The 144179-nt window shown below is 42.7% G+C and overlaps 2 protein-coding genes across 4 annotated transcripts in view; one reads left to right on the top strand and one right to left on the bottom strand.

Annotated features, from left to right (window-relative positions):
- Positions 1–36030: 36030 nt before the first annotated feature.
- Positions 36031–120215, top strand: LDLRAD3 (low density lipoprotein receptor class A domain containing 3). Of its 3 annotated transcripts, none has more exons than XM_061462868.1 (6): positions 36031–36160; positions 64445–64591; positions 72037–72162; positions 74867–74998; positions 117001–117346; positions 119602–120215. In XM_061462868.1, exons 1-6 carry the CDS (start codon positions 36127–36129, stop codon positions 119861–119863), a joined length of 1047 nt encoding a protein of 348 aa, XP_061318852.1. In that variant the 5' UTR covers positions 36031–36126; the 3' UTR covers positions 119864–120215. The 3 variants fall into 3 exon arrangements, with proteins under 3 accessions (XP_061318852.1, XP_061318851.1, XP_061318853.1); XM_061462867.1 differs by having other exon boundaries at positions 74864–74998; XM_061462869.1 differs by lacking the exon at positions 64445–64591 and having other exon boundaries at positions 74864–74998.
- A 19494-nt stretch (positions 120216–139709) lies between these two features.
- Positions 139710–144179, bottom strand: part of COMMD9 (COMM domain containing 9) — a 5242-nt gene continuing 772 nt past the window's right edge. Inside the window, exons 3-6 of the mRNA XM_061462834.1 lie at positions 143961–144100; positions 143042–143076; positions 141523–141626; positions 139710–140682 (exon numbers count right to left, since the gene is read on the bottom strand). Coding sequence (XP_061318818.1) covers positions 140542–140682; positions 141523–141626; positions 143042–143076; positions 143961–144100 — 420 coding nt within the window. The 3' untranslated portion in view covers positions 139710–140541. The remainder of the gene's footprint in view (positions 140683–141522; positions 141627–143041; positions 143077–143960; positions 144101–144179) is intronic.

Genomic DNA, 144179 nt, shown 5'->3' with positions numbered 1-144179 from the left:
CGTACAGGCCAGCTCTCTTCAGTCGTTAGCTGAGACTTACTAGAACCTTTCTTGCTCCTAGTTTCCATTTTCTTTCCCCTGCACATCTTACTCATGTTAATGTATGCAGATATACATGTGTGTAGGACCCAAGCCGGTACATGGGTTCACACAGGCTGCTGAAGCCAGGACATGTGCTCTAGGAGGTTCCTGCTGATGCATAGAGTGCATCCAAAGTGTGCCTACCTTTCTCCTTTTTTCTTTGCTGCTGAATATTTCCTAGCAGTAATGCAGTGTGCTTCATTATCAGCCTATCACCCACTTGCGTTACTAGTACTGCTTGTTTATGAAAACACGTTTCCGTGTCTAATCGCCTCCTTACTATAAAGGTCCAGTTGTTCTTTATTTCAGTGTTACTGACTACAGTGATTTGGTAGTCCCTGTTCAATGCCCCAATCTTAAGGTGTTTCCCAGAAGGAGGGGAGAGAAAGAGGAAGCCAGGCTCTAATTTTGCCTGTCTCTTGGAGAAATCTTTGGACAACTGAGGCTATGTCTGTGAAAGCAAAGGGACTTCTTAGGTTATGAAATTCTCAAACATTAGCTCAGCATGGCTGAGGCAGGGTACAAGATTATGTGTGAACCCATTAATCATCTTGGGGAAGCTGCCAGCTCCCTGACTTTAATTGGAGCCTTCTCATATTTACGCTGTTTGGAGGGGGTTTTGGTACTGCTGATGAAGGATTTCATTCCTCTCTTGTGAGGCCACACAGAGACATCAGAGGTGTGAGCTTAATTCAAGGTTGCTGAATGACTTGCAGCTACTGGGGGAAATTACGTTACTCAGCATTGTTTGCCTTCTGAAATTGCTGCCTCGGCAGCATCTTGAGGAGTTTTGCATATTTGTCTCTTTAAATTTCCTGTTCCTCAGACAGCTCTATCTTCCCAGTTTCCAGTCACTGCATTTTTATTAAAGGTCTCTGTGGAAGTAAACAGCCTCAGAGGGTGCATCCTTCCAATATCCCTGCCTCGAGAGGAGGAAGCTGGAGTGGAAGCATTTCTTAATAAGGGGAGGAGGCGAGAGATTTAAAAGTATGCTATTGCCAGTGTAATAGGTTGAAGAATCATTCATCTGAACTCGAATTATGTCTCAAATGATAGACTTTACAAGATTATAATGCTTAAAGGAGCTCCTTTCACTCGCCATGTATGTCTGCCTAGTAGGGGCATGCTTCAGTGCTCACTTGCAAACAAGCCACACACAGAACTGTGAATCTTTCATGCCCCCATTTGCCTCTTTTATCCCTTCCCAGCTGTCACTCACAGCCATCTTCCCAGCAGGAAAAAGCAGGGATGTTTGTAGGAGGAGAAAGTGCAAGAGAGGCTCATCCCCCAGTGCTTGCAAGGTGATGGTGGCCTACTTAAGCTCTTCCTTCCTGTGGGGTGAACTGGATTTTCCAGAGGGAGCTTTCTTCCAGCTTCACCCAGCAGCAAAATTGCAAACACAATGACAGAAATGTTCTGGAAACTGCCTTCTCCTTTTGCATTTAACATGTTGCAAACTCTATTACCAAGCCTATGCAAGGCAGTGGAGCTGAATCTGGGTGCCAGATTTATGCCAATATATGTGCTTTGATTTATGTGGCATTGATCATCTCTTTATAATAGAGTGAATGTGAGGTTATTCCACATAACATGGCTGGATGCTGCATTGCTTTTGCATGCAGTTACTTTATAAGCTCAGTGTGAAGCCCTTTGTCTACACTGAATATCCTTTGTAGGTCAGCTGCCATGCAGGGAGCCTACATGTGTGCAGTGCTTAATTGGTCTCTCAGCTCTTTCCTATTCTCTGCTTTGTTTGGCTTACAGAGCTCATCCTTTCCCTCTCATTTCTCCTTCCCAGGAGAAAGGCAAGACAATGATGACGATGCATCCTCTGCTAATGGACCCTGCTGAGGCAGTGATTTTAGCAGCAAGGGGGTCTTTACAGGTATCTTGCACTTCACCTACAAACCCTCCCCAGTGAAAAAAGGAAAAGAAGGATCCCACTCTTCCAGTGATTTTACCCTTTTCGTGGGACCTTTGCTGAAGCTCTTGCTGACCTGGTAATGTCTATGAATCACCCTGGACTTAGTTTTTTCCCTGCAACCCCACAGCATCTCCCACAGTGCATAAAGCAGTGCAATGGGTCTATGTGGACTTCTCAGAGTTTCAGAACAAAGAAAGTGACTGTGAAGGTGCTTAGCTGGGGGGTTTGCAAGGAGTTGCAATAGCTAAGCTTCCAAACCCTCCTGAGCTGGAGAGATTTTTGGAAAGGGCTTAATTCCTCCAAAATATCTCATCCTTACCTAATACATATTAGTTAGCAAACAATACTATAGGCTTGATACGACTTCATATGATGAATGAGCAGGGCTTATTGTTAGAGTCTAGGGATAATCTCACTGTGTTTAAGCACCTTACCCCCTCTTACTTTCTGTGGTACTCTTCTTGCTAGAATAATGCTTATAGATCTTTTAAAATTACAATAATGTGGATTCATACCCTGGGAATAGTGCAGCTCAGACCCAGTTGATTAGTCAGATATTTTTAAATCTGTTTGGATTTTCAGTAGTAAAAGGAAAGGCAAACAATAGGATCTCACTATAGGTTTAATACCACTGGAAGCTGTGGATGCGGTTCAAACTCTTCAAGGCTTCTGGTGGGAATGTTTCACAAAAGACACTTTGTCTCCTTTGGAATAAATGCCACTGAATAGAGTAATTTATTTCTTAATTATTTTTCCAGGGCCCCTCTGTTTCCAGCATGCTCACAAACACTTCACATAGAGATTTGCTTCCTTGGAATGGCATGAGGGAGGACCAGCAGTGGGGATTTGCTTTCTATGCATGGCATGGTGTGCCTCATCTGCATGAGCTCTTTCTTGTTCCTAGGATACACTTGCTTGACTTAATTTATGGGCTTGCTTTATTATTTTTTCCTTTTGGCAGAGACCTGTTTTGACTTTCCCACTAAGCTCCTTTCTGATCGGGGGCAAAACCAACAACACTGAATTTATTTAAGTGGAATTAAAGGGCAGTCCTGTGCTGGGGCTGCGGCTGGGCTGCTAAAGCATGCTCAGCCTCCTGAGGTGCTAAAGAGCCTCATGTTTCATTCAAAAGCCAACTGCGTTGAATAGCAGAGAGCCACTTCTAAGGGTTGCAGTAGGGCTCAAACAGCAGCACAGAATGAAAGATAGGGCTTTAGGAGGCAATGCGATATAAATTAGAAAGAAAAGAGAATGGAGCACTCATGTTACATTAAAGGCCCACATAGCTTTATTGTCCCAGAAGCAAAGTCTGGAAGATGATGTTGTCCCTCTGCTCTTACATTAAAATAGTGACTAGTAAAAATGGGTGGGATAATTAATGCTTATGCACACATTAAGAGCCATTTTCAGTAATAAAAATGAAATTCACCTTCGTCAGTAGCATTATGAATTTTGTTCTATATTGAATCATCAACTGGTGGTCTTTGGAAGTCCAGCCGTACTTTGTGTCTTTGCAGATATTATTCTTGTTTGTATGTCTGCTGTGTTATGATTTTCCTTGTATCCTTTCAAATTGAGAAGAAAACAGAAGCTTTCCTCAGAACTATATAGAAATGCAGAGGCTGGACAAGAGGGTACAATATAAAAATGCTTGGCTTTAGTGAGAGTACCAAGGGTACCAGGTGTGTAAGAGGCACATCTACCCCAGCAAAAGAAGGTGTTTCTGATAGTGTTCAGAGCAGCTCTGGTAGCCGGCTCCTCAGTGTGACACACATGCTAATCCTCATGCAGCAGACTGAAAGCAGTTAGGTGGAAAATAGTCTTTCAGTGTAGTGCCCCTTGAATTAGATGGGTGGAGGGAACTCTCCACATATGTGGGACAGAGACTATTTCTTTTCTCCTTGTTTTTTCACAGAATCACAGAATGGTTTGGGTTGGAAGGGACCTAAAAACTCATCCAGTTCCAACCCCCTGCCACAGGCAGGGACACCTTCCACTAGACCAGGTTCCTCCAAGCCCTGTCCAACCTGGCCTTGAGCACTGCCAGGGATGGGGCAGCCACAGCTTCTCTGGGCAACCTGTGCCAGGGCCTCACCACCCTCACAGGGAAGAACTTCTGCCTAAGAGCTCATCTCAATCTCCCCTCTGTCAGGTTAAAGCCATTCCCCCTTGTCCTGTCACTACAGGCCCTTGTCAAAAGCCCCTTTCCACATTTCTTGTTGGCCCCTTTAGGCACTGGAAGCTGCTCTAAGGCGTCCACAGAGCCTTCTCTTCTCCAGGCTGAACAAGCGCAGCTCTTTCAGCCTGTCTCCAGAGCAGAGCTGCTCCAGCATGGAGCACCTTCATGGCCTCTGGACTTACATTCCTCTTGGGTTGGGGTCCCAGAGCTGAACAGCTCCCCCAGGTAAGCCAGAGCTGGAATTCAGGAACTTACCTTTTTTCCCCTTTAATTGATAGGCTCGAGTTACCCTGGGAAACGCTCTGAGGGAACATGATGATGTCTATTCATCAAAATTCAGTCTCCCTGCCTGATGCTAAATAAACAAGGTGACACATAAAAGGAACTAATGACTCTTCTAGCCCTACCCCTGAAGGGCACCAATGGCTGAGGCAAAGGTTTAGGATCCCTTCTCATACCTGCAGGAGGTACATCCTATACTACTCCTGCTCTTCAGATTGCAGTAGTGGTTCAGCCTCAGGGGTGGTTACTCTTGCATTTTCAGCTGACACTGGATTAGCTTTAAGAACTAACAGGCCCTTCATATAAATCATATCCAAAGTATCCTTCTGGTGGTAGAGGTCCCAGAAAACTACTTTTCATGGTGCCTTTAGTACAACTGCATATGCTGTAGGTTAAAAGTTTTTGACCCTGTCAGATGCTGGCTATGTGCAGCTGGGCTTGTGTTTCTCTCTTCTTATTAAAAAGGTTAGAAGGGGAATGAGAGGTATAGTGGTATACATTATTTGTCTTGTAAGGAAAGAAATTCAGTGTGGTCTCCAGGGTCTTCCCTGTGCTTTCTGCTTTATCTCTATTTGCTGAAGTCATTGTTGGTCCTGGGATTTTCCTAGCAAAATTGAAAGCACGCAAGTAAGAGAGAAACTAGTCATAAAAAGAATGACTTGTTCTATAAGGTGGAGGTGAATTTAAAAAGATGATGGCTCAATACATTGCTGCTCCCTCAGGAAGAAAGCCCATTACTGCATTTGACTTCAGGATACTGGGGGCAATTTACTGTCTCCTCACATGTGCTCCAGCTTTAATGCTGGGGATAATTATTCTTGATCATAAGCCGACAGGTATAACATTACAGAGCCTCAAGCCCGTTTTCCCATAATGGGTGGGAATAAGAAACCCATGAGGTGCTACAGCTGACATGCTGGTATGCCTTCACAACAAGGCAGAGGAGTGACTTTGACACAGGTGGCTGATCTGGGTAGCCAAAATGGAAATGTAACACAAGAGATGTGACCATGGGCTAACGACCAAGGTGAGGACACTGGTTTCCACACACCAGGGTTTTACTGGCCCCTCCATCAGTGTGTGCTATCTGTTTAAAGTGTCTCTGCTTGTTAGAGAAAAGCTAATGTAGCTGGCAATCCCTGGTCACAACCAATATTGGCTTTCTTAGGGAGACCATTCTCATGTCTGTGACCAGCTGGCAGGTCAGTAGGGTGCTCAGAAATGAGTTGGGTCACACAGATGACACTTCTATTATTCCTGAGCTAGTTATCATTCCTGCAGAGTGTGCAGAGAAGTTCGTATGGGGGGTCATCACAAGCTAGACCACTGACAGACCTTGGGGTTGAGATTTTCATGACAAAGCATCTGTTTTTTGAATCAGAAAAGGCAATGAACTGCAGTAGTTCCTTGTTAGGAGCCATTGGCCAGAAGAGGTTTACTTTGAGTTGGGATTGTTGTTGGGCATCTTTTGTGGTTTTGATTAGAAGTGACCTTGATCTCTTCATTTAGGAATTTTAGCTGGGAAGCCTTTGTTGTCCTCAAAGTCCACAAATTCTACCCTTTCTTACAAAAAGATTTCTTTTCTCTTCACAGAAAAAAGGTCTACTCAGTATCCTTCTGGTAATGAACATCAGAACAGTGTCTGAGCCATGCACACCTGCAGCAGGAGAAGCAGCTGATGTTTCCTCCTGTTACTTCACTTTGATATGTCTTTGGTTTGCCTTGATAATGTGATTTTTATTTACACACGCACACATACTTTTCCTTCAAGAATTCCCTGCTTGTCACACCTATGATTTATTCACTTGTCAACTTTTTTTTAGGTTGACAAATATCCTTTAAAGATAAGGCCTTTGAAAATATGGTGCCAGTAATTAAAATGAAGAATGTATTACAGTAAAAAGTAGAAATATGGGTCTAAAAGCTACACTGGTGTTTGTAGTGATTTGAGTAATTGAGGATTTCAGTTAATATTCAGTGCAGCTGAGATTAATAAATGGTATAAGGTAAAAGTGGTCTTGCAAGAAGAAGGATTTTAAGGGTATAGTTAACAATTTAATTTAGTATATCCTTAGAGATGCTGCTGGAATTACCATATAATAACTCGTCAGAGTCCTACAATTTCTGAGCCTGTTTTGTAAAAGGAGGAGCATGCATCCTGAGCAAGGATTATGCAAAATGCTGGGAATCGTTTGAGAAGAAGTCTGGAAATGGCAGCCCTGGTACTTGTTCCTGCCATAGCCTGCTGCAAGTCACTTTGCACCACTGTTGGCTTCTGCATGGGTGGCAGAGGCAGTAGGGAGGGCCTAAGACCTGCCCAAACACAAGCCGCCACCATGAAGTGTTTGTTCATCACACAAGCCCTCCAGGCTGGGCAAGAAGGAAATCCAGCCCTTGTTTCTCATGGGTGAGCTGCTACGAAGGGTGGGTGAGGAAGTCATCAATGTTTGGGTGAAATATGGCAGGGAGCAGTCCCACCTACTGTCCCACACAGCAGAAGGTTGATAGAGGGACCTCTCCCCACTTGCAGAGCTCTGGGTAGGTGCAGTGGTCATGATCACTTTTATCTTCCTTTCTCCATCTCCCAAAAGCATCCAGAAGAACCAGGCCAGCTTCCTCACTTATAGAACAGGTTTTAGCGCATAAGAACAGCCTCAAAAATAAAGGGCCATATGTACCCCTACAGTCTAATCCTGCAAGTCTTACTTGCAAACACTGTCAACAGCCAGCTTCCTAAATGCCGTCCCATGGGGTTCATGACCTTTCTGTCATTGCAAGTGCTGTGCCAGAGAGCATTTTCAGGTCACACCCCATAGTTCTCATCATGTCCTGCTCACACAGAACTCTCCTAGTGAGCTATGAGCTTCATCTGCCTATGTTCCTTGGCTCAGTAAAATTACTTGAACGGGGGTAGCTCTGTGAAGCCACCAGGACAGTTTGTTGTGTGTCACTTTCAGTATCACAGACACATTAGATGAGAATTCTTCTTTTTATTGTGAAAAGACTCTCCATTCAATGTGTGTGGCCTAGCAGCACTAAGCTGTGGCATGGAGGCAGGTTTATAATCATAGAATCATAGAATGGTTGCAGTCAGAAGGGACCTTAGAGCTCACCCAGTTCAAGCTCCCCTGCCACGGGCAGGGACACCTTCCACTAGACCAGGTTGCTCCAAGCCCCATCCAACCTGGCCTTGAACACTGACAGGGATGGGGAAGCCACAGCTTCTCTGGGCAACCTGTGCCAGGGCCTCACCACCTTCACAGGGAAGAACTTCTGCCTAAGAGCTCATCTCAATCTCCCCTCTGTCAGGTTCAAGCCCTTCCCCCTTGTCCTGTCACTACAGGCCCTTGTCAAAAGCCCCTCTCCTGATTTCTTGTTGGCCCCTTTAGGTACTGGAAGCTGCTCTAAGGTCTCCCTGGAGCATCATTGTAGCCTCTTTCTGGACTTGCTCAAGCAGATCCACACCCCTCTTGTGTTGAGGGCCCCAGAATTGAACTTCTGGCTACAGAATAGCTCTAGTTTGGCGTTGTCCTCTGAAAAATCTGGAAGATGCTACTACCCTGCTCCCCTGTAAGGACGTGCTCTTTCAGGATTATAAAGGGAACTGGAGATCCCAAGTTCTAGCTAAGGAACAATGACTCGGTAAATTTCCATCAATTTTGTTCATAACCTCCAGGAATGTGGTATGTCATGCCACATGTACAGCTGTTGGCATTCCCTTAGCATCATTCCTACAGAGATTTGTCCCTGTGCATGTAAACCCATGCTGCGGTTCCTGGTTCCCCTTGTCCGCCTAGGTGCCTGTACAGTGTGAGCTGCTTCCCTCTTCATGGCCAAACCGTGTCAGTGAATAATCTCAGATATAAACATTGTGTTTCTGCTTTCTGGGCTCAGTTTTTTGCTACTTCTTATTAGAATAGCCCCAACATAACTGCATGTGGTGTGCAGCAGCAGAACCCAGGCAGCTTCTCCATACCCTGAGCTGGCTGCAAATGGAGAGGCTGCTCCTGAGATACTCTCTGCTCCCATGTTGTGTCTTCCCTAGTAACAAGAAGGTTGTCATCCTGCGTGAAGAGTCTCTGAAGATAATAACCATGCCCTGGACAAGCCATTCTACTCCCCTGCCAAAAGTAAAGACACCCATCATCTAGATTCAGCTCAGAACCTGGTTCAGCAAGTGAAAAGCCCTCTGGGCTTCTTCCTGCTCCAGTGGTTGTGTTGATAGGGTTAAACTCAGTTGCTTTGTCTGGTCATACTCAGACACTGGAAACGGCCTTATTTCCTGTCTATATGTTAGGTGGGTGGGTTACATTGCAGATGTATATTACTGGTGGAATGCAGGAATGCATGCACTGTGTGAAATGTACTTCCCTGACTTTGCAGTGATGATTATACATATGGAAATTATTCAGGCTTTCTTCCATTTGCTTTATAAAATTCATTGTATACCTCGCTTATACCCCTAACTTTGTGTTGGCTGTGATGGATGAGTGGAGCCAAGCTTTCTGGGCACCTTCTGAAGTCACGGAGTGATTGTACACGAGTGGTCAATTGGTTTGCACATTATCTACAGTTTAACAACTTTCTAAAATTCTCTTTCTCATTTCAGTTTGTAGAATAACCTGAAATTATATGGGAAGGTTGAAGGGAGACAGTTAGAGCCACTGAGATAGTAAGATCAATGAAACCAGTGATGGGCAGGAGCGAAGAAAACTGGGTCCTGAATCTTTTATGGAGACTCTTTCACTGTTTCCTTACAGTGCCAGATTCAGTCACAGGCTGTCAGGTGCACTATAGCATTTGGTGGGTTTAGTTGGTTTTGATCATCTGCCTGATTGTGATTTTTTCTTATTTCTTTTTTTCCCTCAGTATCTTTGTGACATCATGATAGATTTTAAAGAAAATGATGTTTCAATCCAGGATTAAACATCTCAGCTGCCTCTAAATCAAAATCTGCATAACACTAAAGACACAGTCTAGAAACTCTCTGTAAAAAATCAGTAAAGAGGCGCCATAGTACTCTTGGGGGAAGTTTCCTAGCTTATTTATCATTTAATAGTGTCTAGGACACCTGATTAACTGTGGCAAGTACATTAAATACAGCACAATGGCTTATACAGAACAGGTCAGGGTTTCTGGTTTGCTCATTTTATCAGTTTGAAGCCCATGATATTTCTCCTGATTGCTACAGCAGGTACCCATAGACTGCATAGTGCATCTTAGCCCTTGAGCGTGAAAATCACACCTCTTCCATTTTGTTCCTAGACTGTGATGCTTAGGTGCTGGTGCATTATTCAGATTTGGACTGAATTATGTTTTGACTTGACCTACATTGCACTACTTGCCCAAATACTGAGTAAGCCTTTATTAAGAAGGCAGGTAACAGCTCCAAATGGTCCAATTTCCTGTTCTTAGGATCAATAACCAGGTTTTATCTTTAAGGTTATTGCTGTTTCATAAAAGGATGGAAACCTGCTCAATTACCCCAACTCTGGAGAGCTGGAGCTGTGCAAGCATGGGACAGAGCTGATCACTGACCCTAGCAGTCCTCAGCCTTAGTACAATGGTGATCTCTCAGTAGACCAGCTGCTGAACTCACCAGACTTTTTTGATGCTGCATTAGGCTCGTGGTATAGACAATAGCAGAGAGGAAACTCTGAAAGAAAAACAGTGATGCCACTTTTTAAATGAAACTATTTATATATTCCAATTCATGCTTGCCAAAAAGTGAGCTTGGCCATTGTTTGTGTGCAGTACTTCTAGCCCATAGATGATACCATCCAATTATACTGGCGCAGTCTTCCATGTAGATATCATAGAATCACAGAACGGTTGGGGTTAGAAGGACTACAGGGGGGGTTTCAGCAGAGCAGGGTAGAGGGGGCATATATTTTTGTCTCTGACAATAAGTTCATTTCTACTAAATCTTGCCACTAAAAAAGGCCTTAAACTTACATGGAACAGAAATGCTGTGATGGAGCTTTTCACCACCTCTGTGCAGATATTACAAGCCTCTCTGGTCATTTAGCTTCTGAGACTGTTGATTTGAACTCCAATTAACTTCTGTAAAGACCACAAATCAAGTCCTGTCATAACTAGAGAGCATGGTGTGATATCATTATTGCTTACCTCTGAATGAACCTGAAGAGCAAGGTGATCAATCCAGACATAATTGCCAGTGCCACTGATTAATTGTTCCTGAGCAACTGAGGGCCTCTTCACTGCCAGTGCGTCAGTCTCAGAAACAGCAATGAAATGCGGCAGCCCTCAGGTGGGATGAAAATACCCTCTCTAGCAAACATCAAGTGTTAGCAGTAGGCTGTTCTTTCAGTATTTGCTGCGCATTTCTAATTTCACTATGACCAGATGGACATGCCCTATCCAATCTGTGCTTTCCTGGGTATGGCCAGGATCAACCAGTCTTGGATAAGCCCTACGACTGCCATATGCTTAAGCAGGTACTTAGAGTAAAGCATGAGCTTAAATCCCACTGAATTCAAGATTAGTCAGATACTCAGGGGCTTGATTTAAAAATTACCCCAGTAAAACCCATCCTTGCTTAATTCTTAATCACACAAGTTGCACAGGAAAGCTGTCACACTGAAGCAGCATCTAGGCTTCTAGAAAATTAACACATGAAGAACACACTATATTATCTGTAGAAAGTTTTTACTGCTTTTTTAAATAAGGGCTGGCCTTAGTAACCATGGAGTTAATTCCAGCTAGTTGGAGTTAATTCCAGCATTGATCTCTGTGAGATCCCACTTCTCCAGCTGCACAATGGAACCAAGAGCAAAAGGGGCTTTTTAGGAAAGTGGTTTCACAGTAACCCATATTCTCTGTAATCTCTTGGGTTGATTTCACATTTAAGCTTTTTCCATCCTTCCATCTGTTGAACACAAATCATTCGTGCCCAAGGCTTATAAAGCGAAGGTCACTTTTTAATAACATGGCTGTTTTAAAAAGAAAACTCAGCTTATGTCATGTGGCTTCAGTTTAAATGTAGTTCCCAGCTAATTAGTCTGGTAAAGTATCTATATTTGCAAACAAAGAATAATTATAATCTTATCCCAGCAGAGATCAGCAAAAGAATTTGAAGAATGCAAATGTTGATAATTGTAGTTCCTGTGCTATAGTTAGTGGGAGCAGACAGACGGCTGCCCTTTAGCAGACCTCTCTTGGTGCCAAGAGTATTATACGTAGGACAAAAGGCAGCAGATCTGATTGCAGGATGAAAGGCCAAATTCTGAGGTCCCACCTCATTTTATTCAGTCCATTCTCAGTTACAGTTATCAGGGAGCATTTCCCAAACAAAGACTCCTAGGAAACTTATGTAGATGGAGAGCAGGATATTTAATTCCTTTCCTCAGAGAGGGCTGTAATTCTTCTTTCCTTCTTTTTAATTTCTTTTTTTTTTTTTTTTTTTTTTAAACCTGTGCTTGAGTTGCTGACTACACAGCATCAGTGAGGTAATTCTGCCTGACTGTACAGGTATTCCTGTGTGTGCATTTAGGTGCTTTTGGTATCTTGAAGAACAATGTGTTTTTAACACTTGCCATTTCTCTGGCTTGGAAAGTAAAGATAAGCTAGATTATCTTTGAAACACAAGCAAACACCACTACCACCACCTCCTCAACCATAATGATAGTTACTTGTTTGCATGGAACTTTTACTGATGTGAAGGACTGAAGTATTGGCAATACCAGCATTATTGCACTTACAGACTCTAAAGGGCAAAACAAGCTTTTTCATAAAGATGACTTCTGAAAACTGTGACTCCTGGAGCACTTTTGTGTGTTTATGCGTTCTCTGACTCTGCATTGGGAACTTGTGTGCTGCTGGTGGCTGCAGTCTGCTTGTCCAGATGTGCCAGCTTTCAGCTTACTTTGCTCTCTGAACTCAACAGGCACTTCCTCTGACACTAGTCCGAAGTCAAAGATTTATCTGCACAAGGAGAAAATGAATGAAGATATAATAGACCCAGTCACAAACTTTCAATGTGGTTTAAAACCTGCTGCTCTCACTTGTCTTTTGCTCTTGCGGTCTGAATGTAGATGAGAGTTTCTGCAAGAGTTCTTCTCAAGGTGATGCTCCTTAATCAAGTGTTTAATTGGATCACAGAATAAAAGCATGTTGTACATCAACTTCATACCATCTGTCCTATAGCAGAGAAAGAAGGGATCTCATTCACACCCCAGTGCAGCTGGAGCAAACCCACTGGTGTTGATAGCATAGGAGGAGCTTGCCTAGAGCACAGTGCCCTTGTGTGAAGCCCTGAATCCTGAACCTCTAAAATTGCACCACTCGAACCTGTACTTGCACTCTTAGGCACTTGTGTGCCTCCCCTCCCTCCACTCCTCACCAGACTTTGGGTAGAACCACCATAGGAACTGACATCCTCCTGATGGCCACATCAAATCTCTTTAAGGTACTGAAAGCTGGCCAAGAGGGGTCCCCTGTCTGACAGCCTTCACCCTCTCACTAAGCCTTAAACTTTTGCTAGAGAACAACTCCAGGCAGAGGAGTCACGCTTCTGTTACAGCCACGATGGAAGAGAAACATGCTCCTTCTCCTCAGGCAGGTGGAGAACAAAGAAACTACACAGGACCACGAGACCATCACAGGAGGACATGTGGATGCTGTGCACTGCCACTAGCAGTCCAGGACGCAAGCACATGAAAATAACCCTGTGTGGCAGCTGTGCATCAGCTGTTCTGTGGATTGCTGTGACACGAGAGGAACTGAATGGAAGCTGACACAATATCAGAGCCCACAGAAAAGCAAAAAACCATCCCCAGAACATCTCACAGACATGTCCCTTCCCACCCATCTCACATAGTGCTCTGCCTCTATCAGGGCAAGCAGGAGTCCTTGAAAACAAACTTCATGCACTTTCCTTGAAAACAAACTTCATGCACTTGAGGCAACTGGGTCTGTTAAGCAAAGCTTGCTTAAAAAGTGAGAGCCCAGCTGGGGAATGCTTTTCTTAGGCTATGATTTTTCAGGTGCTCAATTTCTCTTTGATGTCTTATTAAGAAACAAAGAAACAAACCAAACAAAAAGCAAACCCAGAGATAGGCTGAGAAAGTTGGGGCTGTTCAGCCTGGAGAAGAGAAGGCTGCGTGGAGACCTCATAGCAGCCAGTATCTGAAGGGGGCCTATAGGGATGCTCTTAATTAGGGACTGTAGTGACAGAACAAGGGGTAACGGGTTCAAACTTAAACAGGGCAAGTTTAGACTGGATATAAGGAGGAAATTCTTTCCTGTTAGGGTGGTGAGGCACTGGAATAGGTTGCCAAGGGAAGTTGTGAATGCTCCATCCCTGGCAGTGTTCAAGACCAGGTTGGACGAAGCCTTGGTTGACATGGTTTAGTGTGAGGTGTCCCTGCCCGTGGCAGGGGGATTGGAACTAGATGATCTTAAGGTCCTTTCCAACCCTTACCATTCTATGATTCTATGATTTTATTTCTCTTTAGAGCCTTCTTCAGCCTGATCCCAGCAAGAGGCAGGCCAAAGGAACACACTTTCCCAGCCTATACCTATTACAGGTATGCGATTGTTTCTCTTGGAGAGAACTAATCTTGGAGTAAACTAAACTTTGGGAAGGATTTTCTAAGGGCTGGTAGATCATGTATTTCTACAGCTTGCAAAACTGAGAAGGATAAGGCTGAGAGAGCTAGGCTTGTTCCGCCTGGAGAAGAGAAAGTTTCAGTGCCTAAAGGGGTAACAAGAAATGTGGAGAGAGGCTTTTGACAAGGGCCTGTAGTGACAGGACAAGGGGGAATGGCTTTAACCTGACAGAGGAGAGATTGAGATGAGATATCAGGAAGAAGTTCTTCCCTGTGAGGGTGGTGAGGCCCTGGCACAGGTTGCCCAGAGAAGCTGTGGCTGCCCCGTCCCTGGCAGTGTTCAAGGCCAGGTTGGATGAGGCTTGGAGCAACCTGGTTTAGTAGAAGGTGTCCCTGCCCATGGCAGGAGGGGTTGGAACTGGATGAGTTTTAAGGTCCCTTCCAACACAAACCATTCTGTGATGATTCTATGATAAAAGTCGGGATCACATATTATTTGGAAGGAGAAATATAGAACTAGTATAAACAAGTGCACCTTCTCAGATGTTTTTGCTTTTTGTTAGCCATAACTGCCCAAAAGGTAATACAGAAACCTGACCGCTTCTCTCCTAGCAGGCAGATTTCTACCAGCCAACACCAAGAAAATTAGCATAAACACCTGCTTCTAATAGCTGGCTCACAAGTACCTTAATTAGTCCTCCAGGCTTGTGCTCTTCTGCCTGAGTTTGTAGCCAGAGGAAGGGGCTCTTCTCCCAGCCACCTAATGAATAAACACTTCTGTGTTACAGGTATTTACTTCTGGATATAAGACTCTCTTGTAATCTGCAGCATTGTGCCTGTGTCAGAGCAGCTTCTCCTCACAGCTAACATAGCTTTGCTCTCAAATTCCTTGTTAGATGGAACTTTACCTGCTTTTGCAATACACCAAAGGGGCTAAATTGTAATACGGTCTAGTGACTGTACAATCAGTTGTGGAGAAAAGAGGCAGAGCCTGACTGGGCTCTTGCTTTTGCTTGGTATCTGCTTTCCAGAGCACTTTCCAACTGCACTCAAGGGATGCCAGGCACCTCTGGAAGCTCTCCAAAGGCAGGCAGCAGCCTGTGTCGCATGTATAATTCAGCGAAAGCCAAGGTGCGCAGCATGCTTGTCTCCTTGGTGAATAAATTCAGTGTTTCAGCTTTTCCCAGGACTAAACAGAAGTTTGATAATTGCTTCTCCAAAGCTGAAAAAGAGGAGGGCCTCTGAGAGGGGAGCAGCTTGAAGCAGTATTAAATAGCAGGTTGAAAAAGTTGAAATGAGATTTGGACCCACAACAAAAAAAAACGTGGTGATGCCAGAAGAGTCTGAAGGAAAACCTTTTGTCTTCAATATCTCTGCTCAGTGGCTGCCATACTCCTGGGTTACCTAATACAGGCTTTTACATTTCAGCTGGAAAGTTTTGTAAACAGCTAGTTGCTTGAAGACAGATGTACTTGAAACAGTGAAGTCTCAAGCTGAGCTCTCATGTGAGCCCCATGGTGCATGAGTAGATCTGCAGGTCCCACAGTGCAAATGTACGAAAAGCAGAAGAGCATGTGCTGGTGGTGCCCCTTTCTCTCTCTGTCTAATGCTCCTGTTACAGTCCCTTTCCTGGGGCAGGACTGAACTGAGACGAGCTTCCCAGGCTTTGAGCTTTCCCAGGGCTTGGAGCAACCTGGTCTAGTGGAAGGTGTCCCTGCCCATGGCAGGGGGTTAGAACTGAATGAGCTTTAAGGTCCCTTCCAACCCAAACCAGTCTGGGATTCTATGATTCCTCAACCACTTCAGAGGTCTGACCTGCCACCTGTAATACGAATGCTGCAAGCAGCAAATTGTGGGGCATTTCAGTACAGTTGCTAAAGCTTTGTCCTTCAACTTGTTGGACGTCTCTGGTTTAGGTCAGGCCACAGATTTCTGCAGGCACCCAGATGTTCGGAGCTGCTGCCCTTGTTCTTTTTGTGGTTTTAGTCCAAATGTGGTTCTGAGGTTAGTTTTGTTTCTTCGTTTTCTCCCTACAAAGCTGTCTACCCATGAATAGTTACCTCAAATTGGACCCATAGAGGAACTGACCTTGGGTTTAGGGAGGCAGTCCAGATGGATCGAGCAACATATTTTGGCTCTAGGACAGGAATTCAGGGTCTCAACAGCTGGTTGAGAGCCTAAACTAGGCAAAACACCCACTGAAGCTGGGGGAAGCAGGGTTGGGATCCTGCATGGGATTACATGCATTCCCTGCTCCTACTGTTCCCAGAGTTGCCAAGCATTTAATCCTCTGTGGGCTGAGACTTGAAAAGACTCTGTTTGACTTCCTCTGAATGGGAAATGCTCCTGACAAGGTACAGAAACAAAACCAAGTTCAAAGGAATACAGGAATGTGGCTTGCTGGACTTGGGATTAGACTGTGTTGATTTATAAGGATGTACCCCACCCTGCTGCTTGATCATTACCATGTTGCAGTGAGTGGTGAAAGCTCCTGGCTATGGTTACCTGTTCCTTCTGCAGTGCTGGGGGCTTCCCAACAGCATGTTGAAGGTTCTACAGACTACAGCAGAAGAGATTTCAGCCTTTTCAGCCTTGTCGTGGTTTAAACCCAGTCAGGTAACTCGTTCACTCACTCCCCCCCTTCTTTCCCTCCCCCTGCTCCCGGAGGGATGGAGAGGAGAATCGAAAAGAATGCGACTCCCACGGGTTGAGATAAGAACAGTTTAGTAACTAACGTATAACACAGATCACTACTGCTACCACCAATGATAATAATGATAAAGGAAATAACAAGGGAAGAGAATACAACACCTCAGCACCAGCCGACCGATAACTTGCCCCCCTCAGCCCGACCAAGCACCGACCCATACCTCCTCCAACCCTGCAGTTTCCCAGCCCTTCCGGCTCACTCCCAGTTACATCCCGGCCATGACGTGCTGTGGTATGGAATACCTCCCTGGTCAGTCCGGGTCAGGTGTCCTGTCTCTGCTTCCTCCTGGCTTCCCCTCCTCCCTGGCAGAGGGAGACTCACAAAGTCCTTGGCCAAACCAAAACATCGCTATCAGCTCTGTTCCCAGGCTGAAAGTCAAAACACAGCACTGCACCAGCTACCAAGAAGGAGAAAAATGACTGCTACTGCTGAACCCAGGACAAGCCTGGACCCACCAGGGTTTAAATGCAAATATTGCTGCTTAGAAACATTACATTCCCTTATACTTTGAGAAAGTCCAAATTCAAATGTTGTTCTTCAAGTGCCTGATGGTGCTCCAGTGGTCTGAGTGAGCTTAAACAAAAGAAAAGGATCAGGTTTGAAAGGGCAGCAGTACTGAGCAGACTTGACGGTGCTCCAGTGCCTGATGGTGCTCCAGAGGTCTGAGTGAGCTTAAACAAAAGAAAAGGATCAGGTTTGAAAGGGCAGCAGTACTGAGCAGACCTGGTATGCACAGTGGGTGTCTTAGCCTTTTCTGTACAGACAAATGTCAGAGCTGCAGGTAAAAATATTTACCTCTGTACAGTACATGAAAAGGCCCTGAGGAGTCATGGCTTCTCCTTGCTGCTTCTCTATTTAGCAGCTTTGGGGAGGGTAAACTCCCTCCATGTGCAGATGCTCCAGCTCAGGCCATTGAGAGACAGTCATCCCTCAGAGTATTATCTCCCTGCTGCAAAATTGCATTGTTAACTAATACCAGCTGAGATCTTTCCATAGGGAAGTAAATAAACAAGGGCCTCCCCAGCTCCTGACTTATTGCAGAAAAACCACCCATGATGTGTTTGAGAGGAAAAGAAAGAAACAAGCTCCCTGATGTGTGAATCCAAAGACTCAGAGAATTATGAATTTCTCCCTGTTGAGGTCTACTACGAACAAGGGCTTTGTCTTCCAGCTTTAGAAAAGTCAGTATCTTGCTTTAGAACCTGTCTGGCTCCCATGGCAGAGGGGTTACAGTAAGGAACAACAGGTGAAAGCGAAGCAGCCTGGGGCAGGAAGTCCCCAAGCCCATTCTCCGCTGTGATGGAGGGAGAGGAGAGGAGGGGGATGCTGCTGTGGTTCAGGCAGGGTTGGGGGCTGCCAGAGCTGCCTGCTCACATACCCATGGGGTGCTGTGCCCAGGAGGGCAAGGGAGAACCCCTGCAGCCACCACAACTCTCTCAGTCATGCACAGTCTTCAGTCTTGTCCTTTTGCTAACATGCTAATTGAGAGCAGCCCTGCAGAGAAGGACCTGGGGTGTTGATCAAGGAGAAGCTCACCATGACCCATGTCCTGGACTGCATCACCAGCAGGTTGAGGGAGGGGATTCTCCCCTTCTTCTCCTCTCTGCCGAACCCATTCTGTGACTATGATTCTACGTGAATTCATAGTGTGAACCAGCTCCAAAGCCCTATTTCATACGAGCAGCCAGGTCCTGAGGGGCATCTGTGGGAAGCCCTGGAGAGACATGCCAGCAGATGGCTCCTGTCCCCAAGAGCCATACAGCAGAGGTGGATCACCCCAGAGGAGGCAAAAGAAACCCAAATCCTCTGTATTTCTAACGATTCTCCCTGTATTTTTAAGTGGGGAAACTGAGGCACAAAGCAGGAGCCACTGCAAAAAAAAAAAGTCAGAAATAAATCCTCTTCCTCCGCTGGCAAGGAGAAGGGGAACGCAGCCACATACAGGGTCAGGCTATGGGGGAGAAGCAGCACCATTACCCTATGCCTGGGTGTTGCTGCGGTTGGTTTGGGTATGCAGCAGCCAAGAGAATTTGGGTTTAGTCCTCGTGCCTCAGGCCTAGATGTGGCCCCAGTGGGTCGCCACCATGGCAAGGGAGCCTAGACCTGATGCTAGAGCTTCGAGAGCCCACACCACCTATGAACCATAGAGGACATTCTTCTCCGTGTTACTCCCCACCATCGCGCTGGCATCCTCTCCATCAGTCTTGCCGGCAAAACCTGAGAAAAGAGTAAGGCAGAAAGTGTAGCTGAGCACTTACCCTCTCCAATAAAAAAACCCTAAACAATCCTTTGGACCCATCCAGGCCTGAATAAACATGTCATGTGAGGTGTTCTGACGCATCCTGATGGATCTTTAGGGAAGGTAGGAAAAGCAGCAAGACTTTTCCGGTCAAGGAGAGCCATCTGCCTGCTTGACTGAAAGCAGGGAATCACAGACTGGTTTGGGCTGGAAGGGAACTTAAAGCTCAACTAGTTCCAGCCCCCTGCCACGGCAGGAACACCTTTCATTAAGACATGAAGGGACGCCTTCAACTGGACACAAAGTGAAGTGATAAATGCTGCTGTTCCTGCTGAGGGAGGTATGGAAATGCAGGGGTACTAAAAGCACCTGGAAGAGCAGTGAGGTGGAACTGGCAAGATCAGGCTGTACCAGCATTCGGAGGGTGCTGCTCTGACCGATACCAGCTGCCTCTGGTACAGTAGGTCTCTTTTCATTTCTAAAGTTGGAGTCATTAGTCACCAAACCTGAGGGCATCTCATCTCTGTCACCGATTTCCTACCCTGGCTGCTGATCCAGGCCATGATAACTTCGGGTTTTTCTCCAGGCCAGAAGTAGACTGGAAATGAGTTGAGAGCTGGGGTCAAATGAGGAAGAATCATGATTCCCCAAGGAAAAACATTTCTCAGTTAATGAAGTGCAAACACAAATGTCAAGAGAGGGGGTGAGGACCAGCAAGCCTCCGACCAGTACTCATTAAACCTCTCAGTACTCTGAAATATTATGAGGACCACAGCCATGCTGTCCAGGAGCATCAGGGTAATGCATCTGCCCATTTCTTGTGTTCCTGTGCTCCTGCTAATTTCTCCCCCACTATAAGAAGAGGTGAGTCAGGAGAAGAGGTGGCAGAGATGCCTTTAGCTGTGCCATTCCAGTTTGTCATAGAGTCAAAGGGGATGAAATCCCAAAGCCATAAATCCCACTGGTGGGCAGCTTAGGAGGGGAGCTGGCAGGCAGCTCCTGCCCACCATCTTAGTCTTTTTGGAGACAGAGCAAACCATAAGATTAATTTCTTTTTTTTTTTTTTGGATACCCTTGTCAGCAGAAAAAGTATATTAAATACACTGCAAGCAGAAGCCTTCACTCATGCTACCCAAGAAAATATATTAATTTAGGAAGCCGCTCATGCTAGCAGATTTCAGCATCTGTGTTTACCTGTGGCTGGTTCTTCATAGGCATAGACAGGTCACGGCCACTGGCAAATCGTTTGAGATCCATGGAAAAGCTCTTTTCATGTGTGAACAGCATTTTCAGGTAATTGAAGTCAGCAGGAAATTACCGTCCTTCCTGAAACATGGGTATTGAGAGAGGGGCATCACTGGGGCCCCAGCAGAGCTGTTTAACTGGGGTATGTTTTTTTTACGTGACTCAATCACTGGGTACCAACCCCTAACTGGTACTTTTTGCTGTGTCCTGAGAAAGAGGTAGTGAGTCTTTCTGAATCTCGAGGGTGGACTTGGGTAATGATTTTGCAGTTGCCATAAGTGTCACGTAGGGTTAGACCCATGCCTGCATTTTGACTTCCCCACTAACATATTCAATCCAGTGAAATACCAGCCTGCTCTTATCTCCTATCTAGCCTCTCTACTGCTTCGATGGCTTTCCCAGCTTTTCTGGGAGAGTAGGGCTCAGTGTATCGTGGAGCAATACTGTGGAATTTTTCTGTCCCTGGGGTGGGAGAGCCATGGTGTTGCCACAGATTAAGGAGATTAGTAAAACAGTGATTCTCACCCTCTGCTTGGCTCTGGTGAGACCCCTTGCTGCAGTCCTGTGTTCAGCTCTGGGGACAACACCACAAGAGGGATGTGGAGCTGTTGGAGCGAGTCCAGAGGAGGCCACAAAAATGCTCCAAGGGCTGGAGCAGCTCTGCTCTGGAGACAGGCTGAGAGAGTTGGGCTTGTTCACCCTGGAGAAGTGAAGGCTCTGGGGAGACCTTAGAGCAGCTTCCAGTACCTAAAGGGGCCAACAAGAAATCGGGAGAGGGGCTTTTGACAAGGGCCTGTAGTGACAGGACAAGGGGGAATGGATTTGAACTGACAGAGGGGAGATTGAGATCATAGGCAGAAGTTCTTCCCTGTGAGGTTGGTGAGGCCCTGGCACAGGCTGCCCAGAGAAACTGTGGCTGCCCCATCCCTGGCAGTGTTCAAGGCCAGGTTGGACAGGGCTTGGAGCAACCTGATCTAGTGGAAGGTGTCCCTGCCCGTGGCAGAGGGTTGGAAATAGATGAGCTTTAAGGTCCCTTCCAACCCAAATCATTCTAGGAATATGGATACAACAAGATGGAAAAGTATCCATCCAGATTCACAAACTGAAAGCCAATCTAATATAATTCACCCTCTTCTGTCTCCTTTATTCACAGGACTGTGCTACAGCAGTAGCAGTGGTGTGGATCTAATACAGTCGCACAGCCCTCTTGCCAGAAATACCCCTTGCCATGTGGGAGCTGCAGCAGTGCTGAGCTGAATGAGGTTCACAGCTCTCACAGCTGAATTCCAGAAATGGACTACTTTGATTACTTTTTTCCCTTAAGACAGCAGGGATACAGTCTGCTCCAGATTTCTGATCATGCCACACACCTGAAGGACAAAAGCATCAGAGCAACAGAGCCTTAAGCGATATTAATGACAACTAATTTTCAGGCCTGATTAAAAATAGAAGGCAGAGGGTTTAATTAAAAGTTTGATGATGACACAGGTAGAAGTGGAGAGATTTATGACCTGCTTTCTGTTTTCCAGAGGAACTGAGCACCTGAAGCACCTGCTAAAGCTAGTGGATCTATGGGTGCCCAGCACCTGTGAAAACTAGGAAGATCTGTCTTGTCTACTCACCAGATAGGCAAGAAGCCATGGAAATACACATTTTACATGGGAATTCATTTTTTGCCTTTTTTCCTGGGAGCTGTCAGTTCCCTGATGTATTACTTCTCCCTCTGCTGGTATCCATACAGGATCCAGAACTGACAGGCATGGGAAATATTTACTCAGTGTCCTTTAGGGTTGCCAATGCCTTTTGCCCCCCCCCAAATGACAGGGTGTACAGCACAGCCCTTCTGCCTGCAGGAGGCAGGGTTTAGCTTGGCAGGAGCCCCCTTCCACCCCTGCTTCACTCCCACCCAGCAAGGATATGGTTTTTGCTGTATATATGCCTTGGTAGCTCCTTGGTATCCTCGGAACTCTCCATTGCTTACCCTCGTCTTGCAGAACCACATAATCATAAAATCACAGAATGGTTTGGGTTGGAAGTAACCAGACCAACTGGTTCTGTCTCCCCTGCCATGTGCAGGGACATCTTCTCTTCAGCACGGCTTCATATTTATCTCTTTTTCTCTCTCTTCTTCCTCTTGCTCTTTCTATATATGTATGTATGCAATCAACAGCTCCTTCTGCATTGCTTGGCTCCTTCATCTTTTCTTTGCCTGTCAACACGTCCCAGACTAAAGACTCTCCCCTGACTTCTTTCCCTCCATTGCTAAGTAACCATGAGTAAAACTCTGGCCATGGCTTGCTCTGTTCCCTGAGCTGTGTGTGGTCTATTTTGTATGTACCCTTTATAGTCCCCTGCATTTGCTCTAAAGCAGTTGCTGAGCAAAGAGCACAACAGCACACATGGGGCCACTGTGGCTGCGCCTCAGTTTCCTGCCTGCTTTTTTGCGTATCATGGGAGGATTTCTTATTTGCATGTTCTCTACTTCCAGGCACGCTACATATGTGTGCACAGACATACACATTCAAACGAAACACAGTCGTGTTTAATGCGTTTTCTGTGTCTTCATCTGAAACCCAGCAAAAAGAAGAATCTCAAGAGTAAATGCCCCCTCGGGATATAATGTGGCTTGTCCAGATACAGCTTTTCTTCTCACCTATTCCCTGTCGCTTTGTGCTGCCATTTTATATGACTGCTGTGCGCCCTTGAAAAGGGCAGTGCGTTAGGGATGGAGATACTGTTATTCATTAACATCTACTCTTTTTTTGACATTGGTAACACCTGCAGCATGGCAGGGGAAAATACATCAGATACACCAGACTTCAGCATGGAAAGGACAAAACCAATTTCCCTATAACTTTCCTGGCCTTCTTCACTGCCTGCAACACAATAAAAAAAAAATAGGCAAGGCTTCTTCTTCAGAGTCAGGCTCTGAACCACACGAATGCTGGATGGCGCAGATTACCAGAGAACACATTAGCATGTTCTCCACCTTCCAGGGTCAAGTCCAAATGTCACACTAAACTATATGGACTAGCGCGTGCAAGTCCAATGTGCCTAAGGCCAGGTTGAATGGGGCTTTGAGCAACCTGGTCTACTGGAAAGTGTTTAAGTGTTTAAACAGTGTCTCACTGTTTAAGTGAGAGATTCAAGTGAGGTTGAATGTGGGTATGTGTTGTTCAAAGGCGTCAGCTTGTCACAGTTCACACCTTCATCCTGCATAGTGAAGTGTCAACCCATGCACAGCTGGAATTCCTGTCAACAGAAGGGCAAGAGTTGGAAGGTGAAATCCACACAGTGCCTCTTTGGGTCTTTGAAATCAGCTTCTTGCAGGGCTCCAGTGTTGTGTGACCTTTTGCTAGGCTGTCAGACAGAGGTGATTTTTAATTTTGTAAGAAAACAAACAAACAAAAAGTCATCTGACTTCAGAGGATTCATTGTCAAAATGCCTTCCATCTGTGTAGTATTCCGCTTGTTATTTGCTTTTGTCCTCTGCTCCTGAGGGGTTAAGGCATATATTCTTCCTGGGCTGTTGTTTTACTACAGAGAGACTGAAAAGCCAGATTTGTTTTTATCTATGACAACATAGTCATATGTCCTGAATTGCCACCGGCAGACCTGAAAGCAGCTTAAGAAAGCAGCCAATATCTTCCTCCTGATGCAGAGCTCTTCCCTGAAGGGCAGTCCTTGTGTTTTAATAAATATGATATATAGGAGCTTTGATTACTTCCTTTGCCACTGCCCATTACTCATTTGATCACTAATACTGGAGTTATTTGGAAATCCTGGAGCTTTTGACTTGTTTATAGTTTTGGCAGTCCACAAAGGTCTAATTATAGTGGCAATTAATGCTTATTAAGACATACAAACATACAGATTTGTTTCACAGTTTGCTTTCAGACTCTGGAAAGGCTGGGTTGTTCTGCCACAGAAAGGCTGCTGATGAATGGAGGATTATATCCCGTGAGTTTTATCTCAGACAGTGAAGTTCAGCATTTCCTGATTCCATAGAAGCCAATATGCTATCTTGCAGCTTATGGAGATGATGAGTGAGCATCTAAATATCCCTGCCTCAAGGCCCTGGTTAGAGCAAGGGCTTGTGCAATGCATTGTATTCACTTAGAGCTCCCTCTTTAAAGAAATAAAAGTAAGAACAACAAAAACAGAAGTAAGGGGGAGGAAAAAGGGAGCAATGAAACATCTCCAGAAAGACCTGTGGGTCAGGAAGAGCAGAGATGGGTGAACTTACAGGCCTGATCCAGAAGACTGGAAAATTCAGGGGGTTTTGGCTCAATCACTATATGTAAAGCAAGCTGCGTGGCTTATGCTCCAGTGAGGAAATCAAGGCTTTTGCCTCCAGGCTAATTGGGCTACCATAATTTGCAACACATGTACAGATTTTGTGACAGAAAGTCCAAAGCAGGACCCTCCAGGTGATGCCACCTACAAGACCACAGAAGAGACCAGAGCCATACCCACTAGCAGCCAGCTCCAAGTCTGGAGATCTTCCAGAGGGGTGCCATGGGCGGCAGGTTGATACAGTGCTACTTGCTAATGGCCTCTTCCATGTGGCCCACAAGGGATTTCTTATTTTAAAAGAAGGGGCTGTACCAGGGCTACGTGTGGTCATAATTCCTTAAAAAGAGCAAAGGCAGGCTGTCATCAAGAGAGCCCAGTCCACATTGAAGTCTTAAAAAGAGCCAGAGGAAAGACAATGTCACTGTAAGGATTTCTGCAGCTCCATATCCAGCCTATGAAGACCATAGGCCCTACTTTCTGGCTCAATAAGCAACATGGAAGATAAGGGCATTTTATCTCCATTGAAGAGATTAATGTCAAGCGTGAGGATTAGTTCTCTGCAGCACAAGAGATTAAGTTTGGATTTTGCAAACTTCCCCATTATCGGCTTTCTCCCCACAGGCTAGTACCACCCTCCCTGGCCAACACTGAATCTCAGGGAGTGTCTCTCATCTAGCTGTATTTCCTTTTGCTCTGACTCCACATGAAAGAAACCACTGTACTGAGACTGTGCTTCACTGTGCAGATTTACGGTGCCTCTCCCATACACCTCCAGGGATAAAACTTGCTTCACTGGGAAAGAAGTGAGTTTTCTGCTGCTGGGCAGAGGGTCACAGCCACAGGTCCTACCCTGCGTCTGCCAAAGGCGGTACCACCTTCTCCAGCAATAGCCATCACTGTTCATCAGCTCTCCTGGCAAACTGGTTCATATGAGCACTTCTGTGTGGCAAAACCAACCAGAATGACTTACAGTATCTACTAACATTGCTTAAACTCATCCAGGTCATTTTGCCTGAAGTGGATTACGGGGTGCTCTGACTTGGAAGTCATCATAGAATCACAGACTGATTTGGGTTGGAAAGGACCTTTAAGCTCATTTAGTTCCAGCCCCCTGGGACTGGAACAGGGAGACACCTTGAGCAACTAGACCAGGTTGCTCCAAGTCCTGTCCAACCTTTCCTTGAACACTGCCAGGGATGTGGCAGCCTCTGCCAGGGCCTCACCACCCTCACAGAGAAGAACTTCTTCTTTATGTCTAATCTCAGTCTCTCCTCTGTCAGGTTAAAGCCATTCCCTCTTGTCCTGTCACTAGAGGCCTTGTCAAAAGCCCTTCTTCAGATTTCTTGTTGGCCCCTTTAGGCACTGGAAGCTGCTTTAAGGTCTCGCCGGGGCCTTCACTTCTCCGGGCTGAACAAGCCCAGCTCTCTCAGCCTGTCTTCATCCTCTCTGAAACAGCTGAAGGAAAGGCTTCTTCTGTATTCAGGCATCTGCACTGCCAAGAGCCAGGAGCAAGACACAGGTGTATGCCAGATGGAGAGCTGAGGGGATGTGACAGCGAAGGATGTGCTGACAGCCTTTAAATGCAAAGTGCCTATGGCCTGACTTCACCCAGGGCCCTGTGCTTCATCAGCTGTGTCTGTTTCAAATAACCCTGGGTTCAGGAGGTTCCTCAAGGCTGCTGCTCTTAAGATAATTTCTGGAAGTATTTTTTGCCTCACCAGTTTAACAGCCCCCAACTTGGGCAAGGCTGACATCAATCCTGCCACTTGCAAGCCGAGGGGTAGTGGGCAGAGCACATGCTGCAGGTATCTCCCAGCACACAATCATAGAATCCTAGAATAGTTTGTGTTGTAAAGGACCTTCAAAGCTCATTCTAATTCTAACCCCCTGCAGTGATCAGGGACATACTCAACTAGATCAGGTTGTTCAGAACCACATCCAGCCTGGCCTTGGATGTCTCCAGGGATGGCACATGTTGACATCCTGCTTAGCTTGGCTCTGTCCTTTCTTCTGGATCTGTAGCCCACCAGCCATGCAAAGTCCATAGAGGAATACTTCTTGCTGTTTGTGTTAAATGCTTTAATTTCATGAGGCAGAGACCCTAAACTAGGTCTGTGGGCAAAGCTGCAATTGAAGTAAAATCAATGCTTTGTTTCAGGAATCTTGGAGTTGCTTTGATTGTTTGCCCAGTAAGGCTTCTTATCATGATAGGATCAAATATGCTTTACAGGCAGTAAAACTGAGTCACAGAAGAGAAACAGATGTCTAACTTTACAGAGGAACACACACCAAGCTAGAGAACATGAATCATAGAAAGGTTTGGGTTGTAACCTGGGTCTAGTGGAAGGTGTCCCTGCCCGTGGCAGGGGTTGGAACTGGACAACTTTTAAGGTCCCTTCCAACCCAAACCATTCTACGATTTAGGCTGAAGCCAGCCAGCCAGGGATATTAGCATATGCTGACCTGTATCTCTTTTCAAACGCCATCACTTTCTCTGCGTACTGAGTCTGTAGGACACCACAGACTTGCAACCTGGCCTGGAGTGTCCAGTTTATGCTCTGTCCCCATAGAACTCATAATGAAGCAATGAAATCTAAGAGCTGTGAAAAATGCATTTCAAATTGAATAATGAAAGAAGTGTTGAAGGAAAGGTCCTGTTTAATTATGATTGATAAAATTCTAGGAAAAGGCCCCATTCATTTTCCCAAGTTTTATTAATTACTTAATTGGCTGCTGCTGAGGTAAATCTATGTGTGTATAAAGAGAGTTTAAAAATTATTGTGGCCATACTAATGGTGCCTCGCAATATTAAAAAACAGAGTGTGTGAAAATGCAAATCCCTCTATATCTTTCTTGTCAGTTTTTATTTTGCACCTTGTGGGAGCCCTATTTAATCTCTGGCAATAACTAATTTCCCCTGGGTTCTTAGCATTGTCCTTCCTGTCTCTAATACCAGATTGGCAAACCCAGTCACAATTAGTTAAAAGCAATATTGTCGGGTAAATATAATGTTGGCCAGTAACTGGGCAACTGCCTGCTTCATCTGATTATCAGCCTGTGACGCACTGTAACCTGTTAACCTTGATGTGACCAGCTTCCTGACACTTGTGGCACAAGTGAAGTGTGACATGATTAAAAGAGACTGATCAGTTTTGCTCACAAGGACAATACGTGGCAGCTGCTGTGCTTGGAATGTACAATGTAGTGCGAGCAATGGATCCTATAATTTAGCTGTTCTGATTGCTTCCCTGTGGCTGGAGATATGATCGTTCTCTCTAAACATGTGTAGATCTGTGTGTGGATGCAGTTACTTTCTTGTGATGGTTCCCTGTAGAACAGGATGGGGCTTTGAGCAACCTGGTCTAGTGGAAGGTGTCCCTGCCCATGGCAGGGGGTTGGAACGAATGAGCTTTAAGGTCCCTTCCAACCCAAACTGTTCTGTGATATGATTCTATGATACAATTGTCCTGATCTTCTGCATAAAATCTGGAGCCTTTCCCCGGGGTGCTGGGTTGCCTGCTGTTGGTGCTGTCGGTGTGGTGCTCTGAGCAGCTGCAGACATGTACATGTCTGGTAAATTAATCTGTTGATGTGCCCTTTGCAAAGTAAAAAAAAATAAAAAATCTCTGCTAACCTTGCAAGCACTCTATTGTTTACTGGAAAAGGCTAATAGGAAAAGGGAAGGAGATACAAAGAAACAAGAGCATTAAGATCAAAAGAAAATAATTACCTTGGATGGGATATGAAATCAAGGGCAATATTTTTCCTCCCTGCTATGGACATTTATTTTTACTAGTAGAGTACTGGGATAAGGAGACATTGTTCTCCTAATGTAGTCAAAACAAATGTAAAATCCTCAGTCTGACACTGAAAATGACTGATGCTTGTGCAGGAGGCTGGGCTCAGGCAATCCAGGTCACTATCACCCTGTCTTCTCATGTACAACTTTGCATGTTTCAGTTTCAATCCTAAATTCTTACTCAAGGATGAGGCCTTTCAAATAAACATACATCTGTGATTCAAAGCAAAATGCATGCAGAATAAAAATGCCTGAAATTAGCAGTATCACAGAACCATAGAATCATAGAGTGGTTTGGATTGGAAAGGACCTTAAAGATCCAACACCCTACTATGGGCAGGGACACCTTCCACTAAATCAGGTTGTTCAAAGCTGGCTATAAATCCTTTGTGCTGATCTTCAGATGCTCCTGTGCTGACCTGTGATCCCTCTCCAGCTCTTCTCATTGACTGGATTAATTAGTAGAGCTTTACAAGCTACACAAAAGGCTGCAGGATGGCATGGAAGAGAATCAAGACACTAGCCTCGGCGGTGGCAGGTTGGCGAAGATGCTCTCCTGCAACAGTATCTCAGTCTTCAGCTTCTGGCAATTTTGAGAATGATTTCATGGCTAAACACTTACACGTTAAGGATTACCTAGCAGAATATTATATAACTGTCAGCAAACCAAATCGTTTTGAATGAAGATGAACAAGCCACATAAGCCCAGTTAAAGAACTACAGTTAACTAATCACTTGTCTGACCTTAACTGCTCTCTAATTACAGTGTCTAGTCCTGGGTGCCTTAGGTAAGTGCTCATAATAATATAATGCCTGTTATAGGAGAACTGGCAGTGCTTTGCATGTAGACACATCAAGCTGAGAAGGGCATTAAGTCCTGTGAGACAAAGTGCAGGCAGGGCTGGTGCCGGCTGCCAGCTTCTCCTCCCTTCCCACTGCCAGGGATGATGTTGCCATAGGGCCCAGCAAGACATGAGGGGCCACCCCAGTCCCTGCTTCCCCTCCATCTGCTCTTCCCCTCTCCCCAGGGTATGCCTCCTGGGAAGATGAATCCTCAGATGGACCAGGTGTAGACAGGAGCTCTCCATTTCTCCAGTGACAGGTTATTAGGCAGTGCCAGCATCGCTGCGGGCAGGCAATGGGCCATGAGACTATTCTGCTTGGAAGCAGCCACCCCACGTTAATGGCATGTTTAATGTATAAGGGCAGTATTGCATCCTGCCAACATGTGCCAGGCTGCTCAGCACTGCCAACCACAGCATGGATGGGGCAGCCTGGGGGATTGGGATGGAGTCTGTAACCTGTGAAATCCAGGTCAAAGCAGAATAAATCCAATCTGATGCCCCCCCCCCCCCCCCAAGTGCGACATGAAGCCCTGGCAAACTACCACCAGGCATCAACCCAGGTTTTTTTGCTGGAAACCCCTTTGATTGTCCAGCTTTAGGGGATGAAGCCCTGAACAGGTACTAAAAGCAAGTACTTACGCTGGGCCAGCAAAACTAGAGCCTGGGTTCTTCCCAAGGCTTGTGCCTGTTAGTACTTCTTTTACCACAGGGAGCAACAAGTTTCTGCCACGTTTGTAGGCTTTGGCCATCTGAGACCTCACACTGAACATCACCTGGCTGCAGCAGTAAGGCAGCTGTCTGTCTCCCCCAAAGCAGAGAGGTCATCTCATCACCTAAGGCAAATAACCACTGCACCACACTTGCAAGAGTATTGGTGATAGAAGCATTGTGCAGAGGCCACAGTTGTGGGTGAGGTCTTTGGGCTGAGCACAGGGCTAGAATATTGGGAAATTATCACCAGGTGTAGAAATTATCAACAGGTGTAGAATAGAAGGGAAATGATTGCAAATAAATGATAGGATTAGCTGTTGGGTCACAAAAGGGAAGATGAATGGAAGAGGGTATCCTCTCGGTCAACTAATGTAATTCATACTGGTAATGAATGCCAGCACACCAGTACTCTGTCAAGCCAAAGACATTCTGGGCTATTCCTACAGTATGAAATTATTTTCCCATTCCTGGTATAAGTCCCCACTATTTCTTCTGGATGTAGGTTAAACTCAAGGATGTGTTCTCTATTTTTAATAGCTGCCTTGTTTTTTGGTTTGTTTTTTTTTTTTCAGGTGCCTGCTTTTGCATTTCTCTGATATTTCCTGTAGGGGTAGTTCTCAGTGACTCCCTACAATGACAGTCGTGAAGACAGAATGTTAAATATGAAACACAGGTGCCAAAAAGAATTCCCTGATATTGCTACCAAAAGGGAGATGGAGGAGGTAAGAGTTAAGGGTGAAAAGCAGTATTCTAAATAATTTCTTGGAAGCTCTTAAGTGCCTTTGGTAAGTCTTTGCATTAAGGCCATACATCTCTGGTACAGATGTATTTAAAACTAGCTTTATACAAAGGCATCAGTTTGAGACAGCCACCTCTAAGCGCTGATTTAACTCTTTATCTTTTATTTGGGACAGACTGATGCAAGGTAACAGTCTGTAATAACATACCGGACACAAGCTGTCTTGACCTGGTGATTTTAGATTGCCTGATGTTAATAGCTGCCTCTTAGCATTCCTGTTGCCAGGCTTCCTGTTTACTTATCATTTGTATCTTAATAGCCCTGATGTGGTATCAATTCATTAACTCCTTCTTCCTCTGTACGGAACAGAAAAAAATTGTGTCCTCCTGCCTTAGTCATGAAGACAGGAAATTTGTTGTGATGGACTAATGCTATTGCTAAGATCCCTCTCATTCCTGAAAAAGAGCTTCTACAACTTGTTTTGTTCTTAGAATCTCCAACTCTGCTTGCCACAGGATCTTCCCCATTTTATTGTTCTTTACTCATCCATTTTCTATGCTTTAGTCTTAACGAACTGTATAGGACAGAAACGTAGATTTAAATGTGTTCCTAAGATGAAGCTTTTGTTTCATGAAGAAATTAGAGTATTGGCAGATGTCTTTTAATTGACACCTCTCAGATGGATACAGGATAGCTTAATCTGACTTGCTACATCTCAGTGCTAGTCACAATTTAGTTATTAATGAGATCAAACTTGGAAAGAATTGACTGACTAAAAACAAAGCTTTGAAAAGAGGGTTAATAAGGATAGATCTCATTTTCATGCCCTCCCAGGAAATTCAGCCACCAGCATTTCAAACAGCTCTGCTAGGGCCTGACTTCTAATGTCTGCAAGATCAGGGGAGCGCTCGCTATTTATATCACTAAATTTTTACAAGCTAACCCAAAGGAATGCTTATACAGTGCTCTAGTCAAACTCAAGAGGCTTCTAACAACACACTGAATAAATAAACACTCAGCTGTTATCAAATAACCAAAATCAACCAAGCCAGTGGCCATGTAAGTGCAGAACAAGACCATGCCATGCCTTTGTGCAACATGTGGAGAGACCTGCAGTCTGTGCAACATGTTGGGGTCCCTGCAGTCCTGCATCCAGCTCTGGGAACAACAGCAGAAGAGGGATGTGGAGCTGTTGGAGCGAGTCCAGAGGAGGACATGAAGATGCCCTGAGGGCTGGAGCACCTCTGCTATGGAGACAGGCTGAGAGAGCTGGGCTTGTTCAGTCTGGAGAAGAGAAGGCTCTGGGGAGAACTTAAAGCAGCTTCCAGTGTCTAAAGAGGCTGACAAGAAATGTGGAGAGGGGCTTTTACCAAGGGCAGGTAGGGATAGGACAAAGGGAAATTTATATTAGACATTAGGAGGAAGTTCTTCCCTGTGAGGTTGGTGAGGCCCTGGCACAGGTTGCCCCCAGAAGCTGTGGCTGCCCCATCCCTGTCAGTATTCAAAGCCAGGTTGGACGGGGCTTGGAGCAACCTGGTCTAGTGGAAGGTGTCCCTGCCTATGGCAGGGATTGAAACTGCATGAGCTTTAAGGTCCCTTCCAACCCATACCAGTCTGGGAAGGTGGCTGATAGAACACTGTTATGGAGCTTGTAATGACTTATATAGCTTTCTAACTTACCTGTATTAACAAAAGTGTGCTAGAAGAGATGCAAGATTCTGGCTACAATCTGGAGTCTGGAAGGGGAGCGCAGGCATGCATGCAGAGGTGGAGAAGGGCTCTCTGACTTCACATGTGTAATCTAATCTAGGCCATAATAATTTCCTACTGGCTCAGCATCAGTCACATCGTTAGCCTAACACTGAAATTAGATCTTGCCTGTCAGTGACATTTGACTTCCTATCTGGACCATCTCTGTACTGCAGTACTTCCTGGCTCAATTCCTGAGGGACTAACAATCCCAGTTATGCCGACCCAGACGTAGCAGAAAGCTTTTACTGAGCACTCCCCACAGACCAGGAAAGCCATCAAAGTAAGTGTTTCAATATGGCATTGCTCTCTTGTGTAAAATAAGAATATCTGTGTGTTACTATTTGGGGTCTTATTCCCTTCCAACTCCCTGCACTGATCAGAAACAAATAAAACACCAAATACTAAAGAGACACGTGAAGTATATCCCTTATTGTGCTGCTGTCGGCTCATGCAGAGTCAATTTTCTTCATAGTAGTTGGTATCGGGCTGTGTTTTGGATTTGTGCTGGAAACAGTGTTGATGACGCAGGGATGTTTTTGTTACTGCTGAGCAGTGGCTACACAGAGCCAAGGCTTTTTCTGTGCCTTTACCCCACCACACCAGTGAGCAGGATGGGGGCCCACAGGAGCTGGGAGAGAGCCAGGACAACTGACCCCAACTGACCTAAGGGATGCTCTGTACCACATGACATCATGCATAGCATGTAAAGCTGGGGAAACAAGAGAGAAGGGGAGGACATTCAGAGTGATGGCATTTGTCTTCCCAAGTCACAATTACATGTGATGGGGCCCTGCTGTCCTGGAGGTGACTGAACAAACACCTGCCTGTCCATGAGAAGTGGTGAATTAATTCCTTGTTTTGCTTTGCTTCAGTGCATGTGGCTTTTGCTTTACCTGTTAAACTGTCTTTATCTCAAGCCACAAGTTTTCTCACTTTTACTCTTCCCATTCTTTCCCCCATCCCAGTGGAGGGCAGTGAGCAATAATAATGAACTATGTGGGGCCGAGTTGCCAGCTGGAGTTAAACCATGACAATACATCAGGGTGTTCTGGCTATCAGAGACACCAGCGCAAAGTGCCTCCCAAACCCATTCATTCTAGGCAGGCCTTCATTTGCCAGTAGGTAAGAGGTTGCTCATCATTCCTTGTAACATAAATTTCTGGGGATTTGGCTCATCCTGAAGCAGACATTTAAAAAGTCAGATCAATCCTAGAAGTACTTTTTAGAAGGACTTTATCCTGGAACAGCTTGAAGGATATTAGTCATTGAAAAGACTGAATCTTGGACACACTCCACATTCCAGATTACCATGTAAAAATATAACATTTTAAACAAATATTTTAATGTAAGCAAACATTCAATTCACCCTTGCTAGCAAGCACAAAATGACTTAATTTCTATTTTTTTTCAAATACCAGCTGAGTTCTAACTTAGGATCAGCAAACGTGATACAGATTATCTTCTCCTGAGATCTTGTTCCCTTGCATTTCAGGAGGACTTAGAAGAGATAATGCACCTCTTACCTAATCACAAAGTCATTCTGTGGTCAAGATAATTTTTAAAGGTGTCTGATTAAGGACCTCAGGGTTCAATCACAAAAGAATTAGTTTAAGATCTGTCACTCAAAAAATTCGGTTTTAGCTTAGGTCTTCTTTTCCTATCAAAGTTTTAGTATCCAGGCTACTCCTTTCCCTTCCGCCTTGTATTTTTAATGACTTGTCTGCTTCTTGTTACATTTCCTTTACTGTGTATACAAGGCATCAGGGTGAGATAACACCCAATGTTTTGTGAAAATATATTAAAAATAAATTCCCACATATTCCCATAAAAGGAGGCTTCCATGATGTGTTTTTGTCATGACATGGAGCAAAAGAGGGGCACCCTACTTTTAAAATAGGTGTTAAACCAGAGACATGGGTTAAACTCAGACCTTCGGGTGACACGGGCACCAGAGGTAGCGTAACATTTTATTTTAGCTGGGGATTTAAACGCATAATGTAGTTTTATGGCATTTTCTTGAATTACATCAGATTTTCATCATCAAGACATATAATTTTCACTTTTGTTATTTATTTGTTAGATCGTCTCTAAGAGATGTGTTTTAGCATGTTTTAAACTGCTGTGGTCCTGCTCGGGGATATGTATTGATTTGGGAATTCATTTATTGACTATCTACGTTACTGCCAAATAATCTGTTTGCTTGTCCTCATCTACTTTAGATTCTGGAAGCAGTGTGGAAATTTCACACACCGCTCATTACATTGATGGAAAATATTGTCCAGGAGGTGATCAGAAGACTAGGGAACAGCATAACCATCTTGCTGCTCTGCATGCTGCCTAGGATTACTTATTTTGAAATCTTTGGCTGAAAATGTTGACATGTTAGGTAATGAATAAAAGTCACATCATAGAATCATAGAATGGTTTGGGCTAGAAGGGACCTGAAAGATCATCATCAAAGAAACAATTTTTTTTTTAAAAAACTTTATGGATTACAAAAAAGAAAAACCCACAAAACCACCTGCAAATGCAGTGGATTTCCAGTAAGTCCCTCCAGAAAACAAAAGTGTTCAGAAGGTTAAGTATAATAAACCTGTGACCTGAATGGTGAGGGGTGTGGGGTGAAGGAGCTTGCAAATAAGAATGCTATTTGGCTTTGTAGCCAGAGAACTGTAACTACAGAGCTGCCTAATTTATAGGTATATTTATGAAGACTTAAAATGGAAAGGATGCCATTTTTTTTTGCAGGTGCTCCTACTTTGCAGTTGAATGTGCTTGTGTGTCTCCCTGCTGCCCCATGGAGTAGGATGAAAAGGTAAAACAGGAGTCAGAACTTTCTCCGATTTTTGAACTTTGTCCTTTGTAACAGAGTAGGTGGAATTGGAAATTTGCTTGGCTGGAGCAAGGAATCTGGGGATCCAGTCGCTAAAAGGGGCTGACAAGAAACCTGGAGAGGAGCATTTACCAAGGGCAAGTAGGGATAGGACAACGGGAAATTTAGGTGAGATCTTAGGCAGAAGTTTTTCATCCCCTGTGAGGGTGGTGAGGCACTGGCAGAGGTTGCCCAGCAAAGCTGTGGCTGCCCCATCCCTGCCAGTTTTCAAGGCCAGGTTGGATGGGGTTTGGAGCAACCTGGTCTAGTGGAAGGTGTCCCTGCCCAAGGCAGGGGGCTGGAACTGGATGATCTTTAAGGTGCCTTCCAACTCAAGCTGTTCTGTGATTCTGTGATTCCTGAAGCTACAGCCTGTCTGCAGGGGTGCAGCCCTGACCTTAACTCTTCTGGGGGCCACTCAAGGCCTCCTGCCTGCTACTGCACATCAAGCTCGTTGTGTGACATGCTGATGCCACCACAACCAGCCACCATCCTCAAAACTGGCTGTCCGTGCCTGATGGGCAAAAGATGTGACAAAGAGGAGGCAGCTCTCCGTGGCTTTTCCCTGTGCGTGTGCGGGCAGCGAGGCCTGCAGCCCCCGCAGGATCTCCGTGCAGGCTCCCGAGGCCTACCCCCGCGCTGACCATGCAGCTGGGTCCAGCCCCCCGCCTCGGGGAGAGCCGATCTGGCGCTGGGCCGGGGAGGTGGCAGCAGGCGCCCACGGCCGTGCTGCGGGGCGGGACGGGGCGGGACGGGGCGGTGGCGGGCACCGCCCTCGGTCCCTCCCCCGGCCTCCCACCACCCACCGGCCTCGCGCTCCGTCGGGACCGAGCTGCCGAAACGGAGGAGTTTCGAAGTTTGTGGAGCAGCCGGCGCGGGGGCCATGTGGCTGCTGTGGTTGTTGCTGGGCTCGGCGGGTGAGTGCGGGCGGTGGCGGCAGCCCGGCAGCGGCGGCGGGGCGTGCTCCGCTCGGCGGAGGAGGGCTCCGGGCCTCCCTCCCTGCTTTCTCCCGCCTCCCCTCGCCGGCTCGCTGCGAGCAGGGCCGGGGGCGCCGCCGACCTCCCCTCCCCTTCCCATGGCCGCTCTTCCCTCCCATGGCGGGCCGGACGCGGGGCTCGCTGGGTGGGCCGGGCCTGGCTGTGGCGGGCGGAGACCCTCCCCTCAGGGCGGTCTCGGGGCCCCCGCTATAGGGTGTGTGGGGCAAGCGTGTGGCGAGGCATCGGGTAGGAAGGTTTTGTTGCGTCTGGGCCAAGCTTGGGCATTAAGACAGCCGAGGGGCTGCGGCCCCGCTGGTACAACCCGGGCCGGCCGACGCGGGCCCCCTTCTCTTTGCCGAGGCCTTCCTGGGGTGGAGGAGGCCGGGGCGGGCTCGGACAGACGCACCGCCGGGGTCTGTGCACCGAAGGGAAGCGCTCGGGTCCTGCTTGGCTTTACTTGGCGTCTTCACGGGGCATTTCCTACTTTTTATTAATACTCATCTTGTAGAAACTATTCCCCCCTCCCCCGGCCCGCATGTCTGTCAAAGCCGGCGAGTTGATGATGTTTTGTGCAGCTTTGCTGCAGGTGTGAATTATTTCTTAGCGGGCGCCTTTCCAGGCAGTGTAGGTAGCCTGCCTGCATGCTGCTGGCTCTGCTTTGGAATCGCGCCGTGGCGATGGAGTGATGACATGCAATGGATACAACTGATTATCAAGTTCCATTTCTTTCTTTTTCGAAGAATGTTTGTTGTCATGATGAGCTGACAAGTTTCATAGCTTCAGTGGTAAAAGTTTGTTTCGAGTGTGTAGATGGATAGGAAGGAAGAGAAGCACAATAGGACTTGTGCTGTTTTGAAATTAACTGCAAACCAAAGCAGCAACGTTCGTATGTCTTATGTAGGTTTGTCTCTTTGCAACACTACCTCAGCAGTTCCTTTTTTTGGAAAGCTTCAGGCCCAGCTCAGGTTTGTTTATCTGGATTGTGTTGCCTTCTTCCTTATTAATTTGCATTTACTACTGCCAAAACTTTACCTAATTATTCATAGCAAGGTGTAGTTTCCATGCGTTGCATATATTTGCTTGTAATATCACCCTTAGATTCACATGGAGGGTTCTATGCTGCAAGATACTGATCTTCACATGGGAAGATTTCCCAGCCACCCACTGGTGTTCCTGCTCCGCCTTGGCCTGGGGGCAGTGACCAAGAAGACCTGTTTCTCATGTGGAAGTTAGTACTTCAGCTTTTTGACTGCAAGCTGCCCTTCTTGAACAAGAGTTACCCTGCAGTTATTTAATGAGAGGCTTTGGCTTATTTTGGGGTAGATTCAAAGAGCTTTTCAAGCCTGTTAGTTTGTTGGGGTTTTTGTGATTCTGTTTTTCTTGTGAAGAATAAAGTATGGGATCTTTGATTTCTTTTTTAAATGTTGCTTTCTTTGTATGTTTTGGCAGCCCTGCAAGCTTCCCGTAGGGCAAATTAGCTTGTCTCTGCCTGGCCTTCACTCTGTTTTGAATTTTAATTGTGATAACTCCTGAAAACATTTCTTTTCCTGTTGATCATTTTTTGGGTACAGATGGGAAACCTTGAAACCCTGGGGATTGATTTCAGCTAACAGAAAATAACCACTGTGTAGTGTCTCTGTGTCTACAGTTCTGCTAGGTGCAGAAGTCTTGTGTTGGTGAAGATACGGATGGCAAAGTATTGATCTTTTGTTTCCATCTTTATTCCTAACATTATTACTGGATCACTTCGTGCTTTTGATTCTGAAAGACTTTATCTGCATGGGAAAGGTTTTATCTTGTGTGATATGTAGTGTGAAATTATAGTTCAAGGCTAGGTTGGATGGGAGATGAGCCATAATGGGGATAAATTCTAATGGATACTGGGAATGGCTTTAAGCTGACAGAGGGGAGATTTAGATTAGATATTAGGAAAAAGTTCTTCCCTGTGAGAGTGATGAGGTCCTGGCACAGGTTGCCCAGAGAAGTTGTGGCTGCCCCATCCCTGGCAGTGTTCAAGCCCACTTTGGACCGGGCTTGGAGCAACCTGGTCTATTGCAAGGTGTCCCAGCCTGTGACAGGGTTGGAACAGGATAAGCTTTAAGGTCACCAACCCAGAACAGTCTTTGATTCTATAATTCTGGTTTGATTTCAATTTGTAATTGCAACTGATAATCAATCAGAAAGAGGCTATTGATCTGAAGCTTTATCTTGAGCTCCCTCATGCGATGGCTTTCCTTTTCCAGTTCCCTCTCCTCATTTCAGGTTTCCTCAAGATCTCGGTATGTGCACACCCAGTCTCTTTCACCAGCAAGTGCCCAGGCAGATGAAAGCAGGTTGTGCCCAGTGCTGATCCACTCCTGCTGCCCTGCCTATTTTATCCTCTGACCCAGCTCCCAGTGGTTCCCAGTTCACTTGACTCAGTGTCAGCCCAGGAGTTCCTGGACATGAGTTAGGTCCTGCAGGGATTCCAGTTACCAGCTTAGGCTGTGACAACATTATTGAGTAAGTTAATGTGGAAGAAGGTTTATAAGTTAGAAAACAGACATCTATGTTTATCATCTTCCACAGTTTGCATTACTTCAATAATAAAAGCTGATCTACACACAGTTATAGTGAGTCTAGGGAAGGATTGCTTCAGAGACCTTCCAGTATATTATAGCTGAATAAACCAATGAAATGTAAACAGTCCCTAAAAGAAAAATGGATTATCTGTAATTCTGACTATCACTGTGCTTTATCTCCTATTCAAGGAAACCTGAATCTACTGAATATATTTGAATACAGATTTATGTATTTTTTTTCTTCAACCTGCACAACCTCCATTCAGGAGTGAAATGATGGCAGGAGTCACAAATATTTAGCTAAATGAACTGTTTTTTAAAAGTATGATTGCAAAGTGAGTGGAAAAGGAAGACTACTTTTTTATGAGAAGTACAAAACTTCCTGTTTGAATTGTGGAATAGGTCTTAAAAATGGCAGCTTTCAACTGGCTGGAGAGTCAAAGTGCGGTCAGTGCAGCACTGGAATTCCTGGGTGTGGTCCCCAAGATGTCACAGCTCAGTGGAAGGACCTTTCTGAGCCAAATATGCAGTGCATATATTATACCTTTTAACTTGTTCTGTGTTCAGGGAAGACTTTTGTGCCTTGTTCTCTAGCCTTTTGGTCTAATATTGTTGGAATCACGACTGTCTTCCACAGGCAGCATAAACATGCAGGCCCACACATGTGATTTTGTCGCAATTTGTCAGTAAATCTCAAATACTGTCAAAAAAAAAAAAAAAGCAGCATCCCCAAAATCAAGCTGGGGTAGGAGCTGCTTGAAGAGTAATATTGCCATGTTCATCTGCATTGTGTAATGTCTGCTAGCTGAAAACTTCCACATGCTACTAATGAAGTAGTATTTCCTTGCATGGGACTTCATTTGTACTAACATTCAGAGATACTGCTTTTAGTGGAGGTTTTCAAGCAAAGACATTCTACATACTGCATGGAAGAGCACTGCTGAGCATTGCCCTGTTCTACTGTGCAAGCAGAGAACGAGAAAACCACTCACTACTTGGAGAGCTGCATCTGTCCTGCTTATACTCTAGGTGTGTTTTGTATTTTTGATGCAATCTTCGGAAAAACTTTTAAACTGGGTCTAGTGGTCTATAACCAGTGTTTATCTCTCTTGGCACACAAGCCAGCAGTGGGCTTGTGTAGCACGTCAGTGTGTTGGCAATGGATAAAGATTTTTGTAGTGCCTTTGGCAAGTCAAGAAACTTCCAGTGTGGCAAAGTAGTGGGAGAAATAGGTGATACACAGTCAGCCAGCTATGTCCTGGGCTGCATCACTAGCAGGTCGAGGGAGAAGATTCTCCCCCTCTGCTTTGGTGAGAACCTCCTTCAGTCCTGTGTCCAGCTCTGGGGCCCCCAACACAAGAGGGATGTGGAGCTGTTGGAGCGAGTCCAGAAGAGGCCACAAAGGTGCTTCAAGGGCTGGAGCACCTCTGCTATGGGACAGGCTGAGAGAGCTGGGCTTGTTCAGCCTGGAGAAGAGAAGGCTCTGGGGAGACCTCAGAGCAGCTTCCAGTGCCTGAATGGGTGGCAAGAAGTCTGGAGAGGGGCTTTTGACAAGGGTCTGTAGTGACAGGAAAAAGAGGGAATTACTTTAAACTGACTTAAAACTGATTAGATGTTAGGAAGAAGTTCTTCCCTGTGAGGGTGGTGTGACACTGGCACAGGTTGCCCAGAGAAGCTGTGGCTGCCCCATCCCTGGCAATGTTCAAGGCCAGGTTGGACAGGGCTTGGAGCAACCTGGGCTAGTGGAAAGTGTCCCTGCTCATGGCAGAGGGTTGGAACTGGATGAGCTTTAAGGTCCCTTCCACCCCAAACCAGTTTGATTCTGTGGTTTGCTGAAGATGTAGGTCTGCCAGCAGTCATAATGAGAACAGCTGGGAAGTACTAACCTTAGTGCAAAGCTCCACATCCATGTTGGAGAGAATGTCTGGGATTTCTCATGGGAGCCAGCACCTGCAGACAGGTTCTCTCAGGATGAATTTCTGGTTATCTGGTTTGATGTTTGATGCTGTTGTCAGACTTCCCTCTTGCAGGGTCCTTTTTGATGCAGGGACGGAAATAAGGATATGGTGATTTTGTGGGTATCATGTAAACTTAAGGGATTTTGAGTAGTGTCAGGGAAAGTGATGTCTCCTTGGCTAGGCTTCCATAGGTTTCTGTTGCTCCTTGGGTGTTTGAAGTTGCAGTGATTAGGAGCTTCCAGTTGTCCATCCCACTTGGGATAACTGCCACAACAGTAACCTGCAGTTGTTGAGGGCTGGGAGGGTGAAAGAGTGATTGCAGTGTTGCAGTCACATGTTGTGATAGGAGGTGGAGATGGCTAGCTATAAAACAGGTTGTAAAAATGCACCTTTCGTTCAAATGTGAAAAAAAGCATTACAAACTTACAGTCAGTTGGCATTGTCTGATGCAGTGGGAGACTAGCAAGCTCCATACTTCTTTGGATGCAAAAATGTCCTTGTGATAATATGTTTATCCTACTTCCATTCATATGCTGATTATCTACCAGGTGAGAAACAAAATGGCTCCCTTTGCTGTAAAGCTGTGAAATGTGCTGTGATGATTGTAGTGCTATTTTGCTATCTTGTCCATTTGGGCAGCTAATGATGAGTTTTAGGAAGCCCTGTAGACTGTTACTGTTCAGTTGTCCCACCTGCTGCAAACTGGAGCTGTGTATGCACTACCTTTGGTAGGAGGCACACTGCGATAAGTATTTAAACTGGCATTTTCAGGGCTTGAACTTGAAAACAGTTGTGAGCAGGTGGGAGAAAGATCTTATGTTTCAATAGTTATTTTTGGGTTTGGCCATTTTTGTCTTTCCAGATATTAAAGCAGAAGAGGTCTTGCAATCTTCTGCTCTGCAAGATCTCGTAACAGGATATGCCAAGATGCAGAATGGAATATTTCAAGTAAAACCAGTTTTAATGGCATATTTTAAGCTATCTCTAAAGTGAAACATTTAATGACAGGCTGCCTTTTGCCTGAAATGTAAGTAGATCATGGCTGGAGGTAGTTGTAGAGTCAGCCATTAGTATAATGAGTTTATCATTAATTTACTGACTGCTGGAGAATTTTTGAGGGGGAGCTCATATGTGTTAAAAAAACCACAACAACCCAAAACACAAACCAACAATGAAGATAAAAATTTAAACGAATAGCTTAAGAAAAAACAAATCAATAAACTTTGCCGACACCCCTGCAGAAAGCATTTAACTAAATTAGACTGTCTCATAATGAAACTGTTAATTTATATGATCGGTGGAAATTTACATTTGCTGTGGACTGAGTATGTATCCAGATACTTGTTTCTCTGACACGTACAGACTTGTTAAGCTGCAGGAACTTGATTGTGTGTTTGAGTGCCTTTTTTTATGCAGCCTCTTGTACTAGTAAAACTGCCATAGCATAAGGCAGTTTAAGCCAACTTTACGTTGCATGCAGGGTTGTCTAGTGGGACAGAAAAGCCTTATTAAGGGAGGGGATGGTGTAATGCTAATTGGTTTTCATGTGAGTTTTAATTTGCCTGTGAGAAATGTGGAGGCAGTGAGGAGGTTTCTAAATGGAGCCGCTTGTCACTCTGGTCATTCTTGTCCTCGGCTGCTTTTGCAGGTGTCCCCTTTTGGTTGATTGCAAAGGAGCTTGTGGAATTGGATACCAAATTTAGTTGCACTTCATAGAAATAAGTCCTCTGAAAAGTTGAGAGAAAAAATAGGTAGTTTCTGTTAGTGTTGAAGGGCTGGAGAATCTTGTGGCTGGATAATCAAAGAGGCCCAGATAAACAAAATCGAAGTGGAAGCAGTTTGTGGGAGGGTGGCTGATGAGAACTTTCTCCTCTGATCCTCAGGCCTTCTTCCTGCCATGGCCTGGACAGCTGTGAACTTGGGCACAATTAAAACATATCAAGCAAAGCTGTTTTTCAGATATGAGCAAATGGTTGTGTAAGTTGCTGTGCCACAGAGTGTGACATGTCACAGTGAACAGGTAGCTGAGGCAATGAGGGGAAGGTGATGTTGCCATGAAACTTGTCTAGAATGATCTCTGTACTATGAGTTTTTATCATGCTGTGTGATCCTTTATTTGGGGGTTACAGTCATCATTTTGGGGGTTGGAACCAGCTGATCTTTAAGGTCCTGTTCAACCCAAACATTCTGTGATTTAGGATTAGGGGCTAATGAACTTGTACCAGATCTGGGGAGGTTCTGATATTGTGTCCTTTTAGCCAGGAGGTTTCAGTTATTTTAAAACAGATTTAATGTCTCTCAGACAGCCTGTAAGCCTTAATTTATTAAAGGTCAGGAAGTGTGTAAGTGGAATATGGTTGAAGTGTGCTATTCTGTTATGAAACAGTTTTTTTAGTAGGACCAACAATATATTTTTTCAGTGCCGTATTTTGTGGACTTGTCTCTTAGCATTGATTTATCACTTCACTTGTGAAGGCGCCAAATGACACAGCTCCAGACAGAACACATCTGCCAGCCACATCTGTGTCAGCTCAATGCTTGTACTCTGATGGGCAAAGCTGGTCACGGTCTTCATGCGCTGCAGGATGTACTCCAGGTTGTGTTACTGATCAGCAGCATGACTTCGGGCAAGATCTCTTTCTTTCCTCGTTCTAGTCGTTTCCATTTTACCTGTTTAATCAGGGTTTTTTGGACATCAACTGTCTTTCTTTCTTTCATGCTATTAGCACTACCCTAATTTTAGTCAAGAGCTGTATGTTACAAATAACAGGCATATCTTTCTACAATTCGAAATAGCTCTTTACTTTGAAGAAATGTTTTTGATATGATGTTTTTTTCTCAAGCATTCCTGTTTTTTCTTGGTTTCGTTGGTATTGCAGTAAAGTCATTAAGATTCTTCAAACAGAGGAGTTTCAGTTTTAGAAAAATGTGAAATGTGATATAGACACACCAATGGATATAATTCTGACAATCTCCCCCCCTCTTTTGGCACCTCATAGTTGTGTTGCTTGTGCAGGGTGCTCTTCACAGGTAACACATGCTGTATTGAACCTGCTACCTAGTGGCTGCTTCCCACATATGGCCTTAGAAGGTGATACTTCAGCTGGTGTTTCTGAGTTTGGAGACTGCAAAGACAGTCTTGGGCTTTGTATTCTGCTACTGTTTTCCTGACGCAAGAGTAAGTTATGTCAAGGGCTATTAAATGTTTCTGCTGGACTTTCTATTAGTTTAGCTAAAATTCTGCAGCTAAAAATAGCACTATTTCTCATTGTGAATCCCTTTCTTGTCAAATTCAGACTTCTTTCCCTTCCTTTCTTTCCCTATATCTTTGTTCTTTTGTTCAGAAGCTGAATGCTAATGGCTTAGTCTTCACTAAATTGGTCAGCATGAAGAAGAGGAGGCTCTGGGGAGCCCTTAGAGCAGCTTCCAGAGCCTAAAGGTTTTGACAAGAAAGCTGGAGAGGGGCTTTTGGCAAGGACATGTAGTGACAGGACAAGGGGGAATGGCTTTAAACTTTCAGAGGGGAGATTTAGATATTAGGAAGAAGTGGAATGTGTTCTGTAGCTGAGTTTGGAAGGTGGTGGTTTGGTACAGCAGACTGCTAAGGACTTGGTCTCCCTAGGTTCTTGGTACAGTTTCACAAGTGAATTGTGCATCGTGAGTAAGTTACTCAGTTTCTGGGGGATCAGTTATGATGTATAGTCAATATTTTTGCTTGACACAAAATTGAAGGTGTGCATGTATGTCTACATAATTTGTGAATGTGGGCATTGTTAGTGAATGTTAAAAAATATGCTAGAGCAGTTCCTTGTGTTGTTTAATATGAAGACTAGCCCTGCTTTGCTTCACCTGCCAAAACATATCAGCTCTTCATGAACAGATAAATTGATAGAGTCAGCCCATAAGACCTCCAAAGGAAGCACATTTCAGTCAATGAACTCCAAAGGCAAAATAACTCTTCTAAGTTGCTAACCAGTGTCCTGTCAGTGGCATAAGGTGCTCTTGTGGCTGGGGGCAAAACTGTAGTCGCAAGAGCTGGGTAGAACTACACACTACTAAAACACTGGGCTGCATCACCAGAAGTGTGACCAGCAGGTTGAGCGAGGTGATCCTGCCCCTCTGCTTTGCTCTGGTGAGAGCCCCCCTGCAGTGCTGCATCCAGCTCTGGGGGCAACAGCAGAAGAGGGATGTGGAGCTGTTGGAGTGAGTCCATAGGAGGCCATGAAGATAAGATGCTCCAGGGGGTGGAGCATCTCTGCTATAGACAGGCTTAGAGAGTTAGGCTTGTTCAGCCTGGAGAAGGCACTGGGGAGAACTTAGAGCAGGTCTAAGGGAAGGTGTTTGGAACTAAATGAGCCTTAAGGTCCCTTCCAACCCAAACCATTCTAGACATACAGTCTAACTGGAACCTGAAGTGCATGTATTTTGTGCTGGGGAGAACTGTGGTTCTCCAGAAGAGTTAGGGGCTCTGATGCTGATCTTGGGGATGGGAGGACTAAATCTTCTATGTTCTGAGCCACAATAAGAAGCATGTCTTATCAAGGACTTGGCATGTGTAGAACAGTCTTCTGCTTTGCTTGCTAGAGAGTGGAAAGACAATCAGATGCCGAGATCAAGATCTGGCTGGCAAGAATGCCAACTGCCATGGTGAAATCCTGGAGTCTGAAAGAACTGTACTTGCTGCCCAATCAGTTTTTAAAAGACTAAGTCATTAAACTAATTATGCATAATTGAGATTGGCTAGGGAGCAGTAGCAGTGTGTTTGTGGGGACTGTTATCTATTCCAACTCAAAATAGACTTTTTTTCTTTTTTCTTCTTTTAACCAAGCTTTTGAAAGGTGGAAAGAATGAAGCTGGAGAGGTAAGAAATGATCCATGTGGCTGATGCTAGTCCTTTCTCTTAATAAAGTGCTGGATTAATACCTGATAAATCAGGTATTAATAAATACCTGATTGTGAGTGAAATGCCTACATTGAGTAAATTAGAATAGTAAAAAAATAAAAAATCATAAATCATGAGAAACCAAACAACCCAAAACAAACAGCAACAAAAAAAACTCAAATCCCCAGACAAACAAAAAACCCCAACCCATTGTGAACTTTTAAATTAACAGATCCTTCACTTTGCCATGTAATCAAGGTTCTGCATTTTAAACTTGCCCTTCATTAAATGGAGTACTGTTGAATTCTGATTTACAGTTTCAGACATTTCTGTTTGCTAGCCCTTTCTTAAAAGGTGAGGCATTTTTGATCTTGTGGATCTGTTGGCTTTGAGTATCAGCAAACATGAAGGTAAGAAAAAAGTGAAGCCATGTAATACTTCAGCCTATGAGCACTCAATCTACAAGCATTTGTTCTTGTACAGTTAGATGGAGGGCTTCCCCCTAGATCTGCACCCAGTATGAGTTTTGGGAACCAGGTTTTTTTTTTTCTCTCCTCCAAAAAAGGAGCCAACATGTGCAGTGAACAAATCAGGAGTGTACTTCTGACCAGAGATCAGAGTGATTGGACTAGAACTCTTAACAGTACCTGAATGATAAAAAGGGTGTTGATAGAGCTCCTAAGAACACTATGTTCAGTTCTGGGCCCCTCATTACAAGAAGGACACTGAGGTGCTGGAGCGAGTGTAGAGAAGGGCATTGGAGCTAGTGAAGGGTCTGGAGCATCCTTGGAGCATTCCATGAGGAATGGCTGAGGGAACTGGGGTGCTTAGTCTGGGGAAGATAAGGCTCAGGGGGGACCTTATCACTCTGCAACTACCTGAAAGGAGGATGGAGCGAGGTGGGGGTTGGTCTTCCAGGTAACAAGTAGTAGGACAAGAGTAAATGGCCTCAAGGTATGCCAGTGAAGGCTTAGACTGGATGTTAGGAAAAATTTCTTCTCCAAAAGGGTGGTCAGGCATTGGAACAGGCTGCCCAGGAAATACGGTAGAATCACTGTCTCTGGAAGCATTCAAAACCCGTGTAGACAAGGCCGTTAGTGACATGGCTTAGTGGTGGACTGGGTAGTCCTGGCATATTGATAGGGCTTGATGAACTTGAAGGTCTTTTTCAACATAGTTGATTCTGTGATTCTACATTAGTTACAGCAGAAATGCCCAGTGTCTCTTCCTGCAGCATCTTTGGTAACTCTCAGGTTCTCAAAGTTAAAGGCTCTCTTACTTATTACTGACTTCTATGTGAGTTAAACTTTGGTGTGTAATCAGATTAGGTATCCTTAAAATTTCTAATGGGATCCTTGAAAATCTGCCAATGGACTATTTAGGTTTTCTGATGAATTGTTTTAATGGAGCTCTGCCTTGCTATTTGTTTAAGTCTTCAGGGTAGCCTCAGGCTGCTTACTTTCCAATTTCCTTGCATTATCTATAGATAAATGTCTGCCTTACTGGAGCTTAATGGCCAGTCAGCTGAGTCAAATGAAATCTGAAAATACAAAAAAACAGTTCTTGTTGCTGACAGGATCTTCTTGTCCTAACTGAGGCTGAATTCAGAGCTGCTGGTCTGCTGACTGCCTTGTACGTGGTCTCAGTAGTCTCATGGGGACCCCGTGTTTGGCTTGTAAAGCCTAGTTTAGCTAATTTTCACTGCAGTGTTGGTGCTTCATTTGTTTGCTCATCAGTAGCTGCAAAATTAAGCAGCCCACTCTTGTGAACAGACTTTCCCATTTAAGAAACGATAAATATAACTTCCTTTGGGCCTGTATCAGAGACACCTTTGTAAGGCCTGTCGGATCCTGTTAAAATTAAACCAACAGAACTTAGACTTCGAAAATACCTGGTGGTTATCTCTCTTGAACAGGAATCTGATATGGGGTATCTCAAAGAGGCAGTTGCTTCTGGGAAATGAGGCACTCTTTCCACCTTCCCCAGTCTGGCCCTTGAAGGTGCCATGAGTTGATCATTTGCATACATAAGCCTTCCAAGCTGCTCCGCACATCTTGGTAAGAAAACACACCTGGCAAAGGCAGTGTTTACTTCAGTTTGGAAGTTGTTGGCCTGTTGAATAGCGTTGGCCTATTGTTTTGGAAAAAATTGTGTTATGGAAATGCTGTAGTAAATGTTTTGGTTAGAGAACAGTTTGAGTGAGCTCAACTGTCGAAACTAAACCCTGAGAGTAAGCAGCTCTACCAAGAGCTTGTCATTGCATGATTCCAGGGCACAATTGTTTCGGATAGCTTGAAATCTAGAGATTCATAATTGTTTTTTAAACAAGCTTCCCAAGTTGTTTCCTGGTCTTCCTGCAATGCTGCTCCTCCAGCATTAAACAGAGTAAGGGATAGGTACGTATGCATACAAGAGAGAAAAGTTGACACCATAACAGGGGTTCATATTGAGACCCTGTGAGTGTGAAGAAGAGGGCAGTTAATCACTATGTCTAAAATAACTTTAATTTTTTAGTTCCAGGGGATCAGTTACCTCTATAAAGTCACTGTGTGGTAGTCGAGCAGGCAGGAGTTTGGGAAGATGGAGTTTCATCAGCTAGAGGGAGGGCCTAGCTGTATTTTAATCTCTGGACTAGGTATTAGCTGCAATATATATGGGTATTAGACACCCCATTCCTGGCAGTGCTCAAGACCCAGGTTGGACAGGGCTTGGAGCAACCTGGTCTAGTGGAAGATGTCCATGCCTGTGGCAAGGGGTTGGAACTGGATGAACTTTAAGGTCCCTTCCAATCCAAACCATTATGTGATTCTATGATACCTGCTCAAAAACTTTTTGTTATGACTCTTCATGTTTACTACTGAGGAATAAATTATGCAAGATACACCTGTGGGCTTTAATATTAATACTTTGCATTTTTTTATTAGGAGTCTTAAAAAGCAGTTTATATATTTGGAAAACTATTGATTGGTTTGTATCTTCAGGTACCCATTTTCTTGGCATCTGGGAAGCAGGGAAATATAAATTATGCATGCTTGCAACATTCCCATGGGATAGGAGAGCATTAGTAATCATTAACAGATTAGGAAGACTGAAGTCAAGGAAAGCGGAGTAATATAATCATATAAGACATCTGTGGCAGGGATGAACCCTTGTCTCTGCTCTTCTCAAATTCCACCCAGGAAGCTGCCCTTTCCTGACAGGGATCCTGCCTGCAAGACTGGTCTGTGTCGCAAGTACTGACATTAATCTTCCCCATCCTGAAGCTTTTTGCCAGCATTCCTATTGGGAGCAGACTAGGAGTCGGCACACTGGCATTGAACCATTGCAGTGTTTAATGTGTCATTGTGGGGTTTCAACAGCAACTGGGTGATGTACAGCTGCCAGTTGGTAAAGCCTCAACTCTGGCAACTGCTGTTGAGGGTGGAAGTTCCAAGAGTGTGGAAACTTTCGTGTATGTGCATGTGGACAGCACATAGGGCTGTCCGTTTGGTAAGCCTGATGAAGAACTGGGAAGGGGCAGGATAGGTAACACAACATGCAATGAATGGTCATGTCCTCCTATGTCCGTTTGGTTTTTAGTAGTACAAATAGGTAGTGGCATCAGTGGAAAGCTCAGGTGGGAAGTACAGTAGGGGTAGACTGTATTCTTTTTCCTAAATTACTTATATGTGTTGGTGGTAGGAAATGTGCCTCTGTGGTACCTACCACTGACAGTCTTCAGTGGCTGGCAGGAGGGTTTTAAATCCAAGACTGAGTTCTGTGTCTTTCTGCTGAGCTTCTAGTTGAATTTATTTGCCTTGGCAGAAAAGTTGTCTGATTTGAAGACACGCTATGCACAGGCTTAAAATATCTTGAAATAGTAGGGTTTGAATACCACCTTTGCTTTTTCAGGAGCAAATACTGCCACTGAACATGCAGATCACATTTGAAAGTGCTTTTTCCGTAGCTGCCCTTTACTTCAAACACAGCCTTTTATTTATTTATTCCACACACACCTCCCCCCCCAGCCCCCAACAAGGTAGTAAGATGTAGTTACTGAAATTATTTGATTTTGTGCATGGAGCACTCACTGTGCTTCTCTGAAGTGGGAGTATTTCACACATGGGTAGAGTGGAACACAAATCAAGGTGATGTGTGATGATGTACAAGTAGAATCAAGATAATATCGTAGAGATAACGGTGCTCCTTGGCAGTACATAACACCAGGCCTATTTGCTGTCTACCTCGCTTTGTGCCTTATTGAAATGGAGGTACCACTTACCCACCTCAGGTTCTTGAGTTTTGTAAAGGCTGGTAAGTGCTCGGTATCTCAGAGTGATTGTCATCAATAATTCATTATTACTTAATTGCTGGAGCTGACTTCTGATTGATTTAGTAAGTAGGACACTAGGAAATGGCACTTCTCCCCAGTCAGTTCTGTTTTGCTGCTTTTGCCAGCCTCTCATGGGGGAGTTGTCCACATGCCTTCTCACTCTGTCATGGATGCTTTTTCCTAGGGCCACAATAAAACTAGAGGAGCTTGCAAAAAGAAGGGGATAGGCAGCATCAGATGGGGTTTGGGATTTCTTTTTGCATCAGTAGCATGTCCAAGAAAGGCTGGACCACAAAGACTGGAGTTGGAGGGTTCAGCTTGGCACTTGTGACACACCATCACTGTGTGTTGATGCATCTTTTGCTTGCTCAGATAGACGGTTTTCTCTTGGATGGCTGTCTTTCATTCCTGCTGCTCCTCAAAGTGCTTAGGGTTCTGCTTGTTCTGTCTATTGCTGTTGCCTATAAGCTAGTCTGAGAAGACTGTTTCACTTGTCCCTTTTAGCTCACACATAAAACACATGAACACCATGTAGGACACTTGTGGCCTGTGTTGTTTTCCAAGAACAAGTTGTTTGGTGCTAGAGTCCTGGGCAAGCTTTAGCATTGCATTTTATTCTCTATATCTTAGTTTTCCCTTGATGCTTTCAGCTATTTCACAACTATGGGTCAGTGTACTTATGTTTGTGTTAACTTCCTGAATGTAATTATTATGTTTGAGTTAACTTCCTGAATCAGAAATACCACCTACATAACTTGCAGCAAAACAATGAGTGTGTAAATCTGTCTTTTGCAGCGAAACAGTGAGTGTGTAAATCTATTTTCTGTGTTGGATATTGTGTTTAATTAAAGAATTAATTGCATAGGAGATTAGGAAAATGAGAAATCCATTACATTCAGCCTTTGAGTGATGGAAAAATTGCAGTTAAATGAATTGTATTTATTAATTGAGCTTCATACCTTTTTCCTTTTTAAAAGGGACTGACAGTTGAATAAGAGAAACCTTGTTGCTTAAGTAGAAGGCCAAGACAATAAAAGTGCTTTCAGTATAACAGGCAACTATATAGTTAATTTCTCCTGCAGCTGCTCCGGTTACATGGCCATTAACAGTTAAATTATTAATAAAGTAGTGCTGAAGGAAGCTGATGTTGGTTATCCTCTTTCCTCTGTGCTAGTCACCAGGGGCACAGGGGTCTCATTCCTCAAGCAAAGCGAGATGCAGACAGGCTTTCTTCCAGACTTGAACATGGCCAAGTTGTCAGTGTCTTTCACAAGGAATTTATGTTACAAGGAATGATGAGCAATCTCTTACCTACTGGCAAATGAAGGCCTGCCTAGAATGAATGGGTTTGGGAGGCACTTTGCACTGGTGTCTCTGATGGCCAGAACACCCTGATGTATTGTCATGGTTTAACTCCAGCTGGCAACTTGGCCCCACACAGTTCATTATTATTGCTCACTGCCCTCCATTGGGATGGGGGAAAGAATGGGAAGAGTAAAAGTGAGAAAACTTGTGGCTTGAGATAAAGACAGTTTAACAGGTAAAGCAAAAGCCACGTGCACTGAAGCAAAGCAAACCAAAGAATTCATTCACAGTCCTGGCTGTGCCCCCTTCCCAGCTCTTTGTGGGCCCCCATCCTGCTCAGTGGTGGGGTGGAGTACAGAGCAGAAAATGCCTTGGCTCCTCATAAGCACTGCTCAGCTGTAACAAAATACACCCCTGTGTGATCAGCACTGTTTCCAGCACAAATCCAAAACACAGCCCCATACCAGCTACTATGAGGAAAATTAACTCTGCCTCAGCCAAAGCCAGGCCAGTTGTGTTAATGTGAGTCACATGTTATCCAGTGACTTCACCTGTGTCTCATGATGGTGCTTGTCCTGTGTCCCAGGCAACATGGCTTGTTGTGTTCTGCTGATGTGGCATGTCTCCTGCTAAGAGGAGGGTAGAGCTGTCCTGTGAAATTGCTGTGACAGATTGTCACTAAGCATTAAAGTGCCTGGTTTTGGAAGGATCTTGAAGGATAGTGGCTTTTTTTTGTTTGTAATAAAAACAAGATTTTAAAAGGTCCTGATTTCATGGTGTGTATGATCTAAGTGCAGGATTCATTATCTTTGCCAAGTATATTTGTCTTTGTAACAGTGTTTTTTTTGGTGGTTTTGTTTTTTTTTTGGTGCTAATGTGCTCATCTCCATATACTGCAGTAATTTGCCACTACTTTGTAATATAAGTGCAGGAAAAATTTAGGGAAGATAATTGTGTTGAATTAAAACCCACTTCTACTTTTGTAGGAGGAAAGTCTTTGCTCTTTTTCATTATTTTTTTCCATTTGCTTTGCATCTTCTGTGAAGTATATGATCTCTTTCTGAACTATTTAACTAATTTTCTAAGGCTACAGCAGGGTCCATTACCTCAAGGAGCTTTGTACCTTACCTGTGAAGACTTGTTCCTCTGATCCCGATGAAGTGGATTCAGAGAAGAGAGAAAACCTCATTGTACGGATGACTGCAGTTAACTGGGCTTTCTGCCTGGGAAGGTGGGAGCTGTGACTCTGCAAGTCTTTGACAGAAAATCTGAGCAGAATGTGTCAGCTTGTCTTTTAAGAAAAGTAGAAGTTATTTTAGTGGCTTGGAATCAAACTTTAAGAAATGAGTGTAAGAAGAACCTTAGGTGCCTTTTTAAGGAAATAATTGCTTCCAAGTGTTTTCAGTTCAGGTTTCCCCAGGAGAAAAATGATTTTTGGATGTTCAGCACCTCTCTTATGAAGGTGGGCTGAGAGAGCTGGGCTTGTTCAGCCTGGAGAAGAGAGGGCTCCAGGGAGCCGTTAGAGTAGCTTCCAGTGCCTGAAGGGCCTGACAAGAAATGCAGAGAGGGGCTTTTGACAAGGGCCTGTAGTGACAGGACAAGGGGGAATGGCTTTAACCTGACAGAGGGGAGATTGAGATGAGATTTTAGGAAGAAGTTCTTCCCTGTGAGGGTGGTGAGGTGCTGGCACTGGTTGCCCAGAGAAGCTGTGGCTGCCTCATCCCTGGCAATGTTCAAGGCCAGGTTGGACAGGGCTTGGAGCAACCTGGTCTAGTGGGAGGTGTCCCTGCCTGTGGCAGAGCATTGGAACTGGATGATTTTTTTAGGTCTCTTCTAACCCAATCCACTCTATGATTTTGTGGTTCCCATTCTATTAAATATGGGCCAGCATGTTCAAGGTGAGATTATGTATTGCAGCACTTCTGGTCTGGTGTAAGTGTGCTTAGGTACTTCGTTAGAAAATCTAAATACAAATAAGCAGCAGCCAGTAAGGGCTACAAGTGGATTGTGGTGTTGTTCTGTCCGGTAGAGTGCTGTCATAGAGTAAGATGTATTGAAGAGTTATTGTAATAGCAGTGATGCACAGATACAACAGCTCATGGAAATGCAAAGGTTGGAGACTGCTTGCTTTGGTTGCTGCTTGTGTTGAGTGGAATAGGAGAAACCTTGGCTAGTGTTCAACTAGTGGTCTGTTTTGATAGCACTAGCTGTTAATTTAGTACTGTGTATTACCTACCAAAACATCCTTTGTTGTTTCTTCTGAACTTTGTGTGGTGTGGGAGAGGGACAGAAAGCAAGGTGCAAATGTGTATGTGAGTGGTAATGGAGAGCCACAGTTAGAACCAGCCAGTTGCTTATTTTTGGGGGCTATAAAAGAAATGTGAATATGGTTATTACAGAGAAAATATGTTCTGGTTTTCCTTGTATTCCAAAGACATGTCTTACTGCTTGCCTTATCTTACCCAGATGTGTTAGCTGCTTGGCAGAAGTCTTGGCATTGCATGCTGTTAACAATTCTCTGCTCATTGACCTGAAAGTAATAACTGTTGAAACTCAGAAATGCAGGGTTTTGAGCTGTGCTGCCTTATCCGGTCAGTTGTATTTTTCTTCTTTATTTCTTTCCAGAGATTAGGGGAAAAATTAGACAAACTACCATGAAGTGTGATATCTTTCTTTTATTTCTGATTAACCAAATACAGTCTCAACCAGTAAAAAACCACAGTGTGTGAGACCCACTACGCTAAATTTACACCCTGCAATTTTCAGACATTAGCTGCTGCTAAACTGGCAGAGAGGCTGGAGTCAAATATACCTGCTTTGCAATTATATCTGCTGCTTCAGTAATTACGGGAATGGACAACTAGGCCAATGAGACCGAAAATAAAAATTAGCCCTTAACAGCAGCATGCTGAAACTGCTGTTTCATTTGTGTATTTATTCATCAAGGCTCTCGAGAACCTTCATTGTGGCCAGTCTCAGATACTGCTGCAAATGATAGTGCTTGCTTCCCTAGATCCTTGCAAAAAAGATCGTCAAATCTATGAACATGTGCATCCTAAGGTTGAGGTTTGTGTGAATACAAATGTATCCTGCCTTGGAACCAAGTAGATACAAGAATGATAAATTTATCATGTAGAAGCCATGTCTTTTGTCTGAGCATCTTGAGTTCTCTGGGTTACTGAGATGTTATGGACTTCTCTTTCTGCTGAAAATTTCACACAGTTCCTGAGAATCTTGTCTTCTCCTCCTGGTTTCCATCTGTGTAACTCTGTAGGTGATGCCCTAGCTTTGCAGTTTGGCACCGTGCTCTGTCTGGACATGTCTGGGTAGGAAGCCTGCTTGGCTTCTTCAGAAAGTTCACTTTGTAGCATACATAAATGCAGGGGATGCCAGGAGGAATGTGGAGATTTTGGCATTTGTTTCATTAGCAAAATAATGCTTGGGGTTATAGTAAGGTTTTGGAGATCTCCTAAGTTTTAAGGGCCACAAAGGTGCTCTGCAAGCTGGAGCATCTATCTTGTGGAGACAGGTTGAGAGCTGGGCTTGTTCAGCCTGGAAAAGAGAAGGCTTCAGGGAGACCTCAGAGCACCTTCCAGTGCCTAAAGGGGCTGACAAGAAATGTGGAGAGGGGCTGTAGTGACAGGACAAGGGGGAATGGCTTTAAACTGACAGAGGGGAGATCGAGATGGGATATTAGGAAGAAGCTCTTCATCCCCTGTGAGGGTGGTGAGGCGCTGGCAGAGGTTGCCCAGAGAAGCTGTGGCTACCCCATCCCTGGCAGTGTTCAAGGCCAGGTTGGATGGGGCTTGGAGCAACCTGGTCTAGTGGGAGGTGTCCCTGCCTGTGACTGGCGGGTTGGAATTGGATGAGCTTTAAGGTCTCTTCCAACCCAAATCATTCTGACATTCTAGGATTATTGTCATGCATGCATCGTAAGTTTTTCTGCTTTTTGCTAAATCTTCCTCTGTCTTCATTCCTGTGTTCTTCACTGTACTCTTAAATGCAGCAACTGTTGAAAGAGCCAACGTCCAAGATTGCCTATATTGCAAACAGCCTCCTGATTTTACTGCTAGTTTGAAAGCAGTTTAGAAAACATGGTTTGCATGGATGGGATCTGGCTGTGTAATATTTACTGGAAAGAACTCATCACCAGTGTCTTGTGAAGGTTCCAGAGCCACACCACATACTGCACATTAGTTTCCTGCCTGTGTTGGGGGCACTGCATGTGTTCCTTTACAATGCAGAAAAGTTGTTGCTCTCAGCTCAGGCTTCTATGAGTAAGTGAAATAGACAAGGTGAAACTAAACTCTTTTGGAAAGAACAAGCCTCTCCAATATAATCCCTGCCCCGTATCTTCCTAATACTGTATTTCCTATTGACAAAATGCAAATTCCATTTATTTTTCTATTGTTGATTTGCTTACAGAAACCAGCAGAAATCTAATCCATGCAGCAGATACCAAGTCACTTTATCTTCTGTATAGTTTTTTATTATTACTGTATAAAGCATTTCAAAGAGCTCATTTTAAATGGGAGAAAAGCATGCTTCAGGTAGGTGGCTATAAAAGCTGTTATTTTTTCACTTGAAGTGATTATTTTCTAGGTCTCTGGTAGTGATTAGGAGAAATGTCTAACTTCAGGTAAATTACTAGTTGTTGTATACATCTGTCCTTCCTGAACCCCATCTTCTGCCCCCAGTTAACTCTCTTTTGAGGCCTACCTAGTGCATGACATGTCACCAGAGCTACAAGGAAAGGGCAAACGCCATGGTCTTTTATAAAAGAAACCTCTTAATTCTGAAGTAATGGGAAAATCTCTTTGAATAGACCTAGGGGAGAACATTTGAAGAGGCTCATGTCCTGTGAAGTCTCACTGTTGAATTAGACCAGTATATCAGCAGTGATATCCAAAGCATTGCAAGGGGGGTGTGAGGTCCTGGATAGTGTAAAGGATGTTGCTGAGGCTGCACCACAGCCTGTTTTGTTTTCAGTACAGAGTGCAAGAAAACTGGCTTATTCTAACCCAGCCTAGTGGTCCTCTGAAATCAAAGCTCTAGTATGGTGTGTGATCTTAAATTCATGTTTTTCTAAAATGATTTTTTTTCTTTTTTTTTTTAATCATCTATTTCCAGGCAATTCTCCTGTTTAGGAGCCCTGGCCATGTGCCATCATTGGCACCTGGCCCAGCCCCTCTCCTCTTAAACTGTTGTTTTTCCTGATTGTCTTCTGCTAATTCTTCTGATAATTTTAATGGTTGCTTCAGTGTATTGTTTGAAAAACACTGTTGTTCCTCTTCCCGATATTTTTAGGAAGCCTCAGGAGAGAGGTTTCTGGTCTCCTTGTTTTCTCTTCTTATGGCAAGACTTCAAAGCAGGAGCTGAGTTGCTTTCCCAGGGAGGGAAGTCTGCAGATCTCTCTCTGTCTAGATTAAAATCATGGTTATCTGTCATCAGTCTCCTCACACTTGGAAATTAGCTCAGTGTTGTTGAGTGAGAGCTTATGAGGATTTTTTCCTTATTGTTAAGGACACTGATGTTTTGTTTGTTACTCTGGCATGCATCCTGGCCTTTCTTGGCTTTGCCACCTCCGCAGAGCCTCGCATCCCAGCTGTGTCTAGCCGGCTCTTTCCGAGGTGTGGCCTTTTCATGTAGTCACACAGCCCCAGTTCTCTCCTCCTTACCAATATCCCAGCTTGCTTTCTTTTCCTGATGTGGAGTACTGATTCTAAATGCCTAAGTTACTCCTGCTGTCATCAGGAGTATAATATATAACATGTATGTTTAAAATAATAGTCCTGCATGTGTGTTGGGGCAGTCCCAAGCACAACTGCTTCTTGGGTGAGACTGGATTGAGAGCAACCATGTGTAGAGGGCTTGGGGGTGTTGGGTGATGAGAAGCTCCCCATGACCCAGCCGTGTGTGCTTGCAGCCCAGAAACCACCTGTGACCTGGACTGCATCAGCAGCAGCGTGACCAGCAGGTCAAGAGAGGGGATTCTCCCCTTCTGCTCTGCTCTGATGAGACCCCCCCAGCAGTGCTGTGTCCAGCTCTGGGGTCATCAACACAGGAGGGATGAGGAGCTGTTGAAGCTAGTCCAGAGGAGGCCATGAAGGTGCTCCAAGGGCTGGAGAAGCATTTGCTCTGGAGACAGGCTGAGAGCTGGGCTTGTTAAGCCTGGAGAAGAGAAGGCTCTGGGGAGACTTTAGGGCAGCTCTAGTGGAAGGTGTCCCTGCCCATGGCAGGGGTTGGAAATAGATGAGCTTTAAGGTCCCTTCCAGCACAAGCCATTTCATGTTTCTATGATTATCATAACTTATTCTTGCTTTGCTTATTCCAGAATGTTCACTCAGTGAGTTAGCTTTTAGAGCCCAACTCTGTCTCTGGCACACCTGTCATCAAACGCTTATTCACCAGTAAGGTCTCAGCATCTGATACCAGCCTTTACCACCTACGTGCTTGCTGGGGCACAGTACGGCATGTCTGGTTCTGATATGCAGCTTTCCTTACTGGGGAAGACTTTGAGGTGCAGCTGCCAAGACAATTGCTGCTTTTGAAAATTTGCCTTAATTGCTTAAAGAAGGAATTGTGGCATAGTTGTTAAGGACAAGCAACTTTATCAGCCCAAGTGTTACCTGTTGGAGTTGGAAATGGAAGTGTTTTTGTTTTAGAATATCTGGTTTAGGTAGATCCTGAGAAAAGATTACTGTCCTTGTCTTCCTCTAAACCTCTTAAAACGCATGCCACAGCATCAAGGTGTTTGGGCTGTGCCTACTTCAAGGGCATGTGTATTCCTCTCCAATGAACATTCTGGGATGGCAGATGCCCTTGAAACTGGCTGGTGGGTTGATGCACAGAGTGCTGAGAGTATATGGCTTTAAGGTTAACTTTTTTAAAGCTTGCAGCTCTCTTGTGTTTAAGTTTATGCAACTGGATAGTAAGAGGAAAACCACAAATTTACAGCCAGGGTTGAAGAAAGATGTGGCAGCTAATGCTGATTTGTATCATTAACCTTTTGAGGAGGTAACACCTTTAGCTAATCACAGCTGTGTACAAAAAGCAGATGTGGTTAGTTTGATGTAGTGCTTCTGAAGCTGACCAATAATCATAGAATCTCAGAACAATTTGGGTTGGGAGGGACCTTAAAGCTTCATCCAGTTCTAACCCCACCTACTACCAGACCAGGTTGCTCCAAGCCCTGTCCAACCTGGCCTTGAACACTGCCAGGGATGGGGCACACAGCTTCTTTGGGCAGCCTGTGCCAGCGCCTCACCACCCTCCCAAGGAAGAACTTCCTAACATCCCATCTCAGTCTCCCCTCTGTCGGTTTAAAGCCGTTCCCCTTTGTCCTGTCCCTACCTGCCCTTCTCAAAAGCTCCTCTCCACATTTATTGTATCTGTGTAGTGCCAAAAAAAAAAAAAAAAAAAATTAGTAAATTAGTCCTTGCAGAAACAAGTCTCAAAGAACATGTAAAAACTTCGATCTTTGAAAGTAAATGTTCAGATTCTGTGTTGGGGAAACTGAAAGTTAACTGTGCTAAGTAGGTTTTTATCGACATGGGGTATTGTGTGAGGAGGTTTAAACCTAGCCTCTTCCAGTTAGCAGAACGAATCAGTAGCTCTCCAAGATGCTTATTGTTAAATGGAGTTTCTGTTCATCACTTCTGTTCTAGGTTATTCCTTTAAATATGATTAAGTTTTGGACATTGGACCTTTGTTTTGGACCTGTTAGGTATTGGTAGGGCAAATATTTTTTTTTACCAGCTCAGCTCAGATCTGTGGATCTGAACAGTTAGGCTGCAAAATCCCAAATATAACTTCATTTCAGACATTGTTGTTCTTTATTTGTTTCTTGCCCTTCCTACCACTGTTGAATGGTACATTCTTCTTTCAACATGGTGTTGACTTTGTGCAAGAATTATTGTCCAGTTCCACTGTTTGTCTTCACTGGTTTACACAAGCTGATGATTTATGCTGGGCAATGATGTTGGGAGTATCCTGTTGCAAAGAAGATGTTAGGCAAACAGGGCTGTGTTTGAGAGAACAAGTAGCTAAAACCTTGTTATAACAGCAGAAAGTAACTACAACTAAAGGGGGCTGACAAGAAAACTGGAGAGGGGCATTTGAAAAGGGTGTATGTAGTGACAGGACAAGGGGGAATGGCTTTAAACTGACAGAGGGGAGATTGAGGTATTAGGCAGAAGCTCTTCCCTGTGAGGGTGGTGAGGCCCTGGCACAGGTTGCCCAGAGAAGCTGTGGCTGCCCCATCCCTGGGAGTGTTCAAGGCCAGGTTGGATGGGTCTAGTGGAAGGTGTCCCTGCCCATGGCAGGGTACTGGGTGAGCTTTAAGGTCCTTTCCAATGCAAACCATTCTGTGATACACAGATCTGTATGTAGTTTGGTTTCATTTCACATGTTTAAAGGCTAGATTTATGGGTGAGTGATTAGGCCCTGCATTGAGGGAGCACTTTAAAATTTCATATTCTGTTGTGTTTTGCAGACAGAATGTAATTTTCTCAACAGTTTGTGAACTAAAGACAATTTTGTATTGAATACGTAGGAAAGATCCTTGGATAAAGCACAGACTGGGACCTGTCCAACATTAAGTATAACCTTCAAATCATTTGCTAATAACCATTTGGTTTTACCTTGCAACACCATGTTGCTGGAAGTGAGTCATTGAGGTTTCTGCTCTTTTGGCTAGGCCTGATCAATTTTAAATCTTGAAAATGCTAGATACTGAATATATTGCATCTTGTGGGTCACAGTTGGAAAACTGAAAGAGGGGAAATTGAAGCTGAACAGTGAGCAGTTCCTTGAATAATCACTAATTTACCCACTGCTTCTGTGAAGAAACATTTTTGAGTACTCCTATTGCAATGGGACTGTCAATCTGCCTTTGCAAATAACCCTCATGACTTCCAGTGTTGCATATGCAATGTAATCATCAGGCAGTTTAAATGAGGATAGGGGAGGATAGGGATTAAAACTGTTCAAGAGGATTTAAGTTGTTGATAATCACTGGCAGGTGTCCTTGTGACAGATGGCTTAGGTGATGTCAGAGGTTTTGCAGCAGATCAGGAGAGAGCTTGTCTTATTCTTTGCTTCCCAAAGCCAGCCTGAATGTGCACTGGGGTGCTTTTTTGCTGTTCTGGCAAGGTGCCTTTGCGGTAGTGCATAGCAAAGCAAATAAAGATGAAAACTAGCATTTATGGGAATTTGAGATTAATAAACGTGCAGCTGCAAACAACTTTTTTTATTATATCAAAGGTGTTCATTGAAGAGATGGAAAGTAAACTTCGTCCTTGTTAGTGTACTTTCCTACCTGTTTGGTGCTGTTAATGGGCAACCTTTTATGTACTACATGCTTGAATTCAGTATAGGACCTTCCTCTTCAGAACAAGTGCCTTTGTCTCATTTTAGCATAGGTAAAGTGTAGTAAAGAGTTTAAGTTGTTGCTACAGATTTTTTGTGTGGATTCAGGAGTCCTGACTTTGCTGTTCCCTCATAAGCACGCATTGGCTCTGCCTTCTGTTTCAGTCCAGTGACCATTAAGCCAAGTCTGCCTTAATTCCACTGGTGTTACCTTGCTGACGACACACTTTCACAGCCAGTGAAGTTCATGCATACACATGTTAAACGCAAGTTTATAGGCCAAGCATAATGTTTGGAGTTCCTTCACGCTCAGCTTTTGAATTAGCCTTCTGGGTGCATCATCTGCTTTAGTAGATATCTACAAAGTAGATGCAGAGAGAGTCAGATATTTCATATCAACACAAAGAAGTATGATAAGATACATCAGTTCTTAGTGGCTAAATTTACAGGCGCAGATGGACCTCAGTGTAAGCATTCGTAAATAGTTTTGCAGTCTCTGAGGAATCAAGTCTCGTAATATCTTACCAGTCATTTAGCACCACTTGTTTGTCCTCTTTAAGGTGATGGAGGAAGATCAAAAAGTGTTTGTTGAAGTCTGCCGTTACAGCTCACCTTCCTCTAGCTGTGATGTGTTTGCTGGTGTACAAATACTGGCAGGTATTGAAGGTCGTGTCTTTTTGATGCCATTTTGCCTCAAAATCCAGCTATTGACATGTTCTAGTTCCTCTCCTTTTGTTTTCACCAAACGTTGCAGATTTCAGTAGAGAGTAGATATCGGATGTGCTGAAAACAAACCTGGTGTGGAGTTACATCCAGCAAAGGGATAAGCAGGAAGAAAGAATGAATTCGTTAAAGTATGGAACATACTGTGTGTATCATGTGATAGGAAAGTATCCTGAGTACCTCATCAGCCTCACAGCTCCATACCAGCCAGGATCAAAATAATTTTCCTCACATTTGAAAAGCTTTAAGCAGTAATCCGTTGAACCTGTCCAGTGCAGATCACAGGATTCCCACAGATGTGCCAAAAGATTGGCAATGAAGAGTTCATGCTTCGTCATTGGCAACAGATCCCTTTTGCAAAGAGGAAGTTACTGTCATTGTTCACGAGGGTGTTGAACATATTCTCCTTCAAAACCTCCTTGCCCAGGGTGATTATCTACTCTTACTAATGATAGTTTCCGATACAGAGGCAGCAGTGTTACCATTAGCGATCTGTTCAGTAAAAGGGGACAGTTCTCTGGAGTGCCTCCAGGTAAAAGGTTTTGTTGTTTTTTGTTTTTTGTTTTGTGAAAGATATCCTTGACTTGCTTTCTTCACAGTGTGAAGTGCTCAGCATGACTAACCCTTTTATTTATTTTTCCCCAGTTCTTTTTTCAATGAGTATTAAATATTTAGATGTGAACATTTTAGAAGTGACTGCTAAAACAGATTGACTTTCCTTACTCAGACCCTTCAAAGTGAAACACGAGTCCCTTTTTTTATTCAGCCCAGATGGTATGCTTCCTAAAGTGAGCAATGTGTTGCAGTGAAAATGGACCACTTCTATCCCCTTCTTCCCTTCCTCCTTTACTTAACTGCAAGCGTCAATGTAGCTCATATTTGGGCTGAATTCAAAATTAGTCAGAGGATTCAGGGTAGATATGTCAACTATTGGAAAGCCAGCTCTGCCAGATTGAAGGAATTTCTGCCTATGCCTAAAGGCAGCATAGCAAGTTGGCTGCACAAAACCTGACATTGGTATGGACCTTGTTAGAAAAATGGAAAAGATCATAGAGTCCCAGGGACATCTTCCGCTAGACCAGGTTGCTCCAAGCCCCGTCCAACCTGGCCTCGAACACTGCCAGGGATGGGGCAGCCACAGCTTCTCTGGGCAACCTATGCCAGGGCCTCACCACCCTCACAGGGAAGAACTTCTTCCTGATACCTCATTTAAATATCCTGTTAGCTTAAAGCCATTCCCCCTTGTCCTATCACTACAGGCCTTTGTTAAAAAGCCCCTCTCCAGATTTCATGTCGGCCCCTTTAGGCACTGGAATCTGCTCTAAGGTCTCCCCAGCTAAACTAACCCAGCTCTCTCAGCCTGTCTCCATAGGAGACAGATCTGGTATCCATTATTAGCTAGAAAATTGCCCAAGTCTAGATGAGGGTTTCACATTAGTGTTGTCAGCAGGATTTTTTTTATTTTGAATATGCACAGCTTCCCTGGGGGAGTGGAGTGGGTTGGATGAGAGATGCGGGTATGAGATAAGAGAAGAAGGTAGCAAAGAGCAGCAGGGAGAGATCATAGAGTCATAGAATGGGTTGGAAGTGACCATCAAAGGTCATCTAGTCCAACCCTGCTGCAATGAGCAGCAACATCTTCAACTAGATCAGGTTGCTCAAGGCCACATCCAACCTGTCCTTGAATATCCTAGAACTTGTAATAACTTTTGTTAGAGAGAATTTATAACTTACAGGAAAGTCTTACTGATCTGAAAGCTGTTTTTTAGGGGGAGTGTGGAGAAAGGATTTAGGTTCTGCTGTTGAAGCTCTTGGATGCTTTATGACCAATCCATATTTGGCTAATTCAGGAGTTTCTGGAAAGCCTCATGCTCACAGGCCCATTGTTTTGGCAGCTGAATTTTCAAAAATGCCTGTACAGAGTGGGTTCCTCCCTGGGCCTGCAGGAACAAGCATGGAAAGGGTCTTCCCTGAGAGTGCTGATCCTGGCAGCTGTGATCTGCTCCGTGCCCCATGCAGCCCTAAAGTGTGGGGCCTGCTGGTGTTGAACCAGGTGTTTAGCATGAACCTGGTGTTGAACCATAAAGATTTGCAGGCAGGTGGCAGGAGGAGGGATGTTTTTGTGACGCCTTCACCCTTATGTGCAAAGGTTTCTGCTTCTGTTTTTTGTAATACGGTCAAGTGCATGTTGCGTAGCACTAGTCTGGAACCTGATAGAGGAAGACAGAGGGAAGGATATTCTTTCTTCATCTGCTGCCTTGCCTTGCAGCTTCCCTCCAACTTGACAACAAGACATGCCATTTTGTTGCCTATTAAAACCACTGAGTGTTGTCATCTTCTTTCACTGAACTCTGTGTTCTTGTGATATCAGCATTCCAAAAGTAATGGAGTGGGAAACATGGTAGATTAAAATGGCTGACTAAAGCTGTGTTTAATCCTGAATCTTGAAGGCAAATCTTTAGGTTTCCCCCTTGTGCGGTTTTCTTGATGTATAGCATCCTACTGCTAAACTCCCTCTACCTGGCAGACTCTTAGAGTGCCAACTGCCTTACTAGCCTGGGGACAGATGTCCAGGGGACTGGATAAATACCAAGAACCTCAATTCTAAGTTAATCAAAAACGTAGTATAAGTTAGTCAATATGTTATGTAGCTCCTCCCCCTTGAGTAACAGCAGAAAAATACTCTGCAAAGCTAAGTACTGATGTTACAAAAGCTTGAGAGTATGAAGGTGAATTCCTACAGCCTTGTCCATTTGACTTGTGTTTTAGACTGACCCTGTGAAGGAGAGATCTTTCTTTGTATTTTTTAACACTTGGCTTTGACCTGAGGATACACAGAAGGCTGCACGTGTGTTCCTGGAAAGAAAATATCAAGAAAGAAATCTGTGAAGTGGGGAGTGTGAATGGAGAGCAGCTAAAATGATTATTTAGGGAAAAGAAAGTACTACTGAGTACCATGCTCAGGAGAATGATAGGCTAATGAGAAAACTACCAGGGTCAGGATCCATTTGTCTTGTCTTCGTTCAGTCACCGATGAACACCTTGCTTAGTAATTGCTTTTGCTGCCTCTTTTAAAATCCCCTGTAAACTTTTCTGTTTTTTTCTTTGTCTCAGAGAGCCAACTGTTGCCTGGGAATAACTTCACAAATGAATGCAACATTCCTGGAAACTTCATGTGCAGTAATGGGCGCTGTATCCCGGGGGCCTGGCAGTGTGATGGGCTGCCAGACTGCTTTGATGACAGTGATGAGCGAGAATGCCGTAAGTGACATTGCTATAACTTTAACGTGCTTAATATTACAAGGCTTGGCTGCGTATTGTTACCAGTGTACTCTGTAGTGTGTAATAGGGAAGTAACAAAACTACTACCAGTTTTTTAATTTCGTCATTCTTAGAAGAAGATGTACAGCCTTCCTTATTATTTCAGGTCTTTAACATTCTTCAAAGTGTCCAGTTTTAATACACCACTTGGTAGCTGATACCTAAACCCCTAGTCACAGATGGATATATTGAGACAGACTTGATTTACTTTCTTTCAGTGGAAGACTGTGGTTTTTAGGGGTCATGTGTATACTGTTCCAGCACACTGGCCTAGTGCTTGAAGTTGACCTCCACTGTCATCAAGACTAGTTCCTTTCATTTCAAAATCATTGACTGTATCCTATTATTTTTGATCTCTCCTCTCAAAATGTAATTTTGAACCCTTTGAAACTTAATACTAACTTTCTGTAAAATAGACCAAATGAGTTGATTAATAATATTTACATGTTTTAATCCTTTCTACAATACTACTGGTTCTAGGGAGCTAAAAAAAGTCTGATCTGGTTCTCCTCTGTGATTTCATCTTTTTCTTAGCATTAATTAAGGTTCAGTTAATGTTATTCAGCCATTATTTAGCATTAAACTTTCCAGCCTATATGTTTTACCCAGACAGCAAGATGATGCTGCAGCATAATGCTAGGATTTAAAATCCAGCTGGCAGTGCAAAAAACCTTAAATTTCATGGGATTCTAGAGTGACTGAGAAATTTCTGAGAAGTTACTGCTTTTCATCTGACCAGTGTTGCTCCTTCACATATATACTTTATGGAGATTTTTGTTAAACTGAAGTTGAGTTGTAAGAAGCTTACCCTTCCAAGACATCATTAGCTTTGCTTATGGAGCAGAAGGAAGAAGGAATAGCTTCTGCCAAACTACCTGGCTAGAAATACCATGTTTTGTTAAAACCTCTTGCTTCTTTAAAACGATACCTTCTCTTTACCACCAGTTATCCATCCCTTTTAACATAAGGGGGCTTTAATAACTGTGCTGTGGAAATCTCCATACATAGTTTTCCTTTAAGCCAATGAGCTTTTCTCGCTTTCTAAGGCATTAAAAGTATCTGTATCAAATATCTGAAGCTTTGCAGTCTCTATAAGGCATCAGGCTTGTATTGCAACAGCAGGAAAAAAAAGTTAAAAAAATTAACCTGTCTCGCTTAGATTTTACCATAGAATCACAGAATGGTTTGGGTTGGAAGGGACCTCGAAGTTCATCCAGTTCCAGCCCTCTGCCACAGGCAGGGACACCTTCCGCTAGACCAGGTTGCTCCAAGCTCCATCCAGCCTGGCCTTGAACACTGCCAGGGATGGGGCAGCCACAGAGTCTCTGCACAAGGACCCTGTGACAAACAAGTGAAAAACGGATCAAAAGGTCAGTTTACCATTTTGAGGTAAATGGGTTATCTTTAATGCTGACCTTTATATATACCTGCTGACATATTCCTTGGGGCCACAGCATCCCATTGTTGGAAGGATTCTCTTCTTGAAATTTAAGAATATGCTAATATTCTTAGTTAAGCTCATAATTTACTCTTGTCATCTTTGTTTCCTATTTCCTTTGCTCTTTGTACATCTTTATATTAGGTTATTACAGAAAGAACAAGGCAGACACTGCGAACAGCTTTTGTCAGCTAATGAGCAGCAGCTAGTGAGTGGTGGCATGTTGCTGCTTTCGTCAGCTAACGAGCAGCAGATGGTGCAGATTCAGAACATGGCACGTCAGCTCTACTAAGTGCCTGCCATGACAGCAGCCAGAATTAGAGCCGCACCAAATACCCAGAAGTCTAGATTTTCCTTCGTGACTCGGAGCCATTTCTTACATGCCAACTTTGCATGTTCAGCTATGAGCAAATAGCATCACACTGTGACTACAGTGACTAGCCCTGTTAAGCTAGGGACTGTGTGCTGAAAAAACATCCAATGCCGGGATAGCCTGGGGCAGTGTGTTCTCATGTTAGGAACCTCTGCCTATCATGTGTTTCAGTTCCCACTTGTCAGTGTGGATCACTCAACACAAAGATAAAGATAAAGCAGGTTTTTGAGTCAATTGCTAAAAGGCTGTGTGATTTGAGTGTTGAGATGTCTGTACAACAGGGCATTATCCATGCTTCTAGGAATGTACTGCCAACACACTTCCACACTGGCTAGCCAGAGCTGGCTTCTGTAGGATGAGGGGTGATGGTTTTAAACTGAAAGAGAGGAGATTCAGAGTAGATGTGAGGAAAAAAAAATTGTAATGAGGGTGGTAAAATACTGGAACAGGTTACCCAGAGAGGTGGTAGATGCACCATCCCCGAAGACCAGTGTAATTGCAGCAACTTGAATACTTTCAGGCTCTGCCTTCCTGCTAAAATGTGTGAAATGTTGGAAGTGTGGGGCTTGTGGGGTTTATTAAGAGTATGATCTGGGATTTAACTCTCCCTCTAAAAATGACTAAGTCTACCTTTATGGTACCCTCCCTTACACTAAATCTCCATCTAGTGCTTTTTAAATGGCTTTGGTGAAAGCACAAGTCTCTCAGGAAACCTGTATGTAGGTAATATTTTTATACCGAGTGCTTATTGTGGGAGTGTTAGTTTTAATATATGGAAGGGCAAAATCTAACAGCAGGACCAGAAATAAAGAAGAGACAAGCATTCTACCAGAGCTTTCACCCTCAAAGGTTCATGGCAATGAAAATATACAGTCATAGTAGGTTTTGTGTGTTTATGTTAATCGAGGAAGCATTATCATGTGCTAGCATTCCAGGCTTTGAGATGTTATGCAAACAACCACCTTACAAAACTGTACAAAATCAATCTTCAGTGGTCCCATTCGTATTTATAATCCAGTAAATATTTGTGTAAAAGGCTAATGACTTCAAGACTTTTCTTTCTCTAAGTAACTTAAACATGTAGCAGAACATTACAAATTCTTCTATAAAAGTAGTTGTATGTGTTGCAGTAATTGTACGTATACATGTAGAAAACCTCTGGACTTCTGTTCACAATTTATGATTACTGGGTGCTTCTAAGCCTCCTGTTTTTCTTGCTGCTTACTGTAATCTCCTGATTGACGTGGAATATTTGTTGCAGGTATATTCTGACAGACATCAGAATTCTTGAGCAAAGCTGAATATTATACAATGCATGAAATGACCATCTGCGTTACTTTGGAAGATGCTGTAAGCCAGCTGCTGATCTTTTTGTCACTCACATGGCTCTCAAACTTGGAATATGAAACTGGAATGAACTCTTGTTTTCATTCATGATTAAGCAGTCAAGTGCTTAGTAGTTATAATAAGATTTGTAATGATACGACCATGGTGAATGTTTCATTTGAAGCTCAATTACAGAAATTTACACATGAGTAAGGGCAAGTACAGTAACTACTTACATTTGGTAGCTTTTTATGTAAGGGTTTGTGATGCTAATTATTTAATCCTTTTGATAGTCTGCTCTAGATGTGGGGGGGGGGCAGTAAATAGCCTGATTGGAGAGCTTAGAATGAGGCAGGTTTAACAGCTAGGTGAAATCAGTGGCGTAACTGAAATAAAAGTCAGGTAGGTAGTAGTCCAGGATGGAGTGAGGGATCATAGCTCATCAGGTATGCAGAGGTCCTCTGAGGAAGGTTGCCCCTGACACTGAAGTCCCTTGAGGGTAGCATTCTGTCCTGACTGAGCTCATCCTGAATAACTTGACAACTTTGAAGTAGTACTTAATTTTTTGGGTATACCAGCCGACTTAGAATTTGTCCTTTTGTGTGATAACTTCTAAAATACTACTTCTAGTGAGAAATCACTTTATTGAATGTCTGCAAAACAAGCTTTTTGTCTGTGTTCTCTTACGACATCTTGTGTGCTTTGTGATCACTTTAAAGGACTGAAACATAGACTTCTAGATTGTGAAGGAGTACTTTAAGGCCTTACTGTCTGGCAACAAGTAAAGCCACTGACCCATAGTAGTCCAACTCTGAAATGCTTTCTTTTTTCCCCTTTTCAAAGGAATTAGTTTACTCTTCATGGCAGCAGACTCCATTGGCTTTTTTACTTCAGCATTGTCCTTTCTCTCAACGTATGCTATAGTGTAAATATTGCCCATGTAAGTGCGTGATAGTTTATTATGTTGGAGGCAAATTCTCGTGTTTCCTATGGGGCTAATTTTGCTACATAAAAACCAAACAAAACCAAAAAACCCCCAAAAATTCTGTCTTTGAAATGAAGTACTTTTTTTAGGCTCACTTTCTTTGAGTTTATGTTAGTAATTTATGACTAGCAACTCTTTTATCTGTGTGGCTAGCCAGGGAGCAAAGGCAAGAGTAACCCAAAGGCTTTAGTAGGTGTAATGAATGTTCTACAGTTCACTGTTTTTTTGGATCAAAACTCATTAAATTGTGGACCTGTTGGAACAAGTCCAGAGAAGGCCACAAAGATGCTCCGAGGACTGGACAACCTCTGCTTATAGAGGCAGGCTGAGAGCTGGGCTGGTCCAGCCTGGAGAAGAGAAGGCTCCTTAAGGGGAGACCTTAGAACAGCTTCCAGTGCTTAAAGGGGCTGACAAGAATCTGGAGAGGGGCTTTTGTCAAGGGCCTGTAGTGACAGGACAAGAGGTAATGGCTTTAACCTGACAGAGGGAAGATTGAGAGGAGACATTAGGAAGAAGCTCTCGCCTTGTGAGGGTGGTGAGGCGCTGGCACAGGTTGCCCGGAGCAGCTGTGGCTGCCCCATCCCTGTCAGTGTTCAAGACCAGGTTGGACGGGATTTGGAGAAACCTGGTCTAGTGAAATGTGTCCCTGCCTGTGGCAGGGGGTTGGAAACTGGACGAGGCTTAAGGTTCTTTCTAGCACAAGCCAGTCTGTGATTTTATTGACTTCTGCAACAGTAGAATATTGGGAGGATTTTATACTGGGAATAATACTCACGTATTAGCTTTTTCTAGGTGGGAAATAGCTAGCTGAGAAGTGAAACTTCTCCATGTCTGCAAGACAGCCCTGTTGAAGGCCCCTGTGATGCATTTCCCTTCTATGCTGAGGCAGCTGAATGACCGCAGGTAGTGGTGGCTTTCCCACTGGGAACTGAACTGAAAATACTGTGGAGTCCAAACAGTAATTAACAAGCCCAAAATAATGTTAGTATTAACTGTGTTATGGTTTATATCAGGTTTTGGGGTGAAAGAGATTGTATCCCAGTGCCATTCTGCTGTGTTCAGTGTTGCAAAATCGATCCTCTGCTCTGTAAATTCAAGTTAAAACCTGTTTTTCAGAGTTGAAAGATTAAGATCTAACTAGTTTGTGTCGAAAGAGTTGTTAAAGGTATCTCAACTTTACCATGTTGAAAATAATATTTTTAATTCCATCATGTGGAGTCTTTACTGAAACACTGCGCCTTGCCACGCATGCATCAAGAGAGACCAGATTTACAGCACTGCCTGATGTGGCTGTGACATTTCTCGACATCAGTTAATGACAGCAGAGAAGTTTAAAGTAGTTCATTATCAAAGTCAGGAAAATACCTGTGGCTCTGCAATAATGCAGCATCTACACACAATGGTTTCTGTCCAGGGAGCTGCTCTTCTTGCATGCAAATAATCAAGTTTTGATTAGCTGTATAAGTCATCATCTCTTGTTGAACTGAGACATGTGGGTGTGAAGTGGTATGAAGTTATTTTGTGTGATTGCTACCTGAGAGGGTGCTAAGGCAACAATTTGACTTCAGAGGTACTGATGCTGAAATGCTGTGCAGTTTACTTCTAGCTGCAGGTTGTCACAAATGTCTGCCGCGGTGTATCTGCTACAACCCCTTTCCTTCACTCCAGATTGCAAAATAACTGATAAAAAAAATCAAAATAGAAACCTTTGTAGAGTTAAAGAAAGGAAATGTGTTTGTCCTGGTGGCCACATCATGTTGGGTGCCTATAGGTGTGATAGGCTGGAGATGTGAACTGTCAGAACAGTGATGATTCAGTCGTCAAGTTTCTTCCCTAATGTTTCTATAGCAAGACTTACGGAAAAGAAACTCAACCTGTCATATATGTGTAACATCTTTAAGCGTTGTATCACTATAGTGAGGAATAGCTCTCACATTTTACTCTGATGCCTAAACAGTAGGTTAGTATTTAGATATGACAAGAAGTCGGGATATGCCATCTTGTCCTGGCTATATTCCCCAGTTCTGTAGTCCACAACTGCACTTTACTTGCTGATAATTATAGAAGACGTTTGATGCCTGTGCTCTATCTGTGGAAAGAAAAATCACTTGCCCATCATAGATCTGCTGTAACCTTCTAGTTGGGTTATAACTATTTGTACACAATCAAGAATGTCAGAATTGCTTTTGTGCAATGGGGTGTATATATACGTATATAAATACATATACATACAGCATAAAGTTTTACATAGTATATGCAAAATCTGATTTTTTTTTTTCCCTGCTGCTGTTCATCTCTGCTAAGAAATTATAAAATGGATTACAGTTTTCTTAAAAAATAGAGCCTTTTCACACTTTGTACCCTAAAGATAGCATTAACAGAAAACCATTTTGCTGTAGAGCTCTGCCTGCAAACTCTCACATCTTCAGTAGAAGGTACAGCTGGTCCTAATGGGAAGTTACTATTTTTTTTAGAGCCTTAAAGGAAGGGGGTGGTAAGATTGGTTTCTGCATAGCATAAGGAGTGACTTCACACATTCACACGTACAACTTCCAAAATAGTTTTCTTCAAAGAGGGGAGATTTAGACAAGATGTCAGGAAGAAGTTCTTCATCCCCTGTGAGGGTGGTGAGGCGCTGGCAGAGGTTGCCCAGAGAAGCTGTGGCTGCCCCATCCCTGGCAGTGTTCAAAGCCAGGTTGGATAGGGCTTGGAGCAACCTGGTCTAGTGGAAGGTATCTAGGGGGGTTGGAACTGGATGAGCTTTAAGGTCCCTTCCAACCCAAACCATTCCATGATTGTACAATTTAGGCTTGGGGCAGTGACGGGCAACAGGCTTCCATGCACAAAGGAGATAGTTGCTCTTGTTTTCTGTGAAGTACGACCCTCTTAGTACTGTTCCTCCAATGATCCCAGGCTAGTCAATTCACATGGGTCTTTAGTTAGGAGTATCTTGCTTGCTAAATTTACACACTTGTACTCCAGAGTGTTGAGCAATTTAAATTTGCTTTGAGAGGTTATTTTAGTCAAATTTAAGTTTGAATGTTTGAGTCATTCTGTAAATCATATAAACTAGAAAAAAAAAATCAACCCAAGCAAGTAACATCTCACAAACCTTAAAGCATTTGAAAGCATGCCATAGGAAGGCACCAAACACTGGTGCCACCATTGCTGCCTAGAGTATCCTGTACTGCAACAGAAGTATCTCTAACGTTTGTAAATGCTTTCTTTCATTCTTACCCTCTTATGTCTATATCTTCTGCCAGCAAAAGCCAAATCCAAGTGCGGTGCTACATTCTTCCCTTGCGCCAGTGGGATCCACTGCATCATCGGCCGTTTCCGGTGCAATGGCTTTGAGGACTGTCCTGATGGCAGCGATGAAGAGAACTGCAGTAAGTGCAAGCCCACCTGCAAGTGAGGGCACTTCTGTCAGCTAATTAATAGAACTTAGAAGGGAAGCATTTGTTAGCCTTCAGTTTCTGAGTCAAATATTCTCCCTGTTATTCATGATCCCAATGATCCTTGTGGTTTTCACCTGTTTTTTGTTTGTTTTTTAAAGGTACAGTTCAGTCTTGGTGTGTATATAATGCCTATATGATACTTAAGGCGCGTTTAACTTTGAAATGAGATTTAAGCTGACTGTTTGACTTTGAACAGCGTTTCTGCACTCAGATGTATCTCAAGTTAGCCAAATATTTATTGTGAAAATTTAATTTTTATTTTCTGGTTTTTGTCACTGAAGAATGTGACTTACTTGTTCAGTATCATTTAGATTTCTCTGTTTATGTGTGTTCTCAAACAGTAAAAACCCAAAGGGTTATTTAGTGAATCTCTTTGAAGGAAGGGGTTTTCAAATTCAGATGTGCCTGCCAATGCACTAGTTTGAGGTGGTGTTCAGCATCTTGCAGGGAAGTTCACAGCAGAGAGATCATCTGAAATACCACTTGACTTGGGCTAAACCCTCTTGAGTGCCTATGTAGACCATTTGTATATGTAACTCTAGCAGGGATATATCGTAGCAGTGAGGAAAGGTTGTGTTCAAACCAGCAGCTCTGTTGCTATTACCAGGAGCTGGTAAAAGCGTGGGTCTGTAGGCAGAAACTTGCAGCAGATATTTAATGACATTTAAAGGTCAGGAGGAGGACACCGCACATCAGCTTTCAAAGATAACAAAAGGGAAAAATCTTTATAGTGATATGTCACTGTCTGATTCTTCGCGTTCTTGCTTTTCTTGTTTGTGTGCTTTCCCCAGTGTCATGAACATCTCAAGGTGCCATCTGTTGTTGGCCTGGTTTGGGCCCTGCCAGGACTTTGGCAGTGAGATAGCACCTCTGCAGAGCAAGTGAAGCTAGAGAAATAAGATTGAAGGCTAAGGAAATGACTTTGGGTTATACTTTAAAAAGTGGACTAGAAAGACGTTTCAACAAAAGTGTTTTGAGTATCCTTGAGGTGATGGACTGACAAGTGGCAGATCTCAGTTGAAAATGCACCAGAGTTGGTTATGAATTACATAAATTCCCATGAGCTTGTAGTATATAATAGCTCCAATGGGACCTTGCAGCTGATAATAACATGCTGCTGATCTCCCTGTTTCCCTGTGCCTTTTAAGCATGCATTTGGCATTTTCTGGTATATCCAAGTGTCTGATCTCTGTTTTGCTTACTTAGAGGAACAACACTGTAGGTCCTAAAGTGACCTGGAAAATTAATATGCTATGCAAGTGTGCAGTGGTTTCAGACCGAAGGACACTCGGCATGTTCATGATAAATGTGCTTTGGGGGAGCTAGAGAATTGGGGGTGTTTGTTATATATGTTGCAGGTTGTATGCAAGGCAGACTTTAAGGTTTGCTTTTTAGATGACTCTTTAAAGAAAGATCTGACCTCAAAGAATAAAAAATAGGCAGTAAGTATTTCGGCATTGTAGCCCCCTGTGTTATTGTGGCAGAGAAGCACTTTGAAGCAGATAAGGCATCTAAACAGCTTTAAGATTTTCAATTGGAAAGTCGCATTCTGTTTCAGTTGTCTTATTACCAAAAACTGGCAGGAGTTCAGATAAGAGTGCCAAAAACAATTAAGAGACAGAGAGATTGATTTATGAGGAGATACTAAAAACTGCTCAGTTATGCGTATCTCTGCTAAGTGATGACGGTGTTGGAAGTTAAGGCTGTATATGTGCTGCATATGAAGGATGCAAATGCTGTTCAAGAAGGGATTATGTAGTTACATATGCTGGGCTATAGCTAAGAGTAGAGGGATGAAATTAGAAAAGAGAAAATTAAGATGAATATCAAGAGGACCTCCTTGACAGTGAGATGCATTGATGCTGTGATGTAATCTGCTAGAAGTATTGAAAACTGCACTGCTTGAAGCTTTAAATGGACCTAGACATAGCATCTTGAAGAATGTTTACTACTGGGTTTGGAATGGGTGAGAAGACTATTCTACCTAAACAAGTCTGCTTTAATACTGTTCTGGTTTTGCTCTGTATGCAACACTGGGCCTTATGTGAAAGGATTTTCTGGGTGCTACTGTAATGTGCATGCATGTTACCCTTAAGAGGGGTTGAAACTCAAACACTGAAAAATTGAAAAATATCTACATTGCCATTCTATCAATTCAAAACAGTGAGGAGAATGGGGAAGGTAGAAAAAGACAGAAGCAGAGGTAAATAAAGCACAGCTTAGCAGTTCTCGGCCAGGGTTGTTGGCTTGTAGTCTGAAACTTGAGCTAGACAGTTTGTTGCAATAGGAAGCAGCAGGCAGTGTTTATGGTAGGCAGTGCTGCCCTCCTTGTCTTCAGTGTGAGCAAATGCTGAGCAGTGATCATGACAGGGGCTCTCATGAGAGTGAACAGAAGGCTTATCACAACTGTGGGTGGACTGAATCCCTGCTAATGGTAATGAATCCTGCATAAATTAGGAATTTCATCTCTCTCTCTTTAGAGAGACAGGGTTGCTTTGATTGCCAAGCTACTCCCACATATTCAGCGAATTGACCAACTGTTGAGTTGTGACCTTTTGTCTTTGATTGCTGAAGGGCTGTTTCACTGCCTGGGTAAGTGAACCTCTAATGGAAGATTTCACTCTTTTTGCAGCAGCCAATCCCTTGCTTTGCTCTACTGCCCGATTCCACTGTAAAAACGGTCTTTGCATTGATAAGAGCTTTGTGTGCGACAGTCAAAATAATTGTCGAGACAACAGTGATGAAGAAAGCTGCGAAAGCCCCCAAGGTAGGCACTGGGGTTTGATTCTATTCTGCAATATTATCCCAACTCCAATTAATGCGGAATACAGGCTCAATAGCAAATATGATTCTGTTGGCATTCTCTGTGGGCTAGAGCTGTGGTTTCTGAATTCTGCAGCTAATGAGTGAGATGTGGAGTGTGTGTGTGCACACACTTCATGCTTAGTGCTCAGAAGACTGGAATCTTTTTCAGATGAGTATAAATGCACTTTTGCAGAAAGTATTTGTAATCTATGATCCAGTGCTCACTGAAGTTGCTGGGAATCCATTTAGTGGCTTTGAGGAGATGTATTGGACCCAGTGGGATGAATAGTAAAACTTTGGTTTGAAAGTAGTTCAGTAGTCTGTCTGTTTACTAGATGAGTAAATCTGTGTAGGCTTAAAGCTTTATATTGTCGCTGCTCAGTTACTTCCTGAAAGGCGTGTTTGTGGCAGGACAAATATGCAGTGAAAAAATTTATTCCTGCCTTGCCTTGGGTTTGTATTTAGAGAAGAGGATGAGGATGGCAAAGAAAACCTGTTTGAAATTAGTTGTGTATTAATTCTTGTGAGAATCATGGAATACTAGAATGGTTTAGATTGGAAGTAACTTTAAAGACTATCTAGTTCCAACTCGCTGCCATGGGCACAGACATATTCCATTAGCCCAGGTTCCAAGCTCTGTCCAGCCTGGCCTTGAGCACTGCGAAGGATGGGGCATGAGCTAGGGAAATAAGGAACATCAGGCCAAAGGGGTAAAAGTTGAAAGATTCTAAATCTGCCCCCTTTTTAAATCAATAAAGGTTTGATATATCCAAATAATTGGAGACAGATTATTTTATAGGTTAGAAATAATCATATTTTATTTGCAGAGTTCTTTCTGTGGTTTAAAGCCAATTTTGTGCATATGTTTGTGTCCACTTTTAAGTATCTCCATTTTAAGAATCTCAGTGCAATGTCTCTTTTTTTTTTTTCTTTCCTTTTTAACTTATAGTAGCAGTCTACATGTGGTGCTCCTCCATTTGTTTTCTGTAACTTAATACTACAGTATGTTATAAAACATGAACCATATATAAATGATTTGAGGTTAGCAAACGATTAGGCAGCCTCAGAAGATTAATGTGGGTGCTAGGGTTTCTTGTTTGGTTTCTTTTTCTGTTTTTTGCTCCTTTGGCTTCTGAAGCTTAGAGCAGCAGTGTTCTTTTCAAAGGTTGGGATGAGTGCTTCCTCTGCAGATTAGTTGCCTGGCTTGCCTCCAGTTTGATTGTTGTCATGACAGTCTGCTTTTGGAAGTGACTGTCAAGCTCATGAGAAGAAAAGAGCTGGATTTCATGGAGTTGTTACTTCTGTCTTTATGTTTGGTCCTTCTGGAAAGTCAGATTAATAAGAGGGTTAAGCAAAGTAATTCTGATTCTAAACCCAGGAAAGAAAGAGCCCCCAAGAAGAAAGAAGGAACTCTCTCATTAGGACTAGAACTTTTTGAGCTGGTTTATTTTGGGGGGGGGGGGGGGGGGGGTTGGGGTTTTTGGTTGCTTGTTTTTTTGGGGGTTGGGTTTTTTTTTTGGTGTTTTGTGTTTGTTTTGTTTTGTTTTTGTTGTTTTTTTTTTTATTATTAGTATTAAAAGAGTCCAAGTACAGAGTTGGGAGTAAGGAGCTCTCAAAAGGAATTGCTGGTTGTGAGGAGTGTGTGTGATTGCGTTTGGTGGCTTTAGAGCCTCCCTGAACTGCCATTTCACCATCTGTAAGTGGATGAGTCTTATGTACCTGTCTTTCACAGCAAGGATTAAACAGTATAACATGCTCTGCTTCCCATCAGAATGTAAATGACAATTCCCTCTGGTTTTTGCAACTATGGGTATGTCTGTCCTGGCTGCCAAACACAACAACTGCTTTGTGTTAATAGGGATTTAGAGACTGCTGTGGACAGTCTTTCATTTCTTATAATTCTTTATACAGCAGATCTAATTACTGTAATTACAGTGTGTTTTGTGTTAACACAGTACCCAAGGTCATTAGCTAGAACTCAAGTGTTCTGGGTACTTGGGGACAGAGCAAAGCAAATCTGTAGGGTATTATGAAAGCAAGATAGAGGGTTTTCTTCCCACTAGATGTGTTGCCATGTTCAGTGTAATAGAGTGTAGTCTGACATACAAGATAGAAAAATAGCACAAGGGTAATCTAAAAATGTGTTGATTTAGACATCACTGAGCTTCTGAACCACTGTATGATAGTGTCATTATCGCTATTTAACAGATGGAGAAGAGGGGGCATAGATCAACTAAACAAAATGCTCCCAGAGAATGACATCCTGGTTGGTAGGAGCAGAGCTTCATCTGTGCCTGTCTGCTTCAGGGGGATGTTGTGAGAGTTAATCAATGTTTGCAAACTGTTTTGAGATACTATAATAACATGTGGAATAGAAGTGTGAATTATTAATTGGTACTTTGCTCTCCTGCTCTTGGGTATACTGACAAGCTGTTTAAATTAACACCTTTTCCTACTCCTCCATGATCTTCAAAGGCCTCCTTTATTCTACTGTTGTACGCTCCAGTAGCATATCTGTTTGGGTTGTGTCAGATATTCCTCCATGCATAAAGATCCTTTCAGTCAAGAAGGGTCACTCTGCAGGCTAGGAAAACAGGAATGTGACCTTCGGGGAAAATGTATTGACCTGGCTTTAACGCGGAACAGCTTAAAATGTGCCATCCTTCCTGAATAACAGTTCTGCAAACAAACTGCAATTTGAGATGAGCCTGAAGTTGTGGGTTTATAAAGATTAACTTCAGTTGTACTTAGGGGTGGAATCACTGGGGAGACGGGGGATGGAATGGGGGGAGGGGAAAATTGTGGCCCCAGGATTTAGTTGTGAAAGTGGGAGAAGATCAAGTTTTTGAGAATGTGTTCCCACCCTGCTTTCTCCTTACCACTTATAACTAAGTGTTGTACACCTTGCAGAAGCTTTGTATGTTGTGAGAAAAGCATCATTTTAAAAACTAGAACCATGAAAATTTAGCAGCAACTCAAATAATTCTCTAATTCCCAACAGTAATTACTCATAGCTCTCGCCCCTGCAATGGTAAACTTCAGAGACGTTCCTTTAATCCCACCCCAGCTACACAATGGTTACCTCCAGTTTCCGGCATTGTAATAGTACAGTCTTTGTGTGGAATATAGTGTATTCATCTAAGTATGCACCTGAGTTTTAGGATTGGATAGAGGGTATAACTGCTTGGATTATCCACTTGAGTTGCATATATGAATTGAGCTTTCGAGGGGGTTATTCCAGTTTAAACAACACTTGATTGGAAATTTCTGCTCCGGTTCTATACTTAATGGATTTTAATCCAGGGAAATTCCTTTCTCCCACATACTGGATATTTTATTTAAAACTCCTTTTCATGGCCCTTTTGTTCTAAGTTTGCTAAATACCTTTATCAGCTTTAACCACATTGCCTAGAAAAGGGGGCTTACTGCTGGAACCAGGTGATCTTTAAGGTCCCTTCCACCTGCAAGCATTTTATGATTCTATGAAAACCTTAAAAGGGTGTTTGTAGATCTGAGAGATGTCCAGCCTCTTCACATGATCTGCCTGAAGCTAAAAGCAATTATCAGCAGGTGATGACTTGGGTAGTGTAAAAATCAGTTTTATGACCTAGGTCAAATATTAGACAAGGTCACTAGGGGCTCACCATGTTTGTCAACACCTTTAACAGTGGGGAAAAAGGGGAAAAAAAAACAGTCTGGCAGTAATTGCCTTGCCCTGAAAGCAGTTCATTGAAGGCAGTAATAACAACATGGAAGTAACTTTGTGTCTTCAGCTCATATTATGTCTGTTCTGTAGATAGGTGTACTTCTGGATGCTGGTGGTAGCCTTCCTGCAAGGTGCAGCTTACTCTCATGATGGAGGTGCTGTTCTTAATGGGAGTGACTTATTGGACTCTTGCTGTAATCCTTTTTTTTTTTAATACGTATTTTTAGGTAATTCCAAACTCAGTATGTGCACGTAGTAACAGCTACTTTCAGTCAGTGGCTGATAAGGGAAGCTGGAAATTGAAGCTGTAAATGGGATAGGTTTTTTTTTCTCACCTGTGCAGAAATGAAATATGAGCTCTTAACAGTTGTGTCCAGATATTTTTATCTTCACTTCATGACATTTATGTCAAATTAACAGTTCTAGATAAGGGTGATGACATGAGTGTGCAGTTTCTTTGCCTGTGCTTCAGAACTTCGAAACTAGGTGATAAAATGTCATGCTAGAGGAACACAGGTGTAAAATAAAGGACATTCTTTCTCCCCTTGTTCTTGAGGCTAATTAAATTCTCTCAAACTGTCATTAGTAAAAGAATTCCTTTCAAATACATTTTCCAAAAGTTTTTAACAGCATGTAGGTGTTTGAAATACACTATATACTTTGGCATGTCATGCTGTGTCCAGGCTACTGAATTGCATTAACTTTTCGTAGATATCAGTTTCATTTAATTAATTGTTCAGAAGCTTTCTCCTGCTGGATTGCAGGTGCCAGCCCCCAGTCTTTTTGCTGTCAATGGAGGGAATTCAAATAAAAGGCACAAATAATCATAGAATCATATAATGGTTTGGTTTGGAAGGGACCTTAAAGCTCATTCAGTTCCAACCCTCTGCCGTGGGCAAGGACACCTTCCACTAGACCAGGTTACTGAAAGCTCCGTTCATTAAATCTGCCTTCTGACAGTCCACAGCCATCCCTCCTTGTCCTGTCACTACATGCCCTAGTCAGAAGTCCCTCTCCAGATTTCCTGTACCCCCTTTAGGTATTGGATCCAAGCACCTTGTATAAAAGTGTCTCTATCCAGATGTTGTAGCAGCTTAATACACAATCAATGCTGTAATTCACCTAAAGGAGCACATTTTCAGTGGAGGCAGTTCCCTAGAGCAGGGTCACCAAAGGTCTGTTGAAAAGTTTTACTGACATCTGCTCAAGAAGAATAAATGCAGTGACTCCAGGTCAGCCAGATGTCTCTGTAGCTAGTAACTGTGATGATGAAATGCACTTGGCTCATGTCAATGGGGAGGAGAGCAGCTAGAAATGCAGAACTGAGATATAGGCAACCCCATGTGTGTGGGACCTCAATAGGCATGGGCAGTTTTGTCTGTTAGTTTGAGAAATCCTTGCTTGGAGTAATTCTGTTTTTTCTCAGTTGTTCCACTGTGCTGGCATTGCTACAGTTTTACTCAGCCTTACAGAAAATATGATTCTGTATCATCTTACAGGAGAAATAGTGGTATGGAAAACTGAATTTTGGAGGATGGTGGGATGTGTCACAACAGGTGGTATTTACATTAAAGTGAGTATACCAGCCTCCCTGGTTTTTCATGCTCGCTCCTGCCAAATGCTAGTCCCAGCCAGGTCAGCGAGAGCATTAGCTTTCTGCAGCTGAAGCAAATGGCAGTTGTTTCCTTATTGAAGGTCATGCTTCAGTGGCCGTACCAATATGCTGTATTTACAGCAGAGAGTGAATTGCTTTAGGGTGATTTTTAATACCTGAGCAAGACACCAGCCAGGGTTCCTAAGAGAACCCTGACAAGAAACCTGGAGAGGGGCTTTTGACAAGGGCATGTAGTGACAAGACAAGGGGGAATGAATGGCTTTGAATTGACAGAGGAGAGAATTACATGAGATCTTAGGAAGAAGCTCTTCTCTGTGAGGGTGGTGAGGCACTGGCAGAGGTTGCCAGGAGAAAGTCTCCTTCCAGACTTTGGATTAAGCTGAGATTCATCTTCAGCCAAGCATTTCTGTACCTGTAAATCTGTGAAGGATGAGGCTGTTGAATTCTAGCTTTCACTTCTTTGCTGCTCTTGCATTAAAACTTGTGTCCCAGAGTCTGATCAAGCCTCCTTGGAAGGCTGGGCACCACAGTGGATTTTCTTCCGCCTGCAGAAAATAGTGGTGAGACACATCATGCCAGTCTGTGGTGTGTGCTGTTCCCTGAGCTTGCCAAGCTAACTCATCCTCCTATCTGACATTACAAGATTCTGTACTAATTTTCTATAAAAGATCATACTAAAAATCCATATTTATGAAGGGTGCTAAAAATGTAAAGCAATTATATGGTTTTCAATTACATAAACATCAACATGCAATGGAAATTATATGCCAAAAATAATTAATTTTCTGTTTATTTTTATTATAGAGTCTATGCAAACAGTAAAACCTGGAGAACAAGCAGGGGGAGGAGTGCAGAGGGTACAGTGAAATAAAGTGCTTTTAGAATCTTCAAATTCAGTTGTCAAAGTAGGTATTGGCTGTTAAAGGAAGTAGCAGCCTGGTTGAGTGGGAAGCATTGTGTGCAGATGTCCTGTTCCTATCTATGTCCTGTTAAGTAGTGTTTCCACTAACATGTCCAAAGGTTGGGACAATGAGAGTAACTTTTCATGAGTCCTGAGCACAGAGGTAGCAGCAGTCAGAGCTTGCTGTTCATTTACCTGCTGTTGGCATGGTAAATGAACTTTGGCATTTTGGGTTAACATCGGCTGTATACCTGATTTTTATTTTAGAGATGACAAATACAAAACTTGTAACTTCTGAGAGCTTTATAAGAGTTTTCTCAGGGTTGCCCAGAGAAACTGTGGCTGCCCCATCCCTGGCAGTGTTCAAGGCCAGGTTGGATGGGGCTTGGAGCAACCTGATCTAGTGGAAGGTGTCCCTGCCCATGGCAGGGAGTTACAACTGGATGAACTTTAAGATCCCTTCTAACCCAGACTACTCCGTGATTCTAAGTTTTTAAACTCATCTGAAGAAAATAGATATCATTAATCATTTCTGAATGTTATCTGTCACCTGAAGTGCACCAGCAAGTCACTGTGGGTTCTGGGCACTGGTACTGAAATAAATCCTTCAAGGCTTCAAAGCAGAAGCTTTCAAGTCTTTATTTATTCTAATATCATTATTGCATCACCATAAATACAGTGACTACCAATTAGTTGTTAAGTGGAAGCAATTTTGAGGAATTTTTGCTAAGAGGTTAGGAAACTTGTTAACTGCATGAAAGCCTGTGGGAATTAAAAACTAGCTTGTTTCATTTGTTCAACTGTTTGTTCTTAAATCATCATTACCCTTTGACTCCAATATGCTGAACAGCTGGCAAACACCAATCGTGTTTTAGTGATGAGTGTTCAAGAAAATACTTTTAAGATTTCTTTAGGCAGGTTTTCCCGTGTTAAATAATGCTTGTGATTTACAGAAGACTCAGAGCTAAGAGTTTTCTTCGAAAAGGGTTTTCTGAACTAACACTTGAACTGTTTTGTCAGTTAACTTTGGAGACCATGGTGGCTGGAGCCTTGCTGGCTGGTTTGCATGGAGGTGATTTGGACTTGGCTTGAGGGAAAGGGATCATTCTATGCAATTAAATGGAAACTCTGCAAACTATTTGACACTGATGCATGTAAGAACCCATAGCTGCAGGAATATGGTATGAGAGAGTATCCTTATGGGAAGTGACTGACTGACTTGCTGTCAAATTTATTTTCCTTTTTTCACACTCTAGAAGCAGAAAGCAGTTAAGCATGTGATTTCACAAACGCAATGCTGAGTGGGAATTTTATCTTTGCTTAGTAACTGGTATGGTTGTGATCAACCAGGAAAAGGCAGATGAGAAGATTTCATATTCTGCTCAAAAGCTAACAAATTCCAGCCTTTTTTTTTTTTTTTCCCCTGTAGTTTTTCTTGCTTTTAAAGCCAAATTTGTCTGACCAGATTGGAACAGGTATGTTGGTGATTGGTTTAATAGAGATATTCTTGAGAGATGTCCGAGACAGCAAGGTGGCTCCAGCAGGTATGATGCCAGGTTGGATGGGGCTTTGAGCAACCTGGTATAGTGGAAGGTGGAAGGTGTCCCTGTCCATGGCAGGGGGTTGGAACTGGATGAATTTTAAGGTCCCTTCCAAACTAAACCATTCTGTGATTCTTTGAAAGGACTGAAGCAGTTGTTGTGATAAAAATAAGACATGATGGCAGTGAGCAGAGCCTGGCTTTCTAATAGTTGGAGATCATCATAGGCAGGGGCTTAAGCCATGCTCCTACTTTTTTTTGTTTGTTTTGTTTGGGTTTTTGTTTTGTTTTGTGAAAGGATCACTTGGCTGTAATCTTGTCATTATCTACTGTGAGCCTGCTTGTAGAATTAGGCTGAGATGGTGGAAACCTGCTGACGCCCGATCAGTTTTGTGGTAAGTCAGCTGCCAAGGTTTACATTCCTGAGCCTAAATTCTTGCTCTTTCCATTCAGTTCATAGTACAAGTATGATCAAATCAGTGAGTGTTTGCAGAAGCCACTTCTGGTCCCTTCTTTGCTTTCCAGACTGCCTTTTCCACCACCTCTTGATAGATAAATCCCAAAGAGCTGATGATTACTTGGCAGCCATGTGAGATCAGATTCTATTCATGACTGATAATTGCAAGAAAATATTCAGAGAGTACCTTCTTGGCCAAGCTGGATGTAATTCAAGACTCTGTGTGAAGGACTGCTGGCTGGAGATGCTTAAGGACATGTGTAGAAGTGGTATCATGAGCTTGTATATGGCAGAGAGATCATAGCACGGTACCTTTGCAAGCTCAGGTCTGAGGTGGAAACCAAGTGAAATGGAAAAACACTGTGAAATGAGTTAGCCCTTGACTAATGAATTTTCCAGGAAGCTACAGGGCTGCTTTTGCTCTGTGCCTTTCTTGTCTGAACATCAATTATGTGGTGAGTCGTTCCAGAAATCCTAGTGCAGGTACGGAATAGAGAAAACATACTGAACCTGTTCCTGTGCTTCTTCATTTATTGTTTCACTCTCACCGTGTTTTCTACTGTCTCTTGTTAGAAAAATTTTTCAAGCAGTTTATTGATGTTTTGTTTATAAATTTAATTTGATTGGTTTGTTTTTTAATTTGATTTGTTTGTTTTTTTTTTAGTTTTTGTTGTTGTTTTTTTTAATTGCCATCTTTCCTGTAGGGTATCAGGGGCTTTTCCTCCTTTTCCTCACTGGTTTGTGTTGTTTGTTTGCTTTCTGGTTTCTTTCTCTCTTCAGTTTTTGTATCACACTCTTCATGCGTTCCGTCTCATCCCTGGCAGTGTTCAAGGCCAGGTTGGACGGGGCTTTGAGCAGCCTGGTCTAGTGGAAGGTGTCCCTGCCTGTGGCAGGGAGGTTGGAGCTGGATGAGCTTTAAGGTCACTTCCAACCCAAACCGTTCTGTGGTTCTCTGTTTGGTTTTGGCTTTTCTGGAGATATCAAACAAAAGGAGCTATACGTTAAGCCACATACAGATGTTAATCCACAACCTACAGTTAAAATACTACTAAGTTTTATTCCCTGTTCAGGTAAATCTTTCCTACTCAATCATTGTTTCATATTTTATTGTCACCCTGGAAGGGCATGAGGTGATTTACACTTAAAACACAAACCTCAAAAACCCCCTATATGGGAGAAATCATACATCTCCCTGACTGGATATACATTTCGTTTTGTTCTACCCAGCTCTATGAGGTACCACATCTCTGTCCTCTCCAATACAAGTGCCAGACAGTGGGCCTCTATGGGAGCATTGCCAGTTGGCAATACAGTATACATAGTAAATGTGTGTTTTACAGAATCACAGACTGGTTTGGTTTGGAAGGGACCTTAAAGCTCATCTAATTCCAACCCCCGTGCCATGAGCATGGACACCTTCCACTAGATCAGGTTGCTCCAAGCTCTGTCCAAGCTGGCCTTGAACACTGCCAGGGATGGGGCAGCCACAAAATCCACAAAGCTATTAGTGTTGATGAAAATACTTCTTGATTATAATTTCATAAGAGTTTTAATATTAAAATTTTAATGGTGTACACAAGTCACAATCAGGTGTGAAAAGGAGTCGACTTCTGCTCCAGTTGTGCTGAAGCTGTTAGAGTAGGAATTTTCTTCCTGCCTGTTTTACCACATGATCTATACTGCTTATATTTTATGGCCTTGATTTATAACGTTTGTTAGGAGTTTCTCGGACATGGCAGCAAATGTGGCATTGTGGCAGTGGATGTGCAGAGCAGGAGCTGCACTAGTAAACCAGCCCACTCATGTATATTAAGGAAGAGGAGGGAGAGGAAGCCCTTAGCAGCTGGTTTGAGTGCAGGCTGCTGCCAGCAGTTGTTGAGAAGTATTCCTCAGTGACACCCGGGAATAGTGCTTTGGAGTAAAATCTCCCTGGGTTTTTGATGCTTTTCAACTACAAGTCTTTGTCATTTGCAAAGGGTGGAGCTGTTCTCACAGTGCTTTTCCCCAGGGTTTTCGGCTGTGGGAGCTGACTGAGGAGAAAGGGGAGGGAGAACAAGAAAATAATTGGGCTTTTTCAACTCCTTCCTTTCTCAGGGCTACAGTACTGCCTCTCCAAAACTGTTACATTAATGCCTGATGGCAGTTGCTTCTGGCATTGCAATTACAACATACTCTGTCTCCTCCTGATAGTTAGAATCGTAGAATCGCAGACTGGTTTGTGTTGGGACGGACCTTAAAGCTCATCTAGTTCCAGCCCCTGCCATGGGCAGGGACACCTTCCACTAGACCAGGTTGCTCCAAGCCCTGTCCAGCCTGGCCTGAATCAAACCTTTACCTTTCTTTTTCTCTTTTGCATACAGAACAAACTCTCTGGTTCTTTATTTTCCTAAATAGAGGAGTGGACTTCTCTCAGCTGTTGAGGGTGATGGCTGATGTTTAGATTAGAGAGCTCTGCCCTGCACTGGGCTGCTTCTGCTCCTTCTGTGAACTGTATAGTGAATGTGCCCCCTGCATTTAATGAACATGGCATCCCATCTGCATTTTTTTATGAAGATCTCATGGACCAGTTGCTGAGTCTTTTTAAATAATTCTCTTGGAAGAACGTTCTGCTTTGCTTGAGGTAGGATTTACGTAGTGCTGAGCTTGTCTTCTGGCTTGTTCCTTTTTCAGTGGTTACATCAAGCTGAATTCAGGCCATTCTGTCATTAGGAACTTCTTAAACTACTGCTTTATGCCTTCACCTTTAGATGTCGACCTTTCTGTTGACGTTTTCTGTGTGGTTCAACCTGTCCTGATCTTCTGTCCTCTGTGTTCTATCTGTTGTGGGTTTCTATTCCCCCCAAGTCTTGCATGTTTACATAGGTGCTTCATTTCAGAGGAATACAGGAGGGATGCAGATGTTATGACTTCATTTTTTATATTATTTATTTTACTGTTTGGGCTTTTTTGATCTCTGGAATTCAAAATGATCAAATAAGAATTCTCTTTCATTTTTCTTGGCACTAGTTTCTCTCTCCATGGATGGAAGTGGCTGAGGTTGGTTCTCACAGAGTCAGTGACTGGTAAATCACATGAATCCATCCTCAGTCCAGCTGAATTTATTACCTATTTCTGGTTTTGCTGGATCTCAATTTTTAAACCTTTCTTCCGCTCTGCGTAGTTCACATTTAGCTGTTGCGGGTGAAAGGCAGCTGTGCCACAGCCTCAGCAAGTATTTCACAGCATCTTAGACACTTTCAAGTAGCATGAAAATTATTTCAGGAAGCAGAAGCATGTTTTTACTTGCCAGGTATTGTGTGAAATGTCCAGAAAAATGATCTGGTTAGGAGACCTTCCTTGGGAGGAGAGGAGGAGAAGAGAAAGATAACAGCTGTGTATTTTTTACTGCTTTGAAACAGCACCTCTTGCAGCTTACAATGTGCTTAAACTTGTCTGCTTACTGACTTGTTTGTTCCATTTCAAACCTGGATATAATTAACATAACTTTATAAACATGAGTGTTTAGAAAAAGGGTACGACAACTTGAGGGACCTTGTTCTTCAGGGTGTTACATGGCTTTCTCTGGAAGTTCCTTTTGCAGAGTAGTTTATGTGCAGCTTCAAAGTATTTCTCCTGCGTAAGAACAATGTTAAGTATCTTAATTAGATAGATCAGGGTGCTTTTTTTAAATATATTTTAAAGACATTTTCCATGGTGAGACTTGAAGGTGATGTTTCTACAATTCCTTTGACTAAGCCATCAGGCTGTCATATTCTCCTGAACTGTATAAGTTACCTGCTGACATTATTTTGCTTTCAGGACATCTGATCAGATGAGATGAGGATTATACAGGTAGATCCAGAAGCTAGGTTTGAAATTGTTGAGAAGTGTTGGTGCTCACTGCCATGTCTTTTACAGGAAGAGGGAAGGAGAAGCCTTGAGGGACAATGTTTATCGTAGAATCATGAAATGGTTTGGATTGGAAGGGATCTTAAAGCTTGTCCAGCTCTATACCCCTGCCACAGGCGGGGACACGTTCCACTAGACGAGGTTGCTCCAAGTCCCATCCAACCTGGCCTTGAACACTGCCAGGGATGGGGAGCCACAGCTTCTCTGGGCAACCTCTGCAAGTGCATCACCACCCTCACAGGGAAGGACTTCTTCCTAACATCTAAATCTTCCCTCTGTCACTTTAAAGCCATCCCCCCTTGAAACTCCCATCTGTTGTCATCTAAAAGTATTTACTATTACAGATTCTGATGCCACTTCTGCTCTGCCTAAGTGTGCTTTACATGAAGTGTGGGTTTGGTTCACTGAGGTAGACCTATTGCCATAGCAGGAGTCTTTAGTGCTAAAGTAGCACTTGTTCCTCCAGGTCAGAGTGAAGTTCCCACTCTACACACCATGCAGCCAGTCACTGCATCTTTTGCCATGTTGCATATAAATACACATTTTAAAAATGCTTTATGTAGGTTTCCAGAGCTCAGGTCATTCACTCAGTGTTCTGTTAAGTGCATCCTACCTCTGGTTTTTCTTTGCAAAATGGCAAAAGCGAAATTAATGAGAACAGCTTGCTCAGAAGAGGCATGTTCAGTAAGTTCAGAAGGCAAAGTGGGAGTCCTAAGAGCTTGCACAGAGAAACTGCTTTGTTCTCCATGAATGCTTAGTTCTTCTCATTTGAGTACCTTTCCTGAGGGCAGTGGGGTGCAGACTAAGGTAAATTGTAATTTGAGTCCTGTGAAAAGTGCCAAGTAATCTGCAACTCGGGTACTGAAACTTGAAATAAAGGGCTGTATTTCAGTCAGTACCATGTGTTTTAATCTGAGATGAAGCCTTGAATATTGCAGAATCTACTAGCATGCTGGTGCAGCAGTGTTATCAATAAAAGCAGGCACTTAACTTGCTGAATTCATATTTCTGCAGTTTGCAGCAGCATTTTTCTTCCCTGTCTTCCTCCCTTCACAGTGTCACAGGCATCTCTGGAAACTCATTTACCCTAATCCTGTGTTTGACTCACAAGACCCAATGAGCTAATAGCTTGAGAATAAATTGCTGTAGCAATTGCATTCATAAATATCATGAACAGCTTCCTGAAAATGGTGTTTAATTACTTGAGACAAAGCTTTCAAAACATTAAAACAGCTTAAAAATAATTACTTGGCTAAATCAATGAGGTTCTGTGAATACGTTTCATTTTTCATAACCCTCTGTTTTTTTCCCTTTTCAGAAAATGGTCAAGGAGCCTGTATTAAAAACTAATTAAATCTGCAGCACAAGACACAGAAAATTCAGAATTTAATGCTAATGGATTTTTTTTTTTTCATTTTGCAGATGATTGCTGCCCACTCACATGCACATGAGTACGCACATCGCTGGCATTTACAAAGAGCTGACTGTAAACTTTGGTATTCTTGGTTTCCAGGAGTTTATCTCACAATCACATTATGTAAATGTGTTTTGTAGTGGTTTGTTGTTTTGTTGTTTTTTTTTAAACCTGAGCAGTTTAAAGTGAGAGTAAATGTCTGTCTGGAGCACTGCATGGGATGCATCCCGCAAAAGCATGGTGGAACTGTTTGTTCTGTTGAAAGAGCCATGGTGCTTGAATTTAATTTTAAAGGCTCTAAAGCATCTTGACAGAGTAAGACAAACGCGTCTGACTGTCTAGCAGTGGTGTTTGCCAGGTGAGGCAGTGTCCCACATGGCATTGTATGCATTGCGCTGAGGCAATTGCTGCCTTTCCTAAAGAAAGGCTGGCAGAGAACGGGTGAAGAGCAGCCCCGAGGAGAAGGACTTGGGGTGTTGGGTGAGGAGAAGCTCACCATGATCTGTAAATCATACTCTGATTCTCAGTGATAAAATGTCTGTGTTTGGTGAGGCTGTGCTCCTGTTGAAAATGTGTAGAAAGGAGTATGCTTGAAGAACAAGCACTTTTAGCTATCTGTTTAAAAAACAAACACACACACACAAAATAAAACAAAAAACCAAAACAAAAAAAAAACAACCAAAAACCACAGTGTTGGATCCCAAATTTTGGCTATCACATCACAGGATATGTCTGTTGAGGGGGTGATATTTGACAAAACCTTACTACCATTGCTTCTAGAGGCCTGATGCATTTGTTGTTGGTTGCATGTCTGATTCAGTATGAGGAGAAGATCCCGTGAAGCACCCCAGGGCCTGTAGCTCTGCTGGCTGGAGGGCAGCTCTGGGGAGTTCCCATGCCAGGTAGCTCACCTACCAACGAAGTAGAAGAGAAGCCTCATTAAAGCCTAGTTTGTGGGTGGTAGTCATGTATAGGCAGGAGCTGGTGGGGACAGGTGGTGGATGTGGGAGGAATTTAGTTTTACTGGGAGAACAGTGTACTTCTGTGAAGCTGCAGTGTATGGTACATGGTGCCAAAATGACTTTTTGTGAATGTTGTCAAATGCTTTTGGAAGTAACATACACAGACTTGTCCTGTCCTTCTCTGAACACAAATCCCTACTAGCTTTTCATGGGGGGGGGGGGGGGGGGGGGGGGAAGGGGGTTGAATAGGCAGAGATGATTCAAGATCATTTTTCAAGGCACATGCATGTGGTTTTGACCTTTAAAGGTCCAGCGTCCATGAATACTGATTTCAAAGCTTGCAGTGGGGGCTATTTACCAATCTTGTCCTTTTTAAAACAAAACAATGCACCCTTAGGTGGGATTGATGCTCAGGTGGGAGGGGAAGTTCACCTGTCAAATAGAGAATTCTGTTTGGCAAAGAACTTTCCTCTGCAGGTCTGTGTTATGCCAAGAACATGGAGAATGGGGCTTCTTAGCACTACTAGACTCATAGTTTGATTGTCACAGAATATTTAATGAGTGATACATGTAGCTTGAGTGTTGTGTTTTTTAAGTTTGGAAGTCTGTTCACTTTCATGTGGCTTTAAGCTTAGAGTGAAATGCAGTAACTTGGTGCTGCGTATGCCAGCCCCCAGTCTTTTTGCTGTCAATGAAGAGAATCCAAATAAAAGGCACAGATAATCATAGTATGGTTTGTGTTGGAAGGGACCTTAAAGCTCATCCAGTTCCAACCCTCTGCCACAGGCAGGGACACCTTCCACTAGACCTGTCCAACCTGGCCTTGGACACTGCCAGGGATAGGGCAGCCACAGCTTCTTGGGGCACCCTGTGCCAGGGCCTCAGCATAGTCTTGCTGTCAGGAGAGTCTTGCTAGCTACAGCAGCAGTGTTGAGTAACACCTCCTGTCTTCTGCAGTGACCACAAATGTGTGTTCCAGGGATCAGCAGACCCAGAGCAACTTTGCTGGTGGTCATTTCATATTCCGTGATGCGGTTCATGCATATGCACCTCACCTCTGCATTTTAACATCCAAGATGGTTTTTTTTTTTCCCTCCTGGTCCGATACAGAAGTTGCTTTGAAAGGTGAGCCAGTGTTTGGAATAATAGTTCCCATATTTTTCTCCAGAGCTGCAGATATGTCTGTTTCGCCATATTTTTATGACTTGAAAATGGGCCACTTCAGTGATTCCCTGTGTAAAAATTGAGGTAGATTTTTCTCCAAATTACCCTTTAAAATTAGAAACGTCACACCATGAGTGTCAGAGTTGTGTGTAATATGCTGTGATGATAACCACCTGCCCTCTGTAATGGAGGAGTGAAATGTCTTGAGCTGTTACTGAGTAAGTCTGTGCCTGTTTCAACAGCTTCTGTGTTCCCTTAGCACAGATAAAGAAGTCAGCTCTGGGCTGCGTTGCTGCTGAGCTTTTCTGTTGTGTTACAGCCACTCCGTGGGGAATTATCAGCCTTTCATATATTTATGCCATGCCAGGGTTATGTTAGTTATATTTGTAGTTTCTGTTTTGCAATTAATGCTGTGTTTGGTTTGTGTTTAAAATTGTTAGAGCAAAGGGATGATATTCTTCTCTGGGCTACATATAGAAAGCTCTGGAAATAACATGTTTGATTTTCAATCACAAGAACTTGCCATTGCCTGTGTCACTCCAGAGGATAATGTTTTCCCTTCTGGTTCCCATTATTATAATAGATGCATTCAGAGCATTCTGTTTCTGTCCATTAACATGCAATCATGTGATTGATTCTTGTATGTGAATTAGATACTTTTTTCCAAAGGAAATATGTATTTTACATGAGTTTTCCGTTCAAAGCACTGGCTATTTGACTTGCCAAGAGGAGATGTTTCTGTATCTTGGATATTTTTATTGATCAGGATTTAGTGGGAGGCTGACTTGCCTTTCTGAATGGATCTCTTGTGTCAAGGAAAGCTGCTGACCAAGGGTATTTTTAGACATTGTTAATGATTCAGAGAATGTCCTGTCAAATAGTTTCTTTTCAGTTTTTTTTTTCTTTTCAGCATCACATCAGGTTAACGTTCAGCTTGTTGTGTCTGCATCCTTTGCCACTATGAATTCTTTGCATACTTTGGGATAAGCATCCATGCAAACCCTGTGGCTCTTGCTATTTCTGTACCTCTGTTTCTTTTGTTCCCTGATGGAAGGGGATAATACTGCCTCTGAACTACAGTAGGATTTTTAGAAGTGTAGCCAGCATCTGTAAAAATAAAGAAACCTAAAGCAACTTAAATACGAACAACCCCCTTTTTCAGCCCTGAAGAATTATATGGTATGCCCATGGATGATCAATACTGTCTTCCTTCAAACTGCCTTGTGCAAAGGTATAGGATTTATTTGAGACCATGATTCCAGAATCATTAATTCTGGGGCTGTGTACTGTTTTATCAGCCAGTACAGATTTGACCAATATTTTTGGTTTTAGCCACAACACTGGGTGTATGTCAGTTGGAGGAGGACAGATGATACCTATCAAGCTCAGTCTTCATAGTCACTTGCTTTTAATAAATTTCTTATCCTAAACTATCACTTTGTATCATGTAAAACTGAGAATACCTGGGACACATTACAGTTTGTGGCCTCAGTACTTGTTCTGGGGAGGCAGTGGTTCAGCAGAAGACACCTAGTGTAGGAAGGGTATTGAAGCCCCATGGGTAAGTAGATATTCACTGCATGCTTTGTTTACTGCTATCCTAAGCTGAAGTAGGCCTCTGCTTAAGAGAGCTGCTGCTTTTATCTTCAGAGATGCAGAGAAGGATGTTTAAACATAATTTCTTTATCTTGAATGCTCCAGTCCCTTATGGCTTCAGAATTTAATGTGGTTTGTGGTATAGGCCAATTGCTAAGTAAATGAGAGCGTCCCAGCTGTTTCTGCCCATGGTTGCATTGACAGACTCCGGAGCAGGGTGTCAGTGATAGTCTTGTGATCTTAATCTGCTGTTGTACTGATTGTAATGTTTCCTCTGTAATAGAGCCTCTTCCTAGAGCTGGAAGTATTCATGGAGCCTTAGCTTCATGAATACATCCTCCAAGGAAGGGAGAGAGCCTTCTGGAGGGAGTTTGACATTTAGTCACACATTTGACAGTGCGACACTTGCGCAATATGTGGAGGTGTTCCTTGCTGTTGAACTCCTTGATGTTAATGAGATGTTCTGCACTGTTGGCAACTGATTTGACAAGTCAAAGATGTTGTTTTTATGTTTAAAAATACTTCTCTACTATTGTATCTGGAGTATAAATATAGGGACAATCTGTCTATAGGCTTCCTGGCATACTTTAATTGTCACCAGAGATCATAAAAGTACAGATCAAAGAAAGCATCTTTGCCACTTGGGCCATCCTAATCAAAGAACTGAGAGATTGAAGTTCCTTGAACATCTGTGATTCTACTCTATGGCTTGCAGCAAGATTTTGTCTCTATTTTTTTCCCCCCAACTTTTAAGATAGTCATGCTTCCTCATCTTCCAAGGATGTAGTTGGAGATTATATCAATCATTTGTTGATTGATTACTTAATCGTAGAATCACAGAATAGTTTAGTTTGGTTTGAAGGGACCTTAAAGCCTTAGTTATTTTTTACATCATACATCTAAAAGTAAGTTGTTCTGGTTTTTAAAAGACAGGAATCATTTATGTCATTTTAGGCTTGACAGAGTAGCTGTAACTTCAGGTGATTAAAAAGGAAAACCTCAGAACAAAAAAACAGAACACAGCGCCACATCAGCAAAGCAAAGCTCTGTTGCAAGCAGTCAGTTTTATGGTGACAGAGGCCAAATCTCCATGTCAGGGTGTTTGGGTAAGGTTGTTTGCATCTTAATGTGATACTTAGAACTTGCAGTAGGTTACCTACTTGCTGAAAGATTGTCTCCCTGTCTGCTTTTAGCAGGGTGTTTTGTATGACCTGCGAAAGCTGCAAAGTACAAAATTGCTATCTAAACAGAGCAAAGCTTCTGAGAAATGAAAAGTATATATATTTTTTTTCCTAAGTGAGTGGGGTAATAGTTTGGATTGAGATATGAATGGGTTTGGGCAGTTTGATTCAAATTTGGCTTCTCCTAGTAGGTGACTTCCCTGGGAAAGGGGTGCTTGTGTTTGTGGGATTTCCCTAAAGAAATCAAAATTTCACTGGGTAAAATGCCACCAAAACTGCTGTTTGACCTCTGCACTGGTGAAATGTGTGTCTGTCTGTCTGTCTGTGGGAAATGCTTGTACCACTCAATTTGAAGTGCAGCAAAAAACCTTAATTGCCCTTCTGATCAATACAATCCTATTCTATCCTCTTTGTTTGTTTTATCTCTTGTTAATCCTGTTAAGAGTGAGAAGACAGTTAAATACAGAAGGCCCATTTAATCTCTGAATTCCTGGAAGTGAATAGTTTAGAGTTGTATGGAAAAAAAAAGAAAAACAGGTCAAAAGGATATTTCCAAAATAAGCATTTACATTCTGATCTCAAAATACTCACTTTCACTTTGAAGTCTCTGTATCAAATGTTGTATTTCATATTTATACATTTTAATTTGAAATCAGTCCAGCAATTCATAAATATAAATACCAGAATATCAGAGCGTAATTAAGTCATTTGCTATGCAAGTAAATAATGATGAAGGGAATCGTAGAAGCACAGACTGGTTTGGGTTGGAAGGGACAAAGCTCATCCAGTTCCAACCCCCTGCCACGAGCAGGGACACCTTCTACTAGACCAGGCTGCTCCAAACCCCATCCAGCCTGGCCTTGAAAATTTTATCAGTTGTCTCTTATTCACTGTATTGGGGAGGTTTGTTTTTTTGGCTTACACAGGTAAGAAATTTATCAGTTTGTCTCTTGTGAGGATAAAGGGCTTAGATGGCTTTTTCCTAGTCTTGGAATGACTTCTCATTACTTCTAGCATGTCTAGGTAATCTGCTTCCAATTAAGGCTTTCTGATTTATTAATATTTTTTTTTATTAAGCCTGGTGTGTATTAGGCAGATTTTAGTTCTTTGAAAGACTGCCTTTATTAATCAAATCCAGTACCCATCAAGAAGAGAAAAATGCCTTTTTGCTAAAACAATGCAATTAAGGAGTGTTTCCACAGTGTTATTTGTCAAGACCTAAATTTACACACATTCAGAGCAGCTTTTCTGGGAAGTCAGTGATACAGAGGGGGTTTTTTAGCTGTAAATCACTGATGAAGTCCAAAACAGGAAGTAAATGTAGCACAGAGAAGACATTACTTTTTTTCATTTGGTAAAACAGCTTTTTTGTTCCTACGGGGCAGGGAAGATTTTCACTGTTGTTAATTAACAGCAGGGGAAGCATCTGGTTCTCTACAGAGGGTTTTTACTTGGACAGTAATTTCTTTGTTAGCATCTTCATAATGATTGTGTTCACACGGTTTGTGTGAATGCAGACCAGCCTGTACTTCCCTAAAGTTGCAATGTACAAGCCCTTGGAGTTTGGGGGGGATGATGTAAATGCTGTGGAAGTACTAGGAGTAAGAGACTCATTGCTCTTTGATTTTGTGATGATCCAAAGGTTGCATGTGTATAAAGATGCTCCTGTGCCCCCTCAACTCAAAAAAGGACAGTTCTTATTTGTTATTTTTTTTTTCTGTGTCCCATCCCTGGCAATGTTCAAGGCCAGGTTGGACAGGGCTTTGAGCAAGCTGGTCTGGTGGAAGGTGTCCCTACCCATGGCAGGGTGTTGGAACTGGATGGACTTTAAGGTCCCTTCTAAACCAAACCGTTCTAGAATTCATTCTATGATTCTATGATGCTATGTGAGGTGAAAACACCATTACCTTATGAGTATGATTTTCTAAATAGGAAACACCAAGTGAAAGGACTAGAGGCTGAACCACTCACTAAAATTTATAGTAGCTAGTAAACAGTAAAGCGGCCATTTATTACTGCGTTTCTTAATGGTGGACACACTTTCAAATGAATATGCTTTGCCAAAATGTATAGCTCTGTAATACCAACTGATGTGTAATTGCTCCAATTACTCTGTGGAGTAATCAACTCTGAGGAGGAAAACGGGTGCTGATGGTGACAGCGGGTTTGACTTTCCCTGGTTTGGTGCTGGTGGATGCTCTCCTGAGCTCCTCTAGGTAGCGGGGTCTTAGAATTACCATTTGGTTAAAAAAGAGGTATATTATTTTTTACCAAGAGTAGTCTTTGACTTGCATAAACTAGATTTGCTTCATGTCCATAGAGGTGTTGGGGGGACAGAAAGAGGAACACTGCAAGAAAAAAAAAATATTTAAAATTTCATGATTGTCAGATCTTGAGTCCTTTTCTTTCTAAGCAGATCTGCAGTACATGTCATTACCCACTGATTTTCATTTTCTTTTAACCCGATTAGAAGAAACACATATTCTAGCAGTCCCTGTGATGGAGGGGAAATGTACTAAGAGAAAGGATGTTGACGTTACCCCTCATGCAATCAGGCCAGGCAAATTTTACATATAGTGTAGAAAAAAAACTGGTTGAATCTCTTCCTTATTTCCAAGTATTGGGCATTGCAAAATGGAGCCCAGAGGTAAAGGAAATTGGAGTTTTGTAGGCTTGCATGTGAAGACATGGCCAGTAATGGATTGCTACTGGCGTGGTAAGTTAAATTCAGCTATACCTATATATACTTCATCTTAAATATTCAGTTGACAGCTCTTGCATCACATCATCTCAGCTGCAGGGAACGAGACTGTTTCCCTTCCATCATTTAGATTAATTTTGTCGAAGGATATCTGTTCTCATCCCATTGTCCTAACCAGAAGCTATTAGCTAACCTATGGTTTACAAGATACACATTAAGATGGAGGCTGTCTTACTTCAATGGCACTGCATGTTAATAAGCTTAGATTTGCATCAGTCTGAAAAATTAAATATCTCTGTCATTTCAAGCTTCAGCAAGTGCTTGAAGTTCAGTGCTAATATTGGAGGATGGAACCGTTACCAAGTACTGATCAGGGTGACAGTATTTGTTGTGAGAACTTGTCAACCAGTCTTGAGATTTCTTTTGTTGTTGTTTTAAAAATAAAAAAGGAAAAAGAATGCCTAAGTATTTTAAATTGCTTTCTACATGTTACTGAGATGAACTCTCCAAGACTGGTTGCCCTAGGGGAATCGATATTAGGATCATCAAAATGTTAAGGACCTGATGGCAGTATAGCATGCTCCATTTGAAATGGGTAGTAAGTTATCTGATATTGGAGTAATTACTCTGGTGTAAATGAGATTGAAATCAATATCAGATTAGTGGCTAATTGGAGGCCTCTGACTGGTGTGGGTATGTCTTCAGGGGCTGGAGAGAAATTCCCATCACCAGTTCTGCTGGGCAAACTCTTTCTTCATTCTTTCCCACATTTGCTGCCATGCTTTTCTTCCATGCCTGAATTTGCAAGCTTTCATTAATCTAGAGCTTTGTATAGCACAATTGAAGAGCTCTCCTTGGAGGACAGTATTTCAGAATTGTCTGCTAGGAAAGATAAACCTGTGAAACCAGATGGAGAAAATTTATATTTATTAAGAAGTAGATGTTACAAACCTCAAATCTTCCTGCCTAACGTTGGTGCAATTGGCGTATAGTCTTCCTGCTCTTTGTCAAGTCCCAATTCTGTCTGATTTTCTCACAGGCTTGCCGTATTGTTCTGTGTTCTTGTATTCAGGTTGCAGTACAGCTGGCTGACAGATGAGGGGGAATTGCATTTGTTTTGCTTTGAGCAAACTGTATTAATTAAAATACCTCCCACCAGGCTTGCAGTTTGCTCTAAGTAGCACATATCATTAGCTTTTAAAAACCAACAGCATCATAAACTTAATATTATTTTAGCTTAAATGCTCTATAATTTAAGATGCACAGTATAACCCTGAGGCAGAACAGCAAAGCTGGATGCATAACCCTGGATGTCCCACAGAGTAATGTGGGGTTTTTGTAGATTGAAAAGAGCCTATATTAATTAGAAGGGGGAGAAATTATTTTTTGTTTTAATCAGCAAAGCAGGTTAATTGTTTGACCAGAGCAATCAAACATGGAAATAAACACAGTCTTGACAGGTATGTTCTTATTTTATATATATGTGCATCTGTTCCTGGAGAATAGGGTGCTTGGCATGTTTTCATCTTGCCAAAATGCTTTTTGTAATGAATAGCAGGCTATGGACAAGTTGTGGCTTGGAAAGTGTAGCTCTGTATCTTTGGTTTCCTTCTTTTCAGCCAGGGTCAGAATATTCTTCTAGGCGGGTAAAAGCATTTGCTGGCATCTTTTTTAAGACATTTTAACGACTGGGACTGTCTCAGAGTTAAACCCGGAGCATGAGAAACTTTGGATCCAATAGGAAGAAACAAATAGATCACTCTGTGAAGCAGGAAGGGGTGAAAGGAGAGTTCCAAGGCACCGGTTTGCTGTAAGATACAAGAACAAACATATAGTGTGTGTTTTAGTAGGAAGTGTCATTAGTTACAGGAGAAAGTCAGAACCTTGGACTATTCCTATGCAATTCAGTCTGGGTTAGGGTTTATTGGAGTGACCTCTTGAACTGTTAAAAATGCACCGTAAACAATGCAAGAATGAACGGGAGCTTTCCTCTGCTGGAAAAGACGAATTTGCACATAGTGTTTAAAATGTTTAGCACACACCAGAAGCCTCAGTGCAGAGTGTATTGCCATGGTAAATGCTTATGCGTTGTGGCATGCATTCACTGAGTATAAGTAAATAGAACAGATGAAATTGGTCTCTTGGGCTTTAGATTAAGGGAAATTTCTCTTATTTAAGACAGTATTGGCCTTGGGTCATTCACTGTAGTATATTTTTTTTCATGCAGCACATTATTAAAAATGCAGTGCAGTATAAAGGATCATTAAGGATGTGCATTTCATTAAATGAATGCCTTATATCCAGTTATCAGTGAAAGTAGTAAGCGAATGAATAATTAGAGTTTCAGCAAAGAAACCATGCCAAAGACCAAGTCAGAAAGAAAGCTTGTTGCTCATCTGTCACCTATCATTTAGAACTACACTGATAATAATGGTGAAGACAACAGAATGAGAAGGATGCATGTTTGGAAGATCTGTGCCATTGAGGTGTGGCGAAAGTAGTTGGTCAAAAAGGTAGACCTAGATCTAGGTCTAGACATAGACGTATCTAGATATGCAGCTGAAATGTTCTGTCGCTGCTTCCATTTGGGCAGGGCAAAGTAGTTTGGCTTTAGTTTCACACCTGTATCTGATTGGTATGCTCTCAGCAGAAGGTCATTACCAAAGGCTGCCAAGGTGGAGAACTTGAATGCACAACCAGGATTAAGTCCCAGCAGAAATATCATTTGTATGCACTGAGCTCAGAAAGACCCAGGGTAAGCTGGTTTTCCTTTTCATCCACTAAAATAGGTAAACTTTGTCCAAGGGTATGGAACACTTTGCTGCTCTCATCCTAAGAGAGCCTTTAACTGCACAGCTTCAGGCTGTTTGGGTGAGAGCATTCTTTTCCTTCTGTTTTTTGTTGTTTGTTTTGTGTTTTGTGGGGTTATTTTTGTGTGTGTGGTGGTTTGTTTTGGTTTTTGGTTTGTGTGTTTGTTTGGTTTTGGGTTTGTTTTTCAGGAGAGGATTTGAGAACCCTTGGGTTAGCAAGAGGGTGAAAGAGGAAGGATACTGCAAAAATTGCATGGCAGGAGGCAGCTCTTTATTTCATTTTCCTTCTTAAGTATGGCTTACATATTTATATGTTGCATCAAGTAAAAAAGCATGAGCAGTCCTTGAACAAGAGATTGGAATTGCCATCTCTGGTCTCTAATTGCTGGGCCATGACCTGCAGCGTAGGGAGGTTCAGTAACTTTGGGGAGGTAAAAGAACATAGATTTGAACTCCTTTGACTAGGTAAGATCATACAACCTGTATTTCCTGTGCTGTCAGATGCTAGAGAAGGAGAAGAGAATAATACTGGTTTTGTGTTAAATATCACAAAATGTCTGTTATGGAATTAGCATGCAATGAAAAACATGCATAATATTTTGTACAATGAGTGTCAAGTTTGGGGTCTTTGTAAGATACAGCACTGAAAATAGGGTTTGGAGCACAGAAATGGTCATGGCTTTCTCCTTCATCTCTACAGGTCCTATTACTTCAATACTGGTTTAATTATTTTCTTGGGTATGGTTTCTTGCTACTCATCCTTAAAGCAGCATGGTTTCATTCCCAAGAGCAGAAAACCTTTCCTTTACTGAAATTTGGCAAGTCACTTTCAAAAGGATGCAGTTTTCCTCAGTCTGAAAACCTGATTTATTGGTTAATCCCCACAGAGGATATAGAAAGTGTCATATGTTATATGTTCTATGAGGTGTTTTTTTTTGTCTAGACAGAGTATTAGAGTAAGGTTAGAAAGATACTCAGGAACATCTGCAATTTTTAAATGTAATAGGACCTATTACTAAGTAACTTCTCAGCTGCCAGTTGCTTTATGCTGAATACTTACGGTTTTTGAATAAATTCACATGCCTGCACTTGCTTTCTGCTAAACAGCTTTGGCCTGTGCTTGGATCCAGTCTTATTCAAGTTGTTTATCAATGACCTGGATGAAGGGATGGAGTGTACCCTCAGCCAGTTTGCTGATGATACGAATCTGTGGAGAGTGGCTGATAACCCCTGAAGGCTGTGCTGCCATTCAGCAGGACCTTGATAGGCTGGAGAACTGGGTGGAGAGAAACCTGATGAGGTTAAGCAAGGGCAAGTGTAGGCTGCTGCACCTGGGAAAGAAGAACCCCAAGCACCAGCACAGGCTGGGGGCTGACCTACTGGAGAGCAGTTCAGCTGAGAAGAACCTGGGAGTACTGGTAGAGAAGGCTCTGGGGACACCTTAGAGCAGCTTCCAGTACCTAAAGGGGCCAACAAGAAATCTGGAGAGGGGCTTTTGACAAGGGCCTGTAGTGACAGGACAAGGGAGAATGGCTTTGAACTGGCAGATGGGAGATTTAGATTAGACATTGGGCAGAAGTTCTTCCCTGTGAGGGTGGTGAGGCCCTGGCACAGGTTGCCCAGAGAAGCTGTGGGTCCTCCATCCCTGGGAGTGTTCAAGGCCAGGTTGGATGGGGCTTGGAGCAACCTCCTCTAGTGAAGGAAGTAGGTGAGCTTTAAAGTCCCTTCCAACCCATACCATTCTATGATTCCGTGATAAAAGACTCTCCTCTCTTCCAGTCATTTTCACTTGCACTTTTAGCTCAAACTTGTTTCCTCTTTCCCTTTATTTGTGCTGCCCATCATCCCCTATGAGAGCTCTGTTTTGCTTGAAGTCTCTTGACCACTGCCTTCTGTACCAAGGTGACTGAGTGAAATGGTAAGAATAGTGAGTTAGAAGATAAAAATGTCACTCAGACCTGAAGTTGTTTAGGGACTTCTGCCATGAGTTTAACTGTCACTGAGCTAACAAAGTTAGGGCTGAACAGGCCGTTTCTATAGAACCATAGAATGGTTAGGGTTTGAAAGGACCTGAAAGGTCATCTGGTTCCATCAAATGAACTGCTGTCATAGACCATGGGTACATTTGGATCAAACTTGTTAAACCAGTACTTTTTTGTGAGCATTGTATTACTGAGAATCATATTTAAAACATGCCATAATGAACAAATACCTGTGTCCAGTGTCTTGCCAGACTAAGGATTTTTCCATCAAACTGAGGTCATCCCGCTAACCTTCACTGATTTTAAGGGGAAACCAGCTCATTACTGCAGCAGTAATTAAGTCTGCATGCCTACTTGAGTGATTTTGATTTTTAATTAAAGTGTAAGTGTTATGGTGGAGTATTTGAGATAAATGACAGTTCAACATTTGCAAGACTGACATAATCTGATTTTTTTGTTTGTTTGTTTTGTTTTCTTTCATTCCTTAAAAATGTTTCTTAGTGTATAGGTATGCGTGGAGGAAGCCTCAGGAAATACACACTAGCCTGGAATATTTCTAGCACATATTTTTGAAGTTTTGAAGAAGAGCATAGAAGACTTCCATCAGATGAAAGATGCAGAGTACATTAAAAAAAACAAACTTGAAGAATTTCACTTGAAATCATTAGCTGCATTTTTGTGCATATGTCTGTGTAACGCTGTTGTTGCTGGCTGCTAGCAGAATGAAGAAAAAAATGTCTTTGCTTAAGAAAATTTTGGACTTATTTACAAAGAGCTTTGCAATTTTATGTGATTAGAAGTATTTAACAGTAGTCTGTGAGAGTATGTAACTGAATTAATGTTTTGCTTCACTTTTTAAAATGGATGTGATAAACAAGTAGGGATTCTTCCCCACTGAATTGCAAATTATCTGTAAAAAGGAGATCTTTGCTTTCTGACAGTGTACTGGTCTAGTTTGTTCAGAACCTCCTAGTTAATAATACACGTGTGGCTCACAGGTTCAACAGCCCTTAGACTACTGAGACAGAACAAATACTGTAGTCATTTGCTTTACTGGTAAGGGATCACTAACCATAGGTCTTTATGACACTTACTGAAAGTGCTTTTTTGGCATTCTTGGGCTCTTGACTTTCAATGCTTTTTCTTTTTAATTACCATTTTAATTACTTGCCATCCACCCAGGGAACTCGCAATTGGCTCTTCACTGAGGACTTTCAAAATGAGGAATTCCTCTTGGCTATTAAGCTTCCACCTTCTTTGTAATAGCGACTCTGCTGATTATGATGTACACTTCCTCCTGACTTGGTAAAAGTCCCCTTCTCTCTCTTACTTTAGATGTGGTCCAACACAGCTTTAACCCTGTGTCCTGTCATACAGCTTTGTAATGCTCAAGCCTTTAGCACTCTTGTCATGGACTCTGAAAAGCAGCGTCCAACACAGATGATGGGATTAAGTGTCTGGGATCTGACTTTTGTTGCAACAATATTTTGAACCGTTTTGGACATAGTTGTTCCTATCACTCTTTTTGAAGCTCTTGTTTATTGTCATTGTACCATATCTGCTGACAGAGGGGAGATGTAGATGAGATACTAAGCAGAAGTTCTTCCCTGTGAGGGTGGTGAGGCCCTGGCACAGGTTGCCCAGAGAAGCTGTGGCTGCCCCATCCCTGGCAGTGTTCAAGGCCAGGCTGGATGGGGCTTGGAGCAACCTGGTCTAGTGGAAGGTGTCCCTGAACGTGGCAGGGGGTTGGAACTGGATGAGCTTTAAGGTTCCTTCAAACCCAAACCATTCTGTGATTCTATGATTTGAGGTGTTCCTCTTAAGCCAAATGATACCACTATTGGCTCCAGATAACTAGAAGAAAAGTTAGTGGCAATGATTCCCTTTCTGCTTTCCTTTCTGAAAATCTGCTGGCTGATTAAACATTGGCAAGAATTCTTGACAGGTGGAAAAACCTAAATTTGATTAAACCCAGAAAGACAGAGGCTATGGAGTTAAGCTGGAAGAGGTGTTTGAAATACAGATGAGTTGACCTTTTTGTTGTGTTGGTTTAAACAGTAATGGGTTGGTTTAATGGGCTAAAAAGGTAGTATTGCCATTATTGCAATGTACTAAGGACACGGGGTTAACTTGGTTAATTTGCATGAGGCTGTGCAGTGTAGGCCTCTGAATTGTCCTCTGGTTTTCCACAAAATGTTTACTGGTCATGTTTGAGTACCAGTTACATTCTGGAAATTGCTGGGGCCCCCATGCAGTGCTTATGCTGCCACAGCATGGAATTTGGTAAAAGGCAAGATTTTACATTGTATGGTGTCCTTTGCAAAAGGCATATTCCAAATCAGTAAAACACCATGTGCACAATTGAAGCAGACTACCCTAGAAAATAAGAAGACTGTTAAATGCTTGCTCATAGCTTTGGAAGACTTTGACCTATTGATTTCAAAATTTACCGCGCAGAGTGTGTGCTCCTGGGCATTTATTTTTCTAGGCCGATTAAAAATCTGCCTTTCCTACTTGATTATTCCCACACACACACCTTGGAAGGGACCTTAAAGCTGATCCAGTTCTAACCCCCTGCCACAGGTATGGACTTCCACTAGACCAGGTTGCTCCAAGCCCTGTCCAGCCTGGCCTTGAACACTGCCAGGGATGGGGCAGCCACAGCTTCTCTGGGCAACCTCTGCCAGCGCCTCACCACCCTCACAGGGAAGAGCTTCTTCCTAAGAGCTCATCTCAGTCTCCCCTTTGTCAGGTTAAAGCCCTTCCCCCTTGTCCTGTCACTACAGGCCTTTGTCAAAAGCCCCTCTCCAGATTTCTTGTCAGCCCCTTTAGGCACTGGAAGCTGCTCTAAGGTCTCACCGGAGTCTTCTGTTCTCTAGGCTGAACAAGCCCAGCTCTCTCAGCCTGTTTTTTACTTTAAAAAAAAAAAAAGTCCATTGCAGAACTGGACATCCAAAATCATTAGTCACCCTCAAAATATTAGGCACTATGTTTGAATGACAATGAAAGAAGATTCCAGGTTTGAGTTTTTTCTAAGCTAACGGGCAGAAATGGAGTAGCCCATGTCTTGGGGGATGATGTGCTTATGTACTGCATGAGAAGCCAGTTGCCTGCAGGCAGCTTTAATTTTTTTTGAAGAATGTACAACTGATAAGCGTATAGCAAATATGTATTAGGGCAACACTCATGTTAAATGGTAGAATTTGCAGTACTCCTCTATGCTATATTACTAGTACTCTCTGCCTTGTTACTAAAAGCAATTAAAAGAACGTTTGGGTGTATGGCACCAATGGAGGTAAAAGCACCGTGCTTTCAAGAATGACTTGGTTAGAAAAAATTTAATTTTCAATTATGCTTGAAAGGACAAAGTGCAAAATTAACAGATTTGCAATTAATTTCAGTAGTAATTATGTAAGAATTCCAGGCATATAGAAGATGAGAAGCGTGGAATAATTAGTTGTGGATTTTTTTACTGCTGTAATTACAGTGATGAATATTCATGAAATGTTTGGGGAAGGGAAGCACAGCAAGCAATTGTAGTTAATTAAACTTTTAGCTGGCTTAGTTATGGAGGCTGCTCTTTTTTCTTTAATCCTTTCAAAAATGCTGTGAAACTCCCGAGGCAGGGTAGTTCCACTCAAGTGTGAAAATTACTCTTTAGGATCTGTTTTTCCTATGTAGAGGTCTCCCAGGTCATCTTCTTGGAAAGCTGCTCAGCAGGAAAGGACCTGGGGGTGCTGATTGATGGCTGCTGAACATGAACCAGCTTGTGCCCAGGCAGCCAAGAAAGCCAACAGCATTCTGGCTTGTATGAGAAATAGTGTGGCCAGCAGGACCAGGGAAGTGATCACCCCCTGTACTGGGTAATGGTGAGGCTGCTACTCAAGTCCTGTGTTTAGTTCTGGGCTCTTCACTACAAGACAGACATTGAGGTGCTGGAGCGGGTTCAAAAAAGGGCAATGAAGCTGGTGAAGAGTCTGGATCACAGGTGTGATGAGAAACAGCTGTGGAAAATGGGGGTTTTTAGTCTGGAGAAGAGAAGGCTTAGGAGGGACCTTATCACTCTGCAACTACCTGAAAGGAGGATGGAACCAGGAGGTGACTGGTCACTTCTCCCAAGTAACAGGTGATAGGACAAGAGGAAATGACCTCGAGCTGTTCCAGGGAAGGCTTAGATTGGATATTAGGAAGTTTTTTTCCCCCAAAAAGGTGGTGCCCAGGGAAGTGGTGGAATCACTGTCCCTGGAAGTGTTCAAAAATGCTTGGTGGACATGGCAGTCATGGGGTAACAGTTGGGCTTGATGGTCTTGAAGGTCTTTACCAACTTGGTTGCTTTATTATTCTGTAAGTCATAGATAACCATTGTTCTGATTTTCTGGCACTTGAAACTTCTGTGGAAAGTCCAGTGAAAGTGAATTGCAGCTTTTATTGTTTTTGTATTTAAAAGGTTCAAAGAGATAGATGTAGAGTGATACACAGTTGAGCATGAGGTGGAGAAACCATCCTGATCTTCAGTAGCATGAGGCAAAAGTGATGGCTGTACACAGTGATGCTGAGATTGGCCTTTAGCTTCCAAAGGTCTATATTTTGGGTTCCTTACCTATAGAAACAGAAGGTAGCTGAAAAATTAAAGAAAAATTGTTTGCAAAGGGAGCAAGGAGCCATGAGGGGCTAGTGTTTGGGATTTGTTTTGTGGCTTTACTCAATTTTTCCTGGATATTTGGTATGTTCAGTTTAGCCTAGAATTCAGTGTGTGTTTTGTTTGTTTTGTTTCTTTGGTTTTTGTTTGTTTTTGTTTGGTTTTTTTGTTTTTGTTTTTGTTTGCTTGTTTGTTTTTTGTGGGATTATTGGTTTTTTTTCTTTCCTGATTTGTGCATAGTCAGGCTTTTTAGCTGTTATGTAGGCATGTTAAATCCATCTCCATCTTGAATGCATGGACACTGTGGATGGCTTGTTAAAATGTCATACGGTACTAGGGAGGACAGAACAGAGTTGCTCCAGGATAATTAAACGCACCTTAAAAGTAAAGTAATAAAGCCTCCTCCTTTACAATAGTAAAGAAAAAGTAAATAATCCATTCAGTTGTGTGTGTGTGGGGGGAAGGGTATGATGATGGATGCTGAGAACTCCTGCCTGATCCTGGCCGACAGTTTTTAGCTCTACAGCTTTAGGTGGATCATTGTATTAATTTCAGCCTTGGTCTTTAGGAAAGGAAGATGTTCACCTGTCTTGTTGGATTACTGTAACATTTCTGTGATTTGTCTATATATGCTTGAGGGAAATGTGCTATGAAAGTAATAGTAGAGTTAATGATTTGCATCTGTACTAAAAAGGAGCAGTAGTAAATGTGTTTGTTTCTTCCTGTTTGAAATGAAACTGAAACTTTTTTTAAGAATGATTTTTAAAATTGCTGCAGATGCTCTCATGCAGGTGTGTATATGGCAACGTGTTTCAGCTGTTACAAAAGAAGCTCTCTAGAACCTTTGCCCACATAATGTGGTTATTCCCCAGTACATATTCTATACTGTCACACAGCTTTTGTTTAAATATATTCCGAAACATCATTTCGCTTTCTCTTCTTTCTCCGAAGTGTATCATTAGATTTGCCCTGCATCTATTCCCTTTTACCCTTGTTATCTTTAGTTCTAATCTGCGTGACAATCTAACAAAATGAGTCACTGAGCTTAATTTTTATAACCCATGGCTATTATAAATACTTCTATCATATCCCCTCTTAATCATCTTCTCTCAAGACTAAATAAATCGTACCGTTTTCTCTATTGATATTTAAGCCCTGTTTCCCCATTCATCATCGTTGTGTCTCGTGCTGTACTCTCACCAACCTAATTCTGTCAGTCTTGAAATAAACTGGCCAAAATAGGATGCTGTCGTTCAAGTGCGGTTTCATTAGTGTTTTGTAGAATCACACAACAATATGTTTAATATCCTTTCTTTGTGATAAGCCAGTTTTCTATTAACCTTCTTTACCACTGCAATGCATTAGACCAAGATTCTGTCACTAAAGGTTCATTTTCATGTGACACATTAGCTAATTCCGTGCCTTTTAAACTATGCTTAGCTGTGCTAATCTTTATTATTTGCCTCCAGTCTTTTCATGCAGAATGTCAACTATAAGTATGCTACCAAAAATCTCTTCATTTGTCCTTGCATACAGTAATTATCTTGACATAGTGATTAATAATTATGATTCTTGCCTCTTCATACAAATCTGAAAATGCATTTTGCTTTCTTGCATTGAACACACACTTTTCATATCAAGAATTGCACAATTCAGCATGATTAGCGCAGTCAGCCGGGGTCAAAGGGAAAATAAATGTTTCCGCAATCTCTGTGGAAACAAAAAGCAAGACTGCATCTTCAGCGAGAATAAAACCTGGCACTCTCACATTCATTAGGCTGCATTTGTCAGTGCTGAATAAACAACCTTTCATCAAGTGCAGCAATTTAATTCATTCTGTAATTAAAGATATTTTTGCTTAATTTATTTATTTGAAAACTTGCTGAAATGAGACCAAAATTCTTATAATTCATATTTCAAAAAGAGGAATGAGGCCTCTGGATAAAGTCCCAGGTACTATAATACCTTGATTTACTGTCTGAAATGTTACACTGAGTCCATCCGCAGAGGAAAGCTATCCAAGTTTCCTCTACACATGAAATGGAGAGATAAGCTCCTTTTTCATTGCCCCTGGGTTAGGGCAGTCCCAAGCACAGCTGCAAGCTGGGGGAGGCTGTATGGAGAGCAGCCCTGAGGAGAAGGACTTGGGGGTGTTGGGTGACAAGAAGCTCCCCATGACCCAGATGTGTGTGCTTGCAGCCCAGAAACCACTCGCGTGGGGCTGCATCACCAGCAGGTCAAGAAAGGGGATTCTCCCCCTCTGCTCTGGTGAGACCCCCTAAATCCTGTAGATTATATAGAATTGTCAATGAAGTATGAACTTGTATTGAACTCAGCAGTAGGATGGGATCATGCAACAAGTGAGAGAAAATTCTTGAAAATAGAAGATCCATCTTTGTTGCAATGAGGGTGTTTTCAGTCTTTTTTTCTGTGTATCTGAGGACAGTCTTGGTGAAACTAATGCAGGTTTGTCAGCTCACTCAGAGAAATAACCCGGGTATGGATTTTATGGGGTGCCTTGGGTTATTTGATTATAAGGGGTGAAGGTATTAGTGGGGTTTTTGGATTTACATGCCAGCGTGTAAGTTCAGAGGTCTCTGATTGCTTCTCATTTTCTTTCCCATCTGTTTCTCTGGCATTACACAGTCTGTGTTTTGTGATCAGGAAGGCCAAATAGGGCTGTGCAATAGCTGCTTTCACAACCAATTGTTATCTTTGCTGTGGTGTTTTATAGTTTGATTTGCAACCAAGTATGATGTCTGTTAACACCTTCCTGAAGATACGACCTGAACCTAGCAAAGCTGCTGAGGCCATAATTTGGCAAAACTTTGTTGCTGTTTACAAGGAGTTAATAAGAGTTTGTAGCTGTAAGCAAACAGTTTGTATGTCAAATGGTTGTCATGTAGAGTCAGAATGACTTTAAGAAACAAAGTATCTCTTGATGTAACTTTACACAGGTGCTTTCTCTGGTGGAACCAAGCACTGATCACCACCTTGGTTTGAACTGTGTGTCTGCCCAAATCCACGTGGTCATCATGGACTTGCTTTCCTCTCCTTTTGCTTTCTGGAGGTAGCCTGTGGGGCTCTTGCTGGAATGGATTTGCTGCCCATTCCTCTGCTGCATCCTAGAAGCAGTCATTGAAGGGGCATTGGGTGGGTATGAATGGATGATATGAAATGGGACGGTAGGAAGGGTTTTAGGTGACCTAGCAGGTCTTGTCAGCCTTTGCTGTCTGGTTTGGTCTTTTTTTTTTTCCACTCAAGATCACAACCTGCTAATGGTTTCTGAATAGTTAGAACATTGTCTTGAATGAGTCCCCACCTGTGTGGACCTTGTGTCTGACAACATCTAGTCGCAATTCTGTTAAAAATAGGATTGATAATAGTAATATATAAGACAGGGCATGGACTTTGTACTAACACCTTTTCAAAACACAGAGTCATTAAAATACAGTCTTTGAGTGATTAGACTAAATTTAAAAGCTGATTGCTTTACAGTATATCTAAATCACACTTAAGCAGTATTTCTTGCCATGTACAGCTGGCTGTAGGGTTTGTAAACTGTGCACTGCATCTCTTCAAACCTTATTATCATTCTTATGCCCCCTACCACTAATGCAGCATCTTGGAAAAAGTTAATATCCCCATTCTAGTTGAACAGGATGTCTCTTCTTGCCAACCTCCAGAATAAACACTATAAAAGTGGAGTTCATCTGCCTGTCCTGTACAGCATCCCACACTGAGCTTTTTCCAGACATCCTATTGAAATAACATGCATTTTTGCAGGCATGTAAATCACCCAGGATAAATAGGTAACAGTTTTGTAACATGGTGTAATTTAGTTTCAGGGTTGATAGATGATAAAAGCACAAGTATTACATCCATCCACTGATGTTTCATTTTAATTAGTTTACTTTTTGTTTTCAGTTGCATGGGGTTTTGGTTGTTTGGGTTGGGTTTTTTTCCTCATAGGTATTCAAGTGATTCCAAAGAATGTTAGCAGAGCATGTAATGGAAACTTGGATTCTAAACTCTCAGGGCCAGACAGGAATAGGAAAGGCAAAGCCACCCATGGCTTTTGACAGATTTATTTTCCTTCATACTTTTGACTTGAAACTGCTTAAGACCTTTCAAAATTAATCAACATAGAGCATGCTTCTGCAGCGAGCAGGGACCTGATACAGCATCCAGGCTCTTACCTACCTTAGAGCTCTGCAATTCCAATTAACCTTTCCAGAAGACAGGATGGTGCACATGCACATAAATTTGATAGTGTTGCCAAGGGTATTTGGTAGGAAATACACTTGTTATGCTGTTAGTTCAAGAAGTGAAGAAGAAGCCAATGCTGGAGACTAACTGTGAGTCTGCTTGGGTCTTCCTGGTTAATTACACAGTTCTGTTAACTTTTGCATTGAAACTTTCTTTTGTTTTAACTTTCAAGACTATACAGTACTACTCATAAAGTGTACACAATGGGTTACACAGCAACCAGAGACCCAAAATCTAGATTTTTCCTGCAGCTGGGAAATGCTGTTTGTGACTTGAACACCTCTTGGGATACAAGGGGGAAGGAGCAGACTATAGTACGAAATCAGTGGCTGTTATCTTCAGCTTGGCGTGCTGCTAATTGTCATAGGTCTTGGCAAGAGCACCAAAAGCATGTTTATGCTGTGAAGACAGTACAGTTTTTCTTTCTTCAAAGCATGTTCTCTGCTTTATTTTATAAGCTCAGTCAACCAAAGAGCCTTTTAGTACTGATGCTTTTTGAGATTTTCGGTTTTAGTTTAGTGTCTGGGGGGAGGTGATAACAGTGGAAGCCCCTATACCTGTCAGTGCACCAGGCTCTTGCTGGGTGTCATAAAATATTACAAGAAATGTACAGTAGAAAAATTCTTGGCAGCCTCCTTGATAGTGACTCTCCATTTTCAAAGTAGGAAAAGCAGACAAACAGAAGTAACTGAACCCCTCTATTTAGAGAAGAGGACTTTATTAGGAGAATGTTCATCCTTTTTGTAGTCTGCCCCTGCTTTCTGGCATAGTTTCTATACTGGTTGTGAATTAATCGAATTACACCACTAACCTTTTGGGCTATCTCATGTTCAGGAAGTGCTGCTTGGATCAGCGTCAGACTGATCCTGAATTGCATTTGAGTAACACTTTAATTTCCTCCTTGGCCTCCATCCAGCTGCCAAGCCTGGACCTTTTGTTTTCTGTGCTTGATGGCAAATTTTGGCTTTACAGGTTTTTTTACATTGCTGCCAAGTTAATTTTAGAACTTCGGTTGCCATGGCTACTGCTAAGTATTTTTTAGTTCTCTACTTATTTGCTCAGTTTGCTGCTTTCCTTTTTAATTTTTTTCCTTTTCTTTTTCTGTGTGTGAAGTTCATGAAGTACTTTTCCTACCCTGCAGAAGACAAAAAGGAGGGCATGCGAGCGGAGAGGCTCTTGCTCTCCAGTCTGACTTAGCTGCTCTTTCGGCAGCAGCAAAGACTTGAAAGCACTGCTCTTGTAATGTGTGTTCAGGATGAGTCCGGGAAGGAAGGCACAGGTAATGCACTCACCTGGATGTACTAAGTGAGATGTGCTGAGACCACTGTTACTTCTGCTGCCTGTCTTGAGGTTTATCTGTGTCTTGCAGGTTAATTGTATAGGCTTATACAACTAAGCGTAGTTTCAAGTCATAGAATCCTAGAGTGGTTTGGGTTGGAAGGGACCTTAAAGCTCATCTAGTTCCACCTACAGGTTTCATCCTGCTGCTTTCCCAGGAATTTTACTTCTTTACTGAGTACCTGTTAAGAAAAGATGTAAACATGTTGTATTACTTTTGCCAGTTCCCATCGGTAAGCTCTGTTTAGTGTGTGTAACACCTCTATTAACAAATCTCTATTCTGTGACTGAAACAGAGAAAGCCAAAGTGGGGCAGAAACACGCTTTGAATGCAGTTGAAAACAAATCCGTGTCTTAGGCGTCCAAGGGAAACATGAGGCTGCGTGGGGAGGGGAGCAAATGGTAACTAAGCATGAAACTCCATGAAGTCTGGATGAGAAATTTAAGAGCTTTTGGGGACTTAGCTGGATGCACTGGAAACTCCTTGCACAAAAAGTAAATAACAGCAGAGGCTCTGCCTGTCTGTATTTGATTTTTGTCATCTTTAACCTTCCAAGCTGCAGCTCTGCTCTTTAGCCAGTCGGAATTTAAATGTGTTGCTACAGTAGCATCTTTGTTGGAGATGGACTGTGACTAGTGCTCATTAAGGCTACAGATGTCTGCTCAGATTATGAATTTCAGAAGCTTTTTCTGTGATGAACTGTGAAATGCCAGGCTTGAGCAGAAGATTAAAAAAGATAAAATAATGGCCCCTCATCCCTGTGTCTGGCAGACTTAATGCAGTTGTTCTCAGCTCTCTCTAAAAACTTTGACTGCGAACAAATTTGCTGCCTCAATGAGATAGCCCTCTGAGCACAACCCGTTGTGTTTCCTTTATCAGTCTTTTCCTGAATTATTCCCAAAGCTTTTTACACTGCAGAAATCTCTAATCCGCAGATAACTAGGGTTTAATAGGCATAAGTGGCAGTGATAAACTGTTTATATATGACACGATTAAGAAACTTATATCTTTATAAGGGGGGTGAGGGGAAGTTTGAAGAATAAATACTCCATGAATTTAAACCTGAAATTGGTGAATTTGCATTTAATAGCAGAACAGGGAGACGTATTTAAACCTGACTGGATAATACCTGCTGCTTCTGGAGAAGATGACTGAATTATCTAGAAATTCAGTTCAGTGACTTCTGTGATGTGTAAACATCTACTGAAAGTTACTAGAGCAGAGCTGAAGAGTTTGTGGCTCTTTCTTCCTAAAACAGTGGTGCATGTCCAGCTAAGATTTTTCAGGTGTTCTCATATCTCCCTCCTGTTGCAGTGTGCTCAAAATGTGTAGAGGTTCATCAGGCAGTCCGATTTAGTGTTGTGGTTTAACCGCAGCTGGCAACTGAGCCCCACATAGTCCCCCTGGTGGGATAGGTGAGAATTGAAAGTGCAAAAGTAAGAAAGCTCATGGGTTGAGATGGAGACAGTTTAAAAGGTAAAGCAAAGGCTGTGCATGCAAGCAAAGCAAGGCAAGGAATTCATTCGCTATTTCCCATCACAGGCAGGTGTTCAGCCATCTCCAGGAAAGCAGGGCTCCATCATGCATGATGGTGACTTGGGAAGACAAATGCCATCACTCCAACTGTCTGCCTCCCTGCCTTCCTCCCTCCCTGCCTCTCTCCCTCTACATGCTGAGCATGACATAGTGTGGAACATCCCTTGGGTCAGTTTGGGACAGCTGTCTCCTCCCAACTCTTTGTGTGCTCCCAAGCCTACTTACTGGTGGGGTGAGGACAGGAAAGGGCTTTGGTTCTTTGTAAGTGCTGCTGAGCAGTAACAGGGACATCCCTGAGTTTTCAACACTGTTCCCAGCACAAATCCAGAACACAGCCCCATACCAGCTACTATGAAGAAAATTAACTCTGTCCTGGCCAAAATGAGCATAGCTAGGTACCCATTGTTCCCTTCCACGTATCTGTAAACTCACCTGGCTTTGTTACCAAGAAGTTGCTCATTTCAACATGATCAAATATATTGTGAGGCAAAGAAAAAACTTGATGTAGAAGTCTCCTGTATGCAAAACTGTCTCATAGTTCTGCTGCTTTTGTTTTAGCTGTGCTATGGAGCAGTTTTCTTGCCCGGAACATTTTGGAAGACTGTTCAGAGCAGTTAATTTCTTCTCCTTGAATGGGAAGTGCTCTCTCTAGGGCTGCAAGCCAAGGTAATGTTACTTTCATCTTTTGCAGATTTAGATTTAAAGCCTTTGCTACAAAAGGTAGGTTAGATGCAGGTGTCTCTTTCTTGGTTTAAACTGCACCACAGAGGAAGTTAAATGTCACTGGACTTCACTTGTAAACATGTTTTGCTAAGGGACCTTAACATTGTATCCTCTTGGCCCAGAAGGCAAGAATAAGGTTGTTACGGTGGTGAAAGAAGACTTTGTTTCAATGAAAGCTGTATCTTCCTAGGCAGAACTCCATCTCAGAGATACGGTGCACTCTGTGTTCCTGTAAAGATATAAAGACTATGCATGTTTAGGGAGCTGGTTTTTTTGCATGGGAAGGGAGTGTTTCCATGAAAAGTATTCAGCACTGCCCAGGGCACAAGAAAGAGCACTTGATTGGTAAAATGGATTTTTTTCATCTTCGCAGGATCATAGAGTCACAGCATAGTTTGGGTTGGAAGGGATGTTAAAGCTCATCCAGTTCCAACCCCCTGCCATGAGCAGGGACACCTTCCACTAGACCGGATTGCTCCAAGCCCCATCTAACCTGGCCTTTAACACTGCCAGGGATGGGGCAGCCACAGCTTCTCTGGGCAACCTGTGCCAGGGCCTCACCACCCTCACAGGGAAGAATTTTTTACTTTTTTATATATATATATATATATATATATATATAGGATATATCTGTACCCCTCAGTGGAGCTCCATGTGGACACACAGAGGCTAGAACTAGCTGAATGGATGGAGATGCTTATTCAGATCCCAAAAGCAATATTACTATGTTGGCAGATTCAAAGGCTGCACAAGATTGCATTATTCAGAACAGCGTCTTCATGGGGCTCTAGTGGTTTGGAGATCTCTACACAGACCTGTGGTCCCTAGTGTAGGCATGCCTTTTAGGTTGATCTTGTTCTCAGAGATACATTGAACTATGTGGGAATGCAAGCAGCAGATCTAAAACCCTGAGAAGGGCTAGAGTTATATTGGCAAAGAAATGATGTTTCATTGGGTGCAGTAATCCCAAAGCTCCAAATCAGCATGTTAGTTTCAAATTTACCTAAAATCTTTGCAAGATATGTGGGTTGTTGCATGAAAAGAACCAGATAAAATAGATGTTTTGTTTCAGACTGTCCTAAAGCTGGCCATCAGAACCCATCTGACTTTTGATCAGGTATTTTCTTCTTCAGCATTCTGGTTAATCTGTTTGGATTTATGTAAGTTTTTTGTGCGGGATCTCAAAGATGCTTTCCTATACAGATGGATAACCTTAAAAGTGTTGGAAGTATGTTGACATGTAATTCACTCTTCTCATTTTTCTTTCCTTTTAATAAAAAGGAGTTTATAAAGAGGAGAGATGGTGCTGCTTTGGAATGATCCCATGGTAACTAATTAAGTCTCATCAGGTGTGCATAGGCAGCCTGTTCTGAGTCTTATGCCAATGCGCTGTAACCAGTGAGCTAAGATGAAAGAAAGTCCTGGGGTATTTTATTGGCATGTTATAATATATTTACCTTCCTTGCAGTGAAGAATTGCAGGTATTGTATGCATCAGTTCTTGCAAATAAACTTGTTGATGTTCACATAAAAGTGATCTGCTCTGGGATAGCCCTTGTCCATGATATGAATTTGCTTCTCCGGTGGTAAATTTAGGGAGTGTATTAAAGAAGCCACTGCAATATGTGATGGCTGTAATTAAAATTACTAATGCATGTAAATTCCTTTTCTCCTTTCTGCTTTGATTTACATTCTTCATGCAGACTTTGCTCACTTTGAGTGAGCCAGAGACCTCCGGTTGACTGGTAAACAATGATTTTAGCCATCTCTCTAGCACAGTTGCACAGGGAAATAAATTTAGTAAGGATCCTTGCTGAGATGTGTGACCTTAGGTATCAAGAAATCTGCATGTCTTGCTGACCTGCACAGCTCTGGTTGTAATGGCATCATCAATAAAACAGAACTGTTCAAGAGTGGTGGATTTTGTAGTTAGTACCAGGACCAATAACCATAGAATCACAGACCGGTTTGAGTTAGAAGGGACCTTAAAGCTCACCCAATTCCAACCGCTCTGCCATGGGCAGGGACACCTTCCACTAGATCAGGTTGCTCAAAGCCCCGTCCAGCCTGGCCTTTAACACTGCCAGGGATGAGGCAGCCACAGCTTCTCTGGGCAACCTGTGCCAGTGCCTTAACCACCCTCACAGGGAAGAAATCATGTTCCTTTAGTTCCTTTCCTTACAAAGAAAGTGCAGTCTTTCTTTCCCATCTCATTCCTTCTCACTGAAGTACCTAGGACTTAAATAGAGATGTTTAAAGGATTAGCTATTTTATTTTGTGTTACCTTACCTGACTAATCCATAAATTATTTTTAGGGTTGCTGGAAAATAGGGTTTGGTGTTTAACCATGCAAGTGAACTACCAAAATAAAATACTTAGAGAAATACCCGAAGCATCTTAATGCAGTACAGTGGGTGCTTGAGGAAAGCTCTTCTATTATGCTGGATACAATCAGTATATATTTCATTATTTTGTTGCTAGAGGAATTTGTAAGTGGCTCAGTGGCAATTCTGAGTGATCAAAAAGTGGGTTTAGTTGATAGGTGAAAGAAAGAAAAATAATGTGTCAAGATTTACTGTCCAGCCCTCTGCAGTAGGAAATGAAGAATTTGGATGGATAATCCTCTTATTGTATGGATGTGAGAAGTCTGGGGGTTGGGTTTCTTTTGGTTGTATTTGACTCCGTTTCTCCATTTTTCTAGGGATAGATGAATGTCTTGTCAGAAAAGTACTTTTCTTTTTGAGTCTACAAGGAGTTACAGCATGCACACAAATAAAAATTCTCCCCCCAAAAAAGAAAATGGTACTCAAAGGCTGTATGATCTTGTGAACATGGGGCTGGAAGGCTGGAATGGAGCCGGGAGAACGTGGTTCTGTGGTGCTGGCTCTGAACTTAAATGCAGCAGAGTCACATCAGTGTGTTTATGCCATTTTGCTTCTCTGAGCCTCTTTCCTCCTTTGCGTTTGTTGCCTTTTACCGTGTTTTCTTCTAAGATTTGCGTGTAATTCAGAATCCATTCAGATGTTTTACAGTCATTATTCCATTACTTTTTGCTTCTCTGGGCCCAGAGCCCAGGCAGGAATTCCTTCTCCTGTATGGTGACTGAAAAAATCCAGCTCTTCCACCTTGGATTTCTAGGGTGCTGTGCCAGGTACAGCTAGTTTATGTGCTTATGCCTCAGACCTGGGTGTCTTACCTCTGTAAACAAGAAGGTTATGACTGATAGGTAAGGATGGGGGAGATATTCCCATGATACAGTGCACATGCTTCCTACTACAGCATGTGATTTTTTTTGTCTTTCTTAGATGGTCTCGCACTGGTAGTTTATATGCTGGCATTAACTGTGAATGAGGATGGACTGAGTGACAATTCTGTGCCAATCGCTGATTTGCCTGCGTATGCTTTTTATAACATAATTTTCCACAATACAAAGAAAAACTGAAAACTTTTTTTCTCACACCGTAATAGCAGAAAACAGCGTAGGTTAGAAGGAGTTTTATACTGAAACACATCTCAGACTTCCTTTACCTTTTGTCTTGTAGAGGCAGGCAGTGGCCAAGATTATGTGACCTCAGAAAACCAGCTGCTCTACTACCCTAGCATTACCTACGCTATCATTGGCAGCTCTGTCATTTTCGTTCTTGTGGTGGCCTTTCTTGCCTTGGTCCTGCATCACCAAAGGAAACGCAACAATCTTATGACCTTGCCAGTGCATCGACTGCAGCACCCTGTCCTGCTGTCCCGGCTGGTGGTGCTTGATCACCCACACCACTGCAGTGTCACCTACAACGTTAACAATGGGATCCAGTACATGTCTAGCCAGGCCTACCACAGGCCAGTGGACCTGGACTCTCCACCATCCTATTCGGAGGCTGTGCTCGACCAAAGGTATGTGCAGGAGCTAATTCTGTGCTCACCAAAGTTTCACACTACTGGAAGTAGCTCTGTTAGTCTGTGCTTTTGCTCCCTTTATTGAGAGCAGCCCTGAGGAAAAGTAGGGTTTTGCTTGATGAGAAGCTCGCCATGACCAAGCAGTGTGCACTTGCAGTCCAGAAAGCAACCGTGTCCTGGGCTGCATCACAAGGAGCATGACCAAAAGGTTGAGGGAGGGGATTCTCCCCCTCTACCCCTCTCTACCTCTACAGGGTGGTGAGAACCACCCTGCAGTCCTGTGTCCAGCTCTGGGGCAACAACACAAGAAGGATGTGGAGTTGTTGGAGAAAGTCCAAAAGAGTCCAAGGGCTGGAGCACTTCTGCTGTGGAGACAGCTGAAAGGTGACTTGTTCAGCCTGGACAAGAGAAAGGCTCTAGGTAGACCTTAGAGCAGCTTTCAGTGCCTAAAAGGGTCACAAGAAATCTGCAGAGGGGCTTTTGACAAAGGCACGTAGCGATAGGAAAAGGGGGAATGGCTTTGAGCTGACAGAGGGGAGAATGTGAGGGTGGTGAGGCCCTGGCACAGGTTGTCCAGAGACGCTGTGGCTGCCTCATCCCTGGCAGTGTTCAAGGCCAGGGTGGATGGGGCTTGGAGCAACCTGGTCTAGTGGAAGGTGTCCCTGCCCATGGCAGGGGGGGTTGAAACTTCCAAGTCAAACTATTCTGTGATTCAATGATTTATCCTTATTGCTTTTGACAGAATTTCAGCACTGCATTTCCGTCACATGAATAGGGCCAGATCTGGGCAAATTTGAGCTGCTCCTGAATATGAAAAATACCTGGTCCTCGGGTCCCCTTACTATTATGGGTATTAAAGGGGTTTTAGGCAAACTTAAGTTTGCCTCTAGAGAGATTTTGAGGGTGACAGGAGAATGCAAAGGAATGTATCACTTGTCTAGTAGTGTCTTGTGCTAGTAGTGTCTTGTGCTAGTCTGGAACCAAACCATGAAAATTAACTTTGGAGTTTTGCCAAAATAACCAAAACCCAAGCAGTTACTCCCATCATATGTGATAAGTATATAAAGGTGAGAGGTCTTCAGTTCTTGCATAAAGAAATTGTGGAGTCCATCTGCCCTTCACTACTTTACCAATAGAGGAAAAGGGCAGGACTCTGAACTGAAAAAAAATGTTCTCATTTTAAATAGCTGAAAGTGCTTTGAGCTTTCGTGAGTGAGTACAGTTTGGGTTATGATATTTTTGCAGTTTGACACTGGTTTTATTTGTACAATTAACCTTCATTTTAACCTCTGTCTGTAGAGTCATTCCAAACAAAACTCCTAGACTGACATCCTCTGTACATAAAAAGGGCATGGTATGAACTTTCATGATCCAGATTGTTCACTGTCACCCTGTTGGTATTTTTTTAGTATGAACTCTGGGATCTGAAAATGATAGTGTGGTCCTATTCTTTGCATTTGGCAGCAGCTTCCATGTCTTAATGTTGATATTCATAACAATGCTATCTTTCCATAAGTAAGGGTAACTAAATGAGCAGCTGGCCAGACTGTAGTCACTTCTCACCTGGGCTGAAACAAGTTAGCAATTTAATAGCTAATTGCTCCCAGTTTAGTTTTCAATCTACTAAACCCTTTAGACCCTTCACTTGTTTCCTGTCAGAACCAAAAAAACCCCAGTTTTCATGAATCCAGTACTCATCTTGTCTATGCCTACTTAGCAGTTGCTCTGCATGTGATATCATGACAGCAAAAGTGATCTGTCATGTGGAGAATTCAGCTCATTATTTATTTGTAGGCCATAAGCCATTAATCTCTGTCACTCAGTGGAAGTTTCCTCAGAGCTTTCTTGTGTTCACATCATTACAGGTGTGAATGCACTACTTGTCTTATTTCTTTTGAAGCGCTTTCTCTGGTTGTGTAAATGTTTGTAGGGAAAATTCTTGCTTCTTGCAGCAGTCTTTGAGGGTAAGATGAGATTTGTTGGAAGTGCATAGCCATGAAACTTTGAGAGTAGAGTGTTAGGCAGAATGTAATTAGCTGTATTGTATCTTGGCCAGAAACCTTGGTGCCCAGTGGTGGTGTGAATGTTTCGGAATGACATGTATGAATTAGTCAGGTCTGTTTGAGGTTTCCTGATGAGAGTCATCTTGGAAAAGCTAAGAAATCCTGTTTGGTTTTTTCATAATTGAAAAACTGTACCACCATCCATACCACTGTTTTCAGTAACCTCTTACTGTGTTGTGTGTCTTACAGCAGACCACCTTGGTTTGACCTTCCTCCACCGCCTTATTGTTCTGAATCTGAATCCCCTAATCAGCCAGATCTTCCTCCTTACCGATCTCGAACAGGAAGCTTGGCGAGCACAGACACCCCCATGGCAGGAAGCCCTCTGGGAACAGCTGGCAGTTGGACAAGGGACATCCATGACAGTATGGATGGCCACAGAACACTTCTTGAGAGGACAGCAGATCAAAATGATTCTCTGATCAACTACACTGCTGAAAGAGAAATGTAAATGCTTCAGTATTTGTGATGGGCAGGAAGGCATTTACCTTTTCAAGTCTGTATGGGTTAATCTGCTGTGGCTAATAGGTTTCAGGGGGACATCTGCCTGAATGATGACTTGATTTGAATCCACACTAAGTTAATTTTTTAATTGAGCATTTTGGACTCATCAGAGACAGGGCTGTAAGAGCTAAACGTCACGTCAACTCTCCACAATATTTCAGCAAGCAAGTTTTGGTTCCGACTAGTAAGAGAAACATCAGTTCTGTGTCAAAGAACTGATGTGATGTCCGTCTTGGACTATTAACTGTGTATGAATGTACATATGTGCTTGTATAATATATAGAGATGTTGCACACACACACTTTGCCAGAAGGACTCTTGTTTTCAGACTGCCTCCCATCCTATTGACATGTGAACTGTTTCTTCTTACTGCCTGGTGCCAACTGGTGGTCCTTGAAGCACATGAGATGCAGTCTGGAGGTCCGGTGCCCAATGCTAGCCCACTAGCAGTGCTCGAATTGCAGAAAATATCCTACTTGACCCTTCTCTTCATGACCTGGAACATTCCTACTGTGAATGTAATTGTCAGCGTTTAAGCTCATGAGGATACAACAAATCTCTGACTGAGCAGGTTGGGTTTTTTCCCAAATGCTAATACCTAGGCTGAATTCATAGGTTTTCTTAAGGTTGGCTTATCTGTCAAACTTCAAGGTTGAGTACAGTAGCACTGAAGCTTCTCAACAAAGCAGCACAAGACTTCTTTTCAAAAGTGAAAAAAGCAACATTACTTCATATGTTCCATCTTAAAAAAAAGAAACAAACCCAACGAACAACCCAAACAAAACCAACCAAAAAAATCCCCACACCAAGAAAAAAAAACCAAAAAGCTAACCAACCCCATGCGCCCCCCCAGCTCTTGCAGTTAAATCTTGAACACCAAAATCAGCCCAAGGCAAAAACTCATTATGGAAAGCTTTAATGGGAATGACTAGTATGTTGTATTTGTAAAATAACTGAAAGCAGGTCATGTGGTATTGGGCTTGTCAGCCCTGTCTGCAGCATGTATACATGTTTCATTCTATATGTATGTAAGTAGTGTATTGCACAGATTTAGTTCTACTGCACCACTAGAACCTTAAAATGTCAAAATTTCACCATTATTCATGTTCATTTGGTTGAAAACCAGAAGTATTTGTGCCTGTTTTGTCCTAACTCTTGTAATGGTCTCCTGTGAAGTGTGTTTCAGTGCACAGTGTTGAACTACTTGGGTGAAAGTATCTAAGACGTGACGGTAGCAAGAGGGGTAGGTAAGCTGTGCATTTAAATGCCACTGTAGTGCTATGTACAGAAAACTATGCTTAATTTACAGAAAACAATGCAGCATTTTCCTCTTGTCCAGAGGGAAATTGGCCTTGAAAAATTATTTATACTTAACGTATCGGACACATTTCCCACTTCTCCTTCAATTTAATGAACAGTGCCATTAAACAGACTTTGCTGTCTGTTGGAAATGAAGGAAGCTGACTGCCCACACCTCCTGCTTTCTTCTTCACCATCTTTCTAAGGTAACTTCTTTTGGCCAAAGGTTATATGCTCAGAACACAAGAATTTTTGAGCTTGAGTGTAAGTAGGGGAACGACTCGAGTCTCGGTTCTCACACATGGACCTGAATTTCTTTTCTGTGGAGTGTTTTAGGTTTGTTGTTTTGGTTTGTTTGTTTGTTTGTTTGTTTTCTTTATAATTTCCAGCTCTGGAGTCTGCTGCCATGGTATGGAAGAGGCAGGGGCCAGGCATGTTTACAAGCAATAGGTCATGCCACGGCTGAGATGACATGGTGAGGAGTGCTGGAGAATTCTAATGCTGATGGGCTTCACTGCCTTTGGAAGCAGATTAAGGGCAGCCTTTCATTACAGGCTTGCTGGGAACTCAAGCAATATAATTACACTGCCCTTCACAAACCAGGACTTGGCTAATTAATGAATCCGATTTAATAGGCTGACTGTTGTGATTGTCACATAGCAGTTATTCTTTATTATACAGGTATGTTAAACTTGGGTACATAGCTGGGTTAATAGTAAAGGTGGGTAGAGGGGTGTCTCCCGTGAGCACTGGGCCCTGCTGTCCTCTCTTGCTTTTGTTAAAAGTTCTGCTCAAGCCTCTGTAAGAGAGCTATGTAATGCTGTATCAGAATTAGCCTTCATGTTCTTCTGTTGCAGTTTTAAAAACATTATATTGGGCTGTAAAACATACTGTTGAAGAGCTTGGAGTAGCTGCACTGGCATTAACGACCTTTTTAATTTTAAAGTTACCTCAGGCTGTATTAGTGAAACTAAATCATTGTGTCCTGTGTAACTTACATGGCATGTCTCCCTCATGCAGGCCTTCCGTGGGGGACTGCATTTCACCATGTGCATTCTAAGACACCGGGGTGTGTGAAAACCAAATATTGTTTGCCTATGGGATCTGAAAAACGTTGCCTTGCTTTACTAAGAAGTAGGAAAAGAATGGACGTAGCCTGCTTCTTCTGCCTTCTGTGTCAGGCACTGTTATATATGTACATATATATATATAGAGAGAGAGAGATATGTATAAAAATAATACTCTTTCAGGTTGTATATATTCACATAATTTTGCATTAAGATAATCCATTTGGACCTTATAAAAAAGAAAAAGAAGGAAAAAACATTCTAAATGGTGTTATGTTTTCCCTTCCAGTTAAGGGTATATTTATCTTTGCATAGGAATCGTCTAGTTTTTGAGAACACGAGTTACAAAGGGAGATTGTGCCTTCCTGATTGAATGTTGATAAAGGAGGCTGTTAACCACATTTCTGGCTGTTGTTACATATCATTGTCTAGAGGCCCAAAAAGAGAAGTAAGTCGTGTCTTCCTATGTTATTACTTATGGGGACCGCTGAACTTTGAGGAGCAGAGAGCTTCAGTATCTTGTTCCTAAAAGTCATGCTAAAACTTTTAAGGAGGATTTTCATCTTTCTCCCGTTTGCTGGTTTGTAGAACAGATTTGCTATCTGGTATCTTCAGAAATTGCTGTAATATCACACAGAAATTGTTTATAACATGTCACTTCTAGTAGTGTTAATACAGCGTTATACTGCATTATTCAGTGGCATCTTTGGGAAGGCGTGATAGCAACAACCATACTGGTGAAGTGAAATATTTCATTGAAAATCCACAGCTTGTAAAGCTGAAGTTAAATGTTCATGAAATACCATGTGGTAGAATTTCATTTCTGTAGCTGGTAAAATTGGAATTGATCATTCTATTGTTTGCAGTTCCTCTTAGCCATTTAATTTGAGGTCAGTCCTCCAGGAGCCTTCCTTTATACATAATATTTAAACAAATGGATGCTATTTCAAAGACCTATTCTCACAAAAGTAAAGCTGATTAAAGTTTTCTTCCAGATTCAAATTCTCTTTCCGCATGTGTATTGAATGGTGACCACTGCAATGAGTCACTTTCTTCAGCACAGGTATTAATATAATTGATTCCAAAAAAAACATTGAATCACAGACTGGTTTGGGTTGGAAGGGACCATAAAGCTCATCCAGTTCCAACCTCCTGCCATGGGCAGGGTCACCTTCCGCTAGACCAGGTTGCTCAAAGCCCCATCCAGCCTGGCCTTGAACACCACCAAGGATGTGTAATAAGCCAGTAAGATTTGGGTTATATAAAAATGAACAAATAAATAAATTTCAGGAGTTTTGAGTGTCTGTAACCTCTGCTGAAGTCAGTGGTGTGCATTTAAAATTAGGCTGTTAGTGAATCTGCTTGATAACAGTCTAAAGTCCCTTGTAAGGTAAATTACAGTTTACCTTTCTGGTATTGTGCTAATGGAAAACTGGCAGTAATGCTTTTTAAAGAGACCCTGTGAATAATTTTCTTGACTCTTGTCTACAGCGACATACCTGACAACACTGACTGCACGGTGATTTTTAAGTAACTGCATTTATTCTTCCTCTCCTTTTAAGTCAAATCAGTTTTATTTACACCACTTCACTTTGATACAGCTAATACGGCCCCTTGTGATAGATTTAGAAGCTAGGAGGAAAGAGATGATGACTCTCATTTTAATTAATGCTGCAGCTTGTTAATCTTGTGTGCTTTACTTTTTAGACATCTTAGGAAGACAAATGTTTTTAGTAGATAAGAAAAACTATTAATGATGAAAAGGATAGTGGGACACTGATTCTTAATTTCATTTTTAATGAATATTTAAAATTGTATAAATGAAGAATTTAATGCTATATTTGCGATGTGGTGACCGGATGACAAATACTGTTTTTAACTGTGGCTCATTGGAAGCTTCTTTGCATATAATGCCTGGAACTAAAATAGTAAGACAAGTGCTCTTCTTGCAGTTCATACTAGGTGTGACATATTTTTCATTAACACAAGGCTATATTGCACTTGTGGACTAAAATATGGAGTGCAGAAAGAATGACAGCGCTGTGCTGGATTCTGCCTGAATGTATCCCAGAACAGGGCTGTGGCCTTCATTGTCTTTTTTTTTTTCTCCCTGATTTTGGAGGGTTTTTGTCAACTTGAAATAGACACGTTGGAACCCAACCCCCAGCCTTTTCTTAAACTTTTGTAAACTGGAAATCTTCACAAATGTATTCTGTATTCCTCAATAAAATTGGTGTTTTAATACTGTTCACAAGTGAGGATGTCCCCTGTCTCATGAAGTCTTGGTTGTTGAGTTTTATAGCCTCCTATATGAAGGTTCTTCCAACTTCTTTTTGCATTCAGTGTTAAGTTTTGTTAAATCTTGTGTGTGTTTTTAAAAGTATTTTTAAAAGGAAATGAATTTGGAAACCCACATTTACCTGTGTGTATTAAAATATCCTGATACGTCTCCATATTTATACCAACGAAATTGCATGATTTCATACTATCTCATTCTCATTTTGACATTCTGTTTGTCCTATCAAAGACAAGGCATCTGAAAGGATTCGTGTTTTGTTGTTTGCGTTGTTGCAAAGGTCGACAGGCTTCAGCAGAGATTCATAGAATTACAGACTGATTTGGGTTAGAAGGGCCCTTTGAGATCACCCAGTTGGAACTCGCTGCCATGGGCAGGAACACCTTCCACTAGACCAGGTTGCTCCAAGCCCCATCCAGCCTGGTGTTTGAACACTTCCTTAATTTTTGCTTCTTAAAAATCAAACAAGTTTATTTCAGCAGTGATTTCTGATGGCAGCAACTTCCCTTGCTGGTTTGCAATCAATCTCCTAATCATTCAGCCTCAGTTAGCTATTGGTGAGTAAGTAAGGAACTTTTCACTTTTGGGGAGCTCCGGTCCAAAACAATGTGCTGTTACTAATTGAAGTAAAAGCATCTCCATGTGGAAATTCACAGCTCTCTGCTTTTCAAAGCAACAGTGAGGGTACGCATATTGCATAAAGCTGGGTTGATTTCTCTAGGGAATTAACTTCTGTTTATCTGCTGAACATACTGTGAATAGAAAAACCAGAATGTGATCCTCTGCTTCCCAAAATCCCAACAGCATTCCCAACAGCTTTTACTTAGAGGACCACTGCAGATGAAAAGGTTGAACAGTCTTGTGGCTGATCCAGCCCTTGGTATTTCTGTGGGAATGGGCACAATGTAGTTCCATGGTGCTGTTGCTTTGGTGGGGGATACCATGCAGAAGACTCCTTTCCACTGGAACTGATTTGAGACCATCACTTCCTATCTGCTGCCCAACAGCCACTAAATCAGTAAGTACTCTTTTGTTACTTTTTTTTTTTTTGTGCTTTCACCTAACCTTAATCCCTACCAGTTACCCTGAGGTAAAAATTTTATGTCTCATTACTTGATACCACAACCTGAAACTCCTTCAGATTTAAACTATGGTCATTTGTCAGCAGAAAAAATATTGTGTAAGCACAGTAGGAACAATAATTCTTGACCCAAACCAGCTCAATTCTAGAGGAGCATCCTTGTAGCTTCTATTTGATTGAATCAATCAATCACAGAATGATCGTAGAATGGTTTGGGTTGGAAGGGACGTCAAAGATCATCTAGTTTCATCCCCCTAGCATGGGCAGGGACAGTGGTCTATTGCATTTTTTTAGAATGCTATTTCCTTGACAAATGCAAGTTATGTTGCAGCACAGTGATGAAGTAGTATGATTTTCCATCCTCCTGACCACTGGGTAGTACTGTCTTTTCCATCTACTTGTAATCTTTTAAATCCATTCAATTTAATAAAAGATTTTTGCAGATTTAAGGAAAAATGAAGAAGTAAGTCTGGACCTGCAGGGAGCTGTTTCAAGTTCTCTTTTTTTTTTTTTGCAAAAATTCGGGCAGTGATGGAAACACAAACAATTCTTCTAACCTCTGGGTACTTGTTTACCTTATTTGTACTTGCAGACTTATTGAAACAGTTATTCCATGTAGCTTTTTGTGTGGAGGAGGACTCTGTCTAGAGCAAGTTTCCAGGCTGGGACTTCACCTAGGAGCAGGTATTTCTGTAGGTTTCTACAGGTTAACAAATAGGTGGAGTCTGAATGTCTCCCAGAAGGGAGCGAGGGTGTATTGGAAATGGCTTGCCGTAAATAATGCTGGTTTAAAGATGCAAACAGCAGTTGCAGTGGGTGGAGGGTAGGGGTGCAGATTCCTACAGGAACACCCTGTCAGATCGCCAGCTCCAGTATTTTTGCTTTATGCAATTGGGAAAGAAGTGGGAGGGAGAAAAGTAATTTTGACCCTGAGTGTGTAGGTAGCGCAAAGTAATACAGAGAACTACAGAGAGGAGAGAGAGACCTGTGTGCCTTTTACGCTGGCGTTTGAAAAATGAGCTCAAGATGGTGCTTTGAAGGGTGGTTTGGTACTATTATTTGGAAAAAAACAGTCCCCACTTTCTTTTCTTGGTGTCGGTATCATGGGCGAGATGAGGAATGTGTGGGGGAGAGCGTGGCTTCACGTTATTTTTGGACTTTTATTTTCCTTTGAAAATCTAGGTGAAGTTAATTATGGAATGACAGCGGTGTCTGATCTGAAGCCGGCACTTTCATCTCACCTCCTGCTTTTAAAATAGCTGTGCTCTTATCTCTGCTCTGAGGAAAGGGGTGCAGAGGGAGGGCACCCCTGTGCTCTCGCAGGCTGCTGTCACCAGATGAATGAAGTGCCTTGTGAGATCCGAGGCAGGTACAGACTGCCAGCAAAGATGTTAAATGCCTGACACTGTGCTGATAGCAGTTTTGTATATTATTATTAATCTGCTAAAGTGAGCAAAGGAGCTCTATTTCTAGCATGGCCTAGCTGCAGCGTAGAGAAGCACCTAGTGTGTGCAGCAAGGTGGGCTTTGGGTGGGTGCTTCAGCTCTGGGGCCCCCAACACAGGAGACACGTGGAGCTGTTCAAGGGAGTCCAGTGGAGGCCACAGAGATGCTCCAAGGGCTGGAGCAGCTCTGCTATGGAGACAGGCTGAGAGAGCTGGTGACGAGGCACTGGCACAGGTTGCCCAGAGAAGCTATGGCTGCCCTATCCCTGGCAGTGTTCAAGGCCAGGCTGGACAGAGTTTGAAGCAATCGGGTCTAGTGGAAGGTGTTCCTGTCCACAGCAGGGTGTTGGAACTGAATGAGCTTTAAGGTTCCAGCCCACTCAAGCTGTTCTGTGATTGAGTTTTATTTTTCAGGTCACTGTGGCTAGGTCCATGTGAGGGGATACCTTGGGTTGCTAGATATGCTCAAAATGAGGGTTTGGGGCTCTAGCCCTCTTCCAGTCGTGCATGGCATCCCCTGGAGTAAGTCTGTCTGAAGCCCCTAAGCCACATCATGAGATCCAAGCATCCCCTTAAACAGAGGCAGCATAGTTGTTCTTTACCAAATGTGACAAGTCCAAAGACAAAGCAGGGGCTGGGGGGGGGATTGTGGCATAAGGGGAAGGGAGGGTTAAGAAGGTGAAATGCAATGTCATCTGGAAATGAGCTTGTGGTGTACTCTTTCGAGAGTGCCTGACTTCGCATCATCAGCCAAGCAGTGGCCTACGACAGATCCCTGAGGCTATGTGGGGGCTATCCCCCACCACTCTCAGCTGGTAGGAAAATGCCAGCAGGTTGGTCTGCCCTTATCTTTGTTCAGTGTGAGAGTTTATTAAGAGTTTATTTGTGCCCATAGTTAGATCTCTTCTGTCAGCTTTATCTTACATGTCCCTTTAGGGCAGGTGCTGGTGCTTCTGTGCATGTTCAGTCTGTGGACTTCCTTCTGCCCTTCCTTTCTCCTCAGCTTACGTGACTGCTTTACCATGCCCTGCTGAGTGAAGGTAATTCACGCAATTAAAGGCCATCTCTGAACTTTTCTGGGGTATTTTGATAGCCCAACTTCTGCCAATGTGTTTTATCACAATTCGGGATAAGGCTGTCTTGTATGGGCTTTGTACCCCCTATTATGGTGGTTTTTAGATTAATGGAATCTTTTAGTTTGGAAAAGACCCTTAAAATCATTAACCGACCATTAATCTAAAACTGCCAACTCCATCACTAAACCACGTCCCTAAGTGTCACGTTTCCAAGTCTTTTAAATGCCTCCAAGGATGGTGATTCCACCACTTTGTGGGCAGCCTGTTTCAATGCTTGACAACCCTTTTGGTAAAGAAATTTTTCTTGATATCCAGTCTAAACCTCTCCTGGCACAGCTTGAGATTGTTTCCTCATTTTTCAGTCATATTTTCAGTCAGCAGCCCATGCAGATACAAGTGGTAGCATACTTCTCTACAAGCAGGACCCCGGACCCGAGCACATTAGCAGCCCATTAGTTACGATGTGTTTGTGGTTTTGAAGTGTCTTGTTTTGTTTCCAGTCAGGTATTAGACCTCAGCTGTAGTCTGGTGAGTCTAGGAGTGACAGCTTAAGGAAGCACCTTTCAAATCCAGGAGCTAAACCAGTAAAACATCTGGGATGGTTACTGCTTGAGTGAACAGCCCAGTGAAGAAACAAATCACTGCATGTGACCCTTCATGCTCATTGTCTGCCTGATCTCCATTTTCCCACTGCAGCCAAGGTACCCTCATCACCCAAAAATCAAATGCAATGCAGTACAATAATACAGTGCAAGAGTCTCCTTTTTCTTCTCCAGCTGGGCTTATTTTCCATCCTGTGCTACAGAACAAGGGGGCAAGTAGCCACCAAGCGGAATTCAACGCTCCTGCTCTTGTTCAGCAAGAAATTATTTGGTGAGTTGCCATTGTGTCCCAACAACCTTGCACTCCCTGGTAGATAGGTGAAAAATGTCTTCCATGTGGCACTGGCACTCTGGGTGGCAAACACTCCCCTTTTTATGTCTGTTTATTTTAAGGTGGTCTAGATAAGCAGTGTGGCAGCCCTTTCATTAATCAGATGTGTTGCTGGCCTGTGACCTGCTAAGCCTAGAACCATTTCTGTCAGATTTAACCCTCTCGAAGGCAGAGTAGAACGGGCCAGTGGTTCTGGGGGGACTGGGGTTGTGTCTAGTCACATCACATTTCTTTGCTGAGGGCCATGCACTCAGATAAATAAGCGAACCCATGGAGCATTAGCTTGATCATTTAACAGCCTCTCTTTCAAATGCATGAAGCATTTAGTTCTTGTTAGTCTGCAATTAAACCAGTGACTCACAGTTAAAGGTAAAAGAGAAGAAGGAAGTATCAAGACAGCTTTCAGACAAGCTTCTGAAAATTGCCAAAGAGCAGCACTTTATCATTTTCCAATTGCTTAATGTTAGTTCCAAGGCATTTAATTTTTGAGTGTTGAATGCCCTCTTAAATACACCCTGCCCCCCAAGTGAGACTGCTAATGAAACAAACAGATGGTGATTTGAATAGAGTAAAAGGACATAATAAAGATGTGCTTTGAAATAGCCAGACAGAGCAAATTAAACAGAAGACTGGGGGAAAGATTGATGGAAAACCGAGAACAAACCACCTCAGTATTTACTTCAGTCACCAAATGGCCCAGCATATGAGTGGAAAGCTGTTTAATGATCTTCCATAATCTGATATAAAATTTGGGGGTTCTTTTACTATGCTGAAAGTGCTGGGGTGATAAAAACAGGACTGTAGCCTTGATGGAGCACCAGGGCCAGTTGCATGGATCTGTCTGTGCATTTTGCTGCTGTCCCTGGGGCTGTGTGTGTCAGCAAGGATGTCGGTTTGCTTTCTGTTTTAAGCAATGCCTGCAGAAAAAAATACAACTTTTTGTTGTTGTTGCTTGCCACTTTCCCAAACTAATGCAGTTTCAAATGCTGTGCCAGAGAGTTTGGAAGTCCTGAGGCAAAAGTCAAAACTGGCCCTCTTAATACCAGACTATTGTGGTAAGCTTGAGTATCTTCTCCCTGGGTGGGGAAGGGGACTGCGGAAGGATGGCCCCTGGGTGGGTGCCTCATCACTCCCCTCTTTTAACTCCCACTGCACTGTATCTGGGCTGCCCTGTGTTCTATGATGCTGGCTGGTGCTGCTGGTTGGCCTTTCAGTGGTTCTTTCTCTCTGGTGATCTCAGGCTGATTTACAAACACTGAGTTAAGCTTTATAAGATGCTGTGAGGAGAAAGAATGACAAAACAACAGATGATTTACTTATTTCAAGTCCAAAGAAAAATAAGTAGTGAAATCTGGCCCAAGACTGCAGCTGAGGAAAAACCTAATCTGATTAAAAAAAAACAACAACCCAAACAACAACAACAACAAACTCAACTGATTTATTCTTTTTTTAATACAATTCTTCCCTGTGAGGGTGGTGAGGCCCTGGCACAGTTTCCCAGCGAAGCTGTGGCTGCCCCATCCCTGGCAGTGTTCAAGGCCAGGTTGGATGGGGCTTGAAGAAACCTGGTCTAGTAGAAGGTGTCCCTGCCCATGGCAGGGGGTTGGAACTGGATGAGCTTTAAGGTCCCTTCCAACTCAAACCATTCTATGATTCTATACAGGCAGCAGTTTGCATATGAGAGAAGGAATGCAGATGTGGTACGGGGGCAGCCATCGACCCTTGCAAAGTGGTGTAACAAACGGGTGATGAAGGATAAGAAATAAACCTCAAAGGATCTTTACATCAAAAGCAGAGAGAGAAGCTGCAATTAACCTGGTCAGATGTGGGAAATTTGGCATGGGAGAGAACCAGCATCAGAATTTGTACTGATGTCCTCCTGTCCAGACCCTATCAATCTTGCCAGGGAATCTGACAGGTGAAAAAAGTCAAAGAGCTGCCAAGGGATTTTGAAATCAAAGGGCTTTGAAAGCTGGATCAGAGAATGGAGCTCAGTTTTCCCATGTGCTTTGAATTTATTGTTGCTAATGAGGAAGCAATCTCTGGTCTGAGTGAACATGCTGGACCAGAGGGGTCACTTCAGATTTCCCTCGCATTCAGGAGAGGGATATCAGGAGGCTTTCTCTAAGTTAACCCTTTCACTGTCAAGCATGTACACATGAGCAATTCGGAGTAAGATGGCATGTAGAGGGAAATGTTGGCTCCTTTCAGGCAGATGGAATCTTAGAGACCTTAGAGCAGCTTCCAGTGCCTAAAGGAGCTGACAGGAAATCTGGAGTGGGGCTCTTGACAAGGGCCTGTAGGGACAGGACAAGGGGGAAGGGCTTTAACCTGACAAAGGGGAGATTTACATGAGATATGAGGAAGAAGCTTTTCCCTGTGAGGGTGGTGAGGCCCTGGCACAGGTTGCCCAGAGAAGCTGTGGCTGCCCCATCCCTGGCAGTGTTCAAGGCCAGGTTGGATGAGGCTTTGAGCAACCTGGTCTAGTGGAAGGTGTCCCTGCCCGTGGCAGGGGGTTGGAACTGGATGAGCTTTAAGGTCCCTTCCAACCCAAACCATTCTGTGATTCTATAAACTTCTTTGTGGACCAACCCTAATAAAGGACTACACCTGAGCATAGCTGGTTTACTGCAGGCATTTCTCTGTCAGGTGTGGGATGTCCAAACTTCACAAAAAAAAAGAAATACAAGCAACCCCCAAAAACTGTATTTATATTTCACTCTAGGATGCCTTATTAGGCCCTTTCCCTGTTCTCTGCATCTATTTCATCTCAGGTTTATTTGAGTGATACATCACTCCACCCCTGAGATGTCTGAAGACCTTCCTAGAGACCTGCCAAGGCTGTACTTCCCTCCAGGACATATTTATTCTGTAGCAAATCCTACAGCAAATGCCTGTATATCTGGCAATCCTGAAAAAAAAAAAAACAACCAAAAACAAAAACAAAACAACAAACAAAACAAACCATGGGTAATAGGGAGCTAGCTGTGAAAATGAAATTCATGTCAGTGAATCGATCAGAACCATCTGGGCTTGACTCATTTGGAAGTGCCACAATCTCTTCCTCACTCTGCAGGGGTATGTGCACCACACAGACGGTGGGGAATGAAAATACATGACATTTCTTTTCTGTGCTGAGCAAATTTAACCCACAGCTATATGAAAGGAAGGATAAGGCTGCCTCCAGCAGGTGGAGAAGGGAAGGGAGCATACCAAGGGGAATCATCTCAGTAAGTTGCTGGTTTACATGGAAAGTCTTATATTGAGACAAAGCAAAGGAAGTTCTTCCAAAAGAAAGAGATGAGCTGATTTTTCACTGGAGCTTCCATTCACAATTTCTTTCCAAAGCCTTTCATATGAATGAGGCAGAAGGACACACTCAAAGTGGGTCAGGGAGAGGTGAAGACTTGCTCTCAGCTATAAACCCCAGCAGGACGATTCCTTTGAAGAGCATTGTAATAGTGATTCAGGTTTTAGTTCAAGAGTATGTTGTATTCTTAAAGCTCTGTGGTACTGTATTCCTGAGAAATGGGAGAGAGTGATAAATTCCACAAAAGACTGTTTTCTTTGTAGACAGCAGAGAATCATTTCAGCCTGCGCTGTCTTAGGGAACACAATACTCTAGCACTGACCTCTTTTTCTTGGCAGTATGCTCAGTACATTTGTAAGTTCCTTTGCCTACACACTTCAAGAGGCTTAACACCAAGAGGATCAGGTTAATTATTCTATCTCCTCCTAAATAGATGTAATGTAGCTTTCTACCTGCTGGGCAGAAGACAGAGGTAAAGTGAGATGCTCAAAAGTCCTGGCTGTGTGTCCCTTTCTAGAGAATTACCAATGGATTGAATTTCACTACCTGAAAGTTGACTTCATTTTCAGTGACTCACAGACTTCATGACTCTCTTCACTGCTTCAACAGAAGCATTAAGAAAGTCTGTGTATTTACTTTTTTTTTTTGGTACTTTTCATTTATCATTGAATTCCTGAAATAGGATGGTGTTCTTTCACTGCCAGAGTGCAGTCTGCTCTGGAGTGGAGGATCATAGAATCATACAATGGTTTGGGTTGGAAGACACCTTAAAGCTCGTGAGTTCCAACCCCCTGCCACAGGCAGGGACACCTTCCTCCAGACCAGGTTGCTCCAAGCCATGTCCAACCTGGCCTTGAACACTGCCAGGATGATACCGAATGATTTAAGAAAAGGGAAATGTAGGGGAAGAAGAAATTTTAATCAAAAATGCCACAAAAATGATTTTTCTTGTGCAACGTTGCCCTGGGATCCCTTTTGATACTGCATATTGGATGGGCCCAGAGGGACGGTTATCAGAAGTATATCAGAAGTATCTGAAGCCTGAAATCTGATCCTGAAATAACTGAATGAAGGTGCAGGATCCTTGTTGATATGGATGAGAGTGTCAGTGTCAGTCCCCAGTGGTGAAGACAAGGCCTTTGCCTTGGAGAGCAAGCAGTCTAGAGAGGTGATGTGCAGACTAGGGCAGAAGAGGGAATGACGGGTACACCTTGGTTAGATTTCTTGCTTAGCAGTTTTTATTTTGGGGTTTTGTTTTTTTGTGTTTGGTTTTTGGTTGTTTTGTTGGTTTTGTTTTTTTTTTTTTAAGCATAGGAAAGGTTTTTAATTTGTTTCTTGCCTGAGGACAAGGTCCAGATTTCATTTCATTTCCAAGGGTCGTTGCTTTATTGAAAACTGTTACCACACCCACAAGGGGAGCTTTGAACGTGTCTCTTCTAGTGCCTTTAATATTAGCCAGATCTTCTAAGATAGTACCAAAGGGAGAAATGAGGTCACTGGAAAGCAATGCATAGAAATTGTAAATAAGATTTCTCACAGGGTTGATGTGATAGATGAGACTAACAGTGATGTTTGAAGTTTACCATCTGTGCCCAGGAAAAGGAAAATATCCTGAGACACAGATGGCCACATACACTTTCATGCTGCCCTTTTGAGGGAAGTAAAAGAAAAGTTGTCTCTAAATCCACTTCTCAAAGCTTACAGTTATGCAGTGCACTCCAGTTATGCTTTTGTGTTTCTTTGATTTCATTATCTTCTGATTCTTTATTTGTCACCAGACATGTCTTTACAAGAGCATATCAACTGTGTGTAGACAGCCAGTTCAAACTTTCTAGATTATCCATGATGCTCTGCTGTTCTGATTTGGTACATCCTGGAATAATATTGACTGTTGTTAGTGGATTAAGAAAAATAATATTCAAAAGTAAGGGTCATGTCTCAATGTGGGCATATAAATGAGATAAATACAGAAACAGGCTTGGGCATGAGGCAGCAATGCTTAAATGCCATAAAGCACTAAGGAACCAAATAATCTGGGACAGTGCGTAATTTACTGGTTCTGGTCACAGATGTACAGTGAACTTTCTGCAGGCTGAGCCCTGCCATGATATGGAGCAGAGACACAACCCAGGGAGCCGTGCTGGCTTGTGTAGCACTTTGTTGGGAAGTGATGATGACATTTGCCTCAAGGCTTACTGATACAGACAGTTAGAACACCCCTGCACCTGCAGTCACTGATACAGCTAGCTGTAAAGATGTCAGCATTTCCCATTAGCCCAGTTCCCTGTCAGTGCAAAGGCCAGGCACTGGTATGCTGCAGTCTTCTCATTTAGGTTTCTTATCTCTTCCTTATAGCACTCCGCAGTGTCAAAGCAAACTTAGGTTGTGGTGGGATTTTATTGTGTTTGCTGGGTTTGGGGTTTTTTGGTTTGTTTTTTTTTAAAGAAACTAGAAATCACACTGCAAGGTCCAGATTTTCAGTGTAAAGTTCCTCCTCCATCTTATTTGCATGGCTGAGTTATAACCTTCTAAATCACAAACAAAAGCCCTGGCTGACTCAAGCTAACAGCTCTAATGGAGGCTGTTATATTTCTGCTGCTACTTGGCAGTCAACCTTCACTACCTCCTCAGCATAAAAGAATGCTGTCAACATGAAAAACTGTCTTCTTTGGAGGGGAGGGGGGGAGGAATACCTACTCTTGTTCCAAACCAGCCTTTTACAACAGCAGTAACTCCAAGAGAGTAAGGATGCAAGTGGGATGCTATTTAATGGTCTCTGTTTGGTGTGTTTACTTTGCATGTTTGACAGCACTCTGTGCTGTGCAAGTGTTGCTGGGATGCATTAGCATTTCCTCTTTTAGACTGGCAAGAGAATGCCTGCTTGGAGGGTGCAGAGGGGCAGTGAGGAGAGGAGATGCTTTCATCCCAGGCCTTTTATTAACAGCAGCAAGAATCCATATATATATGTATATGTGGAGAATAGAGATCAAATATACAGGATGTGTTGTGCTTAGAATCATAGAATCACAGAGTGGTTTGGTTTGGAAGGAACCTTGAAGATTGTTCAGTTCCAACCCCCCTGCCATGGGTAAGGACACCTTCCACTAGACCAGCTTGTTCAATAAAATTTGTTTGCAACATGCTTGGGAGTGAAGGCGCTCTCCCTCCCCCTTCTTCCTTCCTCCCCCAGAGACGATTCTTACGGTGCCCTGCTCACCACTATTTAAAGCCAAAACAATGCAAACCTTCAGTTGTCTGCGATGGGCCAGTTTGGAAACTGGTCCAAACATTCCAAGCTGTCGGTATCCTCTATATACAGTGCCATTCTTTCCCTTGCAGGTGCCAAAGCTGTCCCTGGAGGAATTTACAATTCCCTGGCAAAAAAAAAAAGAGAAGGCAGGTTGTCTACTTCTTTGTGATTAAAATGACTGGCACACTGCAGAGAACTGACTGCCACTACCTTCTCTGCCAGCTTCCCCTAAACTGTGCTCAGCTGCTTCACCCCACAAATGTGTTAGCAGATGACAGACCTTTTGCTAACCAGTTCTGTTTTGCTGCTAAAGTGAACTGGTCTCTGTAGGCTATTGTAGGCATTCGGTTGCTCCCAGCTTCTGAGGACACCCCAGGCTACTGCTTCCTGACCAGGAACTGCAGAGGGAATAGCAATGAGAGATCAAGCTCGCCATCTCCTGGGGAAAAGGTATTTACGCTTACAGGAAAGTTTAGTGTATTCCTTTCATTCTCACACTTCTCTTTGTGAAAGACCAGGGTTGTAGGAGAGTCTTAGGAAGCATGCCACGCTTGCAATGCTAGCTCTGACCCTACTGTGGTTCCTCTTTTCCTATGAAACTTGATAAAACAAAGACAGTGAGTTTATGTCACAGGCTGTTGGTATTTTTGTTATATACTTCATCCATACTTCAGCAGTAGCAACGTTGGTGGCAAGACTCGTATGCATTAATAACCCCAGAAAAGAGGTGTGTAGTGTTGAGCAGATGCAGGAATAGTCAGGTTCTTAATGTACCTTAAATGCTAACGACTGTTAGCAACCACCATGTATACCCTGTGAGAACAGGGACATGTTGTAGCTACTGATTAGTTGCAGTATACCTTAGTTTTCACCAATAGTTGTATGTCACTTCAAAAACTGATGCCTACCATGAGGCTTCTAAGGATACCTATGGATTCAGCAGGGCTGTGCTACTGCAGTGATATTCCTGGCAGTGTTATTGTAAAGTGGTTAGCCAACTGGAGGCTAAATTACATTGCATTAATCAAGTTACACATTGGAGGTAGCAGTAATAGGCAAAGCCCAAATGTCCCAAGTATTATTAACTTCTTATATCAACAATATGAGGGGAAAAAATATTATGAAAACATAACAGGCAGAAGTTCTTCCCTGTGAGGATGGTGAGGCCCTGGCACAGGGTGCCCAGAGAAGCTGTGGCTACCCCATCCCTGGCAGTGTTCAAGGCCAGGTTGGATGGGGCTTGGAGCAACCTGGTCTAGTAGAAGGTGTCCCTGCAGGGACCCCCCAGCAGGGGGTTGGAAATCGTTGAGCTTCAAGGTCTCTCCCAACCCAAACCAGTCTGTGATTCTGTGAAAAATACAGCACAGATCAGCAGCTACCTGCACAATGTCCATGTAGATGGGAGGAAAAACATGTAACAGTGTAATTACCGTGTTGTGGAATGAAGTTTCTAAGCGGTCAAGTAGTTAGAAAAGGGTCTGGGGAGGTAGGATTCCTCAACCCCCAGTGCTATCACTGGTTAAATTGCAACCTTATGCACCTACTTTACCTCTCTACATCTTAGTGAGATGAAGTTTTTTTCAGGGGTATGTGAGAAAGATTGATGAATTCATTAAACTAGTTACTTTTGTAGGGGTTAGTGTGATTCAGAATAACTACAGTTATAAAGCATCTAAGGAAGTTACACGTTGTTCCTAGCAGCAAAAACTGAGATTAAGCTGAGCTTTTGTGATTTTGGGAGAGCGATGTTGTTCACTTAGGAGATTTGTTACAAAAAAAAACCAAACATTTTTCAGTCCTGATCTGGGAAGGGGGTCCCATATACACTGTTAAGTATAAACCCTATTGGACAATTGGATGCCAAAAAAACTGCAACTAACATTTTTTACTTAGGTCAAAACAATTTTAAATAGGATTTTAAACTAGTCATGGTATGTGAAGTGAAATAACAACATATCCATTATAAACAAAGCAAAAACTTTGTATAGGTAATAGTTTTGGTAGAACTTGAATATGTAAATTTCACAAACCCAAAACTTAAACCTAGATAGAGTAACTATTATACTTGTACCAAACCAGGATGATTCTTATAGTCTTCTACTGTTTGAAATATGTTTTGCTGTTATACTCTTTAAAACTTATGTTTAAAGATTATTAATTGAAGGAGAAGCTTGGAATCCTAAAGGCATTTTCTTCCTGAGTTGTTCTTCCTCCCAGTCCCATCTATACAACTTTTAGCCTGAACGCCCTGAAGTACACATTTCTTGCAGTAAGAGAAAGCAAAATTTAATTCAGAATAATACAAAGTAGGCTTTAAAGTTTTTAATGCTTTTTCAATGCTTTGACATAGTCAAATCCAACACAATGTCCGAATTGAAATTACAGTTCAAACTTAACTTGCATCTTGTGTTTTACAAACAAATGTATGCTTTGCTTAGTGTAACTGAGTTATCACTTGATAAACAGTGTGCATATAGGAGGTGTTTTTTGTATTCCTCAAATACTGGAATGAAAATGGAGTTTTTGAGCTCCACTTCCCAACCAAGGCTTGTGGTTTCTTGGGAGGAGGAGTTCATTCAGGTGATTCACATACTATGCCAGCTCTATTCTTTATTAATGTCCTTGAACTATTCTCCCAAAATGAACAACTGTGGTGACCCCACTCAAGGAAGATGCAAACTAGAGTGAAGAATGGTCCCTACGACGCTGAAAGGCACAGAATATAGAGCTTACTAGGTTCAGCCATCAAAAGCAGAGGGGGATTTTACTGCTTCTAAGTAGGAGGGTGTCATGGTTTCATCTCAGCTGGCAAAAATTGAAAGGTAGAAGTAAGCTGAAGAGAGTACTGACTCAGGAACAAGTAATTCTAAACACATATAGGCTAACCCACCAAATAGCAGCAGTACATGGAAGGAGGAGAAAAAGTAAACTGATTTTGAGAGCAATCATCTTATGAAAGAGATCACATACAACTGCCTGCGATAGCAGGCACATTACTCTCTCCCTGTGCAGCTGTTTCTGTAAACAGGACTTTAATGTGACATACTCTTGCTGGTCAGGTAATGACAGTCTTACTCAGCCTGTCTTGTTTTATACACCTTTTTTTATTGAGCAGTCTCAGCTCTTCTGGCAAAGGTGATAACAGCCAACAAGGAAATACATATCACTTGAGGCAAAGATTTGACGGCAAGTTCTGTCAGCCTCCTAAAGCTTGGGCTAGAAAATACCAGTATTTTCTTGCAGAATTACTTGAGCTATAGCCCTTGAAGTCATCAGATCTTTGTCCTGACTCTGATCCAGTGGACAGCCCCTTCTATTAAGTCTTCACAAACAACTCAGAAATGCCTGCAGCTAGCACCACTCTAACACTGGAAAAGCCTTTTCAGTTTTAAGTCTTTTCTTTTAATTCTATAGCTGTATAACAGGTTTGTGAGGGAACTCTATGCAACTATCAGTTTTTCATTTCATTGGGCCCTACAACATTCTGGCTGTAGCGTCAGTGTTTATCTTGAGGATTTCCTCTGTGTATTCACTCCCTAGCTCCTCTAACACTGACTATTTCATTATGCATCATTTACCTCCTCAGTGAGTCTTACCTTCTAAAATAAACAGTACAATATAAACTACTCGGGGATTTTTTTAAGGCTAGGCTGCAAAGCCACAAAATTCCTCAAACTGAAGAACTGTCTTCTAGTCTGGAGCATTACAGAAGCTTATCAGAAAGAAACATCTGAATTTTGTTAATCTTCTGCACTTACTGCTCCACACTTTCAATGAAGATGTTTTTAGGTCAGGGTCATCACCTGTGATATCGCACAGAGCTGGTGCCCGTGTTAAAAAGGGTGTCCTGAAACTGTTATTATAATGAAGAGAAGACAGTTTAAAAGGTGAATTCATTTCAACAGGAAACAAAAGATCTCTCTCCAGCAACAAGAGTAAAGATCCATTAAACAGCCTACAAACTAGCACCATCACAAAGAGGCTGAGGTAACCCAGGACAACATCTCTTCTAGCCTCAAAATGATTCACTAAATCAATTATCAGTTCATTTTTTAATTAAAGGAAGAATTAAATAAACAAACAGCAGAACACTTTGGGGAAGTATAGGCACATATTGCCACAGAAGGATTTCCTCCAGTGTACAGAAAATGGCCATCAATTTTTTACTGTCCTAGTCTTTCGTGCAGTGAAGGCAAACCCCAGAGCATAAGAAACCCAAACACAAATTATCTGAACTCTCTTTTTTTCTTTTCAAACAGAAAGAGGAAACTACTTGCTGCTAAAGATATTCAGGCTAGTCATTTTGCAAATGGTGCTATGAAGCTGATTGGGAGGGAATGTGTTGTAGCGTAATTGCCCTATTTCAAAGCATTAGCATGTAAGAACAAACTGCAGCACGGCAGTGTTTCATTGAGAGGGAGAAACTGCTATATCCAGCATGCACCTTAGTACATGCACATTCCACAGAGAAGCACCCTTCCTTTCTGCTAGTGCTGGAAGGCAACACATCAAACAGCTTAAGCCTTTTAGATCCTAATTTCAGGGCAGAAAGATAGCACTTGCTTCACTGGCTGCAGCTATTTGCTGTTTCCAGTTATGATCCTTGTGATTAAGCCAAGCTCTGAGACCTCAAATCCTAGTCTAAAATAGAGACCAGCTTTTGTTCAACAACATCTTAGGAAAACACTTTCTGGCATCAGACCAAAGGAATGTTTAAGTGTTAGCTTTTCAACAACTATCTTAATCAAGAAATCTCTTTGATTTTGTTTTGCTACAACAGGAAACATGTTATGCTAGGCTGCCACTTGTGAGAGGTATAGGTGGAGAATACTTCCCTTCCTCACTGCTGGAATCCATGTCCTTGAGTATTTATTTGTTTGCAACAGCAGAAAGTTGGTCCCGGATCCTTCCCAGACCTTCTAACATAGTGTCTAGGGTTTCTTTGCTCAGTTCCACAGTCAGTGCAGAAACAACAGGACTATTTCCACATAAGGCAGTATCTTCCTGCATCTGAAAATAGGAATGCAGGCATTAGCTGATGAAAAATGTATTCATGTGTTTCTTTGGCACCATTACGAAAATCAGTGTTTATTAGCTAGATTAAGAAAAATGGCTTAAATTTGGCATCCAGCTCCATTCTGAAGGACCACAGCACATTTTCTAAGATGTGTGCCTTACTAATGAAGCATGCTACCACTGACTGTGTTTAAGTAAGCATAGACTGCCATGGCTACAGGGAAATTTCTAAGAGACTTGTAGCAGGAAGCCACATCCCTATCACAAACATCTTAGCAGATACTGCATAGGATACTTCACCCATCCCACACACAGAAACTAAGGGGTTTTTCCCCCTCCTCTTCTGAAACCCACTCATCCCACTTTTTACTGGTTGGGGAGATCCAAAACTCTGTAGAATATAATAAGCAGCAAGTTCAGCTATAATCCCTAAATGATAAATATGGCCAGTGAAGGCAGTTATTAGTAATCAAAAGTAATTTCCCAGCTAATGCAGTCAGCTAAACATGGCGATGAGTGGCTCAGAATTAAAGGGAAATGACTTTATAATTTATCTTCATTTTTTCTGCAGAGATCAACGGTGAGCAGGAACAAATACACTGTCTCCTCGCATCCTCCTGCAAAGAAAACTCTCCCTTGCAAGAAGAGGAAGGCTTTCACCAGAGACATCATTCCCAGGGTCTGTGGTATGTCAAAGATCACCTCTGGTTAACTGCCCACTAAGCAACAGGCAAACACCAGACGCCTGTCTGCACTGCTTTGAACTATCACTGGTAAGTCTGGTGTTGGACTTGGCTGTTTTGATCCTGTACCCTTTACAGCCACTGACATTACCTTTAACTGAAGCAGGCAAGTAGGAACTGCCATTCTGCTGATGCTGTCTGAAGATGTCTTGATGTCCACCCTCCAGTCCATGTCGACCAGCCGAGGCAGGGAGACTGAGGGATTAAAAAATGGGTCTGTTAGGCCCAGCAGCACATGGTGACACCAGACCCTGGAACCCCTGACTACCAGGACATACACGCTTCTCCACTTCTGGCCCTGGGAAGTGTACAACTTTAGTGCTCCTACCTGGTTTCATATCAATTTTACTCGGCAATAAGCCAGTCTCTGAAAGCCTCCTCATGACACTGGCAGGACAAACAGGGTTCTCCAACCACCACATGCAAAGACGGTACAGTGCAAGACAAGTATAGCTGGGAGGAGAGCAGTAGCCATTCATGTATCTGTTCTTTAAAACTCTGCCTTGGTCCCTAGGTAATATATGTCAGATATTTCATGAATATAATACTAAAATAATCCATTCCCTAGAAGACAATCTCACTGCAACAAGGTTAAATATTCTTCTAATGAATACAAAGACATAAGTGTCTGCGCAAAGCTCCTGGGTGGTGCTCCAAAAGCCTTGCCTCTGGGTTATGAAGAGCTAGCTTGTGTGTTACACTGGTGTGTTACGCTTGCTCTCATTTCCTCTAATGCATGATAGCATCAAGGATACAGGAAAAAGCATTACATGTCTTGGTAACACTAGAACATTGTTTAATGTAAGCAACTGCTTTATTTACTGTATTAGCATTACACAAGTTTATTCCCTCTACCTACTTCCAGGCCATGAAAACTTAGAGGGACAGTGTATTTCCAGGTCTTGCCATACTGTTTAGCTGTTGGGCATTATCTCCTCTGGAAGGAAAAAAAAGGGTTAGGAAGATCGATGCAGACCTCAGAGTAGTCTGTTATGCACTGGTTCTCATTTGTAAGCCTCCAAGTGCTACGGTTGTAAAGAATACCTCTTGGAGAGAAAAAGTGTTGTAGCTGCATGAAACACCTAACTGGGATGTAACTCATTGCCTGTGACATTAAGAGTTTGCATTCCTTAATTACATCACAGTTTAGAAAGGTGAGAAAAAGCAGTTATGAATGTATGCAGTGTACTTCCTGATGCATGAAAGAGAAGAATGCACAGAGTTGTGTAGATGTGCAAAGATAAGTTATTCCCCAACATATACATCTCCGTATTATTGAATATGGACATCACTTTATGACTTGAATGGGGAGGTCAGAGTGCTTCACTTTCAAACTCTTGCAAATAATTACTTGCTATACATTGCACTCTGCAAGGCAGGAACAAACTGAGCATTAAATGGAATTGCATGAAGACTGGTAACAATTTTGCACAGATCTAAATGCAAGCTTTTCGGCCTCTGCTAAGCTCTGTGATTCTGCAGTCATACAGCTTCATCTAAGGCAAATGGGTGTATCCATGTGCTACATTAAGAAAACACACTGCAATGCACTATTATAAACAATGACCTCAAGAAACATTAATTGTATCGAGGTATGAATTACTACTTACTCTGACTCGCTTGTGCTTCATTCCTCCAAGCAGAGCTGTGAAAAAGTGAAGAAAAAAGCATCAGCAGTGCTTGAGGCAGCAGGAGGGAGGAGATAAAAAGAAAAAAGGTAGGGAAAGCATTCAGAGTGGCTTATCCCTGACAGAAAGGTCACCAGGGCTCCAGCAGTAAGCAGGGGAGAGAAACTGCTTATGCCAGAGTGCCAAGGAAAGGCTGTCACTGGTGATGGTAGGCAAACTGATGACAAGCCATTAGTTTTTTATAGCTCACTTACCCCATGTACCTTTCTCCCAGGTTTTATCAAAGTGATGAGCTACCAGGCAGTGAGATGTACAAACATGCAGAATTGCCACCACTTCACCTATGCTCTATCATATGCCTCTACACATAAGCCAAGGTGGTAAGTGGCTGGGCATCTAGATACTACCCAAGCAGATTCTGTAGTGCTGAAATCTAGCCCTCAAAGTTTTATAATTTTTCTGCCAGGTGAGTGTTAGGATAAAAGGGGGGTTGCCTTATGTGATTGAGTTCCATACCCATTCCAAAAGTCTTGGAAAAACCCTGTGTGCCCACCACAGCTGTGTTTTGCTTGCTGTTCTACTCAGATGATGGATTTCATTCCACTCTGCTCATCCCAGCCTGTGTGATTATGTCCAAGGTACACACAGAATTAATTAATCAATCACACATGAAATTAACAGGGGGGTGAGGCTTTGAGCAACCTGGTCTAATGGAAGGTGTCCCTGCCCGTGGCAGGGGTCTGGAATTAGATGATCCTGTAAGGTTCCTTCCAACCCAAACCATTATGTGATTCTATGAACAGAAACAAGACTTTGTATGCTTCCAGCTATCTACGTATCAAAAGAGATACTATGGCTTTGACTTTCCAGCCAAGAGCAATGGCAGATAGGTAGCACTCACATGTTCTCCAAGATTATCTTAGTCAGAAGGTTTTTTAGATTTTGATGGAAGTTTTCGGGAAAGAGCGCGAGGACGTCTTCTGCCTTTGTCAAGCCACGGTACACGACGTGTCTGGTGAGGTTATGCAAAGCAGATACCAGCTGTAGGAAAGAAAGAGGAGGAAGGGATCTGCTGGTTTTAAAAGCATTACATGCAGCACAGGACGAGCCTTAAGTAGCC

Source organism: Pezoporus flaviventris, unplaced genomic scaffold (assembly GCF_033815535.1).
Source record: "Pezoporus flaviventris isolate CSIRO_AGI_PZ_B2104156 unplaced genomic scaffold, CSIRO_AGI_Pfla_v1 ptg000036l, whole genome shotgun sequence".
Taxonomy (NCBI): domain Eukaryota; kingdom Metazoa; phylum Chordata; class Aves; order Psittaciformes; family Psittacidae; genus Pezoporus; species Pezoporus flaviventris.
Note: the sequence above shows the minus strand (reverse complement) of the source record. Positions and strands in the feature narration are given on the sequence as shown.

Excerpts from the sequence above, each read along its gene's own strand:
- LDLRAD3 (XM_061462867.1), top strand. The coding sequence starts at position 36,127 with ATGTGGCTGCTGTGGTTGTTGCTGGGCTCGGCGG. Across the intron at positions 64,592-72,036 it reads CAGTGATGAGCGAGAATGCC|CAAAAGCCAAATCCAAGTGC; the intron begins GTAAGTGACATT and ends ATCTTCTGCCAG. Across the intron at positions 117,347-119,601 it reads GAGGCTGTGCTCGACCAAAG|CAGACCACCTTGGTTTGACC; the intron begins GTATGTGCAGGA and ends TGTGTCTTACAG.